Source organism: Alosa sapidissima, chromosome 13 (assembly GCF_018492685.1).
Source record: "Alosa sapidissima isolate fAloSap1 chromosome 13, fAloSap1.pri, whole genome shotgun sequence".
Classification (NCBI taxonomy): domain Eukaryota; kingdom Metazoa; phylum Chordata; class Actinopteri; order Clupeiformes; family Clupeidae; genus Alosa; species Alosa sapidissima.
This window is the reverse complement of record NC_055969.1, coordinates 18,387,944-18,530,621: the sequence shown is the minus strand read 5'-3', so window position 1 is coordinate 18,530,621 and position 142,678 is coordinate 18,387,944. Positions and strand designations below refer to the sequence as shown.

Here is a 142,678-nt window from a genome sequence, read left to right as displayed (position 1 = left end):
TCAGGACAAAAAGGTGAGCGCACACTGGCCCAATGCTCCTCTTCCTCCTCTTCCTCTGTCTCTTTTTGTCCCCCTCCTCTCACCGGTCCTCCTCTTCCTCCTCTTTCTCCAACTATTATCTCTCTTTGTCGTCCTCCTCCCCCTCTTCCTATCTCTCTTTGTCCTCTTCCTCTTTCTTGTCCTCCTCCACTCTCTTGTCATCCTCCACTCCTGTGTTCTCCTCTTCCTCCCTCTATTCCTATCTCTCTTGTCCTCCTCCTCCTCTCCTTTGTTCTGCTCTTCCTTCTCCTCCTCCTCTTCACTGAAACGAAAATAAACCCATTTGCTGCTCCACTGATGCGTTCCTGCCCCACTCTGGCCCACAGGTGAAGGAGCTGTCGTGCGAGCTGGAGGGGAAACAGAAGGAGGTGACGTCCCTCCAGCAGAGGCTCAGCTCCGCGGAGCACGAGAGGACCACCCTGCAGGAGCAGCTCAGCAGCCTGGTACGAGTCCCACACAGGACCAGCTGATGCGTTAGAACGAGTCTGACACAGGACCAGCTGATGCGTTAGTACGAGTCCCACACTGGACCAGCTGATGCGTTAGAACGAGTCCCACACAGGACCAGCTGATGCGTTAGAACGAGTCCCACACAGGACCAGCTGATGCGTTAGAACGAGTCCCACACAGGACCAGCTGATGCGTTAGAACGAGTCTGACACAGGACCAGCTGATGCGTTAGAACGAGTCCGACACAGGACCAGCTGATGCGTTAGAACGAGTCCGACACAGGACCAGCTGATGTGTTAGAACGAGTCTGACACAGGACCAGCTGATGCGTTAGAACGAGTCTGACACAGGACCAGCGGATGAGTTAGAACGAGTCCGACACAGGACTAGCTGAAGCGTTAGAAAGTGCATTTGGGTGTTAGAGAGAGGGAGTGAGTGAGTGATGAGCAATGAGTAGAACTGTTTCAGCATTTATTTATTTATTTATTTTTTAAGATGGGCAAGAATGAGTGGTTAGGCGTAATTTAGCACTTCTACGTCTTGTAGAGTGGTTACCATCCATTGTGGACCACAGTATGGTACGAGCCAGAGGAAGTGAGGTGCTATGAGTGGAGTGGGGTTACACTACAACCGCTTGAGTTGGATGGCTGGAGAGTGGGCCCACAGCTATGGAGGTGTTGGATGACCGTAGAGTAGAATTACAGCCTCACTGGTTTAAACACAAACAGAGTCAGCTGATGGAGAGCAGTAAATGTGTTTGGGTTTTAGAGATGTGTGACTTTTAAAGAAGAGCAGAATGGGTCATGGTTCAAGATGCTCAAGGTATGATGTTTATTGAGTGAAGAGTGTTAGTTAAGTGAACTGTTTACAACTGGGTAATATTATTGATTAGTGTGGACAAGCTGTTGAGTGGACTTTTGCTCAAGCAGACCTTACTGTGCAGAAAAAAATGACAACATTAGCAGAATTTGTAATATATTTTAGTTTATACCATGGTCTAGGTTGAAAAGGGTGTCGTTTTAAAAAGTGATATACTACACCTATAAAATTATTATGACGTTGCTTGACAACGCCTGAGTTAGTCCGTTCAGATGTGACTTATCAACATTCCACAGTGTTGCGATAAACAGCTGAAAACGATTTTAGCTCTAAAACTCATTTAGTATTAATAATTGATTTCATATTTATTTATTTCGTAAGTGACCATGGTATAAACGGGATACTGGCCTTCGATGCGTCCATTATCAGAAATAAATGGACTTCGCGGAAGCTTTGCTTCGCGTTGGACGGTTCACCCCTCCGCGTCGTCCATTTATTTCTGATAATGGACACCTCGTTGGGCATTATCCCTTAGTTATTGGAGGTCAGCAGAAAACACACACACACACACACATGAACACAAAAATGATCTACATTTTAGACACACACACACACACACACACACACACACACACACACACACACACACACACACACACACACACACACACACATCTTTACAAAGCAAACTTCACTTAGCCTTTTATCTTAGCATGACGTGGATTTGTGTGAATTGCTGGTGGCACCGGTGCATAGGAGTTTCTTTCATGCTACTCTGTCATCTGTGTCTGTGCCTGCAGAGAGAAAAACTTGATGAAACATCCCTAGAAAACCAGAAGACTGCCAAGAGTATGCAAGGTAAGCAAACTGCGCTGGGTCATAGCAGAAGAGTAAGGGGAGGGTTACACTGCTTTCATTTGGGCTGCTGTCCATGCTGGGTCCTAAAGCTAGTTCTGTGTCTATTTGTGTGTGTGTATGAGTTACTAAAGGTGTGTTTTGTGTGTATTTATGCTTGTGTGTGTGTGCATGTATATGTATGTGCATGTGTGTGCTTGTGTGTGTGTGTGTTTCATGTGTGTGTGTGTGTGTGTGTGTGTGTGTCTCTGTGTGTGTGTGTGTGTGTGTGCAGAGTTGGAGCAGAGCCTGACTGAGGAGCGGGAGCGGCGGGATGGAGAGGAGGAGGCGCGGAGAGAGGAGCACCAGCAGGAGGTGAAGCAGCTGCAGGAGAGAGCTCAGGCTGCAGAGGAGCAGCTGCAGGTGTACAAGGCCCAGGTGAGTGCACAACACAGCACTCACCTACATAGCGGTCTGCCCTGGGGGGGGGGTTCTGTTTGCCTTGGGTTTTCCGTGAACGTTTTGGGAACACTCACAAACAGTTTGAGGAGGTAGTGCTCTGCGATCATGTTTGAAGTTGGACGGGGAGTTGCCATTGAGTTTACATAAGAACGTTCAAATTATCTGTTCAGACACAAACGTGTTTGATGTGAACGTTTGCCTCTGTTCAAGGAATTGTAATACACCTCAGGTCTTTGGGTTCAGAGCAAATTTGGGGTCTAAAGCTTGGAGTTTAAAGTAAGATATCACGTCATCTATTGGGGTGACATTATGTTGCTATATGAGTGTACCTTTCACATGGCTTGATCTAGTTAGAGTAGATCTCTCAAGCTGATGATACATGGGACAACATTTTGTGCAATTGCTGGGCAATGTTACTCATTAATGTGGTTCTGGCATGTTCCCACTGATATTGGGCAACAATTTCTTTTCTGGAAAACTTTAATCATAAGTAGGCAAATCATCATAATCATCCACAATCAGAATAAATGGCCCAGCAACATTGCTCAAAAAGTTGCCCAAGGTATCATTACCTTCAGTTGAGCGTGGTAGATAGATGATGTGTAAGACGTAGGGATGTAACGATTACCGGTATAATGGTAAACCGTGATAAAAATGTTGACGATAATAATTACCGTTTTCATTTCAAACATCATGATTATCACTGTTGATTACCGCGGTGTGGAAACCGTGTGTTTAATCCTTCCCAGCTTCACCCGAGCCTGCTTTTGACATACAGTACTGTAGGCCTGGTACAATGAAAAAAAACTGGTAACCTACTGATTCTGTTGTCTAATTGATGGTTTTAACTACGATTCGGATTAGGCTTCACCTGATTTTAAAAGGCGGAACTTTTTCACCGCAAAATGTGCACTGTATCATGTAGCCACTCTGCATCTTTTTATGTTTGCGTCCACATTAAATCCATTCCACTCACGTTATCAGGAGAATACAGTAGCCTAAAGTTTTATTTTGAACGCTTACTTTCGTCTCACACATTGCATCTAAATAACAGAAATAGCAAACTCCAAGTTGTGGTAGGGTAAGTTAAGCTATAAGCACATAGCCAATTAAACATGAAGAAAAAAGTGAACGGGACACTTTTTGAAACTATTTCAGCTTGTGTAGGCCTACCAGTGCTTTCTGAACATATTGAACACACTTTTAGAAATACCGTGATAATAACGAAAACCGTGATAATTTTGGTCACTATAACCGTGAGGTTAAATTTTCATACCGTTACATCCCTAGTGAGACGCCATTAAACCTGAAAATTGCTGAAAAAAAAGTCATTATATATTTGCATTTTAAGAGAAAATTGAGTGTGTCATCCTGTGCACATAGACATCTTCCTTTTGAATGCTAAACTCCATTAAACCTGAACGTTGCTAACACAGCCATGTCTCTCACAGGAGACAGAGTCAGCGAAGAGCCTTTCTCAGGCCCTGGAGACCATGACCCAGGAGAAGAAGGAGATGCAGCAACAGGTAAACAACTGCGCTTCTCTCAAACAAGTGTGGAAGAGAGTTCATGGCCGAGTGGTGTCAGTGAATGTTTTGTAATGTGTCAGTGGGTGTTTTTGTAGTGTGTCAGTGAGTGTTTTTTGCAGTGTGTCGTTGAGTGTTTGTTAGCGTTATGGACTCATGATGACTAACATTAGCCCAGCTAACCTAGTGGGATGGGAACAGACTGAGGGACGTCAGGGAGGACTCTAAGTGGGTCAAGGTCGTGACCTTCATCAGTGGTGATGTGCTGTAGTGAGTTGAGCTTCTACTGGGACAGTAATAGCACAGTGTAGATCAGCACAGAATGGCTTATGAAAGACTATGAATCATATAGTGTGATATGAATCATCTCTCTCAAAAGATGTAATTATAGTTGTTTGTTGCACTGCCTACATTTTGGGTTGTGTTTATTGTTTATTGCCACATTTAATGTGTTAACATTCTGTGGGACAGTATGTTTTAGAAGACTACATCATCTTGTGTTGCTACCAGTTGTTTTCGGTTAACATAAACATAAGCTGTTTATAGTTGTATACAGACAGCCGTTAGGATAGTGTTCATATGCCTTAGCTTAATCAGCGCCATGAAAAATAATTTTTCTGTTTGGAGCAGAAATGAATACAACTGTGTACCCTGGTGGATATCAGTAGTATAAGTTCCGATGTACCAGCAGCACTCATATTATCATTGAGTTCATCATGAGCTCTTCAATGTATGTGCGGGTCAATAGAATGGGTCTGTTAACGCCGTTCCGAGCATTCAGCAGTGGCATTCAGCAGCAGAAGTAATGAGGGGGGAGTGGGCTAACCGTACCGCTGCATGAAAACGCTGCGTTGCCCCGCAGCGCTACATGTAGAGCAGGCTGGCGTGTGTGCGGGCACATGTGCTGAGCTCATGCATACATGCTTGCATAACGTCTCAGATGGAGAGGGTGCGAGCGAGCGAGCGAGCGAGCGAGCGAGCGAGGGAGCCTGGGGGAGTTCAGACGCCACTATGACTCCCAGCTCAGGCTGGAGCACTGCTCAGCTATAGGCCGCGGAGAGAGGAACACATGTTCGAGGCTACTGCACTCACCCGTACTCTAGTTTACCCTGTACGGTTTTCAAATGTCAAGGGAATGGGTGTGCATTTAATATTCATGTTCTGGGGGAAATCTGACCTAACGAGTGATTTAAACTTGTAGAGGATAATTAAGGTTTTGGAAGTCTTAGGCCATGGATATAAATGTGATGACGAACTGTGATGGCATTTGGGAACTTATAACCGTCTACTGACCATGAGGAAAGTGTCTCCTCACGTTTTTTGATAGGTTAGAAAAAGTCTTTTTTTACAGCCCTCTTTCTGCCACCCACAATTGAAACTTCAACAAGTTGTCTCCATAGATGTTTCCCAGTGTTCCGAATTCCTATTTACTGTGGTGAGCTGCACCTCACCTGCGTCTCACACCTGCAGTGACCTGTATCCCAATATCTCCCCAATCGCATCTGTCCCCAAAACATCTGCTAGGCCTACCCAGTAATACATCTGCACCCTGACACCTGTCTTGCGTGCCAACACCTGTCCTGTGTGCTGATTGCTTTGCTTTTAGACCCTAATGTGTTCCACAATCTCATTTGTTTCACAAGTCCAACTAGTCAGCCTCCTAATCTATTATTGGATGTATCTGTTTGGACACTAGGGGAGTGTTCTTACTCTTCTCCCCTAAAATCATCTTAAATGTTATACTTGAAAAATGTCACACTTCAGTGGACCTTTTTTCCAAATGTATGCCTGCTTTGGGTATAGGCATTTGAAATATCCACTCCGTAGCTGGGCCTCTGTTGTCGTCAGTTACAGTGAAGGTCATGCTGTGAGAACCATTAAGATTCAAATCACCAACTCCACAATGTCTGTGTTGGCGCCTGGGAAACCCTCATGTTAGCTTTTGGGCCTCGGCTACTTTTCATGTCATGTGGAAATCTTATGTTGTATTTTATGTTTAGTCTTAGCTTGTTTCCTTGGTCCTTTACCTCTATTAAATTTGATATTTTTTAGGGTTTGTTTGTCTTGAGTATAGTCATTTTGAAATTCTGCTGTTGTGTTAATGTTATTGTAGAGCAACTTGATGAGAAATGCCATATACAGCCTAAGTTACTGTCATAATAAAAAAAAAAATAGGAGGGAGGCAGATATGTTACAAAATAGCCAGCCTAGTATAAGATACATTTAGTAGATTTTTGCATCGCACTTTGCATTGCAAACAAATATTGTAATAAATGTAAACAAATGCATAGAAGAGGGATGGTACTTATTCATGTTGATGTTAAGTTTGCTTTTAAACGTATCCATGTAACTGTTGCTGCTTTAATACAGTTAGAATATTTTGTCTGCAGTAGAGGAGGATGAGAGGCTTGTGAGTTGTTGGCATACATGTTGTTTATTTGAGCATACGTATGACCAGTGGCTGTGACGTAATGGCCAATTGCATGGACATTTGGTCTGTGTGTGTTTGTGTTTGTGTGTTATATAAGACTCAAGCATCACTGTGCCTTCTAAGAATGGCTACTGTGACATCATCCGCCAGCCCCTCCCCCATGAGTGCATACACAGTGTAATGCAAATGATTTGACAGAATGTCAAGTGATGACCTAACAGAAGTAGGAGAGAACACTCTTTGCATTCGCACATAGTGTCACATGATTATGCATGCGCTCAATAGTGACACGTGCAGGTACTTAACGTACTGTATGTCAGCAGACTCGTTAGATTTGAGCTGTGCTTTTCTAACTGTAAGATGAATATATGATTGCAGTAATTACAGATTGCATCCTTACATACAATTTTCATTGACAGTTTAGAGACAGCTTTTTAGAAACAATGTTAGAGACATCGAACTGTAGCTTAGGTCACTGATTTCTGGCTTATTAGTAGTCAAGCATTTTGCCTGAAAGTACACCTGTGTGTTTGTGTTTGTGTGAAGAGGAACTGGATAGTGAAGACTAGTGGGGAGTTTGTATTGGCCTAGGAGGAGGTGTGTTGGATTGCGTTCGTGTGTATGTGTGTGTGAGGACTGAAAGGGGCATTGGGGTTGTGGTAACAGCAATGTTGCTGCTGCTGCTGCCACATGTATTGTGTGCATGTGTGGTTGTAATAACACACACTCACAGAAAAAAAGAAAGAGAGAGAGAGAGATGCTTGTATCGGGACAGCGGCAGCTGGGTGATTCTGCATGGCTGAGCAGAACATCGGTACGCTGAAATAGAACCCCCTCACCCCCAACCCCCTCTCACCCACCCACCTACCAACCCACCCCAGCCCCCTGCCGCTGCTCTTTAGCAGCAGCTTCTCATCACCACCATATTGGGAGCACAGTGACTCAATCGCAATAGGTAGGCCAGCGAGGCCCATCACTAGTCACATGACCTGCTCAGAGAGGAGAGAGGGAATACTGAATGGAGAGAGAGAGAGACAAGATGGAGAATGGCAAGAGATATATATATATGACACAAAGAAAATATAGAGGTGGGGATGAAAGAGAGAGAGAAAAAAAGGGAGGGAATTGAAAAAAAAAATATATAGAGAAGATAAGATGACAGAGCTGCACAGAGGACAAAGAGAAAGTGGGAGACAGAAAGGAGGAAGGAAAGTGGAGGAGAGATTGGCGGGAAAGAGAGAGAAGTGTGAGTGCAGAGGAGAAGATGGATACAGCGGGATGATGGGAGAGGAGAGGAGAGGAGGGAAGAGAGCAGAGGAGAGGAGGAACAATCCAGCGGACGGAGGGTGGAGCTTGCCCAGTTACATAATGGAGGCTGCTAACGTAACGCATGTTAGACTGTGACTTTGTGTGTGTGTGACAGCAGCAAGCTGTGCCCTGTTGTCCACTCCGCTCCGCTCCACTCTGTTCCGCTCCTCCGTCCCAACTGGAGATCGGAGATGCTGGATCCACAACACAGCTGCGCTGTTTGAGCTGCCAGATCCGGAACACTCGCTCAACAGCACTGTGGAATACTAGGATACGGAGATTTTAGATCTGCGGAATTCACTGGAAAACTGAAGCTCTAGATTTTTTTTTGGGGGGGGGGGTGCATCCGACTGCCGTGCATGTAGGTTTTTGGAACATAGAATTTTCGAGGCTGCCGATTTCGTTGCAACACTATAACATTGCTACTGTGAATTCTGGAACACTGAAACACTGACTGTGTAGCTGTGCAGAACATTGAAGTGGTTGACCGCTACAGTGCAAGAGTGCTGCTCCAGGGAGGTAGTGGTACTTAGGTACTTAGTGTACTCGGCCATGGATCTGATCTCAGTGCATCACAGCTTCTCCAGCAACATCTACACCTCTCAACTCCAGGTAACACATGCCCTCATGCATGCAGACATACGCTCCCATGTTCAGTCACATGTAGACAAAAAGGCTTAACACACATACTTGGTATCACTGTGATTCTATGTGATACTTAATGGGTAGGTATTTGTTACAGTTTGTGGTATTTTTGGAGCAAGCATGATTTAGCAGAGATTAAGAGATAGGGGATGAGAATGTGCGCACGCGTGTCTGTGTGTCTGTGTTTGTTTATGTTTTGTCTGTGTGGTGTTGTCTACTAACTTGATTAAAAACCCATCTAGCATATCAGCGATCTTGTAATTAATCTGCAACCGTGCCACAGTACTAGATGAGAAGCAGAGAAAAGCCTCAATGTAAATTGATTTGAAATTGTTCAGTTGGACAACGTTGAAATGAAGTATTGACTCGTGCCCCAGTCTGGTACAGTCACCAGCACGATTAAGGGTGTCAGTCTCATCTGGTGTGACCAATTTTGTAGGTCAGGTAAAAAAACACACAATGCTACAGAATGAAAAAGATCGACTCGGGGATAGAACCAGAATTAGTTACACTGGATGAGACAACAAAACAAGGTGGGACGATACACTCTTTTTTACTCCGTAATTATTTAAGTCAGTTCAGCATAGGGAAGAATGTTTAGTAGTGTTTCAATTTGGGGATTATTTGGTTACTAGGCAGACAAAACTCCATAGACATTAGGTCGCGTTTTTGTTGCACTTATGAATCAATGATGTGCTTTTGGGTTTAAATGGGATGTAGTGGTCGTGTTTGTAGTAGCACAGTGCAATAATAGCCAAATCTATTTTTAGCTCAAATAAATATCTAACTAAATAAAAAAAAACGTGGGAGATATTTAGGAAACAAAGATATTGCTGAATGAAATTTGACCAAATGTAGACCAATACTGTATAGTACAGTTATTCAATTTTGGTGTAATGTAGTTAAGATGCCAAAATCAGATTTTCCCAGATGCTTGTTCTCACATGCCTGTGTTATTTATGGCTCAGTCCTTTGAGATCCTTTGGCTTTTGAAGTGTGTTGTGTTTTTCTGTTCTGTGAGATCTGTGTGAGACGTCATCTAATTTAGTCAACCCCCAATTCTCCCTCTACCCCTCTCTTTCCCCCTCTCTCATTCCCTTTATACCTCTCTTTCCCCCTCTCTCATTCCCTCTATGCCTCTCTTTCCCCCTCTCTCTACCCATCTCTCTCCCTCCCTCTACCCCTCTCTCCCTCCCTCTACCCCTCTCTCCCTCCCACTACCCCTCTCTTTCCCCCCACTACCCCTCCCTCTTCCACTTTCTTTCAATTTTTCTCTCTGCTTCCCCCTTCCTGTCTCTCCCCCATTTGCCACTTGATGTCTCCTCTTTTTTCTCACTGTTTCCATCTCCCTCTCTCTCTTTCTCTGGGCAGCTGGAGGCTCTGAAACAGAAGAACTGTGAGTACCAGCAGGAGCTCAGCCTCTCGCAGGAGAAGCTCAGTGTGGAGAGCCATCGCATCGGCAGCCTGAGCCGAGAGATGTGAGTGTGCCCGCCCCCCTCTTATACTGAGCTCGGCTCCTATTCACATATGCACACACGCACGCACGCACAAACACACGCACATATGAACACACACACACACACACACAGAAACACGCACGCAGGCACGAACACACGCACGCGGGCACACACTCACACACGGACGCACGCACGTACGCACGCACGCATGCACACATGAACACTTATACAGACAAACACACACAAACACGCACGCAGGCACGAACACACACACACACACACACACACACACACAAAGACGCACACACACCCCAAAGACATCTAAATCTGTCTATTTGTTGTTGTGGATGCTGATGTGGATGCTGGTCTCTGTTGGCCTTCCAGTGAACAGTGACTCCTCTTTTTAGGTGGTTGAGTAGACCATTGCACTCATTGCATGTTTTCCTTATAGCCCAGTGGCTATGTGTAAAACAAAGGAGACTTATTTCACCACCTTCACCTTGAATGAGTCAACATGTTGTGTTGGGGAAAATTGCGCAGGCCTGAAGCAGTCACTGTATGACTGTAATCCTGTTGGCGATGATAATCCTAGCTGATGATGTGGAGTGGAGTGAGCCATGCCTCAACATGTCCATATCAGTGTTGTTTGTGGCACTCAGTGTTCTCTTGAGATCATGTGAGTCATTGCATGGATGGGACATCATCAGCATGGCTCATGATTCCGAGATGAAGGCTGCATGCGTGCGTCTCAGCTCACCACCAGGTGGCCCAAGAGAGTAAGGGCTGATTCAGACTGCATGCGTGGTGTGAACGTGGCATGTCTGTTGCGTGTCAGTTGCGTGGCGGCTGACACTGCGCTGTGGTGGCCTCTCTGCCTACTAAAACATCTCTTCATTTTTGTCCTTCACTGTTTTGAATGGAAACGCTTCCAACACGATTGCGTGTCGCATGAAAAATAGGCGTCGGCCCTATTTCTAGCATGTACACGTTTTCGGCGCGTCTGAGACGTGCGTGTCACCCAGGCGGTGTGCAAGCTCTAACCTGTTAACATGGGAGCTGAAATAAAAACAGACACGCCACGCAGCTGTCACGCTCACGCCACACACCCGGTCTGGATCAGCCCTAAGAGGGGTTACAAGAGGCTGGAGATAACGGCATAAATTGGTGTCTGCTATCACTCCATGCAATATGGCTGTGGAGCATAAAGTGGTATAACTTATAAAGTGGTATAACATATAAGTGATGTATGTGTAAATATATATTTATAAAGTGGTATAACATATAAGTGGTGTATGTGTAAATATATATTTATAAAGTGGTATAACATAACTGGTGTATGTGTAAATGGTGGATGAGTTGTTTGGATGTAGAAGGCAAATTTGCTTTGGTGCAGAAAAGGTTCGGTGTGGATGATAAACCTTCCATTTTGTCATTAGACTGGTATGGATGACTATCTGTGGGAATCAGATGAAGCAGATGTTTGGTATTGTTGATAGATTGCAGATACCTGGGTGTTACAGGCTGGGTATTTTTGGACGTACCAGACTTGAATGACAGGTGTATTTTGGATGTAGCAGAGCAGAGCTGTCTGGTGTTTGTTTGGGTGTAGCGGAGCGGAGCTGCCTGCTGTTTGTTTGGGTGTAGCAGGCAACTTTAATAAACTAAAGCTGAGCTCAGTCTGAGCTCTGGCTGCCTCTGCTCTGACGCCTCGCTCCTGACGTTCGGACTCTCCAGGGAGTATTACATCACCGGCCTGTCCTGCCCGCCTTCACGCTCAGCCTGAAGGCCCGTCACATGGGAATGAGAGGCTGCTCGACTCGGCTCGGCTGGTGAGGGAGGGAGGGAGACATGCGGCTATTCCTACTGCTGAGAAAAAAAGAGGAGGTCTGGGGATTGTGTAGATTGTGTGTAAGGTTAAGCCTATCTAGAGTTTTAGAAGAGAAGGATGACTGTTGATTTGAGAGGAGCATCTTTCCCGTTGAGACAGAATCATCTACACAGGTGAGGCTCAGTAAGTTCCAGTAAGTTCCAGACTGAGTAAGTTCCACTAGTAGATGGACTAGTGAGAAAGAAGTAGTTTGTCAGAAGGAATTCTATTGATTCAGTAAAAAGGTCTCTCCTAAAGAGAGCTGTAGATTTTTCAATGAGAGAGGTAGATGAGAAAGTAGAATGAAAAGCAATCAGTCTTCTGAGGTTAGAAGACGGAGGGATCTCTTGCTGTAAGCGAAGACTCTTTCCTGATGAGAAAGACATTCTCAGGTGAGGCAGGTGAGGCAGCTGCACTAGTTTGAGAGAAGCATACTGAGGCAGACGAGACACTACAGATTGTTCTAGAAGAGACACTTCAGAACCTTCTTTGTGCTTCTGATTTTTGGCTCACGGCTCTTTTTGATCTTGGGTTTGATCAGTTGTCATTCGGAGACAGAACCGGTTGATTAAAATTCTTCAGAAATGTGTCAGAATAGTTGATTTGAATATATCTATCTGAAATTTCAGATACACACACAGTGGCAGTAATGCCGTTACTGTGTGTTTGTGTCTGTTTATACAGATGCCTCTCTAAATACAGACACTTGACCTTGAGTTGTCTTCCTCTCAGGCTCTCAGAGATAAGTGATTTTGTAGTTAAAATTTGACACAGTCCAGTCTCGCATCGCTGCATGAAGAATCTGATTAACTTCCGCATCGGAGCGGCGCAGGAGGTAAAAATAGAGAGCCGCGTTTGTCACAGTTGAAGGAAAGCGTGTCGACCTGCGAGGCGTTTGGATGGCGATGGCACACTGTCTACTGTACGAGCGTCTACACTGAGTCACCAAGGCAGCATTTACAAACATGTCTAATCATATTTGTCTTTTGTTTTTCTGTTGCGTTTTCAGTCTTGATTTCGGTTTCATTTAAAGCAAATGAGAAAGAGATACAGTATGTATGAGAGCCAGAACCATCATGTCAGAAGTCCAGGATGCTCTACATCTCTTTCTATTGCTTCTGAAGCCGTGTCCTGCGTAAGGCAGAGTGATGTTTTGAGGGTAAATGTTTGCAAACTGAGGGAGGATTAAGGCAGCGGGAATTGACATGTTTACAGATTGGGCTTAGTCGGCTCATAACTGGGGGAGACTGTGGCTTCTTTGCGAGGGAGTATAAATAGAGCAGAAATAGGATAAACGAAGCAAGGTTGTCTTTTTCAACTTCATGCTCCAGTCCAGTGTATTAATTGCTAAATCACAGTCTGGGCCAGTCTTCCTGTCCTTGCCAAGTGGGCATGTGCAGTGCTGTTTTAGTTACGTGCAACATTTAATCTATTTTTGCAATCGTGTGTGTGTGTGTGTGTGTGTGTGTGTGTGTGTGTGTGTGTGATCAAGATGATGTGCACATGTTTTCTTAATGTAAGGCCCTACCCATGAACCTATGATCTTGATCAAAGAATGCATTAAGAGTCTATATGTTCCTTGTATTGCCTACTGCCTGCAACTTTACATTTGGAATTTCTGCAAACCCTTCACTCATTTGTGAACTTCTTCTTCTTGTTTCAACTATTCACACACTAATAGTCTGGCCACACACTAATAGTCTGGCCACTAATAGTCTGGCCATGTGGTGTTTAAATTGAATGACTTAGAAGAGAGCTTTTATTATCAAGGGAACCTAAGAGAGGCTGATTGATTGTTGCGAGAGAAGAGCTTTTCTGATTGAGTCAAAATGAACACAATGAGCTCATGGGATGCTGTGATTGGTCTGAACGGCTGACCGTATTCTCTTTCCCCCAGTGAGGAGCTGAAGCTTGCAACCAATCAAAAGAGCCAGCGTCTGGCGGCGCTCCAGGATGAGAACGGGAAGCTGGCCCACGAGCTTGACCTGAGCCGGCTCGAGGGCCACGCCCACAAGAAGGTAACTTGGCAACCAGGACGCTCGGTTACAATGGATTGGTTTCACACGCTTCATCACAGCAGGGTATCTGGACACAGGACGTTTGGCTGATGGTTTAGCTCTTTTCCTGGTGGGGACGGTATATTTAGAGAGTGTTTAAATTTGTCTGTGTCTGTCCTTTTAGATTGAAGATAAGCTCTCCAACAACCAGCTGGAGATCTCTGAGAGGTAAGAAGTGTTTTACAGTGTCATCTTTACATCTGACTGGCTGGTTACTATAAGCAGTATATAACTGGGGTTGTGTTTGATACGTAGGAATGGTTCATTATTTTACTTAATGCAGTCAGTTGCCTGTTGGAACTTGAATAATCTATGTAGATTTACATAACAGAATGAACATTTTAATAATGAACTTGAATAAAATATCAGAATAGTATTCTCTGCTTTAGATGTGTGCATATCAGTAGTGTTTGCTTACTAACAGTGCCAAAGAAGAGGCGCATGTGTGGCAGATGTTCTGTACATCAAAAGATGTTTCCTCTTTTTACAGGGACAACTCCAATGCTTTGATGACGGACAAGGACAGAGAGTTACAGACGCTTAGAAATGAGGTAATGTTGCTGGCTAATTACCATAAAATTGTGCAAAGATGTATGTAAAGGTTTAGTTATGTTGAGTCATTACATTTCATTTTTAGGTACCTATAGTGTGTGATGCCGTAAATACCGTATTTTCCGGACTATAAGTCGCACCTTTTTTCATAGTTTGGCTAGTCCTGTGACTCAGGTGCAACATATATATATATTTATATATATGTTTTTTTCCTCTTCATGACACATTTTTTGACTGGTGCGACTTATACTCCGGTGCGACTTATAGTCCGGAAAATACGGTACTAAAGCAGGTGTGAGGAGAATGAAGTGTGATGCTAGCAGCTCATTTTGCCTATAGCTGAACTTCTTGCGGATGTAACTCCACCGTGTAATTTTCTCCGGCCTGACCTGAATATATATATATATCTGCCCTTCTGCCCTGTGTCAGATTGCCCTGCTGCGCGGTGAGCGTGCCGTGGCGGAGACGCTGCGCACGGCCGTAGAGACCCTGGAGAAGGACAAGGCCCAGCTGCAGAACCGTGTCCGCAGCCTGGAGCAGCGGCTCACTGGAGAGCCAACAGCAGCGGGCGACAAAACACCCTCAGGTCAGACAAAGCGCCCTCAGGTCAGACAGTCTGCACTCCAGGGTACCCACCAGCAACTACCAACAAACTATAGGGAATCTAATCAAACTACCATCAAACAAATCTTATCTGCATTTAGCATTTACTGATCTTAAACGTACATAGTGTGCACAGTGACAGTCAGGAAGATTATTTGGTCCCATCAACAGTAAACACATACAATTGTGTCATCTTAAAGGGAGGGGTAAAGGCAGTCATAGTTGCCCTGTTTACACTGTAGGCAAAATTAGGAGCTTGAACTTATTAAAGTAGCTAGCAAATAAGCTCTGCACAGCCCAGCATGACAGCGCATCCAAAAGTGGCTGAATATGCTGAATGCATTTGATGCAATTTGATGCTAGTGGCTATATGCCCTGATCTTTGTTGAAAGTGTGTGGATGTGTTACTTCATGCAGGTGATGCTGCCCTTGACCAGCTACGGGAGGAGAAAGAGTTTGCTGAGGGACAGGTAAGGACTTGCATCTTGATTTTAACATTTTCAGTAGGTTTGTGATATTTTTTTGCACATTTAAGGTAATATAGAAAATAACTTCTTTAAATTGTTTGATCTTTCCGAGTGTTGTGACATCTGTAGGTCTGTGTAATACATTGCGCAGATGTATTGGGACACCTATCAGCCTATTATTAGAAAATCTTTTTAGTTTGTCAGTTTCTGATGTTACAACAATAACAACAACACCACGATGCATTTAAAGTGCTTTATCAAGGCAAAAGTGTTTGATTAGTGAACAGGGAACCTCACTAACCACCAACAATATGTAGCATCCCCCTGGTTAGTGCTGCCAAATGCTTCCTTACTTATGCAAGTGAGTGATAGTTTACTCTTTGTTGTGTTGGTCATTCCTCACTCTTCTACTCCACTTTAAAACAGATAAACTTCCTGAACTCGGTCATTGTAGACCTCCAGCGAAAGAATGAGGATCTTAAAGGGAAGCTGAAGAAGATGGCCTTGGCTGAGTTCAATGGGAATGATGAAGACGATGGGTGAGTTGACGCTAGAGGTGGAAAAGTTGGGATTGATTGACAGGTGAACTCAATCAATCCCATCCCTCAATCAATCCCAATCCCAACAAGAACTGACAATGAGCAAGTTTTCCATTGGAGACCGGACAAAAGTGTTTGTACTGTTGCTCAGATATTTGGTTTCATGGGTTTAAGAGGGTGCTTAAAATGGTATTAATCATTGGTGTTACACTAATTAAAGATCTTTAAGAAGAGAATAAAATATTCAAACAAACCTAAACAATTTAAACAAATAAACTAAATGTGTAGCAATACCATGGATTTCAGTTCTGGAACTATATTCTGTCTTAGTTGCACTGTAATGATAGCTAATGGGGAACTGGCATAATGAAGAACCAGTGAAAATAATTATAATAATAAAATAATTTGCCTGTGATGTATACTGTCACTAAAACCTTTTGTTGGTATCAATTTATCTAAGTCAAGCCAGGCATGAGACTTGTAAATGAGAGATAAACTGTTCTGATCTGTTATTTGGGTTGATTAGTCTGCACACTATTAATAGTAAGCTGTGTACGCTCTCAAGACCCAGGAGGTCCACAAAATCACCTCTGTCTACTTCCATTAGTCGTATTGACACTGTCTTTAAATCTTATCCTGCTCTCACAGCTTAAGAGAAAGGAAGTCCAAGAAGAAGGCACCTCCTCGGGTGTTCTGCGACATCTGTGACTGTTTCGACCAGCACGACACAGAAGACTGCCCTACCCAAGCCCAATCACCTGACACACCACCCCACACCACCTACCATGGCCGGCGCTCGGCTGAGAGACCCTACTGCGACATCTGTGAGGCGTTCGGACACGCCACAGACTCCTGCAATGACGACCAAACTTTCTAGAGACAAACATTCCATCCAGATCTTCTAGAGTACACCATTCCTGCCTGGGAACAGGCACTGCACATTCCGTTTTCCCTCTGATCCTTTCATATTTATCAGTGTACGTTCTTTGTACGTATGAGTGTGTGCGTCCTCGTCATTATTTCCTTACTAAAATACCCCCGGTCAGAGATTAACCCTGTAATCTTTCCTAGGTTGAAAATGCACAGGAAGCTATGCTGCTTGTCTGAAAGGAATTGATATAATGTTTGTGTGTGTCCTGTACTGTAATTCAGTACTGTATGTTACTATGACTTCCTACAGTGGAATCTGACACGACAGCACCTGTACTACATAACAACAGCCACAGAAAAAAAACTAGAATCACAGAGCCAGATGTTTATACACATGTTTATACACGTTTGTTACAAGTCCGGGGACAGCCATGACTAAACTTGGTCTAAATGAGGATGAGAACGATTTGCATGATCAGTGAATTTAAATCATTCTAAACCAATCCAATGCCTTGTGACGGAGCAGATCGAACAAAGTTGATTCAAACAGAATACAGTCAATGCATGCCTTGCTTTTGTCAAATTTTGGGTGTGTTTTAAAAGCAAAGTCAGCCTTATCGCTCCTGGCATTCAGCATAAAGTTATATTTTACAAGCAAAGCTCAGGAGGAGAGCAGCATGATGAATGATAGACTTCACTCCACTGCCATTTTAAGAGATTTCTATCACTCCTGTCTCCCAGTCATATTACATGCACAGGTAAACTCATGAAAACCAAAATACAAATGTGTTGTCTCCAGATGTGCACTCTTGGCACAACGTGCCAAAGTGAGACTTGGCCCCGCGAGACTACATGAAAACTGACATCTTTCAAAGAACAAATCAGGCTGTAACTAAATAGGTTCCATAGTGTCAGACTAGGCCACACCAGCCAATAAAAAAACGTATTGCACTGCTCACTTTAATCCCTTATGCATTCAAGCACTCCCTTTTAACGGTCATTCTACAAAACTATTTAAGTTATACTTTTTATATGAAATGTAAAAAATACTTGTTATATCATGTTATGTGTTATGTTATCTCTGCAAGACACCAGTTATTGAAGCACAAATTTGGATCATATTGTATCTGTCAATAGTACGGGAAAGCTGTAAATTTGATATGGTTAACAAATGAGATTTGTTCAATTTCAAAGCTGTAGTATGTGATTTCTTCTTTGTTTCATCCATGCATACCGATACATATTATGCTAGTTTAACTATCTTGAAAACATTTACAGCATTTTAGAGTTTCTTAAAGGACTCATCCAAATCACTTTGTTTTTCACACTTTAGCACAAATACATGTGCATTCCAAAAGAGAGATTTTAAAAGGGATTTTTTGTTGTTGTCAATGTTACATTGCTATAAACGTCACCAGAAATCACATACTGCAACTTTTTAAAACAGCTGCATTTTTTTGAAGGAAATTGCACATAGGGTGCCATAGCATCGAAATTATTTAAAATATATTTTGAGACTTATTCTGTTTGTATGAAGGTAATATTTGACAGCACTCGTTTTAGCAGCATTTATTCACAACGCTTTGTGGACTTTCTACATAAAATTGTGATGGTCTTTAAGTAGTGCACTGTTTTATGTACTGTTAACTTGTACTAATTCAATATATGTAATATATTGCAAAACAAGAGTCAGTGTATTTTTTTGTTTTGTCTACGTTGGGTTAATGCTTTATATAATTGCATTGGGAGAAAGAGAATTGGGTTTTATATATTTTCAGATTTCAGAAAGGATGAGGATTAGTTGAACATGGAACACATGAAAACCATGACTTAAAACTGTACACAAAATACATGTATCAACAAAGCATTTTGACATACTCAAAAATATTTAAAGTTAAGAGTTACAAAAAGAGTTTATTATTATTAAATCATATTTATTCACTATTAAAAGCAGATTTTGTACACATTAAACAAGGCAAAGAAAAATAAATAGGTAACACCATGTTTAATGTAGAGCTATCATACCAAGAACCAAAACGTGTTCAAAGAAGAGGAATGCTATATCTAAGTGTTCATAGCGTTCTTTGTTTTCTTTTACACCAATACTCTAATGTGTAGGACAGGTTGTTAGAATCGTAAAACAGTGACTGACAATGTGAGGTGTTACACACAGATAAAATCTAACCTTTCAATAGCAGCTTGATTAAACTGGACATGAGGTATTTACTGGGTCACCTAGCTTTCTAGAACAAGCCATCAAATGGTGGTAATGTTTGTCTTTTGTTTTAAACATATGGACTCCAGGGGTATGGGAGGGCTAACAATGGATGTAAACTGAAAAGATGTAGCCTCCAAATGCACTTTACTCCCAGTGAACATTTGCATCCTCCAATACCACCACACATCTCAAAAATCATAAAGTGTGTTTTTTCTGTTTTGTAGGTTTTTGAATGCAGTGACAGAGCAGAAGAATTCTGCAGCAAAAATCCCTATCCTAAACTTTAATGCTGTTGGAATACCCCTGTAAAATAGGTCAAATATTACCAATTTTGTGGAATGCCCCCTAAAACAGGTCATACGAAAATCCAACATCCCTCACAGTTTGTTACACAATTTGATATGCAATGCCCAAAATAACATTCAGCGCTCCAGCATGCTGTGTGCTTACAGTTCGCTTGCACATCTGCTTCATAAAAAAAAGAAATATATATATATTAAAAAAAAACTATTACAAGAGTACTGAACACAAATCTATTTAAGTCATACTGGGTACACCAATCCTTAATGAGAATACTAAAAATGCTAATTACCTCTAATTTTGTGTCACTAGGATATATTCACTTCATTATAGACTGCTGTTAGGCGATGGTTAAATAACTAAACCTAATTTAACGCAGAAGCCCCTTGAGGCATGAGTCCTCTGCAGTAAGCGCCACAGATAAAAATGTTTTTCATCTGTGTGTTCATACCCAGGGGATTGCAGTCTCTCAGATGTGAGGCTAACACAAGGTCTCGTTCTACCACAGAGCACTGAATGTACTTCTATAGCTGAGGCAAATTGGTGCATATGCCACTTATGACATCTAATTGGGTTGAACTCTTACGCTGCACTGGGGTATCAGAATGATGGCATGATGGTAATGTTAACCTGACCTGGTGGGAAAATAAACACATTTTTCTACATGTAACACCTCTGTATGTCCAGAATAGAACAGATCACACTGAAGGGTTCTAGAGAGGAGTGAATGATGGGGCATTAACACTGAAGGGTTCTATAGAGGAGTGAATGATGGGGCACTAACACAACTTGTGTGAAAGTGTGGTGCCTGTCTTATGGGAGAGGTAGCCTACGCCAGGATGCACCCATACTATTGAGGAAGATACATCTACACTGTTAAAAGCAACTGAGGCTGATCTACATCTCTTCCTTAGGCTCCTTAGAAGGTGACTCCTGTTTGGTCTTCTTACTTGGAGGGCCCTCCTCTAATTCCTGCTCAACATACAAAAAAAAACAAAAAACATTTGATTAGTGAGCTTATGCATGTAAACAAGTATAAACAAGAATGTGTATAATTTGCTTAACAGTTGGTATTCAGCATTCAACAACTTATGAATAGTTTAAAACCAGTATGAGGGGTTTTAACCTAAACAGGGAAGCAATTCCCCATGTAGTGTTACCTGAGTGTATTTCGTGGCATCTGAAGGGAGGTCCTGCCCCCTAGTGGTTTGGGGGCTTCGTTTGGTCACAACAATGACAGAGTTTTCTGCCGATCTGCTTTTCACTGCATTGACAGTTTCCACAATATTTACATGACCGTGACAACATTGACTTCTTGATACAATTCATTACATTTGCGTAAAACCTAAGTTTAGAAATGGTCATTAATGAATACCCATAAATTATTCACCTGTACTGAGGCATCCAAAAACAGGAAATCAATCCAAATTGGACCAAAATTCAGATATTACATATATTTTCTGCTCTTTTGCCTGACATTGTAAGGAAGCGTTTCATTTATTTTTAACACTGGTTGCTACATTAGATTGGGAGTCCCCCCTGAGCAGTACATATTTATCCACTGAGAATCTGTTCAGCATCCCAGACAACAACCAATGTGTTAAGCCTCACCTGTCTCAGTGCCTGAAGCCTGACTGTCACTGCCCTGATCCTCGGCCTGTTCGTTCCTGGCATCCGCACCATCTGTGTGGGTCACGCCAGCCTCCTCTTTAGGGGCTGCAGTGTCGCTGCCCTCCCTCTGGGTGGCGCCACTGAGCTCAAGCCCAGGGCTGCCATGACTGTTGGCCTCCAGCTTCACAGGTGACGAGTCTGCGATGGAGCTGTGGTTACTGTTTTCATCTGAGGAAAAACAATCCCTGAGAAACCGTCAAATGCACAGCGCAATAATATGGGAACTGAAACTAATATGCAACATCTGGCCTTTCACAGTATGTGCTGGCCCAGCTGAGACACACCCACACATACAGACACACTGTACACCAAACCATACACACACACACACTGTACACCAAACCATACACACACACACACACACACACACACACACACACACACACACACACACACAAAAGCTTATGTACAAAATAAGCTCAAAACACATCCACACACAAGTGCACTCACCCAGAGACTTACACACACATACAGTATGCATAAAACACACACACACACACACACACACACACACACACACACACACACACACACACACACACACACACACACACACACATCCACATCCACAAACAAGTGCACACACCTGAAGACTTACGCACACATATGCATAAAACACACACACACACACAGACAGACAGACACACACACACACACACAAGCGTATGTACTGGCTTACACACAACTGACACCAAAATACAGACTTTCCCTCTTACCATGCATATCTATCATTCCTGGGGAGGAGCTGTTTTCGGGGGTTGTGACCTCTGATCCATATTTCTCATCCTGTCCATTCTTCTTGTTTTTATTTTTCTAAAATGGTCAGAAATAACTGTAAATGAAACATCATGGTGCTGTAGCTATTTTACCCATGTTCTCTTTACTTCATCATTTTCAGATCTCCCCTGCTTCTAATTATGATAATGCATAGCAGGGCATAAATGTAACACCCTCTATCACTAACCACCCTCTTAAACATCAGTTCAGTGTGGCTGTATAGTTATGCTAGAGTGCTGAAATTTCACTTTAAAAATCTACTTAGGAACTTACATCGTCTGACTTTGACTCTGCTACAGGAACCCATTTATATATACGCAGTGATGTATCGCCCACTGTCACCCATTTCTTCTCCCTGAAGGTAGGCACATAATAAACAACATTCACTCGTATTTACTGTTGAGAAAGATCACAAAACTGCAAAAGCACTAGAAGTAGTTTTCATGGTAGAAGTTAATAATTATGAGACGACAAATGTGAAGGATTCTGACCATTTCATTGCACTCAAACTGACATGTTTTTCTCAGTCATCTAACTAGGTCAAAAAACAGACCTTCCAAGATCATGTTACAAATATCATGTTGAAACACTTTAGTTTGAAACGTGCATGCACAATATAATAATTCTTACTAAATGTACTCCACAATTGTTATAAGAAACAGCTGAGAGGTAATGTTGGCTGTTCCGTTCACCCCCCCCTGTCACTGTCAGGCAGCGTCTCTGCATTCGAGACTTCCACTCTCCCTCCCGTGACACGCCTGTCTGCGCCGAGTCGCTCAAAGCGCTAAATTTAAACCTCGAGAATGTCTTAAAACAAGTAGACTCTGGGGCACCGGCATGGTAAGCGCAGTAGGGAATTTGTTACTGGATGACTAGAGTTGCTAACGGGTCTCAGCAGTCCGCTCTCGCTCGGTTTTCGCCGGTCAGGGGAGGAGGAATGGCTGCTCGTGACGGCAACGACATGGCTTCTAGGCTAAATCGATATCCGTGAAGAAAATATTACGTAGCACAGATGTTATATGAAATATTAAGTAATATGTAACACCTCTTTTATTCCCAGCTCCCAACTATCTGTTCTTCAGACAACTTCGTTAAAAATGACCCTTCTTCCTTATGTTATGTATAGCTAGGTCTCTCGTCTCCCCCACTGGTTGAGCTGGCTGACAGAATGTAACTGGCGTTAACTAACTAGGCATCTTACCATTTTCGTACTTTCTCGATAGCGGCCATAACCCGCTTGATGTCATCTTTGGCCCTGCTCCGGGTCTCTGCGCGCACCGACCTGCCCGACATGACGGCTCACGGGTTCAGCAACTCGTACAGGCAACTGCGCTTTCAGAAAACAGGAGAGCGCCCCTGCGCGAGCGGATTGCAACGTCTGTCATGTACAACATTCTATTCGAGACGTTTTAAAGACAAAATGGACAAAATCTAAAACATGAATCACACTAAAGTTATGGACCTTGTTGATCAAATACATCTTGCTTATTTTAAAAGGTGCATATCTGTGGATCTTTCTCTACACACACAAACACCATTGAACTTCAACAGGATCCAAAGAACTGATCTCAAAAACATTGACAAGGTCACCACAAGAGTAATGTGATCTACCTGATGGTGTTAGCTCTAGGCCAATTATGATTTCTTCATCTGATCCATAACTATCTAACACCCCATAAACTTGGGAGGTGATCTTTTATGTTTATCACTTGATTGAACAACTTAATCTAATGTTTGTCAACTGACAGATGCAAGTAGCATACTAAATATGTGGGTATGGAAAGACAGTAGGCCTATGGACAAAAACTGAGATACTTTTTTGTTTAATGACATATCATGATTAGAGAGTGAGACAACTCATTGATCAATACTGATCAAAAACACAGACCAGTTCCCTACATATAAAGCTCATGTTAAAAGTATTAACATTTATTGTGAACAGCAACACTATGATTTACAAATACAGATCAAGTCTGTACATTTTATAACATAGTCCTGAGGTTGCAGAATATTCCAGCCATCCGTTCTTCCCTTTGCTGGAAAAGGAATATCCAGGCTAGAGTTAAAGTAGGATGACAAGGAATAGAGAGGCATGTCTGACCTCTAACCCTTTCCTGCCCCAGTACAGAAAAATATTCTGTTCTGTTGTGAATACATTTCAAAATAGTTTATAAAACACCAATATTTTTAACTGGTTTGTTTTGGCAAAAGTTAAGCTTTCCGCACAGACTTCAACAGGACCTCATATGCCTGACTGTCCCCGAGTCTTGGAGAAAAATGAGCTCTAGTAATGTGCTCTCCCAGCTCTGCTCATTCCACAACTCGCTCAAACTGCAGGTGACTCACTCACACCCACATCCACTCTGTTGAGTTGTATGCTTTGGGCTTTTAGGTGCCCTCGGTGTCCAAGTCCCAAGATCCGATTATACTACGAGTCCCGCCGACCAGACATCTGGTTATCAAAGTCCTCAGTACTGATTTTACCCTTCTTCAGTTTCTTGAGGAGACGGGTATCGCTCAAGAGTTCGGCCATGTCTTCATCTTCAACGTCAGATCCCTGCACACAGAGATAACTGACTTATCAACACAGAAAATGAGTACTAAAATGCAAATAAACACACATAGCAGACTCAGATTTGTGAACGAACATGGAACATCTGACAAACGTGTTTTGTACCTCCGCCCGCTTTCTCTTGGCAGCGTTCTTTTTCTTTTTTTCTTTTTTGTTGTTCTGTTTGGACCAGGCTTTGTTCTTGATGAAGCTTTTCCTGGGTATCTCTGGTTTCTCTTTCTGTTCAGCAATCTTCTTCTGTCTCTGTTTCTCCCGCTGTTTGTCCTTGAAGCGGATGGTGTCTGTATCCACCGCCTCTTCCTGGAAGTCGGGAAAACTCTTGCCCCTTAGTTCTGGCATCTTAGGCATGCGGAGAAGCGCAAAGCCCCGGGCCAAAGTAGCAAAGTCGAGATCTGACGAAAAAAATACACACACACACACACACACACACACACACACACAAAAAGCATTGAGCCCAATTATGGGAGTACATGTGCAGTGTCGCACATGCGGGAAAGCTGATGAAAGGTTTGATTAAAGGTGATCAACAGCATCGTTGAGCAATACCTTTTAACTGAATGCGTCAGACGAGATTATGTAGCCTGTGGGGTACAGCCTACAAATCAGGGCATCGCTGGTAACATGATAAACTGACTAACATAATGATACCTGCGCTAATGGCAGATCAAATAAGAGTCTCAATATGCGCCAATATCTGATTGCACTCTACATGTCACAGGTAGAGACTCACCTTTGATCCTGAAGATGAGGCTGCACTCATGTTTGGCGTAGGCCTGGATGTAGGACACAAATGCTCGCATGCCCTTCTCAAAGATAGCACGGTCTGAAAGTGCAAGGGCCTTTACCTTTGGCAAGACGTCCACCACGTCCTTTATACGAGGTAATTTTTGCAAAGGGCACTGACAACAGAACACACAAAACACATACATCAGGTTTGTCACTAAACCATGTACTTGGAATACCCCCCAGGGCACCGAGTAGATATAAACAGGGAGTGATATTACAGTACCTTCTGGTTGATGGACAGGAAGTTGACATACGTCTCCTCCATGGGCAACAGGAAAACAAGGGCATTGCCAGTGTTACCAATGCGAGCAGTTCGGCCACAGCGATGGACAAAAGAGCTGTAGAGACAGTGAGAGTTGAGATTAGTAAGAGCTTCTGTTGTCTGTTAAAAAAAGGGGTTTTCCTCTGGTAACACAAAACAGACTGTATAGAGTTTCTGTATCATTAACTCAGGAACATTTCAGATCTCTTACTGTATTGTTAGAATGTTTGTTGTTCACCCTCTACAAAAAATGTTAATGTTCTGCAGCAGTAAAAGGTTTTAGTTTTTTTTTTTAAGAAAAGTAATTATTGTATGTATGTATGTATGTATGTATGTATTTTTTGTATGTAGATGTGTAGAATGAGGATTAAGATTAGTGAACAGTGATGTTTTGAACAGACAATGAGGTTTAATAAATGCAGTCTGCACTGACACAGCGATGAAAAATGTAAAATGTTTCGCTGTTAGATGTGTGTAATGTTATAACGTGTAATGTGTGAATGTTGACAGACCTGGCACTGCTGGGAGGGTCATACTGCAACACCCAGTGGACATCTGGGATGTCGATGCCTCGTGCCATCACATCTGTGCACACCAAAATCCCACTAGAACAGAAAAGAGACAGAGACACCTGAGACTACAGCATCCTTCGTGTGAAGTCAAATGACATAGGCACACATCTTATTATAAGATGTGCTTCACAGAAACTGAACACAGGACATTGGTATTGGACCTACGTGCAATTCATCTGTGTGCATTCCCTCTCAGTATACTTTCTACATTCACATTGCAACCATTTCCATGTAGCCACATTTTGGGCTTCATTACATATTTGTTGAGACAAATAATTCAATGGATTCTGAGGAGAACAATGACTCATGCCAGCAGCCCATAAGAAAAAGAGCTGTTGTCCTTCTAACCTCTTGAGCTCTCGGAATTCAGAGAAGATTTTACTGCGTTTGTCTTTCTTCTCCATCTTGCCGTGGATGCACAGGATGGTGACCTTCTTGATGAGAGCCTCCAGGGCTTTCCCAAAGTACTCCACACAGGCACAGGTGCTATGATCCCACACACAATATGTCATCATACAGTATACAAATGCCTTACTTAAACAATATTTTACAGCTAAAGTTACAGTTGACTGGTATTGAGTAGACACTTTTATCCAAAGTGATACAAGTCACAATGATTCTTGAACCTGGCCCAACAAATTGTCAGGTGGTGACGTTACCACTGCTGCATCATGCCCGCATTATGTCATAAAAAAAACACAGTTAAGTCCTTTAAAATTAATATATTAATTTTAAAATTAATATATTTCAAATTTTAAAATTAATATTGCGCTCTTCTTTCAGTAAAAGTGACAACTAGGCATAGGAGCAGAATGGAAAGTGTGTTTATGCACTGTTTGTATGCAGTGTCAGTGTGTCTGTGTTCACATGAAGCAGATGATGTTGAGCCTGCTACACACCTGAAGAATACCAGCTGCTTCTCATTCTTGTGCTGCCTCAGGAAGGTCACCAGTGTGTTGAACTTCTCCTCAGCTCTACACATCTGTACAGCCGACAAGCCATGTGACACAAAGAAATACACATAACAATTACCATAGGATGTCTCTCTCTCTAGTGACACTTTTTGTCTAATCAAAACTATATATCAAACTCAAAGCGGGTGTTGTGTACTCACAGTGTAGTAGTTGCTGAGTCTCGCTGGGGTCTTCTGAGAGTTGCTGGCAGCTACGCCCTTCTCCTTGACTGCGATTCGTACAGGGTTACGAAGCCCCGCCCTCACCAGCTTTTCCAGTTCCTGTGTCTGAGTGGCGGAGAACAGCCCTGTCCTCCGTTGCTTGGGCAAGTAGCCCAGGATGGTGTTAAGGCTGGCAGCAGGAAAATTATTATTATGAATTCAACTGATTGATTTGGTGTTTGAGAACAACAACGTGATGTGATTACAAAGATGGGAGTTATTTAGTGTGGCTTAATGGGTTGTTGAAGGACTTAATGGGGAGTACCGTACCTAGCCTCAAAGCCCATGCCAAGCAGACGGTCTGCTTCATCCAGAACCAGAACATCCAGAGTCTTCACACAGCTGGCCAAATCCAGTCCATCGGCTTTCCGACGAAACATGTCTTCCAGGCGACCCGGTGTTGCCACAATAATATTTGCCCTATCAGAAGAGATCCAGTCAACATCACTAATTCAAATCCTTGAAACAGACTACAAGTCATTAGTGCCAACTTGGGTAGTTGACAAGTATGTGTGAGAAGTCTGAATACATACCCTTGGCTTTTAAACTTCTCCACATCATCGATAGGATTGCTGCCACCAACCAAAAGAATCTGTCTGCAAGGGGGTAACATTTTCAGTCAAGCTCTAGTAATGTAAATCTGGGGATAGGATCTGGCTTACAATAAAAGTTATTTACTGACCTGAACTGGGGATATCTTTGCAAGAAACGTCCCACAACCTCACTAATTTGTAGGGCCAGTTCTCGGGTGGGTGTGATGATTAGTGCACCAATCTGAAAAGGCAGGTTGTTTAGGTAAAGTACTACTGATTTTTCTGTTGCTTGCTATATGCCCCGAAAACGACATAAAACAAGCCTTAAGGTATGCGAGTCGCTGCATTGGATATACCTGTAGCTTCTTAAGCTTCTCCTCACGTTTCTGGAGAATCTGAAGAATAGGAATCACGAAGGCAAGAGTCTTTCCGCTGCCAGTCACCTTCGATCAGATCACACACAATCAGAATGTTTCTAACAGGATGCAGCTGTTATGCTGGATCAACATGTGGTTTTATACAATTATGCTGAACAAAACCTACCGCTTCGGCAGCCACATCTTTATTACTCATGAAGAGAGGTATGCAAGCGGCCTAAAACAGAAAGAGTGGTCATTTGTCATGTAATCATCTCATGTAAACAATAGTCATGCTGGACAAGTGACATGATGAAAATACCTGGACTGGAGTCATGTGGGTAAATTTCAACTCGTCGAGAGTCTGTATAATGTTGTTATCCAGTTTTACTGGTAAACTGTCCCATTTTCCAGCTGTTGAGTTATCCATCCTACATGAATAAATTCACTTGATACAGCAACAACTCCACTATCTGCTCTGAGCTCTCAACCTCTGTCTGAAACGGTCTGAAACCATGCTGAACCCACTTCCTGTCTGAAGCTATATACAGTCCGGATAGGAACACGTTCCACAAACTTTGGTTCCGCCATCACTCTGTAAAAGGGTCAGTGACATATAAGGGTTGGTAAGATGAGAAAATTAAAAATATGTTAAAACCTTTAAAACAAAACATGCCTGAGATTTGCTAAAGTGTATACTTTGTATTTCTGTTGTATTCATATTATTTAATATGACGTGTATACTATTTTTTTTAACAAAAGATAGAACTAACAGCCTGCTAAATTGTCAAATGGTGTAACCACAAAAGGGACAAATATCTAATATGTCTCACCTCCTAGAGTTCATGCAATTGCTCTCATGAAATTATTAGTTTATTTTGTAATATCGTATGAGAATATGTTATTATTCGAGATTATTCTGACGAAGTTTTTTCCTATCTTACACTTCACTTTTATTAAATAATGCGCCCAGGGGTGTGGAAATTACCGACATAAGGTGTGGTCTGGCACATGATCTAAAAATCGCGATCTAAAAATCATTACGCCACTGACCAAGAAAAGTCTGGTCTATAGCGAAAGGCGCATTTGAAACAGAACTGAAGACGTACTGTCACGAGATGTAAGCAGCAATTCCACTGCAGAATAAATGTCCTTAGGTTATTTATTCAGTCATTCGAACATTATAGGGGGAAGTGTTGCTTTTTTCAGGCTATGTTTTTGCTGGTAACCCATTGTCAGTCAATAGTGAAAGTAATTAACTGTGTATAACTGTTTTGTCATTGACTATGACACCATGGTGAAGTTAGTTTCACTTTGCCTATAGTTCAATTAATAGACAAGTGCAGATGTGTGTACTGTGTAGCCTATACTCTGCTAGGTTTTAGTAAAGAATGGCTTAGTGGAATACCTGTTCCATACGGTCTTGCGTACAAGCAGATTCCTTCAAATACACTGCTGACTATCAAAATACTGATGCGCTGTTTGATGTTGCCCTGCTTGCTGTTAAAGGGAATGACAGATGTCCTCCTCATTGGTTTAAAGGATGTTAAGCCCAAAACACACCCATGACTGATTAAGAAATATAAGAGCCTCCTTTTTGCGCCAGGCACCTGACGTTTGATAACAAAACCACCCCAAATGTGGACTGGACAAACCCCTGAATGTATTTACGCTATTCGCTAGTGACCATGCATTTTAGATTGCTAAAATAGGGCCCAAAGTGTGTGTGAGAGAGAATAAGAGTGAGTGAAAGAGTGGGTATGATCATTTCTTAACAACCAACCAACAGCAGGATCTGCGCTCACTTGCACTCTGTGGCGAGACGTTTTCCTTGCTTGTAGGCATCCATTGGGGGACAAGAGGTACATTTTATATATAATAAATGTATTTATATTATTTATTTATAATTTGAATATACTGTTTACATACATCATAATAAAATATTAAAAAATAATTATGGAAGTTTAAATTTAAAATGAAAAGCTTTGACATTTCAAAAATCGCTTAAATTGCAATCTAATTAAACCCTTTTAAAGTTATTGTTCATGCTTAACAGTTAGGGTCACTATTTAAATTATAAAAATAATATAATTGGCACCTAAAATTACATACTCTTGGCCCTGAATCTGACCAAACTGGTCTCAAACAGAAAAGACCGGTTACACCATTTGACATTTCTATTGAAAAGCAAAATTTGCAGGCATTATTATGGACAACTATGTACACACTTCACCTTTATGTGAATATTCAAACACAGGTTTTACATTAAATTGAATATTTTATGATTATTATGATTTGTAAACATTTTCAAAAGGTCATACCATTTGACATGTAACCTAAGCTTGCCTGGCCATGGCCTAAACACACTATTATGTTACTTTAAGAGAGTTGCTAATCTTGACTCATAGCAGTTGGGGTCTTGAAGGGTCCTTCTCTATGACATAGTTTCCTGTCACATGATCCTCTGGCATAATACATACAAAATTGCTCCTTAAATGATGGTTACACCACTTGACATTTTAAGTGGTTGATGTGGTTGATGGACACGATTCCCCATATTAATTAAAACATTTAGAACAATGGGGTTTCATTACTTGTATTAAATATAGAAAAGTTATTCTGCAAGATCATGCCAGATTATTTTAGAAGGGATTTTGGAGAGATTTTCACATTTTTTTCAGCAAGTGTAATTATTTGGTTCATGTTTTTGTGGTTACACCGTGTTGACAATTTTACCCAAATTCAGTTAATACTCTTTCAAAAATAAATAAATCCAAAACTTTAAGATTAGGGTTTGATGAAAATGATATTTGAAAATAATTTGTCAAATTATTTTAAACTTTTACCAATTTTAAATGTATGCAACCCATATGTACACAAAAAAATGAGTGTCCCGTCATTGACCCAAAAATACATATAGAGAGGCTTATACAATGACTTGGAACATTTGGACACTGTTAAGAGATATCAAAGCCATATCTGAAAACGCATCCAGATGAACTAAACTAGATGGACCACTACAAGAATCAGCAACTCATCAATATATAGAGAAGGTCTCATTCTTCTTTTATTAAATCAAGTTTCACAAACATAAGCATTTTACTTTACATTTGTACAGTTCAAGCCATTCATTCACCTGCATGACATTTCAGTCATCACTGATACAGAGTAAGCAGTGGCCTTAGTTGAGAATCTGAACTGACAGAAAATTCTAATTACAAAAATACTTAAATTAACATTCCTATTTGATTCTGACAAAAGGAACAGTGTAACGCAAATTAATATATATCACACCTCTCATTCAAACATTTTAGTGACCGCAAGCAACCAGTAATAAACAGGGAACAGAAAAAATTCCCACTCATGTACATAAATATTTTACTTTCTATGTGCCTCAAATGTATGACAGGATTAAAAATCTACACCGTAAAAGCCCAAAGCAAGAAAGATGTAACAGCATGGCGTAGTCCGTGGAAGATCCACTACTAAACAGATAGTTCATTCGTTTACAAATACATTCTGAATATTTCCTTCATCACTGAGCACTTATTCAGACTAATAAGCCTAAATAATACTCAACTAAACAGGCAAGTACATTACACAATAACCTTTTGACGGTTATTTATCACTAGTAGCAGTCACCACACCTCAAATCTTGCACAGCACCCTCTGTCTGTGACTTATGGTTATCACACATTTACAGAAATAATAAATTACAAACGCCCTCTTAAAAATGGAGATAAACAGGGACTGTGCTGACTTTGAGGCAGACAACAGAACAGAATGACATCAGCTAAATGGATTGTGTGGAAAGAAAGATGATTGTGGTGGTTCGAAATATACTCTCTGACACTTGGGAGTATCCACAAGACCGGCTTGAATCCTGAAGCTGAGGTGTTGACCAGTTGAGCTCACAGGTTCGGAGTTTTATACGACTCGTCGCACTTCGAAGAACCTCTTCAGATAGTAAATCTGGCCCAGTGTCATGGCGACTAACACTAGAGCTTCAAAGAAAGACCAGAGCACCACTCGACTGTTGGTGTTGTCATTAACTAGAAAAGAACACAAGACCATAAATCAATTTAAAAAAAAAAACTTGCACAAATATTACAATTGATCAGAAATTATGAATGGTTATAAAACTAGTCATTATACTATATGATCTAAAACACACTCAGAATATATATCGAATTCAGTGGGGAGCTGTTGCCTTCTTTGCTTGAGGGCAATATGTGTCAGCATGGAACAGTGATAACATTTATGTTGTAAATGCTTGTGTAGCTGGGAGAAGGATGGGCAGAAGAGAAATGTTCCTACTCGCTCTGTGGATCCTTTCACGGACCTCCATGTACTCTTGTTCATGCTTCACTGCTGTCATAGCAACGGCCATCTCATTAATCATCTCCTCCAGTTTGTTCTGATGGGCTGGAAAACACACACACTGCGGTCACAAACATGCCAGTGGAGATAGGCTACACATGGTGTGGTATTACAAACACACAAACACATAGACATGCCATTGAAATAGACAACACACAGCAACTTAACAGCTGTGCCTCAAGATCAAACAGCACCAACAATCACATACAAACCACACATCACTCATACACACACACATGCTAATGTATTACACATGCTCTCATTACAAAAAACTCACAAATTAACACACATCAGTAGACTTAATTCCATTTTAGGCTTGAATATTTTCATTGTAGAGTTGAATCTTTCAACACAAAAGTATAATTAAAAGGGTATAATGTCTGGACACCTCATTGTTAAAGAATATAACTTATCTACTGAAATCATGCAGGAAATGTGACTTAAGGACGTTTCTGTTTGCAGAGCTCACTTATAAAACACAATGGTCTGTTTTTACTTAATTAGTCCCCATTTCAAACAGAGGCAATTCTCCTCATCCTGTTAAAGGCTCTTGTTAAGAGGTCACCAGTTCAAGCTGATCAATTTTACCATAAAACCAAGTGTTTGAGTATTACCGCAGAACAACTTTGAATATGACCAAAATGCATGTTATGCATGTTAGATCAGTGTCAGCCATAATGCAGAATAGCCCTACCATCCCAGTTATCTCCAGCACCTGAGAGAAAGGGTGTTAAGTTAACCATCATAACCACAATGAGTAGCATTCTTTAATACACATCTCAAAATTGAATAAAGCTGTTTCTGGAAACAGCTAAAAGCCAAGTCTTCCTTATATCCCTTTAGCATTTCAATGGGATGTTTCTGAACATTGTTACAGAAAGGTATCTTTAGAGCCAAGATGTTTGACACTTATCCATGTTAAGTTAGAGAAACCATCAGAGAGCTCTAATCGGTACCTTCAGTCTGCATGTCGTCGCCTTTTGGAGCCTCGCCAATGTCAATAGTGAACATTACAATCTTAGGAGTCATGGTGGACATTTTGTTACTGAAGCAGAATTTGTATGTGCCGTCCATGTGCGCCGCAACAGAGTACTTCCCACTAGACTCTCGGTCGCCTTTATAAATCTGCTTCCCATCAGGTCCAGTAATCTGTAGAAAAGACAGGTATATCTTGTGTTAGTGATGTCCTCTGTTAGAAAGTGTTTGATCAGTTAATGCACAAATAGGCTGACACCAGACATAATTTCACTGCATTTCTTACTTCCAGTAACTATATGCATGTGACAATAAACTTCCTTGTATCCTTGTATCCTTGTATCAGTTCCAATCAGTAAGTAACTATCCAATGCAATGGTGAGTTATGCTGAAACAGCATCTGTAGAGTAACATTATCTTCTAATTTCCCTCACTTGTAATATTATCAGTTGTCAGTTCCATATCCAATTTTTTTGCTACAAGCAAAGGACGTCTATCCTATCCTATGAAAATCTGAATGCTAGACTCTCATTTCATTGGATGTGGTCTGGATTCGAATTATGTCACCAATGCCAAACAAGCATCTGATACAAACAATAAGATGTACAGAATGGGCTACAATTGGCAAAACATTATCTTGTTATTTCATATCTTATTTTTAATATTATTGAGAGTGAAATAGTTTTCTTCATTCTGAATTACATTTAACACCTGCATCTCGTGCCAGCTAACCATGCCTTAGGCAAACCATCACAGCAACGTTTTGACAGACACGGACAGACATAAAAACATAAAATCATTATCCAGCCTATGATGAGCGAGGTTGATGGTAACTGTTAGCTAGTTTGACATTAGCCTCGTGAAATGAATGAAAGCTATCGTTACCAGCTGTTCAGGCTGAAACCAAATTGTACTCTTTCAGACGATCATGTGAACGACAGAAACATAATGCAGAGAAAACTGCTCGATAGTGACATCTCACCTCCACATCAACGTCAAGAAAGCCTCCTTCTGCAACTTCGAACATGAGGCTCATCTTGGTCCCTGAGTTTACTCGTTCATAGAAACACTCATCGGCGTGAGCGTCTATGCTAACAAAGTAGCCTGATGCTGTGACACAGCAGAACGCCAGGAGAATGAAAGGTTCAAAAGCCCTCATCATCATTTTTTTTTGTGTCAAAGTAATGTGAACTTCCACATCAAGGCTTCAGTTCAGCCCATTCGATACGTTAAATTACTGTAAGGTGGTTGTTGGCAGCATACGCTAAAGGCGGAGAGTTGGGACGGATCTCGGCTCAGCTGCTTTGGTCCTTTTGCCACGTAAATCTTTAGACGGGTCGTGAGAAGGCACAAACAATACGTCAATGATTCTCGAATGTAAAAATAGTAGCATAAATGCAAGTCCCTTTTTTACACCCCTGCACATTGTCTACAGTACAGATATTTTTGATCATATATAGTCTAATGTGTGTAGACAGATACATTGTTTAGGAGGGAAAACAGTCCTTTACATGCGCATACGATGACGTTTCATATGATCTGGTGCTGTGCAAGTGCTGTGAAATGGATTGAATTACATAATACCTCCCTTTTCGAAATCTACATTTGAAATACCAACAGGCTAAAAAATCGAATTAATATACACAATAATTCCATTGCACCCACACAGATGAACATGTCTTCTGATTGTGGTGTGCTCATACAGATTAACATGTCTTCTGATTGTGGTGTACTCAATCTCTCATTCTCTCTCTCATGTTTTACTTCAGTAATGATATATCCCAATGTTACTTTTCTCCAGCAGTGCCAGTGTGATGTGGGGCTGCTCGGACTGGCTGCTCGGGTGCGCTTGTGATTCTACTGCGCAGGTCAAACTTCGGAATTGTCGCATATTTGGTGACGTTTTAAAATCGACTTGCTGTGGTCTATGAGACCGAGGCCTAAGCGTTTTTGTTTCTTTATAATTTCAACAAATGTCACTCTACCACAACCCGTTCTGAGCGGGCATTTAGCCTTATGTGGCAATTTCTCTGGACATAAACGGCGCAACAAAAACAAAGTTGTCAACAGTTAGCGAAGTTGAAGCAACTCTCCAAGTCGAATACGAGGCGAGAAAAATATGACATCTCGTAGGTAAGATTTTAGAAAACGAAAAAGACTCATAAATGGTGCAGTATTGGTACCCTTTGTCCTTTTGGCTTTGCCGTAAATTTGTTTAGTGTTGGTAGCTATTGTTAGTCGCGTAGGTTATCTTGGCAAAAGTGGTTTCTCTTCAGGCCCGCTGTCCCTCTCGTTTGTGTTTTTCTTAAAAATATCTGGGTAGCGAACATGTTAGCTAGCGGAATCAGCTAATGTTAGTTAGCCATTATAGCTTGTTAGCTAGCTAACATAGGGAAGTCAGCCAATATAGGGAAGGCATCACGTACAAAATGTAGCTAACTAGCTAGCTCAGTAGTTTCTGTGCTGTTCATGTTTGTCAGCTGTGGTGAAGACAAAAACTTGGTCTAATCAACTGCCATTAAGGTAATAGATTCCATACACTCTAGTCAGCAAACGAGTTAACAGTTTATGTAGCTTGGTACTTAGTGTCTTACAGCTATTCAAAAGTTGCAACTTAGCTAGCTATTTTTGTTATGGTCAAGCTAACTTATGTATTGCCAGGACGCTACCCATGGTATCCCACCACTCTGACCCAACAGTGCGCTGAAATTAGGCTACTACCATAGGCTACTACCATCAATGGATAATTGACAATGACTGCAGTCTTAAGGGGAAAAGGTGACCAATTGTCTGATTGCCAATTTACAAACTAGGCACTTGCGGTAACAGTATGGTACAGTCTTGGGGGGCAAGCCGCTTATTTTGCTGCATTTATTTCGGATGTATTGTGGCTACATCAGTGGAATGATGAAAGTAATGCCTCGCACTGGTAGATGTCAGGCTTAAAACAGTATGTGGTTCTGGACGTACTGTACGTTTCATATGGTAAAAACACATAGTAAGAGCACTGTAGCTAAGTTTGGTGTGTAATTGCACGTCTGGATGCGAGACCTCTGTGAATGATAAGAGGGTGCCGCCCCTCCCGCGGGGCAGGTTACTGTGCAAACTTAAGTGGTGATGTGATCTGTGATGCTTTATCAGGTGGTTCCACCCAAACATCACTGGAGTGGAGGCCGAGAACCTACTGCTTACGCGGGGGGTGGATGGCAGTTTTCTGGCCAGGCCAAGCAAGAGTAATCCTGGTGACTTCACGCTGTCTGTCAGGTGAGCATCCCCGTACTTGTCCCCCTGGTAAGCTCATTCAAACACCACAACAATCGATCAGGTGGATCCCATCCGGGCCCGCCAGCAGGTTCCCCAGATGTTTTGACTCCAGTTGTCATCGTATATGTGTAATAAGTAATATCTATATGATATGATACAATAAAATTAATCAAACCATCCTCAGGAAGGAATATATGGACCCTTTCAAGAGAGTTCCATTATCAGCATCATAGTTGGCCCCACAAGACTTCCTTTTTAACATTCCATATGTTATCTTAATGCAGAGGAAGTAGCTTTGGGCCCAAATAGAACGTTCAAGCATTGTTTTTGTTTTTATTGTTGAAAGGGTCTATAGAGGAAAGGGAAAATGTGGTTTACTGCACCAACAATTACATTATATTGTCATGCTGCTGAAAAAAAGAAAGACGGATATGGGAGGTAGGGTATTTCAAAAAAGAAATAGCAGCACATATGACAGCAGAAATACGACAGCAGCACATAGTAAACCTATATAGCTTGTTCTAAAATGGATAGTTCCAGTCCTCGATTATGATTGGCTGAATTGCGTTCAATGCCACTGTAAAATCCAGCACAAACATACACCTTGACCGCATTTCGTTCTATTTTACTGCTCTACCATAACTTGACACAAAAGTTAAAGTAGATGCGTCTCGACATTGCTTGGCAACCATTCAGATAGATGAAATCTATTTCTTGGCGGAAAAATGATTATCTATGAATAAATAATTTCATGTTACTGTGCCTTTATTTTATGAAATATTGCCAGATATATTATGTAGTAACCGTTTTAGAAAAGCAATAAGCCACTTGAGTCCGTAGCTTGGAGTGATTTTGGAACAGCCTAACAGCTAAGTGGTGTTTTAGGCAGTCTACGCAACACCCCTTAGCTGTTCTAAAATCAGTGTAACAGGGCTTATTGGCTAATTTGTTTAGTGGGTGTAGTAAAGGAGTACATGATCAAACAACAATCTAATACCCGTGCTGAAATGGCCATGAGAATGACGGCCCTCACAAGGTCTCATTCCAACAAATCCGGCCCACTGCCTAATATGTATCTGACCCCCCTGAGTTAAAGGAAGTTGGGCACTGCCCAGATAATGCCCACATAACCCCAACTTTTTAAAGTTGATTAAAGGAGAATTCCGGTGTGATATTGACCTAAAGTGTGTTGAAACATGATACCGAGTGTGAAAGTATGTCTCATAGCTCATCTCGGCTTGTCCCCTGCACTCAGAAATCTGGCGCTAGCTAGGCATCGGCCTAGCCATGCCAATAAATCACTGTTTTACACCATTTACGAGGCTCAAAGTAGCTCCACACTTCATTGGTAAGACTTACGAGGGCCTTGACATTTAAAATGACATTGAGCACTGGTAGTTTATTTACAAGACGATTTAGTTTACCGTTCGCCGCCATCTTGAATTCAGTCACGATTCAGTCATTGATTCCAGTTGCTGCTACTGGAAGCAGCTGGAATCCATGCACCAAAAACAGCAACAAAAACAACCTGGGCAAACCTAGCCCATAAAAACATAACAAACTGTTCCAGCAAATCACAGACAAGATGCGCGTTTAGGAGAGTTTCAATTGCACGGGAGCAGCACAGGAGGGAGGGGGAAGAAGTAGCGAACTAGCTCTCTGGTTTGTTTGAAAGTCAACAGAAGTGACGTTACCCAGCATCACTTAGAGCACCTTTAATAGTATAGCCTGACATTGCTGCGTTAAACAGACAATAGATTTTTGAGTAAGATTTGGAAGTTTTGTTCAACCCCTGTGTTTTTACAGGCGAAATGGGGCGGTCACTCACATCAAGATCCAGAACACAGGTGACTACTATGACCTGTACGGAGGGGAGAAATTTGCCACGCTGGCTGAGCTGGTGCAGTATTACATGGAGCATCATGGGCAGCTGAAAGAAAAGAACGGGGATGTCATTGAGCTCAAATATCCCCTCAACTGCGCAGACCCCACATCTGAACGGTCAGTCTCTTTTTAAAGCAATAAATATCAGATTTAATCCACCACCACCACCACCACCACAACCCCAGGAAGCATTCATATCCATTCATGTAGGATATGCAGGCTTGCATGTTAGTCTTCCAATATGCTGTTGAACAACAAAGTTATTTCCAATCTTTTTTTTTTTACAACTTTGTGTGCAAGTAACTTTTGTGTCTGTGTGTCATTCTGGGTTTACTTCTTGTAAGAGATCTCTCTGATCTTTCTCCTAACCCGCTGCAGGTGGTTTCATGGGCACCTGTCAGGCCGGGAGGCAGAGAAGCTCCTGACAGAGAAAGGCAAGAATGGCAGCTTCCTGGTGCGCGAGAGCCAAAGCCATCCTGGCGACTTTGTCCTATCTGTACGCACCGGCGACGACAAGACGGACACTAGTGACAGCAAGCCAAAGGTCACCCATGTTATGATCCGCTGTCAGGTACGTGTGTGTGTGTGTGTTGGTCAGTAACATTAAAGGTGTAGTTTGAGTTGTCTGTGAACTGGTGAAATATAAGCCTTCCCTGAACAGTAGATCACTCTGCATGAAAATGCACTGCAAATGTGGTATGCAAATGTGGTGAGCTGTAGGTGTCATGTGGGGTACAGCATTAGTTGCTGTAGTTGGAGCACAGACTATGTAGCTATCTGGGGGTATAAGTGTGGTTGTGGACAAGGTCTGTCTTCAGTGTTAGGAGTGTGTGTGTGTGAGGACATGGTGAACCAGCGGTAATGTATAGCCTTAGTAATATAAATGCAGTAATATATATCCTTAGTAATGTATAGTCTTAGTAATGCAAATGCAGTTGTTTCTTTGTCAGCTGTAGGAAAGGGAATGTTGCCAAGGCAATGTACAGCAAGTACAGTTGTGTTTTTGTATGTAGTGGAAATATGCATGTAGATGTAGCTATGCATGTGGCGGTACCATGTGGCGGTGCTTGATTGTTGTTGTGGTAAGGGAGAATGTTGAGTGTAGCTGTATGCCTATTTTGTGATGTGCCTTGTATTATAGCAGCAATGCTGGAATCCGTTCATGAATTAAACTGAACTGAATCGTTGCACTTAAATTCTATTTAGGTACCTCCCCAATATCCCTAAGGGGCTTGCATAGTATCTGCACATGTTTAGTTTCCCATAACTTACTCAGGGCTGTACGTTAACTTTTTTTGCAAGTAGCACTGGTGCTACAGAGGTTAAAAAGTTTCTGTAGCATTGATATAAAACCTCTAAAATCTCTAAAAACAATCAGTTCATCACAGTTCATCAGTTGTGGTTGGGATCTAGGCCTACTGCAACTGGATTGATAAAAGGTCATGTAGTTGTAAACATCTCACCTGGCTACATTGTGTTTGAGATGAACAAAAGCTATCAGCATGATATGTTATATGGTTGTGTTTTTGTAAAAACAAAAAAACAATCCCTGACAGTTCCATGTGTATCAGATGGGTGTAGGCAAGAAGTAAACCAAGTCCATGCATGTGTTTGCCTAAGAGCATGAGACTTTAGCTCATGATTATTCCAAATCATGGTATGGGAAGTTCAAGCACCCTTTCTAAATTACTGTGAATGATTTGGGTCATATGTGTTTTCATCTTTTTAATACTGGGAGCAAGATGTAAGCCAGGCCTTTGCAATTGTGTCTAGCAGCATGACCTGAAGTACGACGTTGGAGGTGGTGAAAAGTTTGACACCCTGACGGACCTGGTGGAGCACTACAAGAAGAACCCCATGGTGGAGACCCTGGGCACAGTGCTGCAGCTCAAACAGGTACGTACCCATGACCACTTAGCACCGCTAACCGATAAAATAAATTCATTGGTCAAAAAGAAAAAAACAGCGTCATGTAGATGGGCCCTTAACCCATTCGCGCTGGATGCTGCATGACGCAACATTGAATCTCCCGCTGGATGCTGCGTAGCGCAGCATGCTTTTTATTTCATGTTTCTAGGTGCTACAGAGGCTTAGATATTACATTTTGGTAGACGTTGACAATTTTTAGTATGTTTTCAGAAAACCCTCAGGAAATAAGGTTATTTAGTCTAGAATGCCATAGGATTCTATAGGCGTTTTTAGCAGGCATTTTAGGAGTAAATGGGTTAAAGAGACGGTAATACACAGCGGTAAAGCACACAAACAGCATGGCGTCATGCATTTAGAAATTATGTCAAAATGAGTCAGACATACTGACAAAATTGGAGCCATCTGCTGCGCAGTATGTGCTTTTCTTGGAGCGAGATCACGTGTACTAAACAAAAAATCATCCAGGTCTGCGCTGTAAGTGATCATATTTGGTTAAATTGTTGTCATTTGTTCGTCCTTCTGGAGGCTTTGCCTTTGTCTGAGTTTACGTCTAAAACTAACAAGCTCTAAAAAAATTTGCAAGCTTCCAAGCTGATATTTGTGCACATTCTGAAAAATATACTGCTACTTTTTGTAAAAAATATGTATGTGCTTAGGCTGTAAACTATTTAAGAAACATACATAACGTCCTGGGTGGCTAGTGGGAAGGGACATATGTAATGTCCCCTTACCATGTGTCATGGAATTTGAGAATGTTTCCTCCTAGCTACATAGTAAAGCTTTCCTTAATAATGGTAAAATGTTGCTTTAAAAAGTCAGGCTTAACAGATGTACTTACATAAAAAGTCAGGTTACGTCAGAGAAAAAGGGTGACCGTGAAAATGAAATGACCTTACGATAGCCCTGTAGCTATGGCAGATGATCCCGAAAGGCGATAACTACGTCAGCAGACACAGAAAACAACACGTGAATGTTGCACGACCCCCCAGTAGCGAAGCATAGTGGACCGAGGTTATGCAAGAGGACAAAAACAAGCGAGGATGAAAATGATTTAAGGTGGAATTGAGATGCACCACAGAGAATGGACGTTGTATATGTACCCTTTATGAAATGCGTTCAATGGAAAAGTCACAGATTATTTATGACCATCCCATTAAAACGCAAATTGGTCAAATTGTGATTGACTGAAGGGACTGATTATGTGGCCCTGATCAACTCGAGTTAACAACTAATGAATGTCCTCCTGTCCTTGTGAAGCCCCTGAACACGACACGCATCAACGCTGCAGAGATTGAGAGCAGGGTCCGGGAGCTGAGCAAACTCGCCGAGACCACCGACAAGGTCAAGCAGGGCTTCTGGGAGGAGTTTGAGGTGAGACACACACACACACACACACACACACAGTGTCACACAACATACTCACAGTATCATACACATATACACATTTACGAAAAAAAATCAGTATTGTGCATTGTACTTTTTATCACACACACACACACACACATTTATTCAGTCATACACAAATTCAGTCATACCCAAACACACACCGTCATGTACTTAAATCACCGCACACTGATGCACCCTCTGCGTTGTCACAGACTCTACAACAACAGGAGTGCAAGTTGCTGTACAGCCGAAAAGAAGGGCAAAGACCAGAGAACAAAAACAAGAACCGATACAAGAACATCCTCCCCTGTAAGTAGAACCTCAAACTGTTGCGTCTTATCCCTAAGCAAAGGACACATGATGTAAACCTGTCTAGTTTTAAGGTTACCCATATGTATATGTAGTGTGTGAATGTCCGTTCAGCATCTTTTTGTTTTGGTGCTGTATGCATCTCCGTTTGGACATAATGCCGACAGTTATTTGTGTACTTGATTGCTTTGTGGGTGTGGGTGTGTGTCTCTTGCTGTGTCTCTCTCTCTCTCTCTCTCTCTCTCTCTCTCTCTCTCTCTCTCTCTCTCTCTCTCTCTCTCGCTCTCTCTCTCTCTCTCTCGTGTGCATGCGTGTGTGCGTGCGCTGTGATGCTTTATCTTCTTGGGTGACACTCCTTGTCTGTCTTTATCACAGTTGACCACACGCGGGTTGTCCTGAGAGACGGGGATCCCAGTGAATCTGGCTCGGACTACATCAATGCCAACATTATAATGGTAACAGAGAAACCAGTGTCATGGCCCTCATTTAGGGTGGCCACACCAGACCACACTTAACATAATCACAAAGAACTCTCACAGATCAGAAGTAGTTAGTTATCAGGATGTCTGCACCAATACAAATCCAAAATGGAATCCAAATCCAAACTTTCTAATGAGGAGACACAACACTTAAAGAATCTCCCATAGAAATGTATAGGGTTAATTCGTAACGCAAACATGGCGGTCGTCTACACATATTCCACCCATTCCGCCGCCAGAAGTTGACATGTGAATACATCGTGGCAATCATGTGGTATGCTGTGAATACATCGTGCCAATTATGTGTTGTGATCTTGCAGCTGGAGCGAGGTTGGTGTGTCGTGATTCGTGTAGCAATGCGCACACGCAGTTCTACCCGAAATAGATGCCCGATAAGTGCCCAAAAAGCGTTGCAATATGGCCGCCGAGTGGAGGGACTTGCCTAAAAGGACTTTGGCTTAACACAACTGGTTGCATTTATTTGGCCATCCCAGAAATCTTGTTTTGTGAAATTCTCTCTAGCTCAACTGATTCTTGTTATCTTGTGAAGAATATCAGTGGTTTTTATAGATCCACATACGCAGTGTTGGTGTCCATAGAACATTATGAAAATTTACGAAAAAACGTTCTTTCAATTGTCAGATACGTGATGCCTTTCTTGTTTTTCTGTGTGTGCTGATCCCACAGCCGGAGCTCGATGCAAAGTGCAACAACGCTAAGATGAAGAAGAGCTACATCGCCACCCAGGGCTGCCTGCAAAACACCATCAGCGACTTCTGGAGGATGGTCTTCCAGGAGAACTCCCGCGTCATCGTCATGACAACCAAGGAGGTGGAGCGGGGAAAGGTGCTGCTTCAACCTCTGACGTTGATTTTAACCCATGACATTGATGGAAGTTGAGAGTACACCGTTGCCAGTGATGAGCAGTGGCATTTATACCACAGTGAAAAGTAGTGTAGTAAAATAATTTTGTCTGTAAGTAATGGAAAATGCTAACTTTTAGTGTCAGTGTAGTGTTATTGTTTGCATTTGTACCAGTGGCTAATGAATCCCCAGAGCCCCAAGACTTGGCACTAACTCAAACTGAAATCTAGATTATTGCCGGCACTTGTCATTGCCCATGATATAGTACATGATGAGTTTGGCCCCAAAGTGGCTGCTAAATTATTTAACCTTTTAAGGGTCAGGTCTTATCCTGCAACCTGCCTCTAAAGTAAGTGTCTGTGTCTGTGTCCACAGAGTAAGTGTGTGAAGTACTGGCCTGACATGAACGCCCTTAAAGAGTACGGAGCCATGCGTGTGCGCAACGTCAAGGAGACGACAGCACATGACTACACCCTCAGAGAGCTGAAGCTGTCCAAGGTGGGACAGGTAAGACGTTTCCCATACAGTCAGACTAGCCGCTGTTGGCTGTGGGTGTAATGATGGCTGCAGCTCATTTGTCAAGGTCAGATGCAGCTATTTTCAGGGGAGATTGATACCAAAAGTGCTTTGGTAGGATTTGAGATTACTTTGTATAATGTGTGTGTGTTTGTGTCTGTGTGTGTGCTTGTGTTTATTTTTTACCAGGGCAACACAGAGCGCACTGTGTGGCAGTATCACTTCCGTGCCTGGCCAGACCATGGTGTACCCACAGACCCCGGCGGCGTGCTGGACTTCCTGGAGGAGGTGAACCTGAAGGAGGAAAGCAACCTGGAGCCGGGGCCCATAGTGGTTCACTGCAGGTTAGTACTAGACTGGACCACTTACTGGTAGAGCACAAGACTACTAACTGGTAGAGCACTAGACTGGACCACTTACTAGTAGAGCTAGTAGATGGTAGAGCACTAGACTACTAACTGGTAGAGCACTAGACTACTAACTGGTAGAGCACTAGACTGGACCACTTACTGGTAGAGCAAAGGTAGAGCACTAGACTGGACCACTTACTGGTAGAGCACTAGACTGGACCGCTTACTGGTAGAGCACTAGACTGGACCGCTTACTGGTAGAGCACTAGACTGGACCACTTACTGGTAGAGTACTAGACCAGACTACTAAGTACATCAGCCCCTCTATGTAGTGCAACATTGCTGCTTCAACACATATTAGTCTCAGTCATTGCATCTGGGCTAGTACAAAAACTGAAGAAATGTTATAACAGATGTTATAACATTAATTAATATGGCTATAGAGATGTAGCGGTTGACATCATAAACCATTTCAGAGCTGTACTGGCTGGCTACTGATCAGAGCCATTTTTCCTGCCAGTGGGTCAATTGTTTTTATTTTTTTGTGACGTAGCCGTTACAGCTCTATGGCAAACTTTTCATGTTGCTTCATGATACTGTTATGGTTTTATTTTTCTGGTGTGACAGCAAGACACCATCATCGTTATACGAGTTTTTCTTTTCTTTTCATGTCTCTTCTCATCCCTCGCTCATCCCTCTCTCTGTAGTGCTGGGATTGGAAGGACTGGAACGTTCATTGTGATCGACATCCTCATTGACGTCATCCGAGAGAAAGGTGAGTGAGCCGTTGCATTGACTGGCAACATTGATTGTGTACTGGACGATTCCTCAGACACGAGTGTGTGTCTTGCTAAGTCACTGTTCAAAAAAGGACTGAACTGCTCTACTTAGGTCAGCTCAGGTGCATAGAACCACAGTTGAAATGAAGAGGTGAGAGTTTGTTTGTGACTAAATTATGAGCAATGGTGATAGCAGCAAGCTGAAAATGTTTACTCCTAATTTTGTGTTTTTGCAGTCATCTTTTATTCAGTGTGCAGACCAACAGTTTCACCTCATAATTCACTGTTCAGAAAATGTTTGGCACATAGTTTTTTTTTTATTATGGAAATCAGTTTCTCACAACAGGTCAGGTGCAAGACAGAAGTATTTTGATAGGCATGTGCAAAGTTTTTTTTTTTTGGCATACAGTAATACAGTCTCTCTCGCTCTGTGTGTGTGTGTGTGTGTGTGTGCGTGTGTGTCCGTGCAGGGGTGGACTGTGACATCGATGTGCCTAAGACCATCCAGATGGTGCGTTCCCAGCGCTCAGGAATGGTGCAGACAGAGGCTCAGTACCGCTTCATCTACATGGCCGTCCAGCACTACATTGAGACGCTGCAGCGCCGCATCGAGGAGGAACAGGTGTGTGTGTGTGTGTGTGAGTCTGTGTTAGTATGAATGTGTTATATGGTGTATATTGTACTTGTTTATCATTCTCTCGGTGGACATATATTTGTAAACAAATTAGAGCTGGAAAAACTGATTGAGTCGTTTTGTGCATGTCTTTGCTGCTAAGTGGAATATGTTGTGGTCAAACCCATCAACTTTAATCATGATGCTACTCAGATAAAAGCATTTTACCAAAGATTTACAACTGTGGCCAATTGTTCTCATCGTTTGAAGATGTTTGACAATGAAGCAAATGGTTCAGTATGAGCTTGTTGCTGAGTGTGTGTGTGTGTGTGTGTGTGTGTGTGTGTGTGTGTGTGTCTTTACCTCCTGTAGAAGAGCAAGATTAAAGGTCGTGAATACACCAACATTAAGTACTCTCTCTCTGACCTGACTGCGGGGGACCAGAGCCCGCTGCCACCCTGCACCCCGATGCCAACGTGCCCAGAGTGAGACACACACACACACACTCACACACACTCTGCCACTCGATATGTGCCTCTTAAGAGTGAGTCACTATACAGCTGTGGACAAACCATTCACACACACGTTTATAAACACCATTATACACAGTCATAGTCACATTGCATCCCAATGGCAACTTGCCCAGAGTGAATCACACATACAGCTGTGATGAACACACACACACACATTCTTCCTTGTGGACAAATATGAGACATGAAACTGAGATCTCCAATTGCTTCATTTTTGCTGAACTTCTATTCACAAATAAACAAAAGCACAAATAAACACCTTTGTGTGTGTGTCACATACAGTCTGCGGGATGACAGCTCCAGGGTGTATGAGAACGTGGGTCTGATGCAGCAGCAGAAGAGCTTCAGATGAGAAGCCGAGCACTGTTCCCCTGAACAGGTAACCAACACCACCAGCACCTACATCAACACCATCACCACAGTCACCACCAACATCTACATCAACATCACCACCAACATCTACAGTGCCTATAAAAAGTATTCACCCCCCTTGGATATTTCCCCTTTTATTGCTTTAATAAATGGTATCTTGATCAACTTAATTTGGCCTTTTTTTTTAAAGTATATATTTTTGGGGCTTTTTATGCCTTTAATGATAGGACAGTGGAGAGTGACAGGAAGCGAATGGAAGAGAGAGCAGGGGTAGGATCTGGAAAGGACCACAGGGTGGGAATCGAACCCGGGTCGCCGGCGTACGGTGCAGGTGCCCCAGCCAGTTCCGCCACAGCTGGGGCCTAATTTAGCCTTTTTGACAATAATTCACAATAATCCCCTCTTTATTGTCAAAGTGAAAACAGATTTCTACAAAGTAATTTTAATTAATTAGAATAATAATTGAATATATAATGCAAAATAAGCTATTGCAGACATTTTCACCCCCTTCAAGTCAGCATTTAGTAGATGCACCTTTGGCCACAATTAATGCATGGAGGCTGCGTGGATAGGTCTCAGTTAGGCTTGCACATCTTGATACTGCAATTTTACTCCATTTTTCTTTGCAAAACTGCTCAAGCTCTGTTAGGTTGGAAGGGGATCGGGTGTGAACAGCCCTTTTCAAATTCAGCCACAGATTTTCTATAGGATTGAGGTTTGGGCTTTGACTCGGCCTCTCCAGAACATTCACCTTGTTGTCTTCTAAATAATTTCTAAATAATTTCTCCGTTACTTTCACTGTATGCTTCAGCTCACTGTCTTGCTGGATAGTAAATCTTCTCCAAAGACGTAGTTCTCTTGCAGACTGAATCAGATTGTCCTCAAGGATTTCCATATGTTTTGCTGAATTCATTTTACTTTTACCTTTACAAAGACTAACAGGGCCCACAGCATGATGCTACCACCACCATGCTTCAAATTAGGGATGGTGCGTTTTTGGTGATGCGCAGTATTTGATGTCCGCCAAAAGTAGCATCTGGTCTGATGGCCAAAAAGCTACATTTTTGTCTTATCAGACCGTCGAACCTTCTTCTATTTGACCTTGGAGTCTCCCACATGTCTTTGTGCTAACTTTAGTTGATTTAATAAGAGCTTTGCCACTCACCCATAGAGCTTTGACTAGTGAAGGATTCAGGCAAAAGTTGTTGTATGCATAGTTTCTCCCATCTCAGCTGCTGAAGCTTTTAACTTATTCAGTTGTCACAGTGTGAGTTGTGAGTTGTCACAGGTGCCTTGGTGGCCTCCCCCACCATTATTCTTCTTGAACGGTCACTCTGTTTGTGGTGACTGCCTGCTCTAGGCAATTTTACACATTTGCCATACATTTGCCTTACATTCCTTAATGATGGATTTCATTGAACTCCAGTGGATGTTCAGTGACTTGAATTTCCATAGCCAGGAACACTGACTAACCAGTGATTGGACCTTCCAGACGCAGGTGTCTTTATATTACTACTATACACATTCACTGCACTTAGGCAATCTTCACTAATTGTGAGACTATTAGCACCAATTGGCTGACCACTGTTAATTTAGGTCAGTCACTTTAAGGGGGGGGGGGGGGTGGGGTGAATATTTATTTTGCATTATACATTTTTAAAGAAGCCCTATGCAACAATTTTAGCAAAAATGACCTTAATTATGCAGGTTGAGAGTCGTTCTGATGGTTCTACAACACTTTTTGGGTTGTTTGGTGGGTGCTTCGTCTCCCCCTAGTGCTTCTCCGCGGAAAAACCGAATATGCAACTTTCTGGTCCCGGTCCGAACAAATCCGGATGTGACTCAGCGGAAGTATCCAATCGTGCCTCGAAAATGTAGTCAGATTTTAGTTTCTAAGAAGACTGCAAAACAGACTCCGACTTGGCTTTGTTGCTGTTGAAATTGTAAGTAGCCTACCCTTGAATGAACTTCGTTTTTGTAATGTGGTTTGATAGTCTCTTGAACAATGTGTTTGCTCGACCATTTTATTTTGAGCCCTGTATGTGTTTAGCTTGGTTTCTTGATGGCTAGCTCGCTAGCTAGTGGGGGTTTAGCGTAGCAGTCACTTGCTACCGAAGCTGAAGGGGGAGGTATGTCGTGAAAAATTCGAGCCCAAATCAGGCGAAAACCCAGAAACAGCGAAGGAATAACCAGACCTGCATAGGGCTTCTTTAATTAATTAACATTACTCTGTAGAAATTTGCTTTCACTTTGACATTAAAGAGTGACAACGAAGATTCCATTTATTAAAGCAATAAAAGGTAAAATATCCAAGGGGGGTGAAATCCTTGTTATAGGCACTGTACACTACCAGCACTAACATCTGCACCACCTACACCATCAACACTAACATCTACACCAACATCTACACCAGCTACACCAACATCTACACCTCCAACATCTGCACCACCTACACCATCAACACTAACATCTACACCACCTACACCAACTTCTACACCAGCTACACCAACATCTACACCACCTACAGTACACCTACACCTCCAACATCTACACCAACATTTACACAACCTACACCACCATCACCAGACACCAACATCACCACACTAGACACCATCATCACTCTCATCACACCACCGTCACCACCAACATCACCACCAACATCACCTCCATCCTCACCTAAATCTCCCCCACCACTACCATACCCCTGCAACTCCAAAACAACTGGATTCTCTGTTAAGTAACTGGAGCTCGGTTTCCTTCATGTGTAGAGTTTTAGTGAGCTGGTAGCCCAATAGAGTATCTAGAGCAGCACGTCTCCTCTATACTGAGCCTGTTGTAGTTTGTACATGGAACCTCACAAGTAAACCTAATTAACTACATTTATCTAATCACGTGCTGTCCCAATTTGGCTCCCATCAGGGAAGCCTCATCAGATCGGGTTAAAGGTATTATGCAACATAGAACTCAGAGGCATATACTGAAAGTATGTGTTACATTTAGTGAGTTGTTATAGTTAGTGGATTATTTTTATTTATTGTATAATTCTCTATTATAATTATACAGATATGTATGTTTGCTTACTCTTTATTGCTCTTTGTCCCCCCCCCCCCCCCCTTCTCTGTGTGTGTGTCCATGTCCATCCACACAGGAAGCTGTTTTTGCCACACCTGACTAGATCATGACCACACAGAACATGAACATGACGAGTAAAAAAAAAAAAACGGAAGCCACACCTGGTCTCCACACCTGGTCTGCGATCAGTGCCTGGAGCTGGACCCAGCCTCTCCACACACACCCTGAAACCACTGTGAACATCACCGAGCCTTATCCACACACACACACATACACGCACACTTACATGCATACACATATACAACTCACACACATACATATATTATGGCCCTCTAAAGTTACCGATTGGCTTTGGAGAAATTTTATCCAGGCTGCATCTTTGAAGTGTGGAAAAGCTTTTGTGCTCTCTCTCTCTCTCTCTCTCTCTCTCTCTCTCTCTCTCTCTCTCTCTCTCTCTCTCTCTCTCTCTCTCTCTCTCTCCTTCCTGTTTGTTGCTCTCTCTCTCTGTAATAATCTGTTCATTTTTTAACCAAAGGAAGATGCGTTAGAGTAGTTTTCTGTGGAGCAATGAGGGAGAGCTTAGTGGAGGAGGCCTGTGCCAAAAACAAAAGAATAAGTCAGCGTTAGCAGACGCTGCATGCCTCTGCCATCCTTCCGCCTCAGCCTGTCTTAATGGGAACGGGCAGAAGAAACGCCCTCTGGTGGGCAAAGGGAGTTCTGCCATCTGTAGAATACCTAGTTTTTGTTTTCTCTCTTTGTTTTCTCGTTTTAATGAAGATAATTGTTTAATATTCTGTTACTGGAGCTAGTGTTGGTAAAGGTCATGGCGGTGGGGCTGAGGAAGCCTACCGGGACCTAAGATTCGAGGCCTCTGGTCTGTGCTTTAGCCAGCAGGTGAAGTTAGAGAGCAGGAGGTGGCGGTGGTGATTTTGTGGGCTGAGCATCATTGACCTGGTGATTGTGACCCAGCAGTGAGGATGTTCGAGGCCTCTCAGTCCCATACATTCCCTCATTTCACCCTAGAGTCTTTCCCAAACCCAAGGGGTCAAAAGTCAACTCTAGGAGTCCAAGGATGGTGCCAGTGTTTGGTTGGTAGTACGGGGTTAGGGTGGTTGTTTTGCTTTTTAGATGTTGCCTTTTGGCTATCCATTGTGCTCCCAGAGTATAGTATGCACTACTTAAATCAGGAAGAGACTGTAATAAGGCCCTCCCTGCTATGACTCATTGACCCACACTGTGAGTCTCTGTCTTCGCCCTCTCTTGACCCCCCCCCCCATACATATACACACACACCACCCCCACCTTACAGCTGGCTGCCTTATTGTTTTACTCTTTCTTTTTTAAAATTCAACTCTCTTTTGTACTTTGGTTTTCTCTTAAATGCCTATCATTTGATTCACCACATGAACTTAAAGCCCAGAATCACTGTTGGAAAGTGAATGCACATTTGAGCTCAGCCAGCATTTCCACATACGTTTTTGGTTCCACATACATTTGTTTTGGTTGGTAGCCTTGGCCACAATGAGAACTCTATGATGGATGACTTCATTTTTATTTGTGATGATTAGATGTGCCCTGTGTGGTCTACTCTACACTTGGTCTATCATTCTCTATTTTGTGTGTGTGTGTGTGTGTGTGTGTGTGTGTAGGTGTGGGTGTCACTTGGAAGCAAAGATTTTGCTGTGTGTGTTTGTGTTTCGCAGCAGATTACAACTCGGCACTCTTTCAGTTTTCTGTTTCAATAAGCTGGAGTGTGTTATTTCAACTGCAGTATTGCAAAAGTGTACCTTCTTCACATCAGTAATTTAAAAGTGTTTATGTATTGTCCATATGTGCTCGATGACCAAGCTAATGAGTGATTCCACAGCATTTCACTTATGAACCCATTAGCCTCCTGCCTCTCTGCCCTAACAGATACATACACACACATATATACACACACACACACACACACACGTATGTGTGTACATACTCACACCTATGGGTGACATACACCCCACACATACACTAATACTAACATCCAGCCATGCCTATTGTTTCCTGGTCATGTGGTGAACTCTGCTATGAGTTGAGAGGGCTCAGATGCCTTTGTAGAGGTTCTCCATATTCTCCAAGGAATACGTTTTATGCTTTTTTTTCTGCGTCTTGATTCTAAAGTGATCCTAAAAGAAGAGTCCGTGTGGGCAGAGACTGATTAGAATACATGCCTCCGGTCCTTGGGCTTTTATCCAAATCCTGTGTTGCTGTGCTGTGGGCTGACTTAGCTCTTATAGAGGTCAAGACTAGTGAGCCAGGTGTGTGTTTTTTGTTTGTTTGTTTGTTTGTTTGTTTGTTTATGTGTCTTTGTGTGTGTATGCCCACTTCCTCATAGTTCTCAGGCCAGTTGTGCCCCCCCACCCCCCCAACCCTAAACAAAGGCAGACACACACGGACATGCACATCCGAGAATGACGTTTCACATGCTGTGGAAGCTCTCCTACGAAAATCTCAAACTCACCAGGGCATATGCACGGCACCCTGGGGCCAAAACTAATAAGACCTGCCCTTTAACAATAGTGCGGTGACCTTAGGTCCAGTGGCTCTGCTTGTGTACCGTAGTGTGTCTGTTCATTGTACTGTAGTGGGTGTGTGTGTGTGTGTGTGTGTGACCGAGAGTGGGTGAGAGAGAGAATGGGTGCTTATTCGTCAAAAGTGTTCATGGTTTGTGCCGTTGTGTTTTTGTGTGTGTGTGTGTGTGTGTATGTGTATAAGGGAATACAGCTGTTGATATGTCAGCTCTTTTCTCTTGCGTACAGAAACTCTTACACACACTTGTATTGATCTCTACATGTGTTTAATAATAATACACTTTTCTCTCTCTTACTCTTCTCTCTCTCTCTCTCTCTCTCTCACTCTCTCTCTCTTTCAACATGTCTCTGTCTCTCTATGGGGGAAATTAATGGTCTTCAAATAAAAAACACCACCTAGTACATAAAACTATAAACTCAAAATACCTAATGTGAAATGTATTACCCTAAAAAGAAATGGTCACGAAAAAAGAAATGTCGAACTCAATGCAGGCAAACTCTATTTTTTAACTTGTATATTGTACATGAACATCTTGTAGAGGAGAATGTACTTAACATATCTAATTGCCAATAAGATATACTGTATGTTTAACCCAGCCACTGATCTCTAGTGAGCCTTAGAAAAAAAGCAGTTTACTGTATTGTGTGATTTATCAATGCAAGTAACCATGATAACTTCTTTGACAATAAATGACAAGCTCACAACTGTATGATTCCCTGTCTTTCTTTTTTTTTTTTTTTTTTTAGCTTCTCATTTTCAATCTATATCTTATTTCCCATACTGGATGGAACACTCTGTTAAGTGGACATTGATGAAGACCAGCCAGAAAAGAGACATTTAAAACAAACAGTGGAATGTGTTATCTTTTGAAGATTTAATACAAAGTTAATGGTTTGCTACAAAATAATACAGCAATTTCCTGTGTATCAGCCGCATTATCTATAAACCACAGAACGGTAACTGGCAACTGAAAAAAACCCATGTATTAACCGCAGTGCCCAATAGACCAATGAATCAGAATCAGATCATGCTTTAGCCATAGAGAAGAATGAAGAAAATAAATTTGTATAGGCCCTCCCATGTATTAACCTCATAGCTGAATAAATATTGCAAAATCAAGTATCATATCAAATAATCATGTATAAACCTTGGTTAATATGTGGGAAATTAAAGTAGTGTAACATGTCTTCCTTCTGAAAGCTGACACAAAATCAAACAATATTTGATCATTTAACTTCAACTGAACAGCGACAGGTCTTGGTAGGCAGTAGACTCAGCAGACGTTAAAACGGTAGCCTACTGTTATAGCCAGAGTCAGTCATGTAACATTAATGGCGTTATGAATCCTGTAACATATTATATCATATAACAGCGATGGCTTATTCGAAGACGATCTGCATGGATATATAACCACCCAGAAAAACTCAGAATGTGAGCGATAAAGTTCATTAATTGTATGAAACTTTTTATTAGTTATCCATTGCAGCATCGCCTATATTAGGCTGTTATGCTAGCTCAGCTCATGTTGTTATTTTGGTCATGTGGACTTGATTAAACGGGTAAAGATAATTCATAAACTGCTTATTTCTTACATGACTGAAGCAGTAGCCTAGGTTCAACAGTGGTGTTTGATACAAGGATACAAGGAAGTTTATTGTCACATGCATATAGTTACTGGAAGTAAGACATGCAGTGAAATTATGTCTGGTATCAGCCTATTTGTGCATTAATGGAGGGGGGGGGGGGGGGCAGTAGAAGAGGGGTTTAGTAGATTAAGTGGCAAGGGCTGCATAAAAAACAAAAAAAACAAATTGGAGGGGGTCGAAGGAGGCAGGGAGGGATGAGCAGATAATGTTTTTCACAAGCTTCTCAAAACACTTCATCACTGTAGACGTCAGGGCTACTGGGCGGTAGTCATTCAGACATGATGGACTTTTGTTTTTCGGTACTGGAACTGTTTGAGGTTGCTGTGTTGTTGTGTGTGATCGCTAAACAATTAGGATCAAATCTGTTTATTTTGACATACGGGAGTTAGCCTGACCTATAACGTTAGCCTATAGCACATAAGCCTATTCTGTTTTCATTTATTAGCATTTGTTGTGATTATATAATCAAATGACACTCATGATAACTTGAAATAGAAGGACAGAAGATAGGTGATTGAAGTCCACAAGCACGAATTTCACGAGACAAATTAAACTGTTCCGGTAAAAATAATCTTGCTATGTTTAAAATGCTGCACTTTTTCCCTTCATAGCCTATCTCTGGCAATTCATTTTTGGATGACTGTAGATAGTAGTATTTTAGCCTACGTCTTCGTAGACAGTAGGCTACACCATTAGGCTATCTTGAGAATAAAAGACTTCACAGCTGCTAACGATCATCCTCCACAACCACGAGGATAGGTAGGCTAAACGGTCGTTCGTCGCCTTTTTGCTTCTTATTGTAAAACCAACTGTTAGGGCCTACACAAGTGGTCGGCATCCCGGTCAATATTTGATATCAAAATTTATAACTATCTGTAGCCTATGCAACCCGACTGTTGTAGGCTTGCCTACCACTCTCTGCAGTGCCTTGCCTACCATTCTTGCCTACCACTCTAGTTGTAAACAAACGGTCACATGACATTATGACGTAGGTGCAAAACCTTAATAGCAAAGATTCTAGAACAGAGCAAGATAGTTACGTCATAGGCATGAAGTACGCTCTGAGCCCGACAGGGCGCCATTTTGGTAAGCTCAGCGCAACATTTCATATACAGTTCCAATTCTATGAGCCCACCTGAACAGCTGTTTTTAACGTTGCCAGCTGTTTTTTTTTTTACTCTGTAATGAACTGCAAGAACTGACAGTGTGAAAGGCCTGATTTATCTTTTTCCAAGTTTACACTGAATAAGAGATGACATAAATTCCCATTGAGAGACTGTATAGCCTATTGATAAGCTAGCTAGCAGGCAAACTAACTTAGCTAACGTTATATTATCACCATTGTTCTTTTTTCTACCTGTAGGCTACGTTAACCCTTTGTTCACGGCCTGCTTAAACACAGCACATAGGCCTAATAGGCTATTATTATCAATCACTAATAAGGTCAAGATTTCACTCAAGCGTCTGATGTAACTTAAATAAATGCAAATAGTTGGCCTAGGCTAAACACAACCGTGCTTGACACTAATTATTATCGTTTCCATGCAGTCAAAAACTCCCAAATTGTCCTGCTTGCCTATGTGAAATGCATATGACCACAGAAGTTCGTTTTCAAAAATCATTAGCCTATATACAGGCTGAAGCCAAATTAAAACATGTCTTTGTAAATGGCTTTGTAAATTATGCTACGTTTAATTAAAAAGTGTTTCTTGCGTGCGTTCATTCTCTCATTCCCTCTCCAAAATGTTCCTGTTCTAGGCTGGCCAAGTGCATGAACCCAGCATCGGTGCGCGCGTCACATGAAACACAATTGAGACAATAGATTGACCATATTGTACAACTGCAAAGCCTTATCATTGGCATGTTACATTCATGACATGAAAAGTGGAACTTATAGAACGAAAATGACAAATTACGCAGTTGGCTAAACGTTTTAAACTTGCGCAAAACTGAACCCAGCATCGGTGCGTCGCATAAATTAAAACACAAATTGAAGCCGCACAGCTTGACCATTGGACAATCAAAACCTTTCCATAGGCATGCAACGTTTATGACATAAAAAGTGGAATATGAACGCATTTCATCACACCTGACAAATAAACGGGGCTGTGGCCGCGATTTGACTGATTTATTGAGCTCTCAGCGCAGTGCTGACTTACGCGTCTTTGATGAGCGTATACGAAGGAAAGCCCTCTAATCGGACGGGCAAGACTGACAAATAGGCCAGCCCGTGGCTACGCGTAGCCTATGTCAAACAGGTGCTTTCTCTTCGACCTCCACAAATTAAGCTACAGTTAATTCCGTAGTCGTTTGAATAAGTTTGCGATTGACAACGCGACTGACAACGTTGTGATAAATAGGCATTCTAACTTTTGCAAAGTCAACTTGAATGCATCAATTTTGAACAAAGTTGTGTAGGCTACACCGCGCCAGTTGTAGTCTGCATGAAGTTCTTGCACAAGCAACCGTTTTGATTTCCGTAGGGGAGATGCGGGCTGAACCCGCTTGAGGGAGAGAGGTGCAGGGAGAGAATAGGTGCTCTACGCACATCTCTATGAAATAATGTAGCCTTGACTAATACATATTTTAATATTTAAATAAGCAATCATGGAAACAGTAAGTCAATAGGCTAGACAGATATTGTGAGTAGGCCTAGGCCTAATGCAGGAATGGACGTTACAGTTATTCAGTAACTATAACGAATTACTGAAATTTAAATTGTAATGTGTTACCTTTAGACTACTTCGTTTCCCAATAAAGTAACGAAATTACAGTAACACGTTACCCCCAACACTGGCCTATTGAACTTTGGTGGATGATGGACAGATGTCAGTGCCGTAGCCTAATTTACCCTCGGAAATAATTCTATATTGTCTTTATACAATATATTTAACTGGTCTAGACATGGTGTGGTCTATTGGGTTTCACGTAATTTCAACATACAGCTTTACAGAATAAATATTGTTAACATGTTAGGATCAGCGCCATAGGATTCCCACGGTAGCCAGCGTCTGTGACGACACCTGAGTTTACCAAAATGGCGCCCATAGAGTCATAGAACGTACTTCAACATATCCAACGTATTCTCCTGCCAGTAATATATCTTGCTCTGTTCTAGAATCTTTGCTTAATAGGGAGTTAAGGCTGGCATGGACTCTGGAACTATGAAGTTCACATCTCAAGATCCATCAAAGGGATTTTCTAAAGAAAGTTTGATTGGCTGTGGTGCATTGGGCATAGTACTGTACACCCCAGGTCACTGGCTCAGTCCCACCCCACCCTTGCCCTGCGCAAGCTAATCCCACATGTGCTAATGGGGGTGGGGGTGGGGGGTGGAGAAACTAAGTTGGAGCAGACCAAAGCTGAGCAGAATTATTGGCTAACTCTGGCTAAACGCTAACTGTTTATTTAATTTCTTTAGTTATAGCTACTGTAACTACGGTATATATCACTATTTAGTCATTTAACTGATGCTCTTATCCAGAGCTATTTACAGAAAACTACTGTAGATGGTTCCCCTTCCTGGAGCAGTTGGGGGTTAAGTCCCTTGCTCAGGGGCACAACAGTGTCAAGTCTGTGGGATCGAACTCTTGGACTTTCTTGGACTCTGGATAGATAGTCCAGATAGATACTCTCTGCTGAATCCCTGGCTTCTGTGTGTGTGTGTGTGTGTGTGTGTGTGTGGAGCTCCCCTGGACCACAAGATCATGTCGGGATGGCTGCTTTTCCTGGGACTGGCCTCAGCTGCGATAGTGCTGCTTCTGCTGCTGGTGACCCCTCAGAGGGGCCCCAACTTCCCTCCCGGGCCCCCTGCGCTACCCCTACTCGGGAACCTTCTCCAGCTCAGCATGAAGAACCCTATGCCGGATCTAGATAAGGTACCACAAACCACCACAGAAACACAAGAACAATTCAGAGCATGGACCCTAACAAGGGGTGCGTTCACTGGAACAGTGGTTAAACAGAACCTGATTGAGCGCTTTCTCATAGATATAATGATGCTCTTGGGAAAGGTATAGTTTTTTGTTAAGTAGCCTACCTTTTAGGTACATAGAACATCTGCAATCTGTACAACATGGCAGTGCTCTTTGACTAAAATGTTCATGGCAAGGAGGATGACAGGTATACACAATGATTTGAAAGCCTTTTATTATATTAATTAGAAAGACAATTTATTACAACCCCAACATAGGAAAAGTTGGGAGAGAGAGAGAGAGATGGGGTGGGATCGGGACATGACCGCAGGTCAGATTTGAACCTGGGTCCCCGTGGGCACTTGGGCCCATTTATGGTACGGCCACTGCGCCCCCACATTCTGTTTTTATTTGCATTTTAAACAATGTCCCAACTTTTTCTGTATTCCTGGTTGTAAATAATGTTCTGAGATGGACAATGACCGTTAATTGTGAAGCATATACCACAGTGAAGAGAGGCCCTGATTCCTGGCTAATGAGCTCATCTTTGGTGTGCTTTTACCTCCAGATTGCTCGTCGCTATGGTAATGTGTACAGCCTCTTCCTGGGCAAGAGGCCAGCAGTGATGCTGCATGGGCTGCAGGCGGTCAGGGAGGCACTGATGATGCAGGCCACAGACTTTGCAGGAAGGCCACAGGGACTTATGATCAACCATGTCACAGACTCCAAAGGTGAAGAGAAATCTAAATAATTGTCTGAGGTCTAAAAATCTAGGTTCCTTCCAAGATTTTCAGGCCAGAGAATATGGTTGAAATGGTTCACTTTGGTCTATAGTTTAGCTGGCTGTTCGTAATGAATGTAGTTAAATAACATGGTGTTATTTTCGTGCACAGAATCAGATTAGTGTTGCAACAGGACTTTTTAATGGAAAAGCCTTTGTATGGCTCTAATTTCACAAAGCCAGCACTCACTGGGCACAAAGATGTTTTTTCCACAACACAGGAAGACCATGTGGTATTTATAGTACCACATGTGGATGTGTCGTGTTCCAGAATGTTGAAGCTGGTAACATGTTCTGTGGGGTATACTACGAAGCACGTTAGACATATCTAGGCTATGTAGACATATCGAGGCTTGACAAAGTCTTGACTCAGGGGTATACGTTAAGTGATACTACGATTGCAGTTATGTGATATATTTGTCAAACTAGGCTTTCAGCTCAGATCTGTACGCGTTCTCGGTGTTGGGATGACTTTGGCCAATCGTGTAATGTGGAGACGCACAAGACCGGCTCTATTTAAAAACAATTACTTCCGCATTCATGAGCGATAGCTTAATCTACACTGCGGTCATTTTTTGTGTCTAACTAACATCAAATAAATCAATTGTCATCAGTTGTTGTATGGTATGCACGTCCATAGTGGGATATTTGCACGCACAGCACTGTTAAAGCGCATTCGAGATCCAAAATGTTAGTAGAGGCGGAGCTCCACCTGTAAGATATATGACAGAATCCTACACATGAGATAACTTCGTTTTTAAGACAATTGATTGGTCAGTGTGCGGTAGATTACACGATTTGAGCTATAACTTAGCACATAACCTCCTCCCGACCAGGTTTGGTTGACAGCATAAGATACCATGGTGATATAGCGACACTAAAACAGATCCACTTTCGTGTCACAGCATAGCCTGGCTTTGAGCGCAACATACCTCGCTAACCCACTAATCGAGATTCGTAGTACACCCCACTGGTGACACTGATAATGGAAATTGAATAAGGTTCTAGTGGATTTACAGTACTAAATTTCTCATGCGTTGCAAACATTTATTTGTTATCATGTTTTTTCTCTCATGTATGTTTTAATAATCTCTCTCTCTCTCTCACACACACTCACTCACACACACACACACATTCCTCAAGGGCTGATTATGGCAGATTATGGGGTGGAGTGGCGGGAGCACCGGAGGTTTGTTCTGAGCACTATGCGGAACTTTGGGCTCGGCAAGGTCACCATGGAGCAGAGGATCCTGGAGGAGACTGCTGTCATCTGCTCACATTTAGAGAAGAACAAAGGCAAGACATCCATCTTACTGTCCACACGGAGACGCTTTTTAGGTTAAACGCAGAGGTTTTGCTTCGTCTTGGCCGAGCGTCCAAACGAATCCTGTAAACGCACTGCCCGAAACCGCACTTTTCTGAAACCTGGTCCCAGAGTGGAAAAATCTGAAACTGTAGCCCGTTTGAATTCGTTTAGACAGCGAAACCGCACATCCTGCTTGCGTATCGATGATGTCATCGCCACACCTCAGCTGCCCTGGACTTGCACTTAGGCCTAGTCCACACGTACCAAACCGATCTTTTTTTCCTCCGTCTCCCCTGGAACCGTATCAAGAATATTTGCGTCCAAACGGATCCATCTCAACACGACTCAACACGTTACTTCATACCCCAGGCCTATAGGTGGCACTGTTTCTTTACAGAAATTGACCAAAGTTTGTGCTTTACAAACAGACAGAATAGGCTATGACAAAATGGCTAGTGCAAGGAAACCAGAATTGTTTGTGTGGACTGATGGTGAACTGTCAACTGTAAAACTAATAAACTTTATTTTACGGTTTGTGAAGGGTGCAGTTCCGTCCTTTATTTGGCTAACGCAGGTAGGCCTACTAATCACCTTTACTTTCTTTGGTTGTAGGATAGTCCTTGATTCACATTAGTTTTGGCTATCACCGCAATTAGGCTACTAAACGCAAGGCTTACCCAAGTTCAGGGCTATTCTGTCGCCACATTTATAATATTGCTATAAAACCTTCGTTAGTAACAGTCAATGCGTTTGCCTATATCAAATCGCGCATTTGCATTCAGTGTGCTACCATCGGCTTAACGTGAGTTCTACGCGTCTTTGTAGGCCTATGCTTATATCTGATTTCACTCGACTGTGAATGCATGTATGTTGTAAGACATGTAAAATAAATGAATGACACTGGCACTACCATGGGCGGACTGGCCATCTGGCATACCGGGCATTTTCCCGGTGGGCCGATAGAATAGGCTATATATAATTTAATCATTTTAGCCAAGGATCGGCCCAAAGGAAGGACAACCAGCGGCCCATTGGTTACATTTCCATATTGACACTCGACTAATCCTATAACAGCTCACGTCAGGCCCACCCCTCGCATTTTGGCTCAGAGCAGGATTTTGTGAGCGCGTCAAAAGTTAATTGAAGTTGCCTACACGAAATTGCGGCGGGTGCGTAGTGACAATAGTGCAAAAGTAACACTGTAGAAGCTTCAAAAATACAATATTGCAAGTAGGCTAGCATATCAGCAACATGTTGAAGTCGAGTTTGAACGAGGTTGTAAGCAAGCATAGGCTACAGAGCAAGGGACAGTGAGCAGGTGGTGGAGCCTAGTTGAGGCTACATGATAAGAACTCAGTGGTGGAGCAGGTAGGCTATGTGTGACATGCCATGCTGACGATGATGATTATGATGACTTAGGCTATTAATTGCGATAAGGTAGCCTAATGATAACGTAACGCCGTGCTGTGATTATAATAACAAATAGCGCAACTTAAATGTTCTAAATGAATGATTTGCAAACCCGGAAAGCAAAAGAGTGTCAAATCGATGTTAATTGTTGGTCAGATTGATCAGTTTCCGTCAGACGCCCAAAATTCAACATCGATGGCATGAGTGGTGGTTGGTCTCTCAAAGTAGAGCGTCGAAAGGATTCTATCTTGGAAGGGTTATCATGATAAAGATGGGCTAAAAGACTGTAGACTGACGGAAATGTAGGCTACAAAACATCAAGTCATATTCATGCACAAGCCAACTAATATACAGTAGGCCTAACCTATACGACAGGCTACTGGAAGACATTAAAGATAATTAGTTAATGTAGCTATAATGTTCCAAAATGTACCAGCAATGTAGTATAGCCTACAGGAATAAAATATTTCCAGCAACAGCCCTGTTTATTTCGTGTTGTTTCAGTTGTCCTACAGTGATAACTGGTATAAATTACATTAATGTCTAAGACAATCTGGGTAATTTAACTCTTTACACATAGGCTTCAGTAATGTTTGGTGCTGCTGTCAATTGTAGCCTATTGAATAATTTGGAATGATACTTTGAATTCAAGCAGAAACTCTTCTTTGATAATTGTTTGTTGGCCTACTTGAATATGGAGATCATGTGTTCCATGGCTACCTCTGATCAGTCAGAGTGATAGCCAATGAGGCCTACATCACTTTCAGTTCTCCATGACAGTTGAACATATGCATAGTTAAGGAGGGTAATGCAAATATTTTGTATTTAATTAGGTGTGCCTGACCGATTTGAGGGCCGCTTGGGCCAAATATGCCAGGGCCGATTTTTGGTCCCAGTCCTCCCCTGGGCACTATGCACAAATTAATGTATCCTAAACTTACACCGCACTTTCCTAATAACTTAAGTTCTCTCGCATCACTGACAGTAGCTAGAATGCATAAAAAACACCGGGAAAAACAGTGTTCAGTCCACCAAGTCATAAGCTATCGGCGCTGCGCAGCACCAGTTGTGATATTTATCTTACGGAGTGTACATAGGCCATGTATGAAAACTAGTATTGTTAGGCAATACTATAAGTGCAAGTCCAGGGCAGCTAAGGTGTGGCGATGACATCATCGATACGCGAGCAGGATGTGCGGTTTCGCTGTCTAAACAAATTCAAACGGGCTACGGTTTCAGATTTTTCCACTCTGGGACCAGATTTCAGAAAAGTGCGGTTTCGGGCAGTGCGTTTGATTCGTTTGGACGCTCGGCCAAGACGAAGCAAAACCTCTGCGTTTAACCTAAAAAGCGTCTCCGTGTAGACAGGCCCTTATAGTATTGCCTAACAATACTAGTTTTCATACATGACATTACCTACGATTACACTCCGTAAGATAAATATCACAACTGGTGCTGCGCAGCGCCGATAGCTTATGACTTGGTGGACTGAACACTGTTTTTCCCGGTGTTTTTTTATGCATTCTAGCTACTGTCAGTGACGCGAGAGAACTTAAGTTATTAGGAAAGTGCGGTGTAAGTTTAGGCTACATTAATTTGTGCGTAGTGCCAGTGTCATTCATTTATTTTACATGTCTTACAACATATAGGGGAGAGCCGGGACAGTTGAAACACTTTTTAATTAAACGTAATTTACAAAGCGATCGTACCACACTGAAAGCTGATATTTGGTCACTAGTAACCTACATCTGTCCTCTGTCAAATACAGATGCATTTTCAGCTTTGAACAAAACCGTTCAGGAATTATTACAACAAAAGTGGGACGTGCGTAATGTTTCATTTGTCCCTCCTGGTCGGGACAGTTGAAACAACTAAGGGGACGAATGAAACATACAGTTTAAGCCATATAAACGTCCAACAACTTCGAAATTTTACTACATATCATGAATGGTACTCCCAAAAGGTTTTATTTTAGATAGATTGTTGCAGGGCTATACGTCTTTGTGCATGTCTGTTATGTCTCATTGCCATCATCATGAAGCGTGTATGAAGCGGTTTTTGAAATATGCCCTGTGGATGATTCTGCCATGTTTATAGCTAGAACGGTAAGCTTTCCCATTTATATCATGTTTATATTGTTGAAAATGTCGTTTCACCAGGTTTTTACGTGGGTTAGGCCAATGCACATCCAAATAAGTAGGCTTAACGACCCACCGGCCGTCAGTCTCCATAGGATACATGGGAAAACTCAACCCCCTACCTGGTGGGCCCAAATGTATTTTCATCTACCTAAAACTGTTTTTCTATGTCTTACCTCCATAAATGATTGTTTAAACACAGCTATTTGTGCATTTAATTAAAACACATGGAGTTACAGCCTGGTCGATCGATCGGGGCGATTGAAACATGTGTTTCAATCGTCCCGACACTATATGTCACCATAGCTTGTTTTGCTTTCCATGTAAACAAGCATGCTATATGAAAGTCTGGGATTGCGGAGAACACTAAATGGTCTACTGAATAAGCATTAAGTCAAACCTTGAAAAATGAAAAACACTCATTGATAATCGAAAAAATGTAACCGATAATGACGTTTACTTTTGCGCATCAAAACTCGTTTATCGCCAGTAACTCCGTGATAAAATAACATAGCAGGAAGATATTTGGCTGATAGAAGGAGGTTAACATGCTCTATGTTTTGACCGAAGGACGTCGGTCTATCATCATTACACTCGGAGAAAACTGGATTGTTTCATTCGTCCCGTGTTTCAATCGTCCCGGCTCTCCCCTATACACGCATTCACAGTCGAGTGAAATTAGATATTAGCATACAAAGACGTTAGAACTCACGTTAAGCCGATGCACACTGAATGCAAATGCGCGATTTGATGCAGGCAAACGTGACTGTTACTAACGAAGGTTTTATAGCAATAATATAAATGTGGCGACAGAATAGCCTAGAACAGTGGTCTCCAACACGGTGCCCGCGGGCACCAGGTAGCAGGGGCACCAGGATGGCTATGAGGCGCCCCCAGAGCCATATAAAGGTAGAGTTGCGACAATGGGTGTTCAAAATTCCGTTGGTCACGTGGTTTGTGTAAACCTCAACTAGTTCCCGGAAGTGATTGACAATGGATTAGAATGCATTAAATAGGCTACTGTTCAATGATAGACAGAGCCACGATTTGGGGTAATTGACAGTCAATAAATGCATTGATATACAATATAACACAGTGTAATTATTGTGTAAACTATGTAGTTATCCTACCATTACAACAATATTAAATTAAATTCCAGACCTTATATCTTAGCCTGCTATATAATGTGACCTTTTTTCCGCCCTTTTACGTGTCACCAGAGAATGTCTAATAAGTAGACGGGTCACTTAATATTAATTTCTGTACAAAATCAAGACGGGAGATTCTTTAGAAAACGCAATTGCCCCCACCCCATAAGTGTATCTAAATTATCGCTATATAAAATAAATGACCTCGTACAGTGACTCGAAAAGCTGTAAACAGTGTTTTTGAGACTGCGTGTAGCCTACAAAAGCGCATGGAGCTCCTGTGAATTTTGATTTTGCAACGAGAAACTGTAACACAGCTAGTTTTCTACCCCGCGTTTCCTCTGGTAGTCACTGATCTGAACTAATGAGCGAATTACCTAGCCAAGCCTAGCCTATCGTCGCGGGAGAATAAAAAAAAGTTTAAAAGTTTTTTAACATCTCCAGTGTAATGGTGGGCATTCTAAGTTAACTGTAGCATTAGGCCTATCTATTTAGTAACCCCATGGTAATGCGAGTGATCATAATAAAATATAAAACGTGACATGTAAGTCCTTCGATAAATTACCAGGCTATGAACTCATAAACACGAACAGCATTTTGTCATCGTTTGTCATTCACCGTGCTGTGAACAGCATTAAGAGCTTGAGATTCAGACAGGTGAGCACCTGGGAATGGTGTGCATAGTGTCAGAAAATAGCAATTTGATCAGTGATCATGCATCATCAGCGCAAACTTGGTTTGAAACTTTCTGGGGATGGGGATTTTACACGATCCTTCATCACTGGGCTAGTGTGCCCTGCTGTGTTAATATGACCGTGCTGATGCTAACAGCTGCAGCTCCCTCAAATCTAGGTTCTCTCATGCATATTAGGCTAGCTTTTGCCAATGAAAATGAATGCAAAATAAAAAAACAGTCCTGCTCCTAACTGAAGAAACGTTTATGTTACCAGCAATGTTAACAACAAACTCAGTTTCACTGCTGCAAGTACAAAGTTGGCTGTAAACATGCTTCGTCATATTTAACGAACCAGCTAGCTTTGTGATAACAAAATCTTACCTTTTATGTGTTTAGTCCACTGAAAGTTTTGAACGATTAAATCCACAGTTATGGAGGAATTGTTTTGGGGAAGCAGTTGCACTTTATCCCACTTTTGCTGCCCTTTTTAAAATTAAACCACTTAAATCCATAGCCTAGATGAGCATTGTGCATAACGTTACAACTATGTTGACATGATGGTAGCAGCTAAAGCTAAATTCCCAAGACACGTCACGTCATAAAAGTTGTAGGCTACAAACGCAAAGCACAGCTCGTTCGTGGTGTTGCCTAGTGCTGCCTAATTGGAATGGTATAGGCAAGGTTTATCTTATATTAGGTTATTATGTGTGGCACATTTATTGGGCTTTAGCCTCTTTTAATTTATTTGATAAGGAACTGATAAAACTGCTGCTATTATTTCGGGAACTATTTGAGGCTTCCATTAGCCGCCATTGTTGAAAAAAATGGAACATTAGCGTCAATGGAGTTGTCGCAACTCTACCTTTATATGGCTCTGGGCGCCCCCAGCGCACCTTTTAAAAATAGCCAACAGGTCGCCTGCAGATCACGCTCTAAAAACACGCTTCATTGTGAAGTTGTGAAGCGGAGCGCACGCTGCTCGCATGCATAGACAGTAAAGGGGGAAAAAACTTGCTCGTCTGGTGTAGCCAATGGAAACATATCTTTGCAAAAGTTCTGTGGCCATTCCATGTTCGTCAAATACGGTTCTTGCATGATTGTTCAAGGACTGAAAAACTATTGCTTTAGCTCACAGGCCTTTTCTCCTCCGTAGGCTACTGCCGTATAATAGCGCTGAAAATTGTGTGGCATGCATGACTGAGCAGGACTGTGCATGACCTTTTTTGTCAGATCATGGAGAGATTTCAGGTGTGCAATAACTTTACGGAAGGAACGAAAGGAGTTTTCGTATGTTAGGGTAGTATGGGCGATTACTATTGAAATGTTAAAACCGAATTGTCCACTGAAATCAGGACTTAAACAACCCCTGAATTCATAATGGTGGGTGGGTATAAATTGGGTACAAATTGTAACCCAAATTATTAATTGCACAAAAATATTGTTTTTTTGTTAAAAGAAATTGGATTAGATTCCCCATGCAAACTTTGAAATGAACAAACTGAACAAAAATGTTGGTAGTGTTGCATAGGCTATTGATATTAAAGTTGAAAATACAGTTGCTTAATATATAAAGACTTATAGGCCTACACAATATTGATAATTTAAAAGTAAAAATCACATAGGCCTATTATTTAGGAGGACTACCCTCGCAAAAAAGGGGTGAGGGTATGATTGTTTCAAATGAGTAGCCCTCCATATGATTTCGGGTTTTCAGGTAGCCCTCATTCCCAAAAAGGTTGGAGACCCCTGGCCTAGAACTTGGGTAAGCCTTACGTTTAGTAGCCTATTGCCGTGATAGCCAAAACTAATGTGAATCACGGACTATCCTACAACCAAAGAAAGTAAAGGTGATTAGTAGGCCTACCTGTGTTAGCCAAATAAAGGACGGGACTGCACCCTTCACAAACCGTAAAATAAAGTTTTGATAGTTTTACAGTTGACTACAGTTGACAGTTCACCATCAGTCCACACAAACAATTCTGGTTTCCTTGCACTAGCCATTTCGTCTTAGCCTATTCTGTCTGTTTGTAAAGTGCAAGTTTTGGTCAATTTCTGTAAAGAAACAGTGCCACCTATAGGCCTGGGGTATGTAGTAACTTGTTGAACTTGAGATGGATCCGTTTGGACGCAAATATTCTTGATACGGTTCCAGGGAAGACGGAGGAAAAAAAGATCGGTTTGGTACGTGTGGACTAGACCTCACTTACTTGCGCAGAAATCATCTTACGACAAGTAATCATATGTGATTCTTGAAACTTTTGTATCACTCCAATTCCAGCCAGAATAAACGTGTGTTGATGTGCCGGGTGTTGACAGCTGGTGGAAACAAGCGTAGCCTAATTTAAATATCACCCCCCTATATGTGCTTGTTTTAAAGGCATCGCCCCTGTGTGTGTGTTACAATTAATGAATAAATAACACAGTTGGATTCTTGCACAAATATAAAGAACATAATATTGGGGGTCATGAGTTACCTTACAGTCTGCCTCATGTATTGTATGGTGTTTTCCACACAGATACACCTATAAATCCCCAGGTGCTGATCCACAGCGCTGCATCCAACATCATCTGTTCAGTCCTGTTTGGGACCCGCTACGAGTACGAAGACAAAGTCTTGTCCTTCATTGTCAATAGCTTCAAAGAAAATGCAGAAGTTGCCAACAGCGCTTGGGCCGTGGTAAATATCTCTCTTTTATTATTATTTATCAGTTGTGATGCATTAAGTAACTTGAGTAAATTGTATACAAATCATGAATTATTCTGTAGATAGACCCAAAGTCCTGAATGTCTGAGAAGGCTCTGTTTTGTTTTTTAGATCTATGACACTCTGCCAATGCTGAGAAGTCTGCCCCTGCCCTTCCAGAAGGTGTTTAAGAACTACGATGCCCTGAAGAAACACACAAGAGGCATTGTGGTTGAACACAAGCAGACCAGGGTCCCAGGAGAACCACGAGATGTCATAGACTGTTACCTTGATGAGATGGAGAAGGTCTAGCGTCTAGCTTTTCTTCTCTTCTCACCCTTTTTACCATATACAGTACTTAATATCTATTACTAGAATATCATGCAGAAGATATTGTTAGGTGCTGCTGAAAAAATCAGTAGTACTGGTTCTAGAAAGCAGTACTACTAGCCAATGTCATTGAACATATCTACTTGGAGTTATGAGCTATTGTGCTCATTTGTGAAAAACTTTCTACTTGCCAATCCCCTTGTCCCACTTTTGCCTCGAGTGGAATTCACTCTACAGCCATCATACAAACATTATTTAACTGATTTAACTGCTTCCTCTGGAGACTGTCTTGCCTATGGATTGCATTTCATCTCTTGCTGTCTATATCAATGACCTTGTGTTTGGTCATGTGCCATTGGATCACAAGTGAACAACGGTAAATGCCACAATCTTCATCCACCAAGGCACCACCTCATCGCTCAAACCACTCACTGACGTTGTTTGAGATGCATTTGGCAATATATTTTTTGTAATATCAATCCTAATGTCTCCTGATGCGTCCTTGACAAGTGATAAAGGCAGTAAATTCATGTAGGCAGTAACGAAATGTGAACATAAGTGATCAGCAGCATCTTTGGCTTTACACCTTGGAGATGCTTGATAGACAGGTGTAAATGGTGACGTGTCCCGGCTGTCCACTTGGGATCTGGTCACCCAAGGTGCATTTTAAAACCATGTGTAAACGGGGCCTATGGGTCTTGTAGACTGCTGCCACCATTCCCTTCCTGCTCCACTAATGCCTCTGGTCTTTGCAGAGAGGTACAATGGGGTCTTGTCTGGACGAAGAGCGCCTGGTCATGCTGCTGCTGGATCTTCACTTTGCTGGAACCGACACAAGCTCCAACACTCTCCTCACTGCCTTTCTCTATCTGACCACTTATCGCGATGCTCAAGGTGGGTTACTACTTACCCTAGGTCAACAGAAGTAGGGCTAAGCACAGCTGTTTTGGTGGAAAACAATGTATGATTGCAAAGAAAAATACACGTCAACAAAACCTCTACTGTTAAGTCTGTTCAGATAAGAGCATCTGCTGAACAAATACAGAATGTGAATATAAAAGTGCACTAAAGTGAGTCTGACTCAATTTGAGTAATGTGCTTCATATCATAACATTTTGTTCTCTGGGAGCGCTCATATTGGAAAAATAGATGACATTACCTGTTAGAGGAAACTGAAGGGCATAGGAACACCCCCATACACTCACCCTGTGTCCCCAGTGCTTTGCCAACAGGAGATCGACTCAGTCCTTGGAGAGAGGCCTGATGTGTCCTACAATGATCGTCATCAGATGCCCTTTGTTATGGCAACCATCCACGAGATCCAGCGCCTGGCGAACATCGCCCCTCTGGGGGTCTTCCATGCCGCCACCAGGAGCACGTCACTCATGGGCTACCACATCCCTCAGGTGAGTTGCTCCTCATAGGTGAGGGGATGGTTAGATTGACGTCACCACACCTGTGATTTCTTTGCCTCGGGGGGTGCAGATTCCAGGGAACAGCAGTTAACGTGATGTCTCACAGGTTACAATTAAGGCTAAACGTGTGATGACAATAAGATCTATTAAGTGAAAAGTACAGAGTGACAGTCTGAACATGTGAGAGTTTATTCACGTGCGACAGGTGAAAAGTACAAAACAAATTTCTTGAAGAGTTTAGGGTTTAGATTAGATTAACCATGCGAGTGTGCAATGAACTGCATGCCATGCACTGTAGCACCCACTAAATGATTTAATCGTAAGTGAAGCCAGTTTCGTGCCTGGAGGCTCCTCTCCAGACTCACACTCGTAGACATTTACCAGGCACGCTATTCTAGATAGTTCCCTTAGGTGTGAGGTGTGACCCCACTCTGGTCCATAGCTAGCTCATATTATATCAGCCTGGCAGCTTCTTTCAGTTTGGTGCCTTGGTGATTAGCTCCCAACCCCAAGGGTGTGTGCTTAGTGGTACTGGGAGAAAATGCCATAGTTGAGACGACAACAACACACAGGTGAAAATCAGGGAGATCTTACACCAGTATACTTTCACGTTGTCTACCTTGTCACTTTCCCTGGTCTACTGCATTTCTCAAATCTACAGCATCTCCTTGATGTTCTCAGGACACCCTTGTCATCACAAACCTGACCTCTGTCCTATATGATGAGAGCCAATGGGAACGTCCATTTGAATTTTATCCCGCCCACTTCCTGAACAACAGAGGGGAGTTTGTGAAGCCTGAAGCTTTCCTGGCATTCTCTGCAGGTACAAATTTGTTTATTATTTCAGATGTACACAGGAGATTTCCTGAGATTTCTAGTGCTACAAGTAGGGGATTTCTCACTGTTGCAAATCAACAACCAAGCCTATTTACCATAAAAAAAAACACACCAAAAAAGGGCAAAAAAGCATCACCAACAGAACAGCCATCGAGAACATTTCACTGGGCTCATCAAGCAGGCACCTTCCTTCATTGGTGTTTCATTGAATTAGGCCCAAGATACCTCCAGCAGGCTCAACAGTGGTATCTGATGTCCCAGACCCACCCCCCTCCACATTCATGATGGTTTCTCTACCCACAAATACAGACAATTATAAAGAAGTTGATTTAGGCCCACGTGTTGCATGTATCACATGCTCAGTGCCACTATATGGGTGGTGCATACAAGGCTGAGACTACGTCAAAACTAGAAGTAGATCCATGAAGATAAGGTTATGGAATGTAAAATCGGATTGCTGATCAGTGGATATGCAAAACATATATTTCACTTACAATAGTTTTCCCTCCTCTTTGTCGTCAAAGCACTACACTAAAAACTGTATGGCATGTGGTGTGACCTGTGTGTCTGATGCTATCTGTGTAGGACCTCGTGTGTGTCTGGGTGAAGCCCTGGCTCGCATGGAGCTCTTCTTGATTCTTGTCACCTTGCTTCATCACTTCCACTTCGTCTGGCCAAAGAACAGCAGCAAACCAGACCTCACACCTGTCTTTGGGGGGATCCAGGCGCCAAAGCCCTTTTTCCTGGAGGTTCACCCACGCAAGAGGAAGCGGAGGATTATGGCCCAATGAACCAGGAAGTGGTGTGCATAATTTACATTTACTGTACACTTCCCAACAACACTGCAGTTACATTTACAAAAGGGTTCTCCAATGTTTTCTCAGTTAGCCTTTTAAAATGATATCAGATTAGTAAACAGAATGTGCCTTTGCAACATTGGATGAATGGTTGCTGATAATGGGCAATGTAGATATTGCATTAAAGATCAGCCATTTATTTCTACAACAGTCGAGAACCCTTTTGCAATTATGTAAGCACATAATGTAATCTGAAAACTGCTGCCCTGATTAAAAAACAGTGCAAATGATCTCAGCTGGTATTCTGTCTATAATGGAGTGGAATGGAAAATTTTAAGTGTCTCCAAACTTTTGACTGGTAGTGTAAAAACAGTTCTTCTGATGACATTTTGTACCCCTATAGAATGTCATTGTGTTTGTCCTCAAATGTATGTAGCCTATAGCCTGAAGGATTTTATTACAAATATATATAGTTCTGAGAAAATCTGTATAGAAGTAGGTAAAGCCAAAGTGAGGATTTAAATATAATAACAAATATATGACATATATATGTGTATATATAACAAATATATTAAACTATTTCAAACATAAATACATAATATTGTTTTGAATGGTAATTCATGAAATAACCTGGTTCGAAATATCTTGAAAAAGCCGCTGATTATCAGTGACTGATATCTTCGTGACATCACTTCAGCGGGCTTTCTAGGCAGCAGCATCTCTTGACTGATCCCTGTGGCTGGTTACTCTACTGCAGGTCCTGCTCTAATTCAGGTCGGTTTTGTTAGATGCTGTTTACAGCCAGTTAATGTAGTAATGTAGTTCATACAATTTCGTCGTCTTTATCATTAGAAAACCGTTCAAGTTGCGCTCCACAGATATTCAGTTAGTATTAGTAAAGCTTGAGAGAGAAGATGGTGGCTATTTTACTCAGCTGCGCTGTGCGGGGAGAGAATAAGGATGTACGGAGCGTCGACAGGGAAAATTACAAGGAACCAGCACCCAAGTCAACGCATGACAAGGGAGTCCACTTGCAAGGGATTGTCTGGAGAAATGTTATTCTTATGGCTCTTCTTCATGCTGCGTCCATATATGCCATCTTCTTGATACCAACAGCACGACCTCTCACCTGGATTTGGTGTAAGTCGGAGCGAAAAAGATTCTCCTTCCGTAACTACGACGGTTGCTTGTGTAACTTCCAAACTCTCCACTGAGATGAATTGCGTGAGGGCTACCTTTTATGTGTGGTGTTTTAATCCAAATTAGAATTGTTACAGGGAAAATATGGGTAAAAATGTGAATGTTAGTATTTATTGAATAATTCTGGATTGATATTTATTTGTGATCTATACTACTTATAAAGGATGTTACTGATGCAAAACAGCTATTATGGCACTGGATGCATGCTCACTAGAGGTACATTGTATAACAACGCATGTGAGACCTTTGTTCCCTAAAACGGTGCAGCCTAATTGTGATGGAATGATGTCAACAAAAGAGTGATTAATATTCCTGTTTATTGGTCATTGTCATTTTAAAGGTATATACATTTGAGGTATTAGATGCACAGGAACACTAGGAATGTTTTTCCCCCCATGCCATCAAACTTGTAAAACTTGCAAGATGTAGCAATTAAAGTAGACTTAAGCATAGGCTACATCATGCATACAGGATCTAAAGAAAAAGTAATGTTCCACAATTGCAATAATCACAATAGGCTTTTCTCATAAATTCACTTCAATGGCCAGACAACACATAGTCCAATGAATCCTTAGACCCCTGTGGACTATTAAGACTAGAGGCTGAATGTGACATGTAGCATGGTTAGTGTCAGGAACGTCAGAAACATCAGGTGCAATAACAAGGAAATTCACTAAAAAATGGGGAGTTTTGTTTCTATGGAAACAAGGGTCTGGATCATAGTCAGGCTTCTGGACAATCAAGTAGTGAAAGTATACCTGTGTTGTCCACTCATTATTTTATACATCATTTTATACCCATGTGAATGGCGGTATGTGCTTAAATCCTGAAGAATCTTGAATTCTTAATACCCTTGTGGCATGTAGCTAACAATATTTACATTTATTCATTTAGACCTTAAGTCAGCTTGGGCAATAATTCAATTGAATTATTGAATTAATCAATTGAATGCCACCCCCACCCTCCTAGTGGTTTGATGTATTGTCTGTCTGTTGATATCCTTCATCAGGACTGATTCATTGCCTAGTAGCAGATTGGCCATCTGGAGCCCTGCTTGGCCGGATAATATGTGATTTAATTATACTTCAAAACATTTCAGCCCAAACAGACTTCTGCACACATTTAGCACACACAAGTTACTTCTCAAATCTTTGCCAATGAAAATTCTTGTTAGCCCAGTTGTGTCAATTGATAGTTTTCAGATTATGAGAACAGCTCATATAGTGTATGGTCTAGCAGTGTCGGACTGACCCTTATACTCTGCCCTCTTGTTTTTCTTTGTAGCCTATGTATGCTTCTTTCTCACGGCCTTGGGAGTGACTGCTGGGGCTCATCGGTTATGGAGTCACAGGTCCTACAAGGCAAAGCTGCCCCTCAGGGTCTTCTTGGCTGCTATAAACTCCATGGCCTTCCAGGTGATGCATTTTTGCTTCATTTTTTACTCTCTGTTTCATTCATTTAGGTGTTCACACTTTGAGTCACTTTCCTGTGCATGGATTAGGCCTAGTCCTAAACTAAAAGCTCTCTCATTTGAAATCTCCAATGAAGTTATTTCTTTAGTCAAGGACGAGGGCTTTTTCCATGTACGGGAAACTGTTTGATTATGTTTCAACTGTCTGTTTGATATGTGGTGGTGACTGACATTCTCTGTGTTCACTTTCTGTAAGTGGTATTTCCAGAGACAGCAGAACGGTCAGTGACAAATAATGTTTCTCTCACTGTTGTGAACAGAATGACATTTTTGAATGGTCGCGGGATCACAGGGTGCATCACAAGTACTCAGAGACAGATGCTGATCCCCACAATGCCAAACGGGGGTTCTTTTTCGCTCACGTTGGCTGGTTGTTCGTCAGGAAGCACAAAGACGTCATCGAAAAAGGCCGGAGGCTGGACGTCAGTGACCTTTTGGCAGACCCTGTGGTGATGTTTCAGAGGAGGTGGGCTGTTGGGATGAAATATGTATTTGAGGCTTTGTCAATATTACATTTTACAGTACATTTATTCATTTTCAACAGATGCTTTTATCCAATCTGACTTACAGAAAGAGAATAACATTCAAGCAACAGTGCAGAGTACCTTATCTAGGAATTACTACTACATCTGTCAATACTGTTACGAGAGGAAACGAGTGCCGACAAGTAGTCAAAGTGTGGTAGGAGGAGAAAGTGGTAGAAAAAGAAGAAGGTAGAGGAGGGAAGAGAGATGAGTGCATGGTAAGTGTGTGTTGTTGGGTGTGTTAGGTTGTTGGAAATGTTAAGAGAGGAGGTGTCCTCTATTGGAAGTGGTACAGATATGTTGTATTTATAAACTCTCAAGTGTACATTGCTTTTTAGCTTCATGCAATGAAGAAAAAGCAAATCTGAAAAAGCAAATCTATGCGGTAGTCAGAGTCAATGGGATCCCAATGGCAGGAATGTGCACGTGAAGATAGCATAATTTTTGAATGACTCATTAAAGGAACATGACTGGACAGAGCATTAACAGTTAGACTAACCTGTAAAGAGAACAACGCCTCAAAGTAGTAGGAGTTTATGATTATGACTAAGAGAACAACAGATCTCACTGGAGGAATACCTGCCAGCTGTACTTAGATACTTAGAGAGCCCCTCTGCTGAGACTGTAGATGGATAGTGTTGATACTTCCTGACTTTGTATCCCCTCTCTAACAAAGAGGGTTGTAAGGAACGTGATAACATTAGCTTGAAATCAGAGTGCAGATATGATTGAAACATAACAGGTTTGGCCCACTGAATAAATAGGGCTATTGTAACATTCCGGAAGTCTATAAAGGAAACCTGAGAAGAATTCTTCACGCCCACATGGCTGGTCCTTGAACATTAACCAATCCCTCAGTAACAACCAATGACTGCATTTAAAAAAAAAAATTCTATTCATCATATTATGCTAGGGCAGAGATAAAGGAGTGATTGAGAGATGATTTCACTTTTAATGTTTCATAATTTGTCAACTGCGACTTTCTTCTGCAGTTACACCTTTACTGTTCATATTCCCAGTCTCAAGTGTAATAAACTATGTAACAGGTCATTATAATTATGGTCACAGACAGTAAATCGCTGTTTAAATTGTATTTGATTCTTGCGAAAATTCATTCATTACATACATGTTTTTATTTTTTCCCAGATACTATTTAATGTCGGTCCTTGTGATGTGTTTCTTGGTGCCCACTCTGGTGCCGTGGTACCTCTGGGGAGAGAGCCTGTGGAACTCTTACTTCCTGGCTGGCATTCTGCGCTACACAGTCTCCCTCAACATCACCTGGCTAGTAAACAGCGCCGCACACATGTACGGAAACCGGCCATATGATGTAAATATAAACCCCCGCGAAAATGGCTTTGTCACGTTTGGAGCCATTGGTGAGTTGATATTTACAATGTTCTAAATGAGGGCTTATAGTTTTTACAGCTGTATCATGTACTGAACTTCAATTGATTGAATGGCATTGAATATTGCATACAAGAAGAGTGCAAAATGGCTCAGCTACTGCACAGTAGATTTTGTATACCCAAAATAGTCATGTTTGTGTTTCATGTAAACTCTTTATTTGACCATGATTTCTTGGGCAACTTCTTTTGGGGAAATTTCAGGAGAGGGTTTCCATAACTTCCACCACACCTTCCCCTTCGACTACTCCGCCAGTGAGTTCGGACTACGTTTCAACCCCACCACCTGCTTCATAGACCTGATGTGCTTGCTCGGCTTGGCCAGTGACTGCAAGAAAGCCTCAGCACAGATGGTCCAGGCCCGCAAATGCAGGACGGGAGAAGGAAGCCTGTGAAGATCCGCTCAGAGGGCCATCATTCACTTATGTAGGGGCTGAAGTATATATATATATATATATATATATATATATATATATATATATATATGTGTGTGTGTGTGTGTGTGTGTGTGTGTGTGTGTGTGTGTGTGTGAAGAGGGTCTCTCTCTATCTATCTATCTATCTATATATATCTCTATATATATATATATATATATATATATATATATATATATATATATATATAAAGCAAAAGTCCTGCCAGATATTTGCTCCTACTATTTATTAAATCAGGTAGATCAGCTAAATTAGTGAAATTCCCTGTGTTAAAGGTACACTATGCAGGTTTAGGTATTTTTGGCGGCTGTAAAGCTCCCTCTAGAGCGATATATTTATATTTTACTCTGCTGTTGTAAATAGCAGATTTCTCGTGTCTTATCCCCCTGTACACAATGAAAATGATCTACTGTCAAGGTAATGTTTCACGATTCTCGCGAGATTTGTCTGGCTGCCAGTCTTGAAGTTGCATGGCTGGTTTTCTCGGTAGCGACTCGCTACGTCTATGCTGTATAGCTATGCTAGGTGAACGATTCGCCTATTACAAGTTCATTTACCATCAAATTGGCCTCGTAAAGGTAAAAATCTTGCATAGTGTACCTTTAAGTGAATAGGTAGAACCAATACATGGTGGAACTTTTACTTTCTGAAGCCAGATATTAACACTTTATCAGTGTGTTTATCCTTTTCTTCTTCAACTTTTTTTTGTCAGTTGCCAGTTGTTTCATTGTGTCACGGTCAAGGCTGTATGGAACATTTCTTTAATTGTATCTCAACCATTTTCCAATTACATTTAGTAAAGATTATATTTATCTTTTATCTATAGATGACAAATGGGGAGGGGTAAGTAAGCTAATATAGTGTGCCTCTCTGGAGTCTTCACAGATGGGTTCATCAACTACATTCAAAAGAAATGTATGGATAGTGTGTATGATGTAGCAGAGCATTACAGAGACAGAAGCTGTAGATCAGATGAAATACGGGGATCATAGGACACATCTCACCAAAGTATACAATGTGGATTTAGAGATGATAGGGAGAAGTAGCCTCACATTTGTTTCCTGGTTAATAGTGCTGGTTTGCCATAGATTTAATATTTGTTAAAAAAAAACATGCTGTATGTTTACATAAGTGTAAAATCTAAATGTATTGGACTGCTATGGTTGGATTTTTATATATTTTATCAACAGTTATTTGGGTGTGCCACAGAGCAGGACTGGAAAGGGATAAAACATGGCCACCAGGCAATATTAATTGTTAATGCTGTCACAAAAATAAATTATTTCCTTTACAATTCAATGAAATTAGTTAAATTATATTTGGATTTTATTTAATTAATCTCATTCAATAAGACAAAAGCAACTTGCATAAATATTGCCAGGGGTCAGTTTGAGGGAGACCCCTACAAAGGTCAAAACAAGCTGAATATGCAACCCTACTTAATTTCACCATAGGGTTACAGACTTGCCTTAGCACCTATTTGAATGTACTGCCCATTGCTGGTCATGACAGATTTCAAGTGTTTGACCACTAAACAATCAACTGTTTGTATTGTTGAGTATTGATGTGTTTTGATATTTCTTGCGCGATATACCCCATATGGGTGGGGGTGATGAGAAGTATATCATGGTTGTTTGGGTAATAGTGAGATAGCTTTTACACATTTACAATTTCCAAAGTCCACAATGACTCGATTGAGGAATGTATGGTTATTTGACTTCTTTATCTACAGAGGTCAAGATTTCTACCTCCCTCTGACATACAGAAAAGTCTATATTGGCGACTCAGGGTTATTGGTTTAGTTAAGGTTGCAGTTTAACCACTCTGCCAATGGAGGATAAATTAGATGCTTTTCATTTGTCTCAGTTTATATTCAATGAGACAATCCTAGCCTCCTTTTGCTTGCACAACAGAACACAAAGTGTGGTAGGCTACATTTACTTACAGTTTTACACTTATAAAGCCTATACATTGTCTATGTCTAAGTACATCTAGCATATTGTGATATTTGTGTAGTGCGAGAACTATCATGGTAACAATCAATGAAAAATGTGTGTATGAATAAGAAATTCTGTCATATTGTTGTAGCCATTTAACAATATAGTTGTAACCACTATTATCTTGAAGAAACCTTTGTTGAGTCAGGGTAATAGATGCCATCTTAATACAGTTATTAAAGGACACAAGTTTGATAGGCATATATCAGGAATTATTCCATCTCTGCAGAGCATTCAGCAGCATTGACATGGCTCGTTTTCACAATTCCTCTCATGTTTACTTTTTTTGGTAATTCTAAGAAATGTATGATGAGCTACAAATGTATTAAGGATTGTATTGATCGAAACTTCTAAATACATGTTAAGCCAAACCTGGTCTGATTTGTGCATATTTGAATAGACATCCCTTTTGAATTTCTGTAACGTCGTGTGTGCAAAACTTGGCAGTTTAATTAAATCCATAGATTAGCCTAGACTATTGGGTAGGCTGAGCTATTTAGAGCTGAATTTGCAGAAGTTGTTTTTTATTTAATAAATTCTATTGACTGTCTATGTCCTTGTCAGCACCACCTACCAGTCTCTGCTATAAATGTATACTGTAGGCCTACTCTACTCTTCCATAAATAAATCATGTGTAGACGTTTCTGGTGTTGCATGCATATTACACGTTTGTGAGCTGTGTGTAGGCTAGGGGATAGACTATTGAATTCCTACGTAACGTCCCTTAAGAGTTCCCAAACATTGTAATCGGCAGGTGCCTGTTTAGTTACTAGCCTAGAATCTAATGTTAGATGAAAGGAAAGTGGGTCAGGCAGGCCTACTTCACTTGCAGCTGCTGTCTGAATGTCCACCGATTTATGTCAGCTCTAGAAAATCGTATGCGTAGCTCTACAATTTCTGAGGAAAGCTAGTCTATTCGTTTGAGGTAGCTTACGTTAACAGCAAGCCTTCAGCAACGCTTTATTCAGGCAGTTGAGCGATTTCTTTGACTTAAGAAATGTAGCCTATTCTCTGCAACGGGCAATGTCGTTGAAGAGGGTCTAGTAACACGATGGTCGATGAAGACTTCTATGCAATGAGTAGACAACCGCCACACACATAAGAGGTGCTGACTGTTCAGGAGGTAAGCCGCTTCCTCGGATACTATAATGGCGCATTATAACCTGGGATTGCATATCATCTCGTCACGACAGTGAAAAAGTCCACCATTTTATTGGGTTCGTAGACAATTGTCTCTTAGAAACAAGTCCAATAGCCCATTACAAGTAGGCTAACCCTCAACTAGGCTATTACAGTTAGCTTTATAGATGTGTTCAAAATGGGCGTTGTTCGCATCTAAACCTTACAGTCTATGATCTAAACGCAGTCGAAGTGAGTTGGATGAGGACCTAGAACGTGTCCAGTGCTGTAGAAAGTTATAGCCCAGGCTTAGCCCTACTGAAAATAAGCAGTTTAAAGTAAATACGTAAGCTAGCCACGTGTATAAAAGATCCTGTACATTCTAGTCTAATAAATCTCCATCATCTTGCTGACTCGCACTTATACTGCAAAACAAATTAAACGCAATGATGAATGGGACAGGCATGCATTCATGTCCTGAAGTTGAACAGGAGCTGTCCGTCACATAGTTCTGAAACGGCACATAGCCTAGGCTAAGCACGGCTGTTTGGTTTACCGTTGAAGAATGATATGCCTATTGTGTGAGTTTTTTCCCCCCTTTTAATTCTCTGTCAACATGACACAAGCCTTTCATTTTTAGCTAGTGTGTGAAGCTGATGATGCACAAGGCAACTTTTTGAGTAGGGTACTTGGGCAGTGTTCCACAGTATTGGTATCAGTAGGCTACAGTAGGCAGAACTCATGCTGATTGGATGAGCATGATAATTTGCCAGGCCTACTGATATCAATAAACAAAATGGGATGCCCCTGACGCCCCTGGTAATTACACTGCAGCCAACAGTTAAACATGCCAATGCACCAGTTGCAAGGTGAATGATTGACATTTACAGGAAACTAAATTTAAAGAATATTAGTGCATAGAGCCTACTTTATTTTCGGTCTGTTCTATTTGTATATCCTATTTGCATTTAGCCTGTACATCATCAAGTATCCTGCAAAATGTAATCTATTTGTGAATCCATGTCGGCAAATCCAGATATGTCCATGCATGGTCTAACTCCATACTGCAGGCCTACTAAAAACAAGCTAGCCCCTTTTTCCCTTCCACAGAACCCAACATAGCCTAATCAAGGATATTTATTGTAGGCATAAATTACGCCATAACAGGTTCTTTAATTTAGACAATTTATCTGTTTTAAATCGTATTCTTGATAATGTAAGCCAGATGAGGCTATGCCGTTATGTAGGGGTGAGCTTTTCATTTGAAAAGGGCCATCGTAAGTTTTTTTTATTTATTTTTTTAGTCTGGTTAGCAGAAGTGAGAAAAGCAGAAGTGAATTCTAACATAAGGTGTATCAGCTTTAGGACCCGTTAGTGGGGCTGTTAAGCTCTTAAAATAGGGATGATCTTGCTTTTTATGGAAGAAGCATGAAACTTTCAGGGTTTGTTCTTGGTGACCTAAGCCTTAATTTAAGATCTGGAGGCATTCTAAGTTTGACCTCTGAGGTCAGATAGAGGTCACTGACCTCTGTAATATGTTGTGACACTACAGGTGAATGGGGTAAAAAAAAAAAAAATAGATATCACCATGAAACTTTCTCAGTTGATTACTCATGTTAAAGGAGAATTCCGGTGTGATATTGACCTAAAGTGTGTTGAAACATGATACCGAGTGTGAACGTATGTGTCATAGCCCATCTCGGCTTGTCCCCTGCACTCCAAAATCTGGCGCTAGTTAGCCGATGCTACCAACAGCTTTTTCAATGGTGGTGCTTCGGCATCGGGCTAGCCATGCAAATAAATCACTGTTTTACACCATTTACGAGGCTCAATGTATCTCCACACTTCATTGGTAGACTTCCGAGGGCCCTGACATTTAAAACGAGACATTGAGAACTTTGAAAAAGCACTGGTAGTTTACTTACAAGACGATTTATACAGACAGTATCTTCACGAAGTTTAGCGTTTGCAGCCATCTTGAATTTAGTCACGATAAGTCGAGTGACGAGTAAGAATGAACAGGTATGATAAGGGATCAGATTCCAAAAATAATTCAGTGGAAATGCATGAATTCCAGTTTCTTCCAGTAGCAGCAACTTAATATATCTAGTAGACTTGATATATATTTCGGTGAATTTTGTAGACAGATTAGAAGTCATTCGCACCAGTGCGCCTATTTTTTTTTGTTTGCACTCCCATGCCATCATTTTTACTCGCACGTGCGATTGAAATGGTCGCACTGTGCCCAATTTTGCGTAATTTGATCGGCTCTTCTGATCGGTCTTCATAGTGCTCCGAACAAACTATGTTGAGTCAATATCGGCCGATAATGATCGGTGGCAGATCAATCGGAGCATCCCTATGTGGTTGCATCACCTTGAGACTTGTAACTGAAGATCTATGCTAATATTCCATCATGTGCTCTTCACCACAGAGATAACGTTAGAAGGCTGTGGGGACCACACTGTATGACAGAATGAGGAAATGTAGTCCCTGGGCGTTTCTTCCTATTATGTTTTCCCTGTTCACAGCAGCTGGCCTGTGGGTTGTGTAAGTATTCTATGGGTTCTAAAATCTACTAGTGGTCTGGTCTGTGTCCCTTTGTAACTGCCTATTTGTAGAAAGTAAACAACAATACATATATAGGTCATATGAACTCGGTCTGCTTACTTTAAAAGGGGAGGTATACTTTAAGTCTACACTATACTCATGGGGCAATTAGGCCTAGATAAAAGAGATATGTACATTCTTCTCCTTTTAGGTATTTCATAGCAGTGGAGGATGACAAAATAATTCCTCTAAGTTCAGAGTACAAGTAGGTGACTTCCCCTGAAACATATTCCATACATAAACATATACTGGACCAGATGACACACACAATCTAATCCTGTCTAATAACATTTATTTTCCACAGAAGATCGGGCCAGAAGTCTCCCCCCTACATAAGGTGCAGTCAAAGCACACTCTAATGATTTTACCTCATAGTAATTATGAAGAGTGTATGTTTTTCTCTTGCTAGTTTCATTCTTCCTCACGTGTTCATACTCCTCAGCATTGCAGGCAATGCACCGCCAGCCAGCTGCGTATTTAGCCAAGTCATGAACATGGCAGCATTTGTGGGTAGGCATGGAGCATTCATATCAGCTTTTCAATTATTTACAATACTACTTCAATACAAAAACTTCCTACTGTTTGTTTACTGCATGTATTCATAATATCCATCTGCAGAATACATAACAAATTGTGTCATTGGAATTCTTGAAAGAGAGAGGTTGTTGAAAGGATAGGTGATGTTTGATGATGTTTGCTTTGTGTCCGATTACCATGTGAAAGGGTTTGTATTTCAGGAACAGAAGGCCTTTGAGATCTTTCAGCCCTGAGCACATAAAGCATACAGCATTATAAATTATCATATTCTGTACAAATATAAATTATGAAAAATATTATTGTATTATGTGTATTACATTAAAACATCAGATCAAAATGTTCATTTCTGCTATACTTACAGGATTCATTCTTGGTGTGCTGCGATACCTTCAGCTAAAGCCACGTATGCACAAGCCTTGGATGAATATTGGCGGTCTTGTGGCCTTATCTCTGGCCTGCTTTGGAATGACCTTAGTGGGGAATTTCCAGGTACCATATTCTGACTCTTTTCATCGATTTACTAAGTCTAAGGCCTGTCAGACACTGTTGAGCTAGTCTGAAAACCTTGACATTTTCATATATTTCACAAATCAAATCATCGATGCGAAAGTAACACATTTCTGAGATTATGTGTTTCTTATTAAGTTTTGTATGACAATCAATATACAGCATTTGGCTTTTGCTATGTTCATTTGCCCAGCTTACCAATGATGAAGAGCTGCACAACGTAGGCACATCAATGACCTTTGGCCTGGGAACTCTGTTCTGTTGGGTGCAGTCCCTCATAACAGTGAAGGTGAACTTGCGGAACGAGGGCAGACGGGCAGGTATCCCTCGTTTCCTCTTGTCTGGAGCAGTCACTATCTGCATGCTGCTTTGTATCCTTCCTTATGTTACACTTATGCATTAATTTACCACTCGGCTATGAAAGCCAACAGTCACCAACCCAACGACAAACTCACCACAGCACATATTGTGGATGTCTGCATGACAAACTTATTATCAAACTAGGAAAACAGTGACACACTCAAATTAGCAAAGAATGGAAATGCTAATTGCAGTTGCTTATTTGATCTTGGCAGAAACTCACTTTGCACATGCCTAAAAAACATTCAAAATGTCCACATTTTATATTAAGGAATCATTACTATACTGTACTCAATGTTGTTGAGATAAACTAGGAGTTAGGAACATGTGATAATAGATTAAGTATATTTTTGATAGTAGTTCTTATGTTTGTGAGTCCTGGGGCCTCATTTATAAAAGTGTTGCGTAGAAACCATCCTTCATTTGATCTTAGATCATTTCTGAAATGATCGTACGTGTGATTCAGAGAAAACGAACGTACGCACAAAAAAACGTGCGTACGCCACCCTTCCAGATGTGCCCATTATAAATCACAAATGAGCGTCAACTTGTGCGCAGCAGGATGGTTTTAGGTCTCCGCCTTGTAAACACCCCCTCATCAATATCATTAGCATATGTTTTAATGAAATCAATGGCCTAAAAGCTGTAGCCTATGTAAAATTATATATTAAAAACATTAGTATAGGCCTAGCCTATGCCATCTGATGTTAACTAGCTATATGCGTCAGTTCGAATAGCTTAACTAATTATGTTTTTTTCCAGCAAAGCTTTCTGGAAAGAGATCGTATGCATCCATGTCCATTGTCCTCGGCTCGCTTTCATTCCTTTTGCTTGCAGTAATGTGAATAATCAACATTTAGTATGTTTTGGCCTACTTTGTAGAAAAAAAAATTGGGTAGGCCTACCTTATTAAGGAAAGACCTCTAGGCCTACAGCATAATCCTATACGTTATGGTACAGTAGGCTACTGTACGTTTCCAATATGATCCAGGGTAATATGCTGATTTAGCCTACAAAACAGAGGACTAAATTATAAGCGTGATATGTCATGTAGGCTTAACGTTTCTTTTAGGATAGGCTATGTTTTTGCTGAAAAAGTAGCCTAGTTCGCCGGTCATTATTAATTAATTCTGCATATCTTTGCTATCGTTTTCTTTCAATAATGTCAAATGGCTTAAACATTGTCCTTTATTGTTTGCTTTATGCCTACCTTTATATTTTAGCCTACATTATCCAACTCACGTATTGTCATCTAATCTTGGGCACTGCGGCTGCCAGTCAAAAAAAGCAAACAGGTGCGCGCTCTGCACCTCTTTACGCAACTCCGACGCAACACTAAATATGAAGATGCCCTGCTTTCAGAGGATAACTTCCGTCCCTTGGTTGTGTAGGCTATATATGATATAAAATATCTATAGCCATTGTATAGCTTACATTCAAATATTACCTTTTTGTTGGGAGCTGGGAATAGGCCTATGAGCGCAAATTAGGATGTAGTGGAGGCTAAACGCGAGTAAACGCAGTTTATCCACCTCTGCAATTTCAGAAATAGAGTTTAGGCCTACCCACCTCTTAGTTTATCCACCTCTCAAAAGAGTTTATTCACTTTTAACATTCAAAACGTTATTATCCAATACTATCCTATATTCCCAATACTGTACATTATCCTCCACCATTATCAAACATGTTCTGAATGCCTTTTTAAAAAATCCGATACCGCATGGCGCAGTCCACCTCACCGAGATTGCAGAATTCATAGTTCACCCACCTCTTATTTTACCACTACATCCCTGGCACAAATGTACTTTTCCTCTCCTAAACGAGGGCAATTGGACATTTTATGGTCAATATTAGATTGGTGAGAACACCAAATATACTAGATCACCTGTAAGAATGTTTCAATCATTCTATCGTAGGTCTTGGTGTTTTTTAGATATTATGAAATAAGTAAGCTATACGTTTTTTCACTTTCTTAAGTGGGCTATAGTTCTCATTAGCAGTTTTATGCCAAACCATGAAACATTTAGCTGCGTCCAAAAACGTCTTTAAAAATCTTCTGATATTGATCATGCATATGGCAAAGAAAGACATGAGATCGTTGGTCTTGGAATTTTGAAAATTTCCACGTCAAAGACGTTTTTTATAAATCTGAGCGTTGGCATGGATTTGAGCGTACGCACGGTCTAAGATCAAATCTGTGCGTAAGAACGCTTTATAAATGAGGCCCCTGAACACCCAGATCAAAATAAGGTGGGACTGAAATGTCCTTGATCCTCTGACCTTAACTAGCACTACACAGATTTCATCCTGATGGCTCAGGGTCTTCACATGCACGCTGCCCGGACGCAGTGGGCCCTTGTCATGTTCTTTCTCACCTTCCTAGCCTCCTTCGCCATCGAGTTCCGCAACTATCACTTTGAGATTCTGTGCACTGACAACCGGGACCCCCCACTCAGTCTGTCCGAGACTTTCTCTGAAGTGTCAGAGTACCAGTCGGATCAGCTGTAGGGCCTGGCTTGGGCAGAGCTCAACCTAGTCGTAGGATTTGCCAACGGGAGGAATCAGAACAAACAAAAACAATTGTGATCTACTGAACTCTCTGGATAAAACTAATTAAACTGCTTCTAATGCAGGTTGAATACAACAAAACACTTATGGCAGAAATGACTGCTGTGTTGGGCTGTCTCAGATATCCAGACAGATGCATTGATTAGCTAAGCACCTTATTTGGGTATTGCCACAAACTCACAATTATACATCAGAAACACACCCATTGGTTGGATACAATTCCTTGTTCTTAGTCCCAACGGACAGGCATGCTGGCTAATAGCCAAAGTATTCTATGACCAAAATGCGGTATCCAGCGCAATGTATCCGATCAGTGTCTGTAAGCGCTACACTACATGCATGTTTGCCTGAGGAATGTATTCGACACTGAGCTTAGAATGACTCATTTTCACCCAACTCACAGAGCAGTTTTGAAAGTAGAAGAAATTAAAGGTAAGTCACTACTTTCTCAGTCAACTCATCTGTTTTTATCTGTGTTTCATCTGTGGTATTTCTGTAAAAAAGAGACAAGAAGCATGTAGGACTAGGATGTTTTCCATGTGTTTACTTCCTATTCGCAAAATCTCACAGGTGTCTCAAGTGCCACTGAGAAGAACACAAATGCATACCATCTTAGACTTTTAACAAACTCACATTCTTGATCTTCCATCAAAAGAACAAAGAAGGGATTTCATTTCAGGTCATCACAATACAGTACTCCAATCAAACATAATACTGTAGCTACAAGTTCTTGATACTTAAAAAAAAATGTAATGACAACCTTTGTAATATTTCAGATTATTAAAATGTTGCCGCAAATCAGTTATATCACAGTGACTCCTGTTTCAGATTATTGTGTCCTCATTCAGGGGGCTTGTGAACATGATAGAGAGCCATTATGTCTGCATAATTTCAGTGCTACAAATAGTTTGCTGGACACTCTTCTACAAATCAAAGTAACGTCATGCAAACAGTATGCTCCCACCCCCACACACAAGACACATACAAAAACATTCACTCATGTGGTATGTCACTTAGACAGAGCATCCACTCAATTTACTATGAACATGGATTTAGAATATGTTGCACCAATGAGGAGGATGACTATTATGAAGTCGAATGAGGGAATGAATTTGAGGGATCCCTGCTCTCATAATACACACACACACACACACACACACACACATAACACTGATTTTATACTACTGTTTTCTAGGACTGACAGAAATCCTGGTTGAAACCAGGACATTTCACTATGACCTGTTTGGCACTTGCCACCATCATTCTTCAAAAACTTTTATTCATAAGTGGAACCAAAGAACTGGAACATTCAGATCGCCTCACACATCTTTATGGCAGGTTCTGTGGTAGCACTGTACTAACCACACCGCTTTCTCTCAAACACAGTTTCTTTTTGTCATCCTTTCACTAAACATTATCTGAGACCAGCACTTTACCTTTCCACATAAATAAAGACTTAATAAAAAAAAAAGAAGGAAAGAAAAATACGAAAAGACATCCAAAGGAAATGTTGGCAAGAGAGACTGAGGAAAGGGAAAGCTAGAGGAGGAGGAGTCGTGCAGGTGTCTGTGGCGTCTATGTTAAGGTCTGCTGCTGAGCTCCAGCTGGCTGAAGGAGGTGATGGTGCTGTAGTGGGCCTGCTCCTCATCCGTCAGCTCCAGGTTGCCTGGCCTCAGCACCACCGCCACGTTCAAGCCCGCCTCCTCGGCAGCCTTTGCCTCTGCGAGCAGCACACACAGCAAAAGCAATCAATCAATTAACTGATCTATCAACCAATCAATCAATTAGTCAGTATGAGACTATTCCATTCTTAGGCCTGAGACTATTCCATTTTAAACCTCATCTTAAGTAAAACAGTACCTGGCAATTCATGCAAATACCATGTCAAAATTCAAAATTCATGTAAAATACCATGCAAATGGGAGCAATAGACAGCAAATGGGTGCACACAGAAATGCACACTGACAGACACCACAATTGAGTGAAAGTTGCTGCACACAGATAAGTAAGACCATAAAGTAGGCCATTAAAAGCAAATTACCATCACAAGTGAACCATGTAAGACACTGCTAAGTACTACACTAACTCTTTTTCCAGCAGCAATTGTCCGTGTCAGAAAAAAGGTCATTACCTCTTGTGACGTCCGTCAGGAACATGATCTCTTCAGGCGCGCAGCCTATCCGTTCTGCGATCCTCTCATAGCTTTTGCTTTCCACTTTAGCCCCAATGTTTGTGTCGAAATGCCCATCGAAGTGCTGAAGACAACAAAGGCAATAGGTAAATGGAAAAATGTACGCTTAAGCATTCCACATTTTTACACCAATTATCACTAGAGGTTGGGAGCCAGAGGTGCAAAAAGGTTACTTATAACACCCAAAAGCACCAAGGAAATAAGCCTGTACCCCAGATTGAATTTGCTGTGGTGGTTTATATGCTCCTCTGTCATTAAATCAGGCTTAAATTCCATGGGAACAATACTAAATTCTCACGTCTAAAAGATCTCCTTCCACAGAGTATCCAAACAGCAGCTTCTGTGCCTCCACACTCCCTGAGGAGTAGATGTAGACTTTCATCCCCTGCCTTCGCCACCCTCTGATGGCCGGTACTACATCCTGGTACACTCTGTAACACACAAAGATAATATCAGTCATCTTCATATCCTGTTGCAGACTTTTAAGTTATCATATAACCACACCATTCATTAGTAATTATTGAATAGCCATTGGATTGAGTAGCCAGTTGGATTTTTGTACTTGAATTAGACATAGGCACATTTAATCTGGAAAATGTCCAACTGTAAATGCATGTTAGTTATTTCAACTCATTTTGGAGGGAAAAAGTAGAAATTCATTTTACTATGTGATCTAACTGGTATTCCTGTTATGTACACAAATGTTTACATTGACTGTGCATATGACACTTTCACCTTCTCAAGGCACATTGACACTAAATACTAAAGAATGGGCAAGCCTTCTCTTCAGAAACACAAAACTTCCGTATTAGATCATTATCTGGGTGCAGGACCCTGTGATACAATTAAACCCATAATGCATAATCAATAACCAATTTCTTACACATCTTGAACGGACATTATGTATATTGTTTCAATTTATACATCCCTGTCGCTCAGCTACTGTAAAGAAAAAACACAATTGTGTGTTTGTGTTTGATAGCTTGGAAGCAAAACTATTGATTGTTTATTTTTGTCGGTGTAAGTTGCTTTGGACAACAGTGTCTGCTAAATACCATAAACCTAAACAGAAATAATAAACTGTAAACATACTAAGCCATCACAAATCATCTCTATCTACTAAGTGAATAAATGTACATTTAAAGGAGAATTCCGGTGTGATATTGACCTAAAGTGTGTTGAAACATGATACCGAGTGTGAACGTATGTCTCATAGCCCATCTCGGCTTGTCCCCTGCACTCCAAAATCTGGCGCTAGTTAGCCGATGCTACCAACAGCTTTTTCAATGGTGGTGCTTCGGCATCGGGCTAGCCATGCAAATAAATCACTGTTTTACACCATTTACGAGGCTCAATGTATCTCCACACTTCATTGGTAGACTTCCGAGGGCCCTGACATTTAAAACGAGACATTGAGAACTGGTAGTTTACTTACAAGACGATTTATACAGACAGTATCTTCACGAAGTTTAACGTTTGCAGCCATCTTGAATTTAGTCACGATAGTTGCTGCTACTGGAAGAAACTGGAATCCATGCATTTCCACTGAATTATTTTTAGAATCTGATCCCTTATCATACCTGTTCATTCTTACTCATCACTCGACTTATCGTGACTAAATTCAAGATGGCTGCAAACGCTAAACTTCGTGAAGATACTGTCTGTATAAATCGTCTTGTAAGTAAACTACCAGTGCTTTTTCAAAGTTCTCAATGTCTCGTTTTAAATGTCAGGGCCCCCGGAAGTCTACCAATGAAGTGTGGAGATACATTGAGCCTCGTAAATGGTGTAAAACAGTGATTTATTTGCATGGCTAGCCCGATGCCGAAGCACCACCATTGAAAAAGCTGTTGGTAGCATCGGCTAACTAGCGCCAGATTTTGGAGTGCAGGGGACAAGCCGAGATGGGCTATGAGACATACGTTCACACTCGGTATCATGTTTCAACACACTTTAGGTCAATATCACACCGGAATTCTCCTTTAAATGTGTGAATTATAGATTGTTAGAGCAGTAACACATTTCCAGCCACTTACTCGCCTTTGATTTTCCCAGTGTTGTACGCAACCCTCCACATGTGCCCCTGCAGCTGTTTGAGTGCGGTGGTCTTCCTGTCAGCGGCCATCTGCCACAGGACATTATCCACTACCTCTCGGATGGCCTTCTCCTCGTCAGTGTGCACTGTCTGGTCCACAGCATGCACTGGGCCTGCTCGGTTCAGTCTGTGATCTTCCTCTGTCTATAAGAGAAAAGATAGAAAGGGGTGACCTGAGAGGTCATGGTGGATGAATCAAAGAAGAGATTCACTGGCTAGGCCACTGGGTGGGTGAATAATGTTCGATCAGTGCCCAGCACATCACTGCACATTTCTTATCAAACTGAACCTTGGTGCTACATTCCAATGCTCATAATGCTTCGGTAGTCTTATGAAGGCCTATCCACAGGGCTATACTGTAAAACCGGTTATTTAATGGATGGTTAACTTTATGGAATCTTGGCATGTTTTCATCCAGGCTTAATAGGCAAGCGTTCTTGAGATGAATGCATTGTCATAGGACAATATTAGGAGGAGAAGTCTACACAGCCTAGACTGGCACTGTGGGTAAGCTTTTGCTGTGAGTGAGGTCATAAGTATACCAGCTGGCAAGCCTCAGTGAGCTCTGTGCCAATAAGACTGAGGATGCACAAGTGCACTTGCCCTAAAAGTAATTTAGAAACTTGGTAAAAAGTGCCACACTTATTCACATTAGCACATTAGGTTCAAGCTCTGTGCACAGTGAACAAGTTAACCGTTTGTGGAAGTAACTGAAGAATCTAATGACTATTTACAGTCTTTGAACAACCAAACGGAAGCACACAAATTAGTGGGCCATGATGACGCCTACAACGGTTGTTGATGGATGATGTTACCGAGGATCCCTCTCAGACAATATTGACAGACCTAAATGTGGTTTTCCAATTGATTTTCCAACAGTAGCCTCATAACCTAATTACTCAGTCAGACCATCGCCTATGCGCGTCACAAAAATAGGTTTAACAACATGATAAATTTATATAGCATCAAATATGAGTTTGTTATTATGGTTTTGGACTGCAAGGGTACTGCAATAGTCAAATCTGCGAATCTGGTTAACCATGCAATGACCTATGGCCATACAAATTGCCACTAAAGTTACCACCGACAGTACCACTCCTTGCAAATGACAAACCGATTCACGCGGCCCAGTGTGAAGAAACATATCACATCAAATTCCACGACACTATATTTGATAAATGGGTTATAATCTATTCAGACGTTAAGTAGCCCGTTAGCAATGCCTTCATCATAACAGCTAGACCATGTGGCAATCGATAGCTAACTTAGCCAAGTAAATGAGCTAACATGTTTCGCGTTGACAGTCATCCATCTGACCTGTTTCTTTAGAAGATGCACGTCCTGCTTGCATTCATCCTCTTCCCAGTGATCTGACAAATAATCCTCAAGATGCTCCTTGATGTAGGGAAACAGTATATCCTGTGGGAAAGAAAATAAAGCCTTAACATCACACAGGCAGAAATCTAAATTAGCCAACTGTTTTGTAGCTAATGTTAGCTGGGTGGCGCTAACTTGCTAGCTGTCTAATTGCAACAATAACGTGCTGAACGTTACCTTTACAAAGGTGATTGGTGTGGTAGTGCCTTCAATATCCAGCAGAAACACACTGGTATTTGCTGGAACAGTAACCGTTGCCATTTCACCCCTCCAAGCCAGCAAGTTGCTGGCTAATTCTAGCTAGCTACCCAAATACAACACTGCACTGCACTGAATAAGGAAATGTCAAAGCCTGAAAATATGGGTTTACATTAGCACTGCAATTAAGTCTATCTATCTTAAATAAGAACACAGACAAACTAGATCCAGGCAAGCACAGAGAACAGACAAGTGACGTTACTTCAAAAATAAAAGTCAGCAAGCTAAATGGACAAACTACTCTGCAGCCACCGCAGAACCAGACACAAATGAGCCCTTAACATTCTCGTGAAAAATCCTCTACCAGAGTTCCATGGCTGTTGACCAGAGGCCTGCAGCGCCTCCTGCTGTTGTTGTTGACCTACTGAAAGTAAAAAAAACTGATTTGAGCAACATTTTCTTAGTTTCTGGTGTGAAGTGCAGTATGCTACTATGTAGTGCAATACAGTTTTTTAAAGGTCCAACATATTGCGTTTCCTGCATATAAGTTCCAAATAATTCATAAAAAAGTATTGTTTGTAAGGAAAGAAACTTTCCTGTGCGCTTCAGAAACTTAAAACATTTCTTTTGCTCCTGTCATCTTAGGGTCTCGGCACTAACGAGATAGCTTTATAAATACTGACAATTTGTTGCATGCAGCCAACTCAGTGGAGCACAAAATCCTATGCAGCATTTAAATTCTGATGTCCCTCACTTTCAAATGGGAAGAAGGTGCATCCTCCTCTGAAGACTTTTTGTGTAATAGGCCTATTAGTGGGGCTGTTAAGCTCTTAAAATAGGGACGATCTTGCTTTTTATGGAAGAAGCATGAAACTTTCAGGGTTTGTTCTTGATGACCTAAGCTTTAATTTAAGATCTGGAGGCATTCTAAGTTTGACCTCTGAGGTCAGATAGAGGTCACTGACCTCTGTAATATGTTGTGACACTACAGGTGAATATAAATAGTATATAATGTATTGAAAGTTTTTTACATTTTAATGTTTAAATATGCAAACTCGGCCTTATCTCATTAAAATGCATTAATTTGCATACATTTTAAAAAACAAAATCAGATTGTCTGATAAAGCCAGGCTCAAAATATTATTTTCATTTTGTTGTCAAATGAGATGGGAAAATAATTACTGAGGGGTTTATGGACATCTACTTCTATTATCCTGTAATTCACCTGTACCTCTGTGATATGAAATTTCTAGGCCCGAAATTAGAAATGGGTGTATCTTAGGATATAAATGTGATAGAAATGTAAACAAAATATGTTTTCCCATGTTTCTGGGCATGAGAAACTCAGATAGCATTGATAGCACTCTAAGAGGTCAACATCATTAAGTGCAGTGAAGATCACTGGCAAAAGATCCAATGATTGGGCAAATCCAAGTACAAAGGAACTCATCTATAGCATTGATAGCACTCCAAGGGCCCTATCATGACAGTCTTAAAGAGCATCGTCACTTGTCAAATTTCTTATTCAAATTTAGTAGGATGTCCAGTCCACATTGGGAGTGTTTTCGTTATCAAACATCGAGCGCATGAGGCAACAAGGTGTTCCTAGGTTCAGTCATGGGTGTGTTTGGGGCGTAACATCATTTAAACCAATGAGAATGACATCTGTCATTCCCTTTAACGGCGCAAAGCGCGACGTCAAAGAATGCATCGGTATTTTGACAGTCAACGGCGCATTTGAAGGAGTCTGCTTGCGAGACCGTATGGAACAGTCATTCCACTACACTTTTTTTGCTTTACTAAAACCTAGCATAGCCTTTACGCGTTTGCTTCTATGGTTTGCACTCGTCTATTATTTGAACTCATTGGCAAAGTGAAACTAACTTCACCATGGTGTCAGTCAATGACAAGACAGTTATACGCAACGTAAGTTACTTTCACTATTGACTGACAATGGGTTACCATCGAAAACATAGGCTGGAAAAAGCAACACTTACCCTAATATTTTTCAAATGACTGAATAAAACAACGTTTGAAACAACGTTTATCCTGCAGAGGAGTTATATCTTGTGATAGTGCGTCTTCAGCTGTGCTCTCGCCTATCATTTTTTAACCATCATTACCAATTTGCAAATGCATTGTGATATGTGTTTCGTAATATTTTTATTCTAATTATGTTTCAGGTGTACAATAGCGATTTTTAGACAATCCCCTAGGTTGTTAATCGCCACACCCCTGGGCGCACTGTTTAAAAAATAAACATGCAAACGGGATCTTATTTTCCCACAGTTCTGGGGTACAAGGTGGGGCAATGGGTGTGGCCTGGGTGTGGTTTCAGAAGTTCCGGCACTTGGGAACCTAAAAGGTTGTGTGCTGTTCTCTCTCTCTCTCACTTTCTCCTTTGACTGTCCAACAGTACAGAGCGATAAACAGCAGACTCAGTTCTTCAATTGCATTGAATCTTTTCTTGAAGTCCATTTAAAAATCATCACCAAAAGCTAAGGCCTCTACAACAACTTTCACTGTACTATTTTAGAATGCTGATATGTTACCTGTTCAATGTTACATTGGTAGGAGCTCAAGTTCAAGTAGCCTAGGGCTACATTTTTGTCATGTCCGTATTTATATGGAATTGTTTGGTGAAATTATACATTTTGTACTTGGATTTGCCCAAACATTGGATCTTTTGTCAGTGATCTTCACTGTACTTAATGATGTTGACCTCTTAGAGTGTTATCAATGCTATCTGAGTTTCTCATGCCCAGAAACATGGAAAAACATATTTAGTTTACATTTCTATCACATTTAGATCCCAAGATACACCCATTTCTAATCTCGGGCCAAAAAATGTAATATCATAGTGGTACAGGTGAATTACAGGATAATAGAACTAGATGTCCATAAACCCCTCAGTAATTCTTTTCCCATCTCATATGACAACAAAATAAAAAATATATATATTTTGAGCCTGGCTTTATCAGACAATCTGATTTTGTTTTTTAAAATGTATGAAAATTAGTGAATTTGTAATGAGATACAGCTTAATTTGCATATTTAGAAAGAAACTTTCAATACATTTTTTTCTTAGCTTAACATGAGTAATCAACTGAGAAAGTTTCATGGTGATATCTATTATTTAAAATGTTTACCCTATTCACCTGTAGTGTCACAACATATTGCAGAGGTCAGTGAGTGACCTCTATCTGACCTCAGAGGTCAGACTGAGAATGCCTCCAGATCTAAAATCAAAGCTTAGGTCATCAAGATCGAACCCTGAAAGTTTCATGCTTCTTTCATAAAAAGCAAGATCGTTAAGCTTAACAGCCCCACTATATGCAAACCAACCTGGGCCATCGTTTGTCACATTTCCTGCAGCATGACCGCTTTAAATGAGCTTGAAATACTTGCTTAATAAATAAATGAAACACCATTGTTTTTGCCAACCCATCTGGTAAATCAAGAAGATGGGTTTGTTATTGGGCTGAATTAGTCATACCCAGAGATTTCCTTACAGTGGGTACATAGGAGAACTACATCTGACACGAGCACATACATCTGACACTAGCTGCATATCATGATTAGTTTACAGTTGTTGTATGGCGGCCTGGTTCTATAACCTCCATAGACCATAGGTTGAAGGAGGGGGGGGGGGGGGGGGGGGGGGGGGGTATCAGGAGGAAAGTGAATTCTCTATTTCGCTTCAAGTACGCCCCTGCAAGCTGCAGCCAGCAGGGGCTTCTCTTTCGCTTTCCGTAGTCTATCGCCACGCCCCTTCATTTTTGTAGTTGAATCTCTGGTTGAATGACATCACGGCCTTTGTAGGCAGCCATTTTATTAAACGCGGCGAGCTGAAAGCACTTGAGGGGATTAGATTTTCCCGGTTTTTCATAGTTATATTAATATACTTTCATTAAGACAGCAGGCGTAATGGAGACCGATGGTCTGACCGATTTCACCTCAGACGAGTGTCCAGAGGGATCTAAAATAAATGCAAGTAAAAATCAGCAGGATGACGGGTAGGTATCCTGTATTTTTATGCTAGATTAGCAACCATAGCAACTGTTAGCTAGTCTTAGACTGGCCTGCAGCTTTTATTTGTTTAGTTAAGTTACATGTCATCTAGACATTGGCGCTATTTTATATACAGTTGTATTTTCCTGTGTTTGGCAATTGCATGTATGTGTATCTCTTATATAGCATACATTGGTGTTAATGGTGTAACGTTAAATGAATAGCGTTAACTATCGTTCACATGCTAATTAGCAGCCTGCGTAGTTGAGGAAGTTAGCCAACTAGCTTACGAGGATTGTGTTAGCTAAGCTATCTTATACTGATAATGCAAGTATCGTTACGTTACATAGGAAATCACAGCGTGTTTGTGGTTTTCTTAGTTAATTTAATGTTAGTTACTGTGGTTTGAAAGTTGGAGGTAGCTGCGATTGCTAACTCACTACTACCATTATAAGGAGTCTGCTGAAACCTACCTGGTAGTGAACCCAAAAAGTGCTACATTTTGAAAGCTAGCATTCCGGCGTTATGTCGTTGTCAGGCAAGGTGAACGCAACATTGGTGCTTGCAAATTTGCATTCATCACCTACACCCAGACCTCTGTGGTGTCATTGCCTTGAGTTAGAGACGTGATTGTGCTTGTGTTCTTGCTTTTAGGTGTTGTGGTGGCATACATTCTAGTCAATAGTTTGTTAACATGGAGGCTAACATTAGTTGACCTCGTTAGCAAGCCCTCAGCAAGACTTGCTCACTGACGTGGCTAGTTTGGTTCTGTTTGTGCAGATGTTGAGTTGTCGCGCGCTTCACATATGCATGCATGCCCTTGAAATACGTGTGCTAATAACAAACATTTTTTTATTTCCAGGAAAATGTTTATTGGTGGCCTCAGCTGGGACACCAGCAAGAAAGACCTCAAAGATTATCTTTCTAAATTCGGAGAAGTACTGGACTGCACGATCAAAACAGATGCCGTGACCGGACGGTCACGGGGTTTCGGATTCGTACTCTTCAAAGATGCAGAGAGTGTTGAAAGAGTAAGTAAGCCAATATGTTCTTTCAGGTAATGGTTTTCGTTTTATTTTTTTTAATCAGACAACATTGACTGTTCTGTGCATAACTGAATTATTCTGATTTTAGCTTTGGTTTTAAGTTGTTTGTCTCCAATAACAGCTCACTGACAGTCTTACTTCATGTAGGTTTTGGAGCTGAAGGAGCACAAGTTGGATGGGAAGCTCATTGATCCCAAGCGAGCCAAAGCCATGAAGGGGAAGGAACCTCCTAAGAAGGTCTTTGTTGGTGGACTCAGCCCAGAGACAACAGAGGACCAAATCAGGGAATACTTCGGGACGTATGGAGAGGTACGTTGCAATTGTTTATGGCAATGTCTTGCATAAGATGTTGCATTTGCTTTAGTGCTTGGTAAACTCAACGTGGGATTTATGAATGGGCTGGACGACTGAAGGGTTGAAAACCTTGGAAATGTAATGTCAAGTTTGAAATTGGGGTCATTCCACGTCAATTAAACCAGGGCCCACGCACTTAGGTCTCAAAAAATTCTGAAAAAATTACCAGGTGTACCTATGTTATCCAGGAGACACACTGTAAAATTACTCTTATCTATGATCAATACTTTCCAAGATACAGCCAGTTTTACAGGGGGGGGGGGGGGTGTCAATTTTGTTCGGCCTTTTTTTTTTTTTGTCAGTTCTCAATCCCACAGCGCAAGAACTAAACCATGTAGGAGGCTCAAATGTTGCATTCTGGTACATAAATAGGAATAGTATGTAGCAAAATCTTGCATATTCCCACAAGGTGTTTGGGTGCTCTGAAAAGGAGAACCAAAATGATTTTTCAGACTTGTAATGTCTGCTGTTCAGATCCTGAAGGGATTTATTTTCTGTTCATTGTTTTTTGTGAGTGTTTCTACTTATCTCAATGAGGAAAATAAATCAAGAGCCTATGTTGAGTACAAATATGTCTTCTGAAGGCCTAAACAGAGCCCAGCCAAAAACTCCAATAAAATTTGTATCAACTTTGAGGGACAGCTATGACCATGCAGGATCATCCAGACCAAATGTGACTTTGCAACATACTATTCCTATTTATGTACTAGCATGCAAATTTTGAGCCTCCTACATGGTTTAGTTCTTGCGCTGTGGGCTTGTGAACTTTGACAAAAAAAAGAGGCCGAACAAAATCGACACCCCCCCTCCCCCTGTAAAACTGGCTGTATCTTGGAAAATAGATAGATAGATAGATAGATAGATAGATAGATAGATAGATACTTTATTGATCCCCAGGGGGAATTCAAGAAAGTATTGATAAGAGTAATTTTACAGTGTGTCTCCTGGATAACATGGGTACACAAGGATACAAGGAAGTTTATTGTCACATGCATATAGTTACTGGAAGTAAGAAATGCAGTGAAATTATGTCTGGTGTCAGCCTATTTGTGCAAAGTGGGGGGGGGGGGGGGGGGGGGGGTAAAAAGTGCAGTAGAAGAGGGGTTTAGTAGATTAAGTGGCAAGGGCTGCATAAGAAAGGTGAGAGAGGATAGGAATTGGGGGGGAGGGGGGGGGGGCACCAACAAGGAGCACCCAAGAGCAACAGGGGCAAGGAAAAACTCCCTTACCAAGGAAGAAACCTGGTCATTTTTTCAGATTTTTTTGAGACCTAAGTGCATGGGCCCTGGTTGAATTGACGTGGAATGACCCAATGTGAAATTAACTATTGTTTTTTGTAGAGGTGCTAGAAATAGTGAAGGACTTTGTAAATGGTTTGTGTGAACTGATGGCTCTATGGTGAACTTTATGAAGGGGGTTATGTGAATTTATGGCCCTATTGTCACCTTCATAGATAGAAAATATTGAACTTCCTGTCGATGCCAAAACAAATGAAAGGAGAGGATTCTGCTTTGTGACCTTTGTGGAAGAAGAACCCGTTCAGAAGCTCCTGGAGAACAGATACCATGAAGTCGGACCAGGAAAGGTAGGAGGGATACCCTAGCACTTTGCACAATTTTCACCTTCTCAGTGAAGTGTGGTAGCCTTTTTCTGCCAACCCCTAGCATGTATGTCAGAAATGTTCATATGGCATTTGCATTGAAATAGGGATGGCACAATACCACTTTCTCATGCCCGATACTGATATCACAACCCTGAGTATCTACTAATACCAATAACATTCCGATAAAGTATTTTCCCATCTATTAAAGCAACCAAGCAGTTATGAATACATTTGCCTAGATGCATGCAGGAAAGACAGCAATGGGCTCAGTGTAGTATTCCTAACAATATATGGCTCAGCCACAATTGCACATTTCTGCAAAGGTGGTTTATTATTCCTATGCATTGCAAAGGTGGCTTATTATTCCTATGCATTACAGATGCAAAAAGTCCACATAAATATTCACATAAACAGTGCCTCTATTCAACATTCAATTAAACCTGGGCCCCACAAGCTCACCCTAGACCCTGTATTTGCAGGCCAAATGTTCTAAAATAGATGTTTTACCCATTTTTTTTTTTTTTTCTATCACTGATCCATTAATTTAATCAGAGCGATACTGTTCCTGAGTATAGGATTGACGCATCCCCACTTTGGTCTATCTATGTATGGAGACAATGAACAGCATCCCAATTTAAACCGCATTCAATGCACCCTTTCAATCAGTGAACCCTATATTTACTTTAACCATTGATTCTCTTTGATCTTCAGTGTGAAATCAAGGTGGCACAGCCCAAAGAAGTCTACAGGAAACAACAGAACCGGGCGGAGGGCAGAGGCGGCTACGGAGGCGGCAGAGGAGGTGGTTTCCGGGGGCGTGGTAGAGGTGGAGGTAGAGTATTGACCGCCTTGGTCTTTCTTCCCCACCTCAATTAGCCCATTTCACAATAGCTTGTTGAACTCCAGTGAATGATACCTTGGCAGGGTAAACAGGTTTCCCACGGTCATGGAAAAACAAGGAAAAGTCACGGAATTGTAAAATCCCATTTTATAGGCATTGAAAAATGATGTAATTCAGTCAACTCCATTGAAAGTTTGGGAAAAGTCATGAAATTTAATTGTCATACATTCAACTCAAAAAGTCATAAATTCAATTGTCAACTCGGATTTCTCTGCAAAGATATAAAATGGTGGGGTGAAAACACATTTTATACTTTCCATAATTGCCCCCAATCTGTGGCATACAGTAAGCAATTTTGTACTTGAAAAGTCAATGGAAAGGTTTTGAAAGTTTTTCAGTATAAATAGGTGGGAACCCTGGGTAAAGCATCTTGTCATTCCTGTAGACTGTGCTGTAGAAGAGTGACTTTCTACAACACTGTTTACACCTTCAAACCTAAATCTTGGCAAACTTGACAAAGAAGGTTTGAAATAGTGCTACATTTTTAATGAATCTGTTTGTTGACAGTGGACCGCTGGCAAGCAGCGATAGCTTTCAAATTTCAGTGGAATTTGGTTTATACGCTGGCAACATGAAAGTGTGAAATGGGCTAATTGCTTATTTTAGAGCAAACGCTTTTGTTATGCTTTAGGGCTGCACGATTTGGGGAAATATCTAATTGTGATTTTTCTGACAGATATTGCGATTTCTATTTTGATATGCGACGTCAAGGTTCAGTTATGTTGTCAATCAATATTCTTTATGTTGGGCCGCTTCTGACTAGTGCATGAGAACCACAACACCCCTGTTAGGTGAGCTTCACTGTCTGTCACACAAGGAGGATGATGTGTATATAGAAACCATAGACGTAACCATTTGGACATTTACGAGCTGCATAATTATTAGTATTCTTTGCGATAAGCTAATTGCTTCAGTTAAAATTGGGATTGTGTTTAAAAATTGATTACTTGTGCAGCTCTATTTTGCTTGCCTACATATTTACAAATGCTAGGGGCGGTAATTCCTTTGGCTGTGAAATATTGGGTGGGTGAGAAGCAAAGGGACCTGAAGTGTTTCTGAAACTGACCCTTTCTTCTCTGTACGAAGGTCAAAATTACAATCAAGGCTATGGTAACTATTATGGCCAGAACTACGGAAGCTACGGCGATGGATACAGTCAGGGGTACAATGGCTATACGGGCTATGATTACTCCGGCTATAACTATCAGAATTATGGATATGGCCAGGGTTACGATGACTACAGTGGTAAGCACTTGATAAATACTTTAACATGTTTTTTGAAATATAGCGTCACTGTTAACTGTTATAGAAAGCAAAAATGTATGTGTGCATATGTTTAATTGCCATTGTTTGGTTTATTAATATCAATTAATTTGTTCTCTGGTTGATACCATGGTTATGTGGATTGTAATTGGAAAGCTGCAAGGTTCTGCATTTCATGATGAACCTTGGACTCTGAGTGTCTCTTGGTTTGTCTGACTTTGAAGTTTAAATGTGTTCCTCCAGGGCAGCAAAGCAGCTATGGCAAGGCATCACGAGAAGGCGGTAATCACCAGAACAACTACCAGCCATACTGAGGGATTGTCTAGACCTGCTTAGATCATTTTATTTCCCTTGGTAAGATCCTGAACTAAGCTGTAGCTTTGGCCTGACCACAAAGATTTAAAGATCAATAGACACGTATAAACAATTGGAAATTATGAGACAAGCTTTACATCACATTTCTATTCCCAATGCCAAAATTAAACTGAAATGTCTATAGATCTTTAATTGCTAATGCTGGTTTAGAGGTTTGCCTCAAGTTTCCTTTTTAATGTTCACTTATTTTGAAAGCTTTCAGGAAAACGTAAGCGTTTTTCTGTAGATTTCCTTTCCGTGTTGTTTTTGTTTTCTTGGTCTTTTCCTCCTGCTTTTTAACAGGTGATCATAAGGATAGAGCATAGAGACTTGATAGCATTGTTAACAGGTAACGTACTGCTAATGGGCACAGAGTAAGGACCTATCCTTATTTCTCCTCTCCTTTCCTAATTCTGATATTGTACCTTGTTTGTACCTGCCAGCGGGAACTTCATTGCAGGCCGTGTGTCACCTGACCACAAATCTCTGGGCGTCGCACATAGCGGGCAGAGAGCCAGGCATGCACAAGAAAACGCTGTCCTGTGGTATGGTCTCTTCAACCTTCCTGTACCAGCGTTAATAAAAAACAAACAGACAGACAGACAAAGAAAGCACACACAACCAAAAAACAGCATAAACTGAGAAAGGAAGTGACTTCTCTTTTCAACAAATTTTCCTTAAAGTTGTTGTGGATGTTTTTGTTAACAATTTTTTGAAATGGGTCTCTTACAGGGCTTTTAAATAATGAAATCTAAAGAGTGATTTCAAGATGTCATATTTTTATTCTGCTCTTCTCTGTTTTATTTTAGTGTCCTTGTATTTCAGTTCTGGAACTTCAGAGGTTTTTAATTTCCTTTGTTTTGATTTCCTTAAATAATCCCCCTGTAAAATTGCATAAACTCATAATGCTTGCTTTTTCTTTAGAGCCCCTAGAGAACTCCAAATGATACATCACGAGCCTTTTTTTGTGATTTAATTTTTTTTAAAGCGGTAATAATACATTTTAAAGATCATATGTAAACGCACATTACTGAGCCAAAAAAAGCTGACCGGAAAATCTACCCTTAGAACCAACCTCGAGGGGTCCAATTGGTTTGAAATGTCCCTAAACTGATTGAGAAGTCAGTATCAGTGTAAGTGATCAGATGCACTCCTTTATGGTGATGTTAACCACCATAGCAGAGGAGCGGAAGCTTTTGCTGGCTGTTCTTTTGTTCTCCTTGCTTTCTTTCCTCCTGAATAACTGAAAGTTGTACATATGATCTTTAATCTGGTGAAGTACATCTTTCGTAGCTTAAAGTGGCAGCTCAAGAAGTGAACAGTCAAACAAGGAGATGAAGTTTTTTTCTTTTAAAGAAAAACTTCAATTAGTCCTGGGTGACTGATCGAAGCCTCTGACGTATGTCTTTTTTTCGTTTTCTGTTACAGGTGGACAAGCTGACAGCGAGAGTGACTACCATTTGAAGGCAGCTTGTGGATTCCTATTCCCTAACGAATCAGTCTTCGCGTATTTTTCATGATAAAGGCCCTGATTTTCAGTTGTCCTCTGGAGATGGAAGACACGCTTTGTACATAGTGAGGATTTTTAGCAATTGTGTTGTTTTTTTTCCCTCCTTGTATGTCCTCTTGTGCTCTGTTGAAGGTGTTGTAGCGTTTGAGCTTACCTTATGTTCTTAAATCTGTATTCAGAAAGTGACCTTTTTGTTTCTGTTTTAATTTTCTGAGGTTTTGGATAAAGGGATCATTAAATCGAGGGTACCATACTGATGCGTTTATTGTGTTTGATCCTGTGTGTCTGCCATTGTTTTTAAGGCAGAAAAGGTCAAGGCAGGTCCAGGACCTAGCCTTGACCTTTTGGTTTTAAATATGATGTTTGGCAGATGTAGTTTAGAGATGTGTATACATACATACATACATACATACATACACACACACACACACACACCACTTCTACAAGTTCCAGTAGTGGGGGGAACTTGAGTAGTGCAGTTGGCAAATATAAATACTTCTTGGCTGAAACCTCCCAATTACCAGTTAAAAACATTTTCCACTTCATTCAGTATACCAGGATTCCTTGTGTCATGTGTTTTCAGGAAATTCAAAGTAAAGAAAAAGGCATTCTCAATGAAGGCCAGAACCTCACATCTCTAGCATGAGTGATTGCTATACACTTTTGGAAAGCTTTAAAATGCTTGTGGAAAAATTTGTATGAAAGATCAGAGCACAGAAGCTTGTGAAAGTGAAAGCGGCATAAAAGTTTGCTACTGATACAAATGGACCCAAAATTGGCATGGTATGGCTATTCACCAACACTAACTATTCTGGCAGGATGTAATTTCTGCATGTTAATGCTCCCCTTTAATGAACACAAGACATTACTGTCAATCTGGGAAATCAGTGCCCTTTTCAAATTACTTTATCCTTGTTTTTAACCAAATAGTCTGTCTACTGATTCAAGCAACAAAAGAGTACTCGGTCTATAAAGTTTATTAGAGTGGATTCATTTTTGTACAATGCAACCTTGCAAGTTCAATGATCAACATGTGACATGAAACTTGGGTTAGTTACAGACCAGGGGTATCCAATTAAACTTCAAGGTCCAGAACATAATGGTTATGATCCCGTGTGTGCAGGGGTGAAAGTTAAAATTTAGCCACTGGCAGGTTTTTGATGAAATTTACCAGCCACTCAATTATTTTGTGTCTTGACGACTATCAGCCGATTTTCATATTTCCAGCCCTGTGTGTGTGGTTATATACAAACCCATATGGCTGTGTATTTTCCTTGGCACCATCGCCACCTGGTGGAGGTGGTGCAGAAGTACATTGCTATGTCTTATTTGGTATGCATGCATGGCCACATTTGTTTACATCTGAAGTTCCTTTTGGCTTGCACATCAAAATGGTCGCAAATGGATAATCAAATAATCAAAATATTAGCCTTTATGACTGTGTAAAAGCCCAATCTGAATGAAACTTTAAAAGCTCATTCATACGGGGACAAAGAAACTGTTTGGCCAAATTCAGAAACAAATCACTCAAGATGTTGCTACAAAAAGGTTTTCTGTCATCCTCTGATGTGGTTTGGTTTATCTTTAAAATAAGTAGTTCATTACTCTTGATTTAAACATCCACTAAAACAGTGGTTCTCAAACTTTATCTGGCAATCACCACAAGTGGGGAATTTTCAGGCCCCATCTACCCAGCAAAATGATAATGTTACATTTTTCTTTCTTTCACATTTTGGTTACACATTACATTTCCTGTCTCGGTCCGCTGGATCAGATGTTATTTAAATTCATATGTTGGTCTGTTTGACTTCTATGTTTGTGTGTGGCTATTTTGTTTTGAATCTATGATCTTCCTTGTCAAAAAATGAAAGGCATTATTAAAGATAGGTAGCCTGACGAGCCAGACCCACATTAAAATGTAATCAAACGTGCTGCTGATAGGGTGCGTCTAGATTTCTAGGCTAAAAGATAGGCACACACACAAAAAAGATTTCCTCCTGTTCATCACGCCCCACCTGTCATGTCTCTATTTCCCACTAGAGGGGCCCGACCCACATTTTGAGAACCACTGCACTAAACTAGATGTACCGCATAGCGGTACAAAATATGACCGCCGCTCAGTCCTGTACATCCGTTCCACGAAAAGAAATCACACTTCAATTTGTCTCCATATTTTAGTCCATCCTCCACTCTTGAAACTTTTGTGTATGCTTGTTTGGCATGCCTGAGTGTGTGTGTGCGGCTGCACAGAAAGTAGCTTACTGGTGCTGAAAAGGTGAATAGATTGTAGAATAGCCAAAGAAGATGTAGCATTGTTATAAAACCTTTAAAATCTCTAAACAATCACAAGTAGGGCAGTTCATCACAGTTCATCCATTGCAACTGGATTGATGAAAGGTCACTTACACCTGTAGGCTACATTGTATTTGGGAAAAGCAAAAGGTATCAGCATAATGTTATTTATTTATTTATAAACAAAAACATCTCTGTCAGTTCTATGCCGTTTTCAACAGCTATCAAAAACAAAGGTCATTTTTGGATGGATGGATTTTTTGTGAATGTTTCTTCTTCTACATAAGATTTTAGTCATCTTTAGTTCATGATACTTTATTGTCAATGCACAAATTAAGTAACAGTAGTCTGAAACGTTATTGTTAATGCACAAATTAAGTAACAGTAGTCTGAAACGAAATGCTGTTTTACATCTAACCAGTGGTGCAAATAACTGACATGTTCAAATGGGCCTTGATGAAATGCGTCGCTAGACTGTTCATACACATTTTAACGCGCCAAAGTTGAAGAGCTTTTGTCCGTTATTGTTCGTGCAAATATAGGCTGATTCATGTTCCCTTGCATTGTGTAACTGAGGTCCATGGCTAGTCTGGCTTTCATCAGACCAAGCTCAATCTTTTAAGAAATCAAAAAATAAATAGCGGGCAGATCAGGCTGGATTCACCCAGCCTAGTCCATAGGCACCCGATATTGTTTAATTTTCCGATTGAGATATCCACGCTCTGGCTATAAATGCAAAAATGCATCAGGGAGTTATGACAAAACTGTAACTAACAAACTAGATCCTAAAAGAAAGCTGTTAGCTTCCCTAAGCTACAGGTAGGCTTATAAGGTAGGCCTATTTACAACATAAATTGTCACTAGGCTATGCTGGCGACACAAATAAAATCTCCTTTGGACACCAATGGCTCACGCCTTTACAGTATCAAGCGGACTTAAACTGCCATATCGTGGCGAAAAGTTGTAATAAAATTCACGCAGCTCCATGAGTCAAGGAAAGCGCGAATGAAGTAGCCACTTCTAAATGGGACCCACTACACAGTAGCTTAAGGTGTTTTGCTAAAGCAGCCATAATGAAATGAAGGTTTCATTGTTTGGATACTTCACACACACGTGCTTTTTAATTTCACAGACTACAACTACCAAGCTGGAATCAAAGCACATCGATTCCCCTCGCACACCCTGCACGCACTTAAAACAAAATAAACAGGCGTCTCAGTCTCATGCATGAGGCAAAACTGTATCAGACCGGTGTAACGTTGGTAAATCTTCCATTGCACAGAATGATTTTTGTAGCATGTGCAACAAATGACAGTCGAAAGATACAATTACAGTGCTGCTATCAATTTGCTTGGTATAACCGCATTTATAGTTTTCTACAAATGCAATCAATCAAATATGCCTCCATCACTAACCAAATGCTATTGGTAACATATAGGTCCTTATTGATATTATAAGATTAACAAACCTGCAGTAAAAAACAAGCATGCCCGATAAACATCCGGCTTCAAGAAGAAATGGGAATTACATTTCATGTGAACATCGTCCTATCCTTATTAGACGTTCTCTGCGGTAAACTACAGTCCTTGTAAGAAGCGTCCATTGTTTTTCCAACCTACTTTTAACTTCCAACAAAATTACGTCTCACTGAAACGATGCGCCATCTAGTGGACAAACGACTACTTATCGCCAATACTGGAAATGCAGCCATGATGATGATGATGAATATTTATTTTGGCTTTCTTTTAATCCTACTGAATTTGTAATTATGTATCGGCCGTTCTAATACCGATAGTATGTGGGTGCCTGTGTGTGTGTGCATGTGTATATGTGTGCACCGCCATCTACAGGCCAATGAGTGTACAGTCACTAAATGTACACATAACCTAATTTTTTTTAGACCCCCCCATGGATGAAATTCTATGAAACTTGGCATACCCCCAGAGAATGCCAGGTCAATCATACACATACAATTTGGTGCAGTTCTGAACATCTTAACTGAAGATAGGGGCAATTAAAGCAGAATAATATTGCATTTTCATTTTTTACCGGGGGGGGGTTGCAATCACAAATGAGTGATTATGGGCCAGGTTGATGTGGGCCCTTGAGACCAACATACCATAAAAGATTCTTCATCCTCAGTGCCACGGTTCAGGTAGTTATTTAGGAAAAACTGCTTTTTTTTGCGATTCGGGGGGCCCAGCACGGGGGGGAGTGGCCCCCGGGGACGTCCCCGTAAAAGTCTAGTGGGGCTACATACCCACCAAATTTCATGTGCCCCGGTGGTTTGGTGTCCCGGGTATCGTTGACCAAAAATTCAGGAAGTAGATGACGGGGGAAAAAAAAAAAAAAAAAAAAAAACTTTGACAATCCCTATATGACCGCTTCGCTAGCTTCGCTAGCGGCGGTCATAAATAAGTAATCACACAACGAAACCGATGGCACTTTTTGACCTGGTCAATAATGTTTCAGTGTGTCATTATCATGGCTCTAAATCTCTTTTATTAGATTGCGATGCACAACAACTTCACACATTAGGCTGTTATCGAATTTATAATATGTTAAAGAGATATCTCACAGCTCACTGAGCCAGCTTCCCTGCTATTCTGTGATTGTGCCAGTTGAATAGTAGTCAGCTTGTGTTGGCCATTAACTAGTGGTGATTGTGTGCTCCCCCTCAATGCCATCTCACATGGTCCTCTGGAGGGGTAGGCTAACATACTGGCATCCTGGCAGTCAAGAAGCTGTTGCCAACTTTACAGGCCAAATGGTCAAAACAATTTAGTTCTCAGGCAGATGAATTGTTGCCACTATTCTTTGTGGCCTAGGCCTACAGTACAACATAGAAATGTACAAATGTATGAAAAACAAGCCTGAAAGACAGGCATATATATATATATATATACCCTTATTTTTTTTGAGCAGTATATATATACTGCTCAAAAAAATTAAGGGAACACTTCAATACCCTGGATCAGTACTCTGACACTGTTTGTTTCTTAGCACAAGTAAAACTTGAGGCGAGTGTTTTATTTTGCAAGAACTGTCAGACATTCTGTGAATGTAGTTTGAGAATGGAGAAAAGGGTGGAAGGTTTCAAAAAATTTGTTTTAACAAGGGTGGAAAACTAAGTGTTCCCTTCATTTTTTTGAGCAGTATATATAGCCTATATTTTGGGGTTTTTTGCCTTTATTTGGATAGGACAGTGAAGATAGACAGGAAGTGAGTGGGGGAGAGAGAGATGGGGTGGGATCGGGATATGAACGCAGGTTGGATTCGAGCCTGGGTCCCCATGCCCCCCAAAGCCCTGGACCTCATATATTTAAACCCTGGCTGTAGCCCTGCTCATAGCTGGCTATGGGCCTGTGGTCATTAAAGCACTGTGCATGCCAGAATCCACTACAAACACAAATTGCTGTCATATCAAACTATGAATTTCTCAAATTATATATAGACATGCTACATGGGATGCCAAAAGAGGGCTGTGATTTGGAAGTTGTTGAGATCATGAAATAAGCACTTATCATCACAGTCATTAATGTCAACTGAACCATGTGAATTAGCCTCCCCTCTCCTGGCTTGCAGGGCCTATGAATGATCCAGGAAGTTTATTACGTCCAACTCTCTCTCTGCTCTATTGTGTCCGACAGTTTTGTGGTTGGATTCCTGGGCTTGTTGTGGCTGTCACCAGCCAGTTGTACAGTGCTGTTCTATCTGGCAACCCTTGCTATCCTGGTATAACCCACACACAGTGCTGGGTAACCTCTCCGTTTATCCCTTTGTCTCTTTCTATATATCCTAAGGAATTGATACTGAAGTGGCCATATGACCTGTTGTTTTCTTTTTCTCTTTCTCTTTTCTGGGTCTAATACTCTGGGTCTAATACTTAACTTGTCTCTGTACTCTCCCTTGTTGTAGGACCTCAGCCTGCAAATGCTGCTCCTCATCATCGTATGATATTTGGTAACCTAGCTCTGTCCACTCACTTTATCTCTTTTCTTCCCATTTTTACTCTAGACAACCTCCAATGTGGGATGCTGTTGCAGTCTGTCCATCTGATGTACAGTACTTGCAGAAATACTCTGCTGCCTACCAAACAGCGGCTCATTCCCACCAAACTCTAAACCCCTACCTGATACCCACTACAGCCATTACTTTGAATGCTGGCTCTATGAAACTATGTCATTATGTTGTGCATTATGGACAATATAGACTAAATAATAATAATAATAATATGTAATATGTGAAGTGCCTTAAGATATTTATACATTAATAATACAGAATGCTTTTTTTGTGAATGTGGTTTATTTTTGTGAGGTATAAATTGCTGCAACATTGCAATTTCCCTTTGGGAATTAACAAATTGATCAATCACTCAATCAGTCCATCCATCTATCTATCTATATACTTATTAACAAATGTTTTATTTGATGACTTTCTGCAGCAAATTTAGTAATAGTGTCGGAAGTCTTTCCAAAAAAATGTAAATATATGAAATATTATAATATTGAAATTTATTTTGGGCTATCATAAGGTGTTCTACTTTGCTTAAGAAACTAGATCTAATTTTATCCATGAAATTGCTGCACACTCCTATGACCTTCTTTGACTTGAGTTTAGTTTTCCATTAGGCTAGAGGTTAATCTGATGCATGGCTCTGCTCATATCTCATTTCCAACTAGGGCATGCAACAAAACACTTTTAATGTGTTAATATTCTTGTGTATTTCCAGTTGAAGACAGCTTTGATCCTATTTATGAACCATGAATATATGCAGATCATCCTTCATATTATTTTCCCCACCAACACCGGAGTGCATTTTCCATTCTGCGTCAGTACCAACCTTCGTCCAATCGCACCTGTTGCGGCTGTCACATGTGAGCTTCTTTTTGAGTCAGTTAGGACAGTCAGAAATAAATGTAGCAGCCACAGCAAAAACGTAGCAGGCTAGTGAAAGGCTGAGTGTCACTGAGAAGCCTGCGTCATGAGAAATTAGAGTAGACACACCACATAGCAAGCATTACCTTCTATGGGGCAGGCTCCAAGCGATATACAGTTCAATTAGGCTATCAGCTGTTGGCAGTAAACATTGTTATGTCCCAAGAGGTAGGATCATAGCACAGGCTTTGAAATATTCTTAATTAGTTAAATAGCTGCAGGATCATTGATGAAATATTCGGAATTAGTTAGTTGGTTACAGTAAATTGTTGTGTAAGTGGCATGAACGTGAGAGGCATGGTAAAAGGCAATAGATAGATAGATAGATAGATAGATAGATACTTTATTGATCCCCAAGGGGAAATTCAAGAGTCAGGCTCACTTATTGAAACATCAGCTAAAGATTTATTACTTTGTCACTTGGTAATATAGCCTATTTATTATTGGGAAAACTAGGTGGTCAAATGATTGTAGATTTTGTCATGTTGGTAATAGGCCTAATGTTTATTTTATAGTTTAACAACTTTTTATCTCATATATCACCAGGGCGAGGCATACCACTCCTTACCATACCTTGTTTGAACTTAACATTAAAGAAAAAAAGTGTTTAGCCAGGAGAAAGTGGGAAATGATTAGCCTACTGCACTACCACTGCACCAGAGTTTGTTATTTATTAGGCTATAAAGATAAGAAATTGAAAAGGCCTGCTGCCCGTTGCCAAAATGCCAAGGGAATGTGTTGAGACTAGGCTGTAAACTTAAGTTAACTTTCTGAGGCTTTGACAAGGATTTGTGCTAGTACCACTTCCTTGGCCTTTACATACGTAGACTGGGGTTACACACACACTAGAGATGCTTAATTCAGCAGCTCATAAAGACTTCCCCAAAGCAATACTGAATTGGCAGACATGACAGGTCTTTGGAATTGTCACCATTTCAAGATACATACATACATCCATATAAACCTGTCCAAAAACTGGCAGTATTCTAGGCCAAGGATAGCTGCACTCAGGGACTTTGTAGAGTAGGAGAGAAGGCCCTTAAATACTTTATTGATTATGACAATTTTAAGTGCATGACAAATGTGTGCATAGATTGATGTTCATTAAGAGCAATATGGTGTAATCGTATTTGATTCACTGTATCAGACCTAGTTGTAGATTCCTTGAGAATTACATTGCCATGATATGACAGTATGCTTAAACGTACATTTATTTGCAATCATTTACAGAAATAAAATGCATTCCATCTAAGAATACAAGTCATTACAAGTCCATTCAAGAAATAATTTACATTCCATCCAAGAAAAAAAGCCAATACAAGTCCATTCAAGAAATCATTTAGCTCTGGACTTATGACCACTGTGTTGTCATCTTCCTGGCTGTTAGACTAAAATGTATATTATATTAGGCTATATTTCAATTCTATCATACTAGATACTATGTTGGACACTGGATACTGCTAGTAGGGCTAACCGCCCACTTTGGGCACATAAATCAAAGGGGAAATATATCAAGAATTTATAAATGGAGTTTGGTTACCTGACACTCACAGCATAGACATCATCCAATTGGTCTGTAGCAGCCCAGATCTGCACTTTTAATGCTCCTCACTGAGCATAGCAGGAAGTTCATAGGATGTCCACTGAATAAGCAACTTTCACCACACCAACCTAACACTATCTGAGGGTCTACATGGATACAAAATGCAACAAAAAAATTATAAGAAGATACGGGTAGTTACATAAGAAGATACGGGTAGTTACATTTTCCCTTGTGCCCGCTTTAGGCATATTTGTATTATTAGCAGTGTTTAGCGCAATGTCTGTAGCCTGGAACGTGAATAGAGTCTGGTAACTCGATTGGGAAACATTTGCAACACTTGCATGGCGACGGGCACTAACTTTGAAATCATTGGCCCAGCCTTACCAATCACATTGATCAGAGATTCCTAACGTTACTTCTTACTTCGCCTAAACTTTATAAGCTGACAATAAACAGCATCAACAGTCAGGAAACAATGTATGTGGGTCTATGTTTGCAGGTGTTGCTGTGTCTGTTTATCACAATAAGTTTCGGTTTCAGAGTTTATTACAATAAGTTTCATAAGTTTCAGAGTAAAGTTGTTTAAAGCAACGATTATTGATATTTATGATCTGCAATACCAGATGCACATCAGCAATAGAAGAGACATATTGCTTTAATTGCTGCAACACATCTAATACATATCTAAAAAAATGATGGGTAGGTCCAGGATTATGGTTACAATGTGATTATATGCAAGTATGGAGAAGTACTGTGTACTAGTTTGTACTCACTGAGTTAAACTGTATTAGCATTGGGTCTCTCCCAGAGGAGGCCAATATTTCATATCAATATTCAATATTTGGTCGGCAAACCACGAATGAGGGATCCTTTCATATCTGTTTTTTTATGTAACATGCTCAATAGATGGATTCTGGATTCTGATTTAAATTTGGTGTACCATTGTGACAGAAAGTTCTCAATAATTTGAAATCAGATCAATTAGATTCCAAAGATTGGAGTTTTTTTTTGTTCATCTGAGTGTGTGTCATATAATAAGAGAGAGAGACACCATATCTGGTCCTCATTTCCACCTCAGAATGTTGGAATGGAATGTTGAAATGGCTGGAATTCGTTAAAATAATGGAGTTTCCTTTTGGACAATATTGTGTGATAGGGATGAAGGTGTGCAGTTGCCTGACTGCTCTTGTTGTAGATGCATGTGTTTTCCTTGCACCAAGTCAGCCTGTCTGATTTAACTAGGGGAAGGGACCGCTAGCAAACCGGCATGGCTTAAAGTGAATCTTCTTTTAATGAAAAAAGTGCCAAGTTTCAGTATACAGTATACTCAAAAAGACCAGACACAAGATTATTATATTCAAAGGCAAATCTGAACCAAATAAGGTCAATCAATGACCAGGCCTCATGACATACAGTACAGAATGGAAAACAGAACATACAAGCAAACAAGACAAACTGGCAGTTAAAAGGTCTAAAAACAACCAACAAACAACAAACCAAGTGGAAGAATAGACCTCTGAGGGTTTCCTACAGAAAGGACCCAAAAGCTGCCATCTTTGCCCATATAAGGAGATCTGGGTAGTATATTTGTCCAGATAAGTAGAGACGAATCTCCTTATATGGGCAAAGATGGCAGCTTTGGGTCCTTTTTGTAGGCGAACTTCAGAGGTCTATGGCAAAGTCCTTTTAGGCAAGTTCCCCCACTCAGCGGCCATCTTGAAACCCACTTTGGGCAGCTATTTTCCTATTCAAGTGAATGGAGAGGCATACAGGATATGTGTAGAGACTACTGCCATATTGGATTCCTTGAGTGCTGTGTCTCCTCATTAGAAAGTCTCTGGCTGTTTCTCAAAGTCGAGGATCCTCGAGGATTCGTGCTTGGTAGAACTGAGCCCTGCCAGGTCAAGTCCTTCAAAGACGAGGCAAGGCTTTTTCTTAGCATTCGGAACACAGAATGGAACAGATGATACCCACGTCAATAAATTAAATTATACACATTTGATTAATTTGCCAAAATAAACCACAGAGCAGCAACCATTGTAAAGAGAAAAGTGTACTAGCTCACAATCACGCTCATTGGAAAAGGTTTAAATAACCTTCTTAAATGCCTTCTTTACTGAACTGCCTTAGTACAGATGTTAAATCCTCCATAAATGTGCGCACTGAATTGTGGATGTTCCGAACACACAGAGGATACATACATGCATCCTTGAAAATTCAGCAAAATGAAGGACTTTGGCCTTGGTATAATTTGGTAGACTTTGATGGATGCTTGACATTAGAACAGTACTTTGGACTTGATGACGTAATATCCTTCAAATAGTGGCTACTTTACCTTTGAGAAACAGCCTCTGACTCTGTTCCAATCCACGTACTTACATCAGTACACTTTAATGAAGTGCGCTATGTGCGTGTTCTTAATATAGTAAATACTATAATACTATATACTATAGTGTGTGAATGTCAACAGGGTAGGGTTGTCTCAAATCAAACACCAACTCCGTGCACTTAACAGAAATGACGATTGCAACATTTAAACATAACATTACTGGTGTTCAAATGCAATTTCAATGCACTTGTGCACTCATATTAGGTACTGTATGTACAGAAATATGCAAATTGGAACACAGTCTGTCTATGGTCAGTGGTCTTTATTGTACTGAGCTGGCCCTCAAGGTTATATCTTTGCATATATGTGTTATATCTAATACATATAACAATACTAAAAACTACTATTTTTATCCACAAAGAAAAGTTTACATTCGTTATCATCCAAAAATAAAATAATAGAACCTAGTGGATATAAATACATCAAATTAACACCCCAACGAGAAAGAGGTGTGCACACAAAATGGTGTGTAAACACACAGGTGCTCTGTTCGATATCTTCACTATCTCACTATGCACTGAACTATATATATAATGATGAATGACCTTTATATAGTTATTCACTCTATAATGCTTTATGTAATGAAAAAGTAAACATTTCAAAAACAGCCAAAGACAATAAGACAGACAAAGACTAGAATAGGTGAAAACACACAAGGTACACACACATCCACTTGACATGACATGAAAACATAACAAGACAATACATAAAATGCCCAGCAGGTGGTTTAGAGATCAAGCCAGCTGGAGTTGTGGCAGTCTCTCATTTCACAACTGTATGTTGCAGCTGTCCGTAATGAACTTGATGTTGAGTTCGGTTGAAGCAGAGAGGACAGCCAAAAATAAATGTAGCAGCCACCGCAGAAATGTGGCAGTCAGAGGTAGCCATTTGTGCCTCAAGGAACTTGAGCAGACACATTTCATATCACCTTCTTTAGGACGGGGTCTTGGCATATTTTTCAGTGCACATAGTTTCAGTCTGCCTAGCAGCTGCTTGCAATCAACATAGCAGAGCATGGGACATCTTTATGATCCAAGGGGTAAGATTTAAGGGCATGACTTTTAAAATATCTGTAATTATACAAATCCTGCATGCATATTACTGAGAAAGCTTGTAGAAGACTGTGATGAATGTTAGGAATATAATATAAGGAATGTAAGGAATATTCTATATGTTTCAAGAATGTGTGGCATTCAGTTTACCCAGTGCAGTGTTTGTTATATCATATTATATTTGACATTTGTATAGCATATATATTCTAAGTGAAGTTATAGTTTGCATAATATATTTAGAATAAATTCTTATGTTTTTAAGTGTTATTTTGGGGAGGGGTTTACTTTCAAACTTAAAAAAAAACCTGGTTTCTTAATGCCCGTGCTTTCTCAACTTTTACTGAACTATTCAAGTTTTGCACTTCTAGCTGCTTTTCTCGTTGGGTTGTTGATTGTAATACACTGTAATAAGAAGCAATAAATTGTTTTGCTGAGGAATTATCAGTAGGTATGCATAGTATGCAATGATAAATCTCCAGAATTTAGACTAATTTATTACTTAATATTTACAGGGGAATCATATATTATAAAGTTCAGAGTTATCAATAAAAACTTGGTTAGGAACAGGACAATGCAGCAATATTCTCTTAAATGCCTCCTGTATTTTCTCTTAATGTTCTGTCAACTATAAATACACCACAGGTTCTTAACCATCCAAATCTTACCCTGGTGTGCTAAACCATAAGTATCTCTTGATCATAAATGGGAGTGGATTGTTTGTTATTGGCATAGGTACCGCCCCCTAAGGACTATAAAAGGGCATGTTGTGTCCTGTGGAAATACCCAGACACGCTTTTAAGGGCTTTAAGTATGCTAATATGTAATATCCAATGATTTTGATCAATGGACCAATATTATTTATCTATCAGATAAATGTAATATTCTACTGCACCAACATGCATAGAATTATTCAAAAACATATAATGTAAATGTCAGAGATTATGATATTCATTCATTCCAGTTATTTTTATATACTGTGTTTAATCATGACATATATTTGTTGTGTGAATGTGTTAATAAATAAACTTGACTGGACAATGTTTTTTTTTAACCTAATCTTGGTAAGAGTGCTCACAACCACTTAAAAAATGTCTGCAAGAGAAGAGCAAGAGAAAACACGAGTGAATCCATAAAATTATTGGGTACAGGCTACATTAGATCACATTTGGGATATAAATTACAAAAAATAAGAGGAAATTTGTTTATATATCACTTCCCGTTCGATTCCCCATGGCCTGTGATAAATGCTTAGGGAAGTGTGAAATGCTTAAGGGAAGTCTTGAGAGGTGGCTGTAACACTGGTAATAAACCACCCACTTGGGGGGAGTCTTGACAAGCTGCTGACTCCAAAGCATCTACTGTGTGTAAGCCAAAGCAATCCTAAACTTGGACAATTTAAATGCCAAAGAGATAAGCTGTAAAGCCCCCATACTGGCTCAAGCCCTTGTTCACAAGCTTGTGGGCAACTGTAATCTAAAATCATCTAAATCATCATTCACCACATGTAATTGCAGGACTGTGTAGTGTTTTGTTACCATGGGTTTGCTTACTAATACACTCAGTGTACTACTTAGACTATATATCTGAAGAAATATTTATTGTTCCCTAATAAAAGGTTGTTTTCTCCCAATGGCTCAATCCATTGCCTAAACACTAATTCATTGGTGCTTGAAGAAGAAGAATTTGAAAAAGAAAAAAAAACATGGGCAAAAATGCAAAGTTCATATAGACCACCACCAACACTTGAATGAACTGACTCCGATCTGTGAGGTCACATGAGACTGAAATAAATGCAACCCCTTCAAAACACCATATCAACTTAGTATGGCTATATTGACACTGAGGGCAACATATACTACTGGTAAGGTTTGAGGAATTTTCATTCCACTTCATTATAGACAGAATACCAGCTGAGATCAGTTGCACTGTTTTTTTTTAATCAGAGCAGCAGTTTTTTTTAATATTACATTATGTGTTTACATAATTGCAAAAGGGTTCTCCCAGTTAGCCTTTTAAAATGATATCAGATTAATAAACAGAATGCGCCTTTGAGACATGTTTGCTGATAATGGGCAATGTAGTAAAGCAAATAAGTAGTAAATCAGGTTTCTAGGCAAAGTATACTTGCATATACAAGGAATTTGGTCTATGCATTTATCTCATCCATGAATTAGTGAACACACAGAGCACACAGTGAGGTGAAGCACACATTAACCTAGAGCAGTGAGCTGTCTTGCTACAGCGGCGCTCGGGGAGCAGTGAGGGGTTAGATGCCTTGCTCAAGGGCACTTCAGCCGTGGATGTGGGCATTGGAGAGCAGTGCTCAACCACTTCCCCCACCCACATTTTTCCTACTGGTTGGGCATCGACCCGGCAACCCTTCGGTTACAAGCCCGAAGCTCTAACCAGTGGGCCACGACTGATAATTGCATTAAAGATCAGCCATTTCTTTCGGCAACAGTCGAGAACCCTTTTATGTAAGCACATAATGTAATCTGAAAACTGCTGCCCTGATTAAAAAACAATGCAACTGATATTCGGCTGGTATTCTGTCTATAATGTAGTGGAATGGAAATTTCTACATGACCCCAAACTTTTGACCTGTAGTGTATGTAGCATTCTGCGTCTGAACGTTTTTTTTACGCAGGTCAGGTTCAAACTCAAGAGTAAACTGAATGTGCTTTATGTATTCAGTAGCTTTCAGACACACTGTGATCTACTCAGACCACATTTACTGATTTTCTTACAGACATTATAATATATAAGGACAAATTATTTGAATCTTTCTGAATTGCTGTTACACCCCTTGGTGTCTATGAGTTACCTCAGAGCCAGAGAATGTCACGTGCATATGTGCTAGATGCTCAGTCACTTAAGCCTTTCCACTTATAGGGTGACCAGACGTCCCGAAAAAATCGGGACAGTCCCGATATCCAAGCAGTTGTCCCGAATCCCGAATCCTGCCCTAATTGTCCCGAAAATTATAGGCTACTCAATCAGAATACTGAGTAGTTATTTTCTGATAAACATTAAAAACTGTCCGTAGAGGTTGAGTCGACTGCATGCAGCCCCCGACGGCAGCTAAGTGTCTGGATGCAGCCCGGCTACTTTGTTTCTTTTTGACGTTCTATAATTAGGCGCGAATATGCACTGATTTCGCAAAGCCGAGGACATTGAATGTGCAGGCAGCGCAGCAGGCAGAGCCAGCGTGTGTGCAAAAACAAATACGTCGGAAGTTCGGCCTAATGTCCATGTCGTTTTAACATAATCTACTTAATCTAACAATTATTTTGTATTCTTACTTAATGACCCATAATTTTGGCAAGGCTTCTTATTAGCGTTAGGCTATTATCTTTATTCTGAAAGGTCTGATTTGCACTGTTACGCAGTCATTGCTTTTTTTGTTTTTTTCCCCACAATGACATTTTGAGACTTGATGTTTGAATAAAAATGCGTTTTGGTACAGGTTTGAAAATTAGCTGTAACAGCTGAAAACAGTCTTCTCATTCTCTGGATATTTCCACAGAGGGAGACTTCGGATGAAGGGAACCATTTTCTCATAGCACATGGTTAAATTAAAAAATTCAGTAAATGAGAAACCTATATAAGAATTATACCACACTATCTCAGCATAATTCACTGGAAGTGGATTAGCCCAGTTAGCCTTGCTTAGCCTAGCTAAAAGGGCCCCAATACTTTTGTCTATATTCACCTTATTCCGCCACACCCATTTTATCCCATTTTCATTGCGATAACACGGCAAAAGAGGATGGAGAAACTAACTTGTTTAGAAAGTCATTACAGAACAGCCACTCCTAAGTCAGTCTCCTAACTTCAGATAAGAAAGGTGTATTACAGAAATATCTTAAGTCACTTAAGTAAACCTTTGTAACTTTAGGATGACCCATAACATATGATGCCAGTCATCTTGATAGAACCCTGCTATCTCAATGTATATACTGCTCCACGGGAAGTTCCGACACAAAGCGGAGAAAGATGACCCCCCCCCCCCCCCCCCCCCCGTTTACACGCGGAATAAGGTGAATAGAGTATGTCTGTATGAAACACTGTGTCTGACTGTCATTTCATACTGTCTGTATATATATACAATGTCTGTTTTGAAATGAAGAAATGTTGCCTTTTAAAAGCATGAATGAGAGAAACAACAGAACTAGCATCCAGCAACAGAACTAGCATCCTTAACTTTAGTTTGCCTTTTGGTAGCCTAGAAATCTAGACGCACCCTAGCGGGTTGCGAGCTGGAAAAATTAAACTTCGATAGGGCCAATCACATTGTGTATAGAGACGTTAGGCGGGCTTAACATAATGATTGATGGCAGAGTTGCAACGGTTCAGCTTGAATTCCCTGCTACTTGAAAACAAAGAAGATGGATGTTGCTGTTGGCGAACAGCGTGACACAATTTAAGCTTTTTTTAAGTTTGGACTAGCCAACTCCGCTGGTGGGAAAACGCATGGGACTCATGAGTTGTAGCGCTGTCCTATTGCGTGCAGAGGGAATTTGAAAGACAACTGATTATCCCACCCCTCGGATTGAGCACTGCCAACGGTGAGTCCCCAGACCCTATATTTTAATGTGGGTCTGGCTTGTCAATCTAGCCTTTTGGGCCTACAGTAATGTCTTACTTTCGCTGTTTCACTTCATCCACTTCATTCAATGTGAAAGAAGATACTGTATCTGTCATAGCTTAGCTGCACAAATGTTTTTTGTACAATCTCAAAACAGAAAAAGTTGGGACATTGTGTAAAATTAAAATAAAAACCGAATGTGATAATATACAAGTCTCGTAAACCCATATAGGGTCCTTAATGTTAATGTTAACCTTAAAGACAGACATGCATGGCATTACCCCATCCTTATACCACACACTGCCTGCATGTAAACATGTGATATGGACATCGGTGTAGACATGGACATCAATACCTGAATAAAACCTGTTTTATCACAATCGTGTGTGTTGTTGTTAACCGTTTCAACCAAGTCCTTGCTGAAGTGAAGTCTTGAAGTATGGTATTACAACATTAATTGTCCCATCAACAATTGATGGAACATTAACAGATCCTACACAATGGTCTGTTGGTTATGTAGGCCTATAGAATTTATTCTATTTAAAGGCAACTGTCTGAGTGGCCCTCTGTAGGCGATTACGGGAAACTATATATATATACATACATATCCAGTATATTAGGATTACAGTTGCAAAACATACTCTTCCAGATACCACTGCATAACTTCTACAGTGTTTTCTGCGCTATCACTAAAACATCAAATAGTGAAGTAAAATATGCAACAGCTGAGAATTTAAGTTATCAACACTTGTAAACGCAAAGGTTTGTGCTTAATTAGTAAAATATTAGGTGGGGGACGAATAGTCAGAAGAAAAAACATCACACTACCAAATCAAATTGTAACAAAGGAAAGCACATGCTAGAGGTGAGGTTCCGGTGTCGATGCCCAATCCGTACCTCCTGTCTGATCCATTCTTTGTGAATCATGTTTGTGGCAGCATCAAGCTGTGGGGATGCTTCTCGGCAATAGGCCCTAGAAGGCTTGTAAAGGTAAAGGGTAAAATGAATTCAACAAAATATATGGAAATCCTGGAGGACAATCTGATTCAGTCTGCAAGAGAATTACTGCTTGGGAGAAGATTTACTTTACAGCAAGACAATGATGCATACAGTGAAAGCTACACAGAAATTGTTTAAAGATAACAAGATGATTCCTATATGGCCAAGACTTCAATCCAATAGAGAATTTGTGACTAGACTTTTTGGGTGCACTAAATACTGACTTGAAGGGGGTATATATTTATGCAATCGCTTATTTTGTACTATATATTTTTTAATTAATTCACTTTTACTTTAAATTACTTTGTTTTCATGTTGAAATTAAAGAGCTTTTTTGGCAAATGTGTGTTAAAATGCTTTGTATTGTGTTCCTTTTAATTTAGTTCAGCTATACAAAGGAAAAGATGTTAAATAATACGATGTTAAATATGCTATTGGTTGGGGACAGATAGTGGTTAATCATTCCTGCCTTCTGTGACTGAGACTGACGTACTTATAGGCAAGTCCCTCCACTCAGCAGTCATCTTGGTAACGTGATTTGGCCAGTTATTTCGGGCAACTATTTTCCTATAAAAATTAACGGGGAGGCATATTGACATAAAAAAGTACATCAGGTGAATCTGTGTTTAAATCTGAATTGAGCTATATATCTCCCTCCAAATTGCTCAAATAAGGCTAAAAAGGACAAAAATGTGGGCCGGTGCCGTCAGAATTTTCCCGGTGGATTTTAGTGCCCCACTCTGCCCCTGCACACATACAAACACACCTACATACACAAACACACACACAAAAAAACTAACTGACATGCATGCAGGCACACACACTCAATAAACACACACAGAAGCACACATATACACATATACACAAAAACAACCACACACTCTGCACACACTCAATTACAAACACAAAAAAGGAACAAAGTAGGAAATGAACACAATTTGGCAAACGTGACTTATTTTTGTTGAAACAATGTGCTGGACTGGGCGGCGGTCATATTTTAAATGCTTTCTTGTCATCTGCAAACAGCCCACAGACAAAGAACTCCAGAATGACATAAAAGCCAAATGTGTAGCAGTCAGTGTGGACATCAAGCGGAATTGAGCAAGATCAAATCCAGCAAAGGGATATTTTGATGTCTCTGCTATTCTCAAGTCAAAAGACTGCTATTTTCTTCAGAGTGGATTTATTGCCAAAGAGGAAAAAAGACAGGTAAATACTGGATACTGGAAACTGAGAGCATATGGGGCACTGCCTTGATCAATGGAGGAAATAAAGCTATGGTAAATTAGAGGATACCATGTAACAATATGCAAAAGGATAAATTCCATTTAACTTCCACTTACTTTGATTGGAACCACATGATAGCGTCATTATTGACAGTCATAACTAAGAAATAATTTTAGAGAAATCTGATGAACTATTATCTTCAATTCACCAAATGCTTCTCCAAGTTTCTTATGATATTTTTAGAGATTCTTTAAAGACATACTAAAACTCTGTTAAGTCAGCTAGAACAGAGTATTGCTCTAAGTTGATTGCCAATAATGCTCACAGACCAAAAATATTGTTTAGTACCATCAGCTCTTCTAAATCCTCCTTCTGCTCCCCCCACTGAACACTGTGAGAAGTTTCTGAATTTCTTCATTGAAAAGATTGATAACATTAAATCTCAAATTCCTTCCCTAAATTCTAATCCCTCAGTGATAAAACTCTCACCCAGCTGCCTTCAGCAGTTGCAACCTGTGTCACTCTCCCAACTTTGAATTGGTCTCATATGAATCCTCCTCTTGATGTTTTATCTTCACATCTGTTTAAAGTTGTCAAGAACATCTATGAAGTCCCACAAAAAAACATGGTAACATACATACATAATAATATCTCATTATAGTCACGCCTAACAAAAAAAAATCAGAAACATTTGATGTAAATTATGAAATTCTATTAACCAAATGCTCTTCATAACCTTAAAACAACTAACAGGCCAAGAAGCCACTGGAACAACCTGATGTAGAACAGTTACTTTGGACATGAAGTGAATTGAAGAAGCACTCCCTTCAACATCAGTCAAATCCAGCTTATGGAAATATTGATGTCTCTGTTCTCCAGTCAAAACACTGACACTTTTCCCACAGTGGATGTATGGCCCAAGCAGATGACAAGGGAAAGGGGAAATCGATAAGACTGAGTGCATACAGGGCACTGTGCGTTAGTGCCCTCCCCTGGTCACTGGAGGAAATACAGCTTATGCTAAACTGGAGGATTATGTCAGAAGATAAAACCATCCCAAATGTTCATGACACACACTATATGAATAGAATAGAATAGAATAGAAGCTTTATTTGGCATTGCATAAAATACAGTGTATTTACACAACGAAATTCAAGGTGCCACTCATGAACAGTGCTTTTAAAAAGACTAAATAATTAATAAATATGTAACAAACAAACACCCCCCATCCTCTACATACATTTCACTCTCTTTTCTCCCTCTCACACACACACACTCCCACCCACATAAAACAGCACGTAACATAAAACAGCACATGTAATTGTCCTATCCGTCCCAGACAATACACACCCTCCCGCACACATACTGTGTAAAATAGCAGCAGGTTTCAGCATAGAAGTACAAACATGAAATAATGTCCAGAGGTAGTGTGGTTGGTCATGACAGGGGATGGGAGATGGGTTGGGGTGGGAAATGGGCATTATTACACAAGGTTATTGTTTGTTCAGTGAACGTATGGCCCAGGGGAAATAGCTGTTTGTTAGCCTGGCGGTGCATGCTTTCATTGACCTGTATAGCACCTGCCAGAGGGAAGCAGGTTGAACAGGTGTTGAGCAGGGTGGGCAGTGTCTTTGAGAATGGATCTGGTCCTGTTGAGGCAGCGGGAGTTGGCGAGCTCTTCCAGGGAGGGCAGAGGGCTAGGCTCTTTTGGGCTGTGCTGACCCCTCTGCAGAGCCCTCCTAGGGTTAGGGTTAGGATTACATATGGAGGAAATGACAGGCATTATTATGTTAGGGCCATCGCACTGGACTGGACCCCCCGAAAGGAGGGTAGGGTGGACACAGTTTTTTGTGAATATCTCGAGAACCATAGGAAATGAAAAAGCAATAATGAGGTGTTGTAATCACAGGTATCTCTGGCTGATATGGTCAAAACTGCACAAAATTCGAGGTGTAGGATCATTATGACATCCTCTAAATGCATGCGTGGAATTCTGTTCATGGGGGGCCATACAATAAATGAATTTATGTGTACATTTAGTGACTGTATACCAACTGGCCTGTAGATGGCCGGACAGTTTTCTGTGAATATCTGAGAACCATAGGGCCTAGGATGACCAATTTATTTTTCATGTTGGCCTCCAGGGGCAAGGTCAACTCATCCTATATCCACTTATTTGATGTATAGCGCCACCTAGTTAAAAAGCAAAAAGCAAAAACAAGGCATTGTAATCACAGGTATCTTTGGCTGGCAGGTGGAATTCTGTTCATGGGGGACCATACATTAAATGAATATATGTGTACATTTAGTGACAGTACACTACGCATGCACACACACACACACACACACACACACATTCATGAACATGCGCAAACACGCACATGCAGGCACACACACACACATGCACACACACACACACACACATAAAAAACACACACATGCAGACACGCAAGCACACACAGACACACACACATACACACACCTCATTACCCCCCCCCCCCCCACACACACACACACTCACAAGCGAACACACACCCATAGAGAAGCACACATATAGACAAAAGGAACGCACACATGCACATACTTATTTGCATACACAGAAGTTGCAAAAGTAAGAGATGGAGTAGGAGATGGAGACAAATTGACAAGCGTGATTTATTTTTGCAGAGAGAATGTGTAGGACTGAGTGGCGGTCATATTGTGTGCATATAGTGTGTTCAAGGTGTGTGTGTGTGTGTACTGGTGCATGTTGGTGTATGTGTGGGTAAATGTGTGTACACTGGTGCATGTTGGATGTGCTTGTGCATGCTGATTAACCTCTATTCCCAGTGACCTGGGGCGCCCACCTAGCCGCACTGTGGCAGCTGGAAGGAAAGCTATTGTCTGCCACCCTGTTTAAGAAAAGTCCTTTACTGATAATGAAGAACTAGCACCAGTGTATCTGTGCTGTATACAGTAAACCATGCATAGTCGCTATTGATTAATCCCCTTTCTCTCTCTCTTTCTTTCGCTGGACAGGAGCTGTAAGTCCAAGTGGTGGCGAGATGATCTCAAGGTGGTGGAATCCCTTCACTCTTCCTGCTGTAATACACTGGGTGTTTGTCTTCTGAAATTATTCACATGTGGTTTGGATGTTCCGGACCCTCCTCTCTGATAGGCCCTAGCCCCCCGGTAAGCTCCATCTCTGCTCTGGGTGCTTCTATTTCTCTGGTGCACAGCCAAAAGGTCACTGTGATGTGGGAAATGAATGTGGCCTATTGTTGTATTGTCTATGTGTGCTTTTTTTGTTTTTGTTTTTTACTTTTTTATTATGTGTTAATTTGTTTGTTGTCTAAATAATTACATGTATAAATAGTGCAAAACACATGCATTAATGACTAGCTAGGATGTGGATATATGTTTTATAAACCACTTCCTAATACTATAATTCATGATTCATTCATAACTCAGGAGTTACAAGTGGTTAGTTAAGGTTGGTTTGTGAGCTCATCTAAAGTGAGGACTTTCTATGCCTTACAATTTATGCCTTGCATTTACAAATCAGTTTTTACATTTACATTAATTAATTTAGCTGACATTTATCCAAACCGTTGTGCCCTTGGCCTTTAATTTAATTGACATGTGTAAGTCGATTAAAGTGTCTGCTAAATTAATAAATGTAAATGTAACCTTAAACAAAATTACGGAACTCTAGAAGGGTCATTGCAAGATATTTTTTGGTATATATCCAGAAAACGTGCATTCATTTTACAAAATGTTTGCGCACATTGCGCGCTTGTTTTACTAATAGTGCACTCATTTTACTAAATCGTGCTCTCAATTTAGTAAATAGTGCGCCCAAGTGGTATTATTTTTATATTATAATAAGATCAAAAATTAAGAGACTTACCTAGCGCTCTCTCGAAAGATCATTTTGACTTAATTTAAGAAGACTTTGACTTATTTTAAGGAGTCTTATCAAGACAAATTTACCGAACACACTGGCAGACAAATTTGCTTGTTTTTAGGATGAGTTGCCTTAAAATAAGTCAAACTTTTCTTAAATTAAGTCAAATGATTTCACGAGAAAGGTAAGTCTCTTTATACTGATATCAGATCAATAATCTTGGTTAGATTTTATTAGATAAGCATTTTTTGCAGTGTAATAAGTTACGTGTGTCTTGCAGCAAGACGCTGCGCCATCTGGTGGACAAAGTACGTAACTCCAATACTGGAAATGCAGCCTAAATGATGAATATTCGGTTTTCCGTTATAATTGCCAATACCGATAGTATGTGCATGCCTGTGTGTGTGTGTGTGTATATGTGTGCGTGCATGTGTTTATGTGTGTGTGCGTGTAGGGGGCGATTAAAACAGTATAATATTGCATTTTATTTTTTTACCGGGGGGGTTGCAAATCGCAAATGACTGGTTATGGGCTAAGTTGATGCGGGCCCTAGAGACCAACATATCATAAAAATGTAGTCTCACAGGTAAATAGTCATCCTCTGTGCCATTTAGGAAAAACTGCATTTTTTGTTTTGGGAGCCCGTTAAGCCTTTTCCTAGGTGTCAGTGAAGAAAGGAGATTGAAGAAACATGCGGACAAGTCAGGTAGCCTTAGGTTCATAATAACCTCATGCTAAATTCTTTTGAAGGTTCCTAGTGATTAGGAGGAACAATATGAGAGGAATTTGGTGATCACTGATTTTAGGACATTAAGCCACGTTAAGCTTTTTGTTTACAATAGGTGTTAATAAAGAATAAATGCTTAATGTCATCTTTGGCCAGACGCGAGGCCGCTCAGACGCAAGGCCCTGGGCGACGGCCCCATTTGCTCCCCCCCCCCCCTTACGACGGCCCTGCTTCTCACATGGAAAACCATACTGACTAAAAATAATGTGTGAAGTGAAATCATCATAACAAAATGTTTTCCCCACTGTGGCACTAGCTTGATGTTGAGGCACAGTAGGCAGTCAGAAATAAATGTAGCAACCACAGCAAAAATGTAACAGTCCGAGGTGGCCTTGTGAGTCGAAGAGGGACTTGAGTGTTGACCTTGTATGGGACAAGGGCTTGGCGATATAGTTTCAATCTGTCTAACAGCTGCTAACAACCAACTTAGCAGAGCTTGGGACGTCTTTATGATGCACAAGGCAAGATTAAAGAATTCATTCTTTCAAAAGATCTTTAATTATTTACATTTATGCAAATTCCTGAAAAAATAATCGGTGCTAGACTGATGGATACCTATCGTATATACCTCAGCTTTAAGCTTCAGTTTGAAAGTGTGACATTCAGTTGATCCAGTTCACTGGTGTACTGTAAGTTAAAGTCTTACTGTATATTAGGGAGTGGACAAATTTCAAATGGCCACATTTTTTACAGATGTATGTTTTTACCGTGTGTGCTATGTAGACCCTCAACTTTTCTTGACCCACTGAACTGTTGTATAGCAGGAAGGTGCCCTTTTCTCTTAATGAAAAACAAACAATGACAACAATGAAAAACAAACAAACAAAGAAGACTAATCAGGACTATTCTAAATATGCAGCAGATACAGTACATGCAGAGATAAATCTCAAAAATGTTGACTAATTTATTGTGAAATATTTATATTATAAACTATTCATAACTAATTAGTCAGGAAACTATTAGCTATAAAAAATGCTTTGGGGAAGGGTTGAAAGTTGACACTGGAAATGAATGATCCACTTGAGGGAAGTCTTGGCATGCTGCTGACTCCAAAGCATCTGCAGTTTGTAAGCAAAAGCAATCCTGAGCGCAGGCCACATAAATGTCAAGGCGAGAGCTCTTAAAGCTCACATGTAATCGCTGCACAATGGTTCAGTGACAGGGGTTTCCCAGGGTTTTTAGTGTAGCCTACTATGGAGGCCTTTTGTGTTCCCCCAATAGATCAGTCCAAAACATTGCACATTATTGTCTGATTTCTACTTCCTGATAGCTAATACTACTTACTTTTTTTTCCTTTTTTTTTCCAACATTGTCATCGAGTTAGTCATCCAGGTGACTAAATTCACTGACTGGTCTGGAGAGTTAACTATCAGGATAGCAGAGTTTTCCAGGGAGTGTCTCAGGACATACATACTGTATATGATGATGCAATATCAACTGCAATCCCAACCATATTACAAAACATACAAGACAATTTTAGCTCCAGCCCTGTGTGTTAGGCCCGCAATTTTAGGGAAAAGAGAAATACTCCCTCTGCACCACTTCACTGCCAGCCACTTGACAGGTTAAAGTGGGTTCAGATCTAAGAAATAGACTGAGACTTCTTCCAAAGACTTATCTGTTATTTTGTATGCAACTGCTGCTTCACATGCTCAACCACAAACCGCAGGCATAATCCTGTCAAGCAACTGGCACTTGAAATTAGACATGAAATTCTGAAAAGGTGTCATTAACATGAGAGCACGGCTGCTCACATCCTGAGACCCAGTTGATCCCTCTCCTCCACAACATGCTCAGTGACAGACGGCAAGCAGCCACTACTAACTCTCAACACTGTGAGGGGAGCACCACAGGGTCCATTCCTTTATACAATGTACACCAATGACTGTACCAGCCCCTCACCCACAACCAACCTCAAATACTTTTGACTACTGCAATTCTAGCTCTCATCACAGACAATAATTCCACATTAGAATATCACAAAACTGTGACTGAAATGTCCCTAAGTGGACAATAAACTAACTAACTTGGATAAAATAACTGTTATGAATTCAATAAAATATGAAAATGGATACACAACATAAAAACGGCCCAGGAGTCAGGGATAAGAAAAATATAAATATTAATTTATTTTGGACAAACTGAGACTTCAGCAACGATGCCAATGCTTCGAAAGCACAATAATAAATAAATAAATAAATAAAACAGATTCTAGCAAGCTTCCTAACCTTCTAATAGTTTTAAGGAAATTCTACCTTACCTCCTCAAAATAAAAATGTGTGAGTCTTCCGCACGGCTTACCTTCTATACTAACGTCCAACTATTATAAAGTGGGAAAACAAACAAAAAACTTACCGGCCCGTCCCCAGTTACAATAGTCAGTTCGAAAAACGAGAAAAGAAAAGACAATTTTGAGCAGAGTAGCGAAACGGAGACAATAGAGTCAGCGGTCTGTAAACGGCGTGTGATCCAAGATCGAGCTGCGGCCATGTTGGATAAGGCGGCTTTTATAGGCAGGCCAACTCGCAGACGCCAGCACACCTGCACACAATAAGGATAATGATAGGTAGAGAGAATGCAGGTAGAGGGTGAGACAAGAACAGCAAAGTAGGCTACACAAGGGCACGTAACAATAACAAATAACAAAGTATCAAAATTATCGTTAGAAGGATGGATAGTGACTGTTTTAGGGATAGTTTCTGGATAAAGTCTAGTCCTAAACCATTTCCATTGAAGTTTTCTTTTAGTGTAGAACGAGGGAATGGTATACTGGGGTGAGTACTGAGTAATACTAGTTTCTATATGTTTAGTCAGTGTAATTCATGACTCCTGCACTCCCGCAACCACCAGACTCACCAACAGCTTCATACACCAGGCTGTTAGGATCCTGAACTCTCTCCCCCCTCCACCCTCAGCTACATAACATCCTGGACTTTTAGACCCACAATGGCTGCCTTGCACTACTCCACTTGCACTACTCCACTTGTACACTTGCACACTTGCAACTTGTTGTTGTTGTCCTGTTGTCCTGAACACTTCTGAACACACTTCTGCTGCTCTTACATAACTTGCACCACTATGCCACTTGCATACTTAGGTCAAACAAAACTACCTCAGCCATTTATTGGCCTGACTTTTGCACTATTATATTGACTGTCTACTGTTTGCACAATTGCACAATTTCTACCAAATTTTGCTGCTCTTATTTCTTCATTGTATGTGCCTTCTTATTTTTACTTTTTATATTGTTTACTTGAATGTTATGTTTGTCTGTGGACCTAATTGGTAAAATATGTCTTGTCTCCACCGTGGGATAGTAGGAAACGCAATTTCGATCTCTTTGTATGTCTTGACATGTGAAGAAATTGACAATAAAGCAGACTTTGACTTTGACTTTGACTCAAAGCACTGAAATATCTTCATAATTCCCTTCCCTTAAAGTTTATCTAGTGTTGATAACAATCCTTCCATAATAAAATAAAATAAACTAGAAATGTAATGCCAGAGTAATTACAATAGTGGATGGAAAGCTGCTGGCTTAATGTTGGTGGGGAGATTCCTGAAAAAAAAAACATTGAATCACTTAATCTTTGAGTTTATACAAACCGTACCAAAAAACCTTGTGTGTCAAGGCGGTCTTGAGATATAACACTCAAGGTGTTTTTGACCTTGACATTTGACCTTTCAACATCAATTCACTTCATCTTTAAGTCCATACAAACACTCATACCAAATTTCAGGCATGTATGTCGAGGCATTCTTGAGATATCACACTCAGAGTATTCATGGACTTGACCTTTGACCTCCAACATCAATTCACTTCATCTTTGAGTCCACGCAAACACTTGTACCAAATTTGAAGCATATATGTCAAGCTGTTCTGGAGATATAATGCGCAAAGCATGAGATATGGCTGTGACTTTATTTTTGACACACAGGAAACACTTGAACAGGATGTGTAGTTTTGGGGAGCGCCAGATTGTATGCATTAGAAGCTGAGACAGTTGGATTCAAAGGTGACACCTGTGCCAGTGTTCTGATTAGCCTGGGAACTACTGGCTTTAGGCCATTATAACATCACAGCCATTCAAGCCTATGGGGGAAAAATCAGCTTTTTAACATTTTTAATCCCCTATTTCTCAAAAAGTATCAACTTTTAAGAAAATCTGAAAAAATAACTCTCTTGTCCACTCTTGTCTTAGGTCTTGTCCAGACCTAAAAAAACGGTTATTTCAACATGTTTGTACCTTAAGCGGTTAGAGTCGCATTAATTCTTGAAAAAGTAAAAAGAAAAGGTTATAATAAGAAGAAGAAGCCAGATTCCATCCACTATAATAAAATATTGCAACTACTGTATGCTGCAAGTACTGAATGTTTTGTTCCATCATGAAATTAAAACCATTCCCTTTATGTTTTTCATTTATTATAGTGGATGGAATCCACTATCTTGAAATCTCCTGGCTTTTTCTAATTATTATTATTATAACCTTTTCTTTATACCTTTTCAAAAATGAATGCGGCTCTAACTGCTTAATGTATATGTTGAAATAACCGTTGTGTAGGTCTTGAATTGGACAAGAGAGTTATCATTTCAGATTTTTTGAAAAGTTCATACTTTTTGAGCAATAGGGGATTAAAAAAGTTAAAAATGTATTTTTCTCTGTATGAAATCACAAAGGGGGCTCATTTAGAAGGGTCATAAAGTAATCAGGTGCGGGTCCACCTGTATACAATCAGGCGCTAAACTAGTCCTACACATCCTGTAATTAATCGCTTCGAATGGAGTATCGAATATAATATTCGAATCGAGTATCTATGTGAAGTCTGTTTTTAACGACTCAGCTAGACAAGTAAGCAAACAAGCTGACGTTAGCTGCCATCAATTAGCAACACACTCGTAGCTGCTACGTCTAGAGAGGACGTTACGTTTAACTCTAGTTAGTTATTGGTAATATTGGTATTACGTCGAGTAAGTTCATAACTTAATAATGCGATTACCGAGAATTCAGTAGGTAAGTTATATTACATTAGCTAGACCTCGGGAATGTTTCTAGGTTCGCGGTTGTGTGCTGTGGCGGCGGTAGTGCTAAGCCTTCACACTCAAATTGTCAGCCGCCTTTCCTAACGATAGCTGGCTTGACGAGGGAAATGGCCTTCTATGGCAAACAGTCACTAGCTGAAACTTAGCCTTCGTTTTGAACTACGTTTGTATGAGTGGTAGGTTGTGGCGTAAAATGATTTGATTTTAGGCTTAGCTGTTAGTTTGTTGTTCAGTTGAACATTATCTAACAACGGTCTCTCCCCCCCCTGCTACTGGATGGTGGAGGATCAGGCTGACTGCAACTGCTATGGATGCTATACTGAATGGATGGCAGGAAAGCACAGCACACGTGAATTTCTAGATGAAGAAGAGTGAATAAATGCACTTGCTTTTCAAACTGTTGTCAATGGTTATTTATGCAAGCTTGTGTAGCCTAAACCAGACATACCTAGGCCTAGCCAGATTAATAGTGGTTTACTGAGGTTTAATATCAATTGATTTGAAATACCATTGAAATCACGTTGATCTTTAGTTTGAATGTAATTTCAACATTGTTTCAATATTCATTTTAGTTGAAATACCATTGGAATCCTGTTGATCTGTAGTTAGAATTTAAACGTTGCTTCATTACCAGTGTTGTAATGTAACGGAGTACAAATACTTTGTTACTGTACTTAAGTAGAAATTTCACGTATCTGTACTTTATTTCCTAAAATGTATACTTTTACATTTCCTTTTACTAAAATGTATACTTTTATATTTCCACTAAGCATCTTCGTTACTCGTTACTAAAACATAAAATTACAAGAAATGTGTGCGACTACAATAAGGGAGGTTTGGCGAATCACTGCTCCTAGATTGCATTACGCACGCTGCACGCTCTATTTCAGGGCTTGTTTGTTGCTAAAGGAGGAGGACGCACAACTGAAACCGCCATGGAAGCACGAGCACCTACTGGAGGACCTCCCATTGTCATAGACGACCACCCCGACGATAGTGGGGAACTCGGTGAACAGGGTAGTGGTGAAGAGAATGTCATACACCCGTGGCCATATTTGCAAGAAATGTTTCTGTACATTGGCAGCTTTCTGTGAAGCTAAACACTCCGCTACCTGCCTCAGCATCGCAGGACTTCCCGGTGGGCACATGTGTCACATTAGTCTATCTTTTCTTAAAGTAGGACACGTTCTGCATTCTGTGCATGACACCAATGCAATGCCTCTGCATGGGTTGTAGCATACGTGAGGGAGTTCTCCCCTCCCAAAAAGAGTTGGTTGGGTCCATATAGCCTGTCCAAAAGTTTTCTCAGATACGGATAGCTGAGCCGGCACTAAAATGTGTTTTTTCAATGGGAGGGTAACTTTAACAGCTGATAACACTAATTTAGCTGTGACTCCAGAAGGGTTATCATACAAAAATGCAAACTACAGACATGTATCTTTTCAAAAAGTATAAGCAACCTTTGCCACCTTGAGTGGTACCGATATCTCATCTGGCCCACGGACTAGAAGGATGGATGGTAGAAAGAGGCCAGGAGAGACTGAGCAGCAGATCAACCAGTTGACCACTGAAAATGATGAGCCCGAAATTAGTGATGAGGAGGCCATGACTACAGGGACAAGTAGAGAGGTAAGAAAGAGCAATTACCCTACATGATAAACCTACAGTATATGCCTTGTTTGCTCAAAAGAGGGTGTAGTAAAGGAGTAGGCTAAATCACCAAACAACAATATAGCCTACCCATGTAAAAAACATGTAGCCTAAACATTAGTTCAATATGCCTCTTTGTGGAAGCGTGGGATAGGCTACATTTCAAAGGCTTTCTTTCTTTCTTTCTTTCTTTCTGTTTTTGTTAACTTGTGGAATAGTGGAATATTTTTTGTTAACTTCTCAGTTGAAGTGAATTATTATATAACCTTTACACATTTGTTGAACCATGGTACTAATAAAAACTACAGGATAGTAAGAGCTGAAATGTTGCTTGATTTATTCAATTTCCATCACTATGGAAAATGTGGTCTTGGGCCTGAAACTCCCGGGCACTGAATTCTAGCAACTTTGAAAACCAGCTTCTTTTGAAGATGAACAGACACCTTTTCAGTTTCAACTAATCACTGGCATATTAGTAGCTGCTGGACATAGGTGTGTGGCCTGTGTGTGTGTGTGTGTGTGTGTGTGAGAGTGAGATGGTGACCTGGGGAGTAAGCCCTAGAAATGCTCATACCACATGACCAAAATGTTCTCCCTACCAGCAGGTCATTTTCTTTGAAAGAAATAAGTTATTTATTTTTCATTTTTACCTGAAGTTTATACAAAAGTGACATTTCTGTTTCTGTTTCTGTTCTGTTTTCTTTGATGTCAGCTCTAAAAATATGCTGTTTGTTCTTTAAACTTAAGAGAATTGTGCCAGAAAAGTCCTAGAAAAGAATGTGATTTTGATTTGATGAGTGAGATTAAGAAGATATGGGAACCCTGAATATGCTTTATGCTTTACTATAAGAAAGCCTAAATAAAGTTCACAATAAAAGTTCAAAATAAAAACGCTTGCTTTTTACTTTTGACGTTTACTTCAAAAACGTAAGTACATTAAATATCAGTATATATCAGATACTTTAAGACTTTTACTTAAGTAATTTTCTAAAAGGTAACTTTCACTTCTACCAAAGTCTTTTTCTAGTACGATACTTGTACTTTTACTCAAGTATTGCTTTCTAGTACTTTATACAACACTGTTTATTACTATTATATAGCAAAAGAGCCTGATCAGCTGGAGACTTCACTCACTGCCATGCACAACTGAAAGGCTAAGGAAGTCATTTGTCCCCAGGGCCATTGAACTGTTCAATGCTTCACTTAAGGGAAGAGGAAAGATAGACTTCTCTGCATAGTCTGTCTGCCTCTCCACCCTCTCCGTGTTTGAGTACTGACTGCCCACTACTGTTTTATTACTGTTTTACTACTGTCCACAGCCTAATGTCTTACTACTGTTTTACTGCTACACTGTTTTTCATGCTATATTAGCACACATGACCAATGGCTTCTGCTACAATACTGAATGGCTGTAACCCTATTACCTTGTAACAAACGCTCTCTAATGCTTCCGAAAGAGAGGGCTACAATACGCATCAAAAGGTGCGGGGCGACTATTCCATTACACTATGCTGGCCATCAAAGTAGTGGACATGCATTAAATAACCAAAAATACAAACATGGATCGTCCATGCAATAAACCCAGGAAGTTTTACCAAACACGGTTGAATCACACAAAGACACAAACGATAAAGCTCCGTGCTTTATAGAATTATTATTCCGGCGGGTTAAGAAATCTACAGTAGGCCCGCTCCATTCATTCACTCATCAACAAAACAAAGTGCGCGCATTGCGCCAGCAACTCCAAAATCCCCCCAAAACAACACACAAAACAATTTGTCCAGTATATTGTCCAATAGGTCAAGACCGTGGAATAATTAAATGTCCGAGCAAACAAAACAATGTCCTTTTAGGAAGTGGCACAGCGGTCCGGTTTTAAAAACCCGCTGCCCTACGTGATAGCAAAACATAAGAAAACTTTGAACCTGTTCCAAGAACGCCTCCCATTGATTGACAGAGTTCCTCATTACCAGTGTGAAAATCAGTCCTCTATACCCATGTGTTTACTTCAGTTCTGGTAGCCTATCTAATGTGCATGACTCACATAATTACTATTATACAAACAGTAACATTCAAAACCATATGAGTACATGCTCAAAACCAATGAGTACATGCTCAAAACCAATGAGTATATGCTCAAAATAAAACACATAATTTTAATGGGTGACCATTACAACCTCAACCTATTCTTGCACTGACATAGTTTTTATATTACCTTGTCTACATTATACATTACTCTCTTATGTGTTCATATTATTTATGCTGGTCTCTAGACCTTATTCTTGCATTGTTGCACTGTTGGACTACTGTTGGACTGCTTATTATTGCACTGTTGCACTGTTGGATTATGTTAATTGATGAAGGTGTTCATTAGGCTATCCTACTTCAAAATTGCCTTGTGAAAATGTGCCCTGAAATCGTATCTTTCTTAAATGGTTGTCAGAATATAGGCTATGATATGTTATTTATGGTTGTTCGGTGTATCTACGATACACACTTGTTACTTCTATGCATGTTTGATCTGTTTTCAATTCAGCGGTTGTGCAATCATTTCAGGCTGTTGGACTGCTTTTTGCACCTTCACCATGACACTCACTCTCTTGAGCACCTTACCATGCACACAGAACTACAGGCCAGTCCCGGCAAGCGTCTCATGCTTGATCATCCTCAAGCACACTGTGGATTTTTTAATTTAATTTATATAGTATATTTAGTATTTAGTTTTTCTTATCTTCTACTGTCTCTATTGTACAGTGGAGTTTTGTTATATGTATATACTTTATATGTATATGTATGTTATATGTATATACTATATTTACCCTTTCTGCTGTAAGTGCATGTTGTGTGTGATGTCTGTATGCTACTGAGACCTTGAATTTCCCAACTGAAAGCCCTGTTTTGCAGGTAGCCTATTGCACTGCATACAATTAGGCTTTCTCTGAACTAGGCCGACATTTTCCAAAGGCCAGCTTTCGTGCTTGTGTCACAACTTCAGAACGGCTTGACCTACATCCTTCAAATTTGGTGTGAACATTTGTCTGGACTCGATGATGAAGTCAAATGTCAAGGTCAAACCCACCTTGAGTGTGATATCTCAAGAACACCAGACACACAAGGTTTTTTGGTAAGTGGGTTTGTATGAACTCAAAGATTAAGTGATTCAATGTTTTTTTCCAGGAATCTCCCCACCAACATTAAGCCAGCATCTTTCCATCCACTATTGTAATTCCTCTGGCATTACATTTCTAGTTGTTTTTCCATCTTTATTTGCACTATAGATAAATACCATGTCTAAATGTCAGGAACTAATGGTAAGTCATACGCTTCATACTATTTTTGAGTTTTTTTGCCTGTATTCAGATAGGACGGTGATGAATGAAAGGAAGCCAGAGGGAGAGAAAGATGGAGTGGGTTTGGGAATTGACCAAAGGTCAGGTTCGAATCCGGCTCACTGTGGGCACTTGGACCCAAATGTGTTTGATGTTTTGATGATGTGTTTGATGTTTGGGTGCCTTGAAAAACGCTACACACAATGCAATGTGTTGTTGTTGTAGTAGTTGATGATGATTGAACAGCAGCTGGGGATATTTAGAGGGGAGTTAGACAGTAACAGGAGGAATTCAGAAGCCAGGTAGACCTTTCCCCTTGTAAGTCTATCCTATTGCTGGTTAACACTGTTAGAGTACTATTATGGATGCTGCAGCCACTTGCGCCACAGCCACCTCCAAACTTCATTCTAATTCATATTATCCTGTTGATATCAGAACAGATGGCTGGTAGCTCTAGTTGAATAGCGTAGGCCTACATCCGCGGTATCGGGTGCTCTTGGATAAGGGGGATCAGTCCAATATAAGAAATATATTAATCCAGGCACTCCAAATACGATGACAGTAAGGAAGGGATACGGATAAATTTAAAAAGCCTCTAAGGCTGGGTTACACCAACATTATTTAAATCAATCCTAATTAAGGCCTAAATTTAGGTTTGAATAGGGTTTTATTATGACTGCCGCGCAGCGAAGCGGCGGTCATATAGGTTTAGTCAGATTTTTTTTTTTCCTTTTTCGCATGTCCAAATTTCCGTCAAGGATTCCCGGGACACTGTAAGACCGGGGTACACGAAACTTGGTGGGCATGTAACCCCACATGGATAGCATGGAACCATCGTTTTTCGTTTTGTTCTGTAGCCCCCCCGCTGGACTGGACCCCCCGAAAGGAGGGTAGGGCAGACACAGTTTTCTGTGAATATCTCGAGAACCGTAGGGTTTAGGAGGACCATTTTTTTTGTATGTTGATCTCAAGGGGCTGTCAACCCATTCCATAACCACTCATTTCATGTATAGCGCCACCTAGTTAAACACAAAAAAGTAAAAATGAGGTGTTGTAATCGCAGGTATCTGTGACCTAACATAGTCAAAACTGCACGAAATTGGAAGTGTAGGATCATTATGACACCCTCTAAATGCATGCCAAGTTTCGTGGAATTCCGTTCATGGGGGGCCACACAATAAATTAATTTATGTTACTATTAACGTTTTTCATGTGACATATTCTAGGTTCTATAGCTTTGTTTACATCCACCTGGTAGGCAAGGGACAAGTTGAACCCATTGAACATCGTTGTCTGCACCTGCCTCTCAGTAGGCTACATCTCTGTATTTCAGCAATGTCAACATTTCAGGCATCAATAAAGGTGATGATGAAACGTTATCCCATTGTTCAATATTTGCTAGCCACAGGAACGTTATTTCGCTAAAATCGCCCTGATTTGGTGCATTGATCTGTATCGATAACGTTATGGGAGAACCTGCATGTAGCCTATGGTAGCCTAACTTTTTTTCTCTGTTCAAAACTCGGTTTACACGAAGACGATAGACTTTCTTAGAAGCTGTGAAATTTGACCAGAAAGGAACATGTCTTCCCTTTGAAAGTTGACACAAAATCAAACAATATTTGATAATTTAACTTGAACTGAACAGCGACAGGTTTTGGTAGACAGTAGACTCAGCAGACGTTAAAACGGTATCGATAGCCTACATAAGATAGCCATGCAGCGTCAGTCAGCATCATGTAACATTATGTCGTTAAAGTCATGAATCCTGTAACATATTATAACATATAACAGCGATGACTCATTCAAAGACGATCTGCATGGATATATAACCACCCAGAAAAAATCAGAATGTGAGTGATAAAGTTCATTAATTGTATGAAACCTTTTTACTAGTTCATTGCAGCATCGGCTATATTAGGCTGTTATGCTAGCTCAGCCTTTAAATATGCTGTTATTTTATTCATGTGGACTTGATTAAACGGGTAAAGATAATTCATAAACTGCTTATTTCTTACATGACTGAAGCAGTAGCCTAGGTTCAACAGTGGTGTTCGAGGTTGCTGTGTTAAGTTGTTGTGTGTGATCGCTAAACAATTCATAGGATCAAATCAGTTTATTTTGACAGACGGGAGTTAGCCTAACTGACCTGTAGGCTATAGCACATAAGCCTATTCTGTTTTCATTTATTAGCATTTGTTGTGATTATATAATCAAATGACACTCATGATAACGTGAAATAAAAGGACAGGAGATAGGTGATTGATGTCTACAAACACGAATTTCACGAGACAAATTAGAACAAACTGTAAAAAAAATCTTGCCATGTTTAAAATGCTGCACTTTTTCCTTTCATAGCCTATCTCTGGCAATTCATTTTTGGATGACTGTAGATAGTTGTATTTTAGCCTACGTCTTCGTAGACAGTAGGATACACCATTAGGCCATCTTGAGAATAAAAGACTTCACAGCTGCTAACGATCATCCTCCACAACCAAGAGGATAGGTAGGCTAAACGGTCGTTCGTCGCCTTTTTGCTTCTTATTGTAAAACCAACTGTTAGGGCATACACAAGTGGTCGGCATCCCGGTCAATATTTGATATTAAAATTTCAATTTTGAAGCTATTTGTAACTATGTGTAGCCTATGCAACCCGACTGTTGGCTTGCCTACCACTCTCTGCAGTGCCTTGCCTACCATTCTTGCCTACCACTCTAGTTGTAAACAAACGGTCACATGACATTATGACGTAGGTGCAAAACCTTAATACACCAACTGGCTTGTAGGTGGCCGGAGACCGTTTTCTGTGAATATCTCGAGAACCGTAGGGCCTAGGAGGTCCACCTTTTTTTGTATGTTGGTCTTAAGGGGACATGTCAACCCATCCCATTACCACTTATTTCATGTATAGCGCCACTTAGTTAAAAATTAAAAAGCAAAAAATTAGGTGTTTTTATCACAATATCTCTGGCTGACATGGTCAAAACTGCACGAAATTGAAAGTGTAGGATCATTACTTACTGTTAACTTTCGTTCATGGGGAGCCTTACAATAAAATAATTTATGTGTACATTTAGTGACCGTACACCAACAAGGATTCCTGGGACACTGAAAGACCGGGGTACACGAAACATGGTGGGCATGTAACCCCACATGGATAGCATGGAACCATCATTTTTCGTTTTGATCTGTAGCCCCCCCGCTGGACTGGACCCCCCGAAAGGAGGGTAGGACAGACACAGTTTTCTGTGAATATCTTGAGAATCGTAGGGCCTAGGATGACCAATTTTTTCCGTATGTTTCCCTCCAAGGGTCATCTTAACCCATTCCATGTGCACACATGTGCATAAACAGATCACACACACACATACATTCACAGTAATCATATGTATGACACATACTCACACAGTAGACATATGTACGCATGCATGCACATGCACAAACACAGGCACATACGCAGGCACACACACAAGCACGCACACACACACACCCACACACATAAACATAAACATGCACACAAGAATTTCTCAGAATTATGAACAGGCAAGATGGGGGTGGGGTTGTATAAAATGAATTTTACATGTGAAATCTATGAACTATTCATGTTTTGGTACTTGTTGTCTAGCAGATACCAGTGAGAATTGAGTGTGGATAATGCAATTTAGTGAGACAGTTAGAATCATATAGGCCTTTCAGCGTGATTTATTTTTGTGGAAAAAATGTGCTGGACTGGGCGGCGATCATATTTTGTACCACTCTGCGGTACATCTAGTTTAACCAGAGAGTCGTTCATTTTAATCCTGGATTAGTTAAACCAGTTTGAACAAATATTAAAATAAGATTAATGTGTCGCAGCAGCCGTGCCTCGTTCCTCTGTTCCAGCTCCAGTTCTTGGATCTACTCTAGTCCGGGTTCCAGCTTCAGCTCCAAATGCATGCCTAGTCCATTCAGCCTTTCCTGAATTTTAATAGCACTCACCTGTATCTATTTTGCTCATTATGTTTGTATTTAAGTCCTTTCAGTTGTATTTGTGTGATATTCTAATCAAGTCTTTGTTTTTCATCGCCATGTTCTTCCATTGTTTGCCCATAGTGGCCTTTTGATTTTGGAAATTAAAGAAGCCTAAAGCCTAAAGAAGCTTCTCTTGTGTCTTCCTTTGTTTCTGTTAATTTTGCCTGTGTCTCCACCCCTCACCTGATTCTCGTTAGTCTGTTAGTTTAATTATGGTTTCCACCTGTCTCCTGTTCCTTGTTCACCTGTGCCCTGTTAACCCCTGTGTATTTAAACCCTGTGTCTCCAGTCTTTGTCGGTTATTGATGTTATGTTGTTGCCGTATTGTGGTTTGCCGAGTTCCATTAAAGATTATTGTTTCCGCTCCAAGCTTGCTTTACCTCGACTTGCCCTGCACGTCGGTCCAGCTCTCCCCTTGCGAACCCATGACACTGTCATTTGGGGCCATTTAACATTGTGATTTGTTTAAATCTTGTCAGAATCCATCATGGCGGACAATGAACATAAATTAATCTTATTTTAATCTTTGTTTAAACTAGTCCCTTCCTTGCTGTCACCGTATTTGGAGTACCTGGATTAATATCTATCTTATATTTTCTGTTGATATGTTATTCTGAAACATAGTTGGGTGCATCTGTTTGGCTGTGCTTGGCACAGATGCTACTGCTATGAATTACCAGCCCACAGCTGCCCCAGTGGAGTCTCTTCCCTCCTGCCAATTGTGTTTAAAAGCCATCACGTGTTTTTTCCCTTGTTGCCAGCTGCCTCATTCACAGATATTTAGAAATATTTCTTTTAAACTAGTCCAATGCTCATTGTTCCAACATCCCACGGCCCGACAATACACTAGTCTCTGTCACCCACAGCCATCTCATTTCATTTCATTCATTAGGCTATAGCCAATGATTTGCTTCTCTTGTAGGCGAAACTTCAACAGTTTGGCAGTAATCTATTACAGTTCAAGCATGCTCAAGCATTTAAACCATTACCAGTCCACTTAAACTATAATTTTCACATTTTGCAATGCTTCTTTCATCCAGATAACATAAATAGCCTAGATTGTAAGGGAGATATCACATGAAGGACTATGATAGGCCATAGATGACTTGTGAGTTGCACCGATCATGAACTAATCAAAGCTACTGTATATGAGCAATATTAATGGGACAGATCCCATTTGTCACGGCAATGCTTAGTAGTCTGTGAGTGCCTCAGCCATAACCACTGATTTGCTTTTTCAGCAGCCTACGGTAACTGTTTTACAGCTCCTTTCAGTGACCGACCTAAAAAACCAAAGTCTAGTAGAAGTGTTGTGGCTGACTTATACAGCCTCTAGAATCTCTATCCACTGGTCTTGTGTGCTTGCCAGCCAAGCTCTCTTACCTATGCTACCAGTTCAGCATACTTCAATTCAAAGGCTTCAAATGGAATAGTTAGCTCGATAAAGTAAACAATGTGCTCACTCTCTGAATATCTGGTGCTACAGCTGGCTCTGAGATGCAACATAAAGAGGGGACAAAAGAGATTACATTACATTACATTACATTACATTACATTTGGCTGACGCTTTTTAACCAAAGCGACTAACAACATGGTAAACAGTAAGTTTTTAGAACAATTCTCACAATTTTAGGACAGTTTAAAAAAAAAACATTAGAGTACAGTAAGAATAAGTGCGTCGGAGATAACTTAAACCAATAAAGTATTTATTTTAAAGTAACCAAAATAAATTAATAACGGTTACCAAAAGATGTCTAGGGGAAAGTAAAAACATGTATGCAAGTGTGTTCATGTGGTTGTGTGTATGCTAAA

General features: G+C 40.7%; 9 protein-coding genes across 22 annotated transcripts in view; 5 read left to right on the top strand and 4 right to left on the bottom strand.

Annotated features, from left to right (window-relative positions):
• Positions 1–17,051, top strand: part of clip1b (CAP-GLY domain containing linker protein 1b) — a 25,683-nt gene extending 8,632 nt beyond the window's left edge. For both annotated transcript variants that reach the window (XM_042060450.1, XM_042060449.1), the window contains 13 exons: positions 1–13; positions 366–482; positions 2,109–2,166; positions 2,438–2,580; positions 4,056–4,130; positions 9,886–9,992; positions 13,736–13,856; positions 14,020–14,063; positions 14,386–14,446; positions 14,877–15,033; positions 15,468–15,520; positions 15,944–16,056; positions 16,705–17,051. The exon at positions 1–13 is cut by the window's left edge and continues 113 nt beyond it. In XM_042060450.1, coding sequence (XP_041916384.1) covers positions 1–13; positions 366–482; positions 2,109–2,166; positions 2,438–2,580; positions 4,056–4,130; positions 9,886–9,992; positions 13,736–13,856; positions 14,020–14,063; positions 14,386–14,446; positions 14,877–15,033; positions 15,468–15,520; positions 15,944–16,056; positions 16,705–16,933 — 1,291 coding nt within the window. In that variant the 3' untranslated portion in view covers positions 16,934–17,051. The remainder of the gene's footprint in view (positions 14–365; positions 483–2,108; positions 2,167–2,437; positions 2,581–4,055; positions 4,131–9,885; positions 9,993–13,735; positions 13,857–14,019; positions 14,064–14,385; positions 14,447–14,876; positions 15,034–15,467; positions 15,521–15,943; positions 16,057–16,704) is intronic.
• A 1,820-nt stretch (positions 17,052–18,871) lies between these two features.
• On the bottom strand, positions 18,872–23,253 carry LOC121680921 (B-cell CLL/lymphoma 7 protein family member A-like). 2 transcript variants are annotated; one of them, XM_042060518.1, is made up of 6 exons: positions 23,094–23,253; positions 22,166–22,247; positions 21,832–21,928; positions 21,056–21,283; positions 20,605–20,708; positions 18,872–20,416 (listed from the first exon to the last, which is right to left on the bottom strand). In XM_042060518.1, exons 1-6 carry the CDS (start codon positions 23,183–23,185, stop codon positions 20,342–20,344), a joined length of 678 nt encoding a protein of 225 aa, XP_041916452.1. In that variant the 5' UTR covers positions 23,186–23,253; the 3' UTR covers positions 18,872–20,341. The 2 variants fall into 2 exon arrangements, with proteins under 2 accessions (XP_041916452.1, XP_041916453.1); XM_042060519.1 differs by having other exon boundaries at positions 21,056–21,253.
• Positions 23,254–23,800: 547 nt separating this feature from the next.
• Positions 23,801–28,675, bottom strand: ddx55 (DEAD (Asp-Glu-Ala-Asp) box polypeptide 55). The gene is made up of 14 exons (XM_042060461.1): positions 28,470–28,675; positions 28,335–28,385; positions 28,148–28,234; positions 27,941–28,032; positions 27,792–27,854; positions 27,529–27,678; positions 27,199–27,388; positions 26,984–27,066; positions 26,433–26,570; positions 26,025–26,117; positions 25,474–25,588; positions 25,195–25,363; positions 24,570–24,856; positions 23,801–24,449 (listed from the first exon to the last, which is right to left on the bottom strand). Exons 1-14 carry the CDS (start codon positions 28,575–28,577, stop codon positions 24,321–24,323), a joined length of 1,755 nt encoding a protein of 584 aa, XP_041916395.1. The 5' UTR covers positions 28,578–28,675; the 3' UTR covers positions 23,801–24,320.
• Positions 28,676–31,184: 2,509 nt separating this feature from the next.
• On the bottom strand, positions 31,185–34,834 carry LOC121680922 (transmembrane emp24 domain-containing protein 2-like). Of its 2 annotated transcripts, XM_042060520.1 has the most exons (5): positions 34,485–34,834; positions 33,484–33,676; positions 33,222–33,242; positions 32,465–32,572; positions 31,185–32,199 (listed from the first exon to the last, which is right to left on the bottom strand). In XM_042060520.1, the coding sequence occupies exons 1-5, from the start codon at positions 34,665–34,667 to the stop codon at positions 32,075–32,077; spliced, it is 630 nt and encodes a 209-aa protein (XP_041916454.1). In that variant the 5' UTR covers positions 34,668–34,834; the 3' UTR covers positions 31,185–32,074. The 2 variants fall into 2 exon arrangements, with proteins under 2 accessions (XP_041916454.1, XP_041916455.1); XM_042060521.1 differs by lacking the exon at positions 33,222–33,242 and having other exon boundaries at positions 34,485–34,832.
• A 544-nt stretch (positions 34,835–35,378) lies between these two features.
• On the top strand, positions 35,379–53,124 carry ptpn11a (protein tyrosine phosphatase non-receptor type 11a). 2 transcript variants are annotated; one of them, XM_042060460.1, is made up of 16 exons: positions 35,379–35,635; positions 36,644–36,766; positions 38,573–38,767; positions 39,029–39,221; positions 40,427–40,546; positions 41,837–41,950; positions 42,178–42,274; positions 42,650–42,729; positions 43,441–43,599; positions 43,993–44,124; positions 44,323–44,477; positions 45,191–45,258; positions 45,733–45,884; positions 46,248–46,360; positions 46,688–46,784; positions 49,926–53,124. In XM_042060460.1, the coding sequence occupies exons 1-15, from the start codon at positions 35,622–35,624 to the stop codon at positions 46,755–46,757; spliced, it is 1,785 nt and encodes a 594-aa protein (XP_041916394.1). In that variant the 5' UTR covers positions 35,379–35,621; the 3' UTR covers positions 46,758–46,784; positions 49,926–53,124. The 2 variants fall into 2 exon arrangements, with proteins under 2 accessions (XP_041916394.1, XP_041916393.1); XM_042060459.1 differs by having other exon boundaries at positions 35,380–35,635; positions 43,432–43,599.
• A 1,992-nt stretch (positions 53,125–55,116) lies between these two features.
• On the top strand, positions 55,117–74,107 carry LOC121680890 (cytochrome P450 2D15-like). 4 transcript variants are annotated; one of them, XM_042060479.1, is made up of 11 exons: positions 55,117–55,149; positions 57,751–57,941; positions 58,546–58,708; positions 59,902–60,054; positions 67,953–68,113; positions 68,252–68,425; positions 69,205–69,343; positions 69,668–69,855; positions 70,546–70,687; positions 71,287–71,503; positions 73,983–74,107. In XM_042060479.1, the coding sequence occupies exons 2-10, from the start codon at positions 57,771–57,773 to the stop codon at positions 71,490–71,492; spliced, it is 1,497 nt and encodes a 498-aa protein (XP_041916413.1). In that variant the 5' UTR covers positions 55,117–55,149; positions 57,751–57,770; the 3' UTR covers positions 71,493–71,503; positions 73,983–74,107. The 4 variants fall into 4 exon arrangements, with proteins under 4 accessions (XP_041916413.1, XP_041916414.1, XP_041916415.1 ...); XM_042060480.1 differs by lacking the exon at positions 55,117–55,149 and having other exon boundaries at positions 56,104–57,941; positions 59,917–60,054; XM_042060481.1 differs by lacking the exons at positions 55,117–55,149; positions 59,902–60,054 and having other exon boundaries at positions 56,104–57,941.
• Positions 73,340–86,890, top strand: tmem150c (transmembrane protein 150C). 3 transcript variants are annotated; one of them, XR_006021866.1, is made up of 9 exons: positions 79,196–79,653; positions 82,084–82,199; positions 82,411–82,464; positions 82,564–82,596; positions 82,702–82,769; positions 83,158–83,285; positions 83,497–83,674; positions 85,963–86,663; positions 86,802–86,890. XR_006021866.1 is itself a non-coding variant. In XM_042060515.1 (8 exons), exons 2-8 carry the CDS (start codon positions 82,126–82,128, stop codon positions 86,169–86,171), a joined length of 744 nt encoding a protein of 247 aa, XP_041916449.1. In that variant the 5' UTR covers positions 73,340–73,350; positions 82,084–82,125; the 3' UTR covers positions 86,172–86,769. The 3 variants fall into 3 exon arrangements, 2 of the variants coding, with proteins under 2 accessions (XP_041916449.1, XP_041916448.1); XM_042060515.1 differs by lacking the exons at positions 79,196–79,653; positions 86,802–86,890 and adding an exon at positions 73,340–73,350 and having other exon boundaries at positions 85,963–86,769; XM_042060514.1 differs by lacking the exon at positions 86,802–86,890 and having other exon boundaries at positions 85,963–86,769.
• On the bottom strand, positions 86,756–92,457 carry enoph1 (enolase-phosphatase 1). Its single transcript, XM_042060513.1, has 6 exons — positions 92,072–92,457; positions 91,835–91,936; positions 90,459–90,661; positions 88,721–88,853; positions 88,363–88,486; positions 86,756–87,951 (listed from the first exon to the last, which is right to left on the bottom strand). Exons 1-6 carry the CDS (start codon positions 92,153–92,155, stop codon positions 87,812–87,814), a joined length of 786 nt encoding a protein of 261 aa, XP_041916447.1. The 5' UTR covers positions 92,156–92,457; the 3' UTR covers positions 86,756–87,811.
• A 3,445-nt stretch (positions 92,458–95,902) lies between these two features.
• hnrnpdl (heterogeneous nuclear ribonucleoprotein D-like) lies at positions 95,903–103,387 on the top strand. Of its 5 annotated transcripts, XR_006021863.1 has the most exons (10): positions 95,905–96,108; positions 96,966–97,134; positions 97,297–97,458; positions 98,957–99,088; positions 99,818–99,938; positions 101,094–101,252; positions 101,514–101,624; positions 102,068–102,169; positions 102,434–102,465; positions 103,053–103,387. XR_006021863.1 is itself a non-coding variant. In XM_042060501.1 (8 exons), the coding sequence occupies exons 1-7, from the start codon at positions 96,020–96,022 to the stop codon at positions 101,582–101,584; spliced, it is 903 nt and encodes a 300-aa protein (XP_041916435.1). In that variant the 5' UTR covers positions 95,905–96,019; the 3' UTR covers positions 101,585–101,624; positions 103,053–103,387. The 5 variants fall into 5 exon arrangements, 3 of the variants coding, with proteins under 3 accessions (XP_041916437.1, XP_041916435.1, XP_041916436.1); XR_006021862.1 differs by lacking the exon at positions 102,434–102,465; XM_042060501.1 differs by lacking the exons at positions 102,068–102,169; positions 102,434–102,465.
• Positions 103,388–142,678: the final 39,291 nt, after the last annotated feature.

Excerpts from the sequence above, each read along its gene's own strand:
- hnrnpdl (XM_042060501.1), top strand. The coding sequence starts at position 96,020 with ATGGAGACCGATGGTCTGACCGATTTCACCTCAGACGAGTGTCCAGAG. Across the intron at positions 99,089-99,817 it reads ATGAAGTCGGACCAGGAAAG|TGTGAAATCAAGGTGGCACA; the intron begins GTAGGAGGGATA and ends TTTGATCTTCAG. Across the intron at positions 101,253-101,513 it reads GGGTTACGATGACTACAGTG|GGCAGCAAAGCAGCTATGGC; the intron begins GTAAGCACTTGA and ends GTGTTCCTCCAG.
- LOC121680890 (XM_042060479.1), top strand. The coding sequence starts at position 57,771 with ATGTCGGGATGGCTGCTTTTCCTGGGACTGGCCTCAGCTGCGATAGTG. Across the intron at positions 69,344-69,667 it reads CACTTATCGCGATGCTCAAG|TGCTTTGCCAACAGGAGATC; the intron begins GTGGGTTACTAC and ends CTGTGTCCCCAG. Across the intron at positions 70,688-71,286 it reads TTTCCTGGCATTCTCTGCAG|GACCTCGTGTGTGTCTGGGT; the intron begins GTACAAATTTGT and ends CTATCTGTGTAG.
- enoph1 (XM_042060513.1), bottom strand. The coding sequence starts at position 92,155 with ATGGCAACGGTTACTGTTCCAGCAAATACCAGTGTGTTTCTGCTGGAT. Across the intron at positions 91,937-92,071 it reads CACCAATCACCTTTGTAAAG|GATATACTGTTTCCCTACAT; the intron begins GTAACGTTCAGC and ends TCTTTCCCACAG. Across the intron at positions 88,487-88,720 it reads TGGAAGGAGATCTTTTAGAC|CACTTCGATGGGCATTTCGA; the intron begins GTGAGAATTTAG and ends TGTTGTCTTCAG.
- tmem150c (XM_042060515.1), top strand. The coding sequence starts at position 82,126 with ATGAGGAAATGTAGTCCCTGGGCGTTTCTTCCTATTATGTTTTCCCTG. Across the intron at positions 82,465-82,563 it reads CCTCTAAGTTCAGAGTACAA|AAGATCGGGCCAGAAGTCTC; the intron begins GTAGGTGACTTC and ends TATTTTCCACAG. Across the intron at positions 82,770-83,157 it reads GAACATGGCAGCATTTGTGG|GATTCATTCTTGGTGTGCTG; the intron begins GTAGGCATGGAG and ends CTATACTTACAG.
- ddx55 (XM_042060461.1), bottom strand. The coding sequence starts at position 28,577 with ATGGATAACTCAACAGCTGGAAAATGGGACAGTTTACCAGTAAAACTG. Across the intron at positions 28,235-28,334 it reads AAGATGTGGCTGCCGAAGCG|GTGACTGGCAGCGGAAAGAC; the intron begins GTAGGTTTTGTT and ends ATCTGATCGAAG. Across the intron at positions 27,679-27,791 it reads GAGAAGTTTAAAAGCCAAGG|GGCAAATATTATTGTGGCAA; the intron begins GTATGTATTCAG and ends CTCTTCTGATAG.
- ptpn11a (XM_042060459.1), top strand. Across the intron at positions 36,767-38,572 it reads GACTTCACGCTGTCTGTCAG|GCGAAATGGGGCGGTCACTC; the intron begins GTGAGCATCCCC and ends GTGTTTTTACAG. Across the intron at positions 41,951-42,177 it reads GCTTCTGGGAGGAGTTTGAG|ACTCTACAACAACAGGAGTG; the intron begins GTGAGACACACA and ends GCGTTGTCACAG.
- LOC121680921 (XM_042060518.1), bottom strand. The coding sequence starts at position 23,185 with ATGTCGGGCAGGTCGGTGCGCGCAGAGACCCGGAGCAGGGCCAAAGAT. Across the intron at positions 22,248-23,093 it reads ATCGAGAAAGTACGAAAATG|GGAGAAGAAATGGGTGACAG; the intron begins GTAAGATGCCTA and ends GCCTACCTTCAG. Across the intron at positions 20,417-20,604 it reads ATGCCACGAAATACACTCAG|GAATTAGAGGAGGGCCCTCC; the intron begins GTAACACTACAT and ends TATGTTGAGCAG.
- LOC121680922 (XM_042060520.1), bottom strand. The coding sequence starts at position 34,667 with ATGATGATGAGGGCTTTTGAACCTTTCATTCTCCTGGCGTTCTGCTGT. Across the intron at positions 33,243-33,483 it reads CGACGACATGCAGACTGAAG|GTGCTGGAGATAACTGGGAT; the intron begins GTACCGATTAGA and ends CCTTTCTCTCAG. Across the intron at positions 32,573-33,221 it reads TGCTGGAGATAACTGGGATG|CCCATCAGAACAAACTGGAG; the intron begins GTAGGGCTATTC and ends TGTGTTTTCCAG.